Raw genomic sequence first — 144179 nt, 5'->3', positions numbered from 1 at the left:
AACTTTCTACATAGATCATTTTTGAATGAAGCATGGCCAGCATAGTTCTTTGGTATTTCATTTGGTCCCCTATTTGCTCATGTAGCTTCATGAACGGGGCCAATATTGCTGTCAATGTAGATACCAATAGAAAGCTGGTCTCACTTGTTTGTTCTTTAAGTGGATCAGTTTGCATAGAGTCAACATTGTCTTCAACTGGTTTACCCAATTGTGTAGTTATGTTATGTTATGTTTATTAGGTTTATATAGCGCTTTAATCCAAAGCGCTTTACAATATAACAACAAGGTACAATAATGGGAGAAGCATATTTACAATCATGGGACAAACCAGTGTAACAATATGTAGAACAGTTTCCTTAGATGGAGGAGGTGAGAGAAGGGTGAGAAGGAAGTGAGAGGGGGTCAAGGGGAGGGGAACAATAATTCAGTTGTCTGAATAAAATTCCAGGGGGTGTGAGAAGGGGAAGAGGGAGGTATGAAGGGGATAGTGGGGAACAGGGGAGATGGGAGGAGAGATGAAAGAAGGAAAGTCAAGGGGGGGGGGGGAGTGAAGAAGGAGGGCTTTCAAGGCAGTGCCGAAGGAGGAGTAGGTGGGGATGGAGCGGATAGCGAGACGTAAGGAGTTCCAGTGTAGGGGGGCCAAGAGCTGAAAGGAATGGAAGCGTGAAGAGGCACATGGTGACGGGGTTACAGTGAGTAAGAAGAGGTCAGCTGAGAGAACGCGAGGGAGTGTAAGATGAGAAGAGCAAGGAGAGGTAGGGGGGAGAAAGGTCATGGAGAGATTTGAAAGCCAGACAGAGAAATCTAAACTTTAGTAGGGAGAGGAAGGGAAGCCAGCCAAGTTAAGAGAGCGAGATGATGACGACAGGCATGAGAGGTGAGAGAGATGTGGTGGGAGAAGGAAAGGGAGGAGTCAAAGTGGAGACCAAGATTGCGAGCATGGGCAGAGATGGCGAGATTAGAAGGGGGAAAGTGGATTGAATGTGGAGTGGAGGGGTAGGGGAAAGTGTGCTAGAAGGAAATAAAAGGACTTCCGTCTTGTCAGTTGTTAAGGGAGAGAAAGTGAGATGACATCCAGTGTAGTTTGTGAGGCAGTTTTAGTTTGACCGCGGTCCCATCTTGCTCATTGGTGCTCTCAAGCCTCCATCTCTTCACGGGTCCTTGACAATCACTTGTAAATGAAATAGTCTTAAACCTCTGATTTAGTTAATTTGATACAATCCCAGCCTTCACTGGGTGCTGTTCCATAATGTTAAGACTACACTCCGGGCCTACATCAACCATTTTGGCTATTTCAGTCTGGAAATTGACGCATGTTACTCGAGGTTGAAGATTCTCTTCAGATTCAACCGTCCACGATGTCTCCAACAAAAGTTGGTCTGAGATTTTGTTAGTTGTTCTCCTGTGTAGGGTAGTTGTGCCTCTAGATGTTAATAGAGGTTGTGGGACCACCTTGTCGTCCTGTGCAGGGTTCCTCGTCCTTGCCCCATAGAAGAACCTCTGACTTTTTATACCTTCATAAGGGTTTAGGCCTATCGGCGTGCAGATATTTCTTCCTCCTTGATCACTTGCTGCTAGACATTTTCCCCCTACTTTGCTTTGCATTGACTTTTTGCATGCTTCCTTAAAGGGTCGGCTGTCATGCTGCCCATCAGGCTGGTTTCCCAGCGTCTGTCCTTTAGCCGAAATTTGAGGGGACTAAATTCTTGCTTTTAGATCGTTTTGCTTTATTTTTAGTGGGGTGATGAAATGAGGTCCCTCAAGGGTATTTTGTTTCCAGTCTGATGTTCTAATCAAACTAACTTGGTTTGCTGCTTGTATCTTTATTGTAGCGGGGATGTCATAATCATGTGGTGGTTCCGGTCCGTTGTTATCCACTTCCACCACCAGTACAGTTAGTTTTTATTCTTCCGAGGACAAGGTAAAAGCAACATTACCTGCCCTCTCATCCAATGATTTCATTGTTTGGATGTCTCGTTCCTCTTCCCCCACTACCCTGTTTAGGCAACAATTTTAGGTGATCTGAACCTATGGTTGCTGCGCCTGCAAAGCGTCCATGGCGTCTATGTATTGAGCCAGATTCTCCCTTTGGCTTACGGCCAATTGTTCAGGGGAGGGAGCTATTCCCTGTGTATTCAATGATTTATCTAAAACGACACTCTTGACAATTTCGTTCAACAGGGGAACAGAGTTCAAATGGCAAGCCTCCGTCTTGCCGGTACAGTCGTCCCTTTCCCTCAAACACAGTGATATAACCGACCCATGTACTTACAGGCTGGTTGTGTCGCCCATCTTTTCCGAGCTCCAACAAGGTCCAATGAAGTCCTGCTCAGACATTGAGCTGAAGGCTGTAGGGCTGTTGGGTGACGCGGCTTGCTTTCCTGCTCACAGCTCACTTTCGCTAACACTCGCCAACACTCCACATTCACCCTGCATTTGCGGAGGTAATAGATTTTATGTGGAATGTGCTCAGCTCCTCCTCCTCGGCAACGGGGTATGTGGCCACTGTAGACAGACTGCAGTTTGGTAGCCACACTAGCCAACACTCCACATTCTCTCCAAATAACAGAGACCACATACAGGCCCACCAATCTGCCGCTGAGAGCGTCTCCGACCACCTCCAGTAGGCCGCAATTGCAACCTTGGCCGCCAGAAGCATCTTATGGAGATTAGATAGATTATGGCCATGCACCCTCAGACCACTACCTTTGAAAATGCCCAAGAGACAAACCCATGGATCCATCGCCAGGGATTCCCCTGTAATGACATTAAATGCGTTGAGCAGCCCTGGCCATTAATAGACCAGATTGGGACAATGCCACCAGATATGTACGTATGTCCTCACGCCTTCACAGCCCTGCCAACAGGCATCATCTCCCCCACAAGGACCCATATGCTTCAGCCTGTCCGGAGTAAGGTAGTCCCTTGGCAGATACTCGAAACCCCTTTCAATATACTGCACACTCTGAATGGCTTCCTTCAGTCCCATCCGGAATTCCCGCAAACTCTCTACTGGTAAGTCTCCCCCAACTCAGCGTGCCAAGCCTGGGTTTATCCGGCAGTTTGGCACATGCTTCTGATCCCAATACCTCATAGCTGCGAGATATCAACCTCTTCGAATCACATAAGGAGAAGGTCACCTTCTCAAACTTTGTAAGCTCCCTAGTTGCGGCTGCCTTATTATGTGGCTGTAATGCCCAGTGCCTCTGCCAATATTGGAAGCGTTCCCCCTCACCAGCCCCAAACATGGCCTTACCTGATTCAAAGGAATGAATCTGCCCCCCAAAGAACAGATGCGCAAAAAATTCACATCCCCCTGTCTTCCATTTTGAGAAAGACATGCCACCATAGGCCAGCTGAAAACCAGGGTTAAAATGTATGGGAGTGACTGGGGAGGGAAAAGATTACAAATTCCACCACAAGACCACTCCATCTCAGGTCTGGACGGTCATCCTAATGGATGGCAGCTCATAGATACTCAGCGGCCTGCTGGGCCTTGGAAGCCAAAGGAGGTACCAAAGTATCTTACCTGCTATTTCCCCCTACAGATGACACCAACCCTTAGAGGTATTTGGATTGACCCATTCCTGTAGTGTCCTTAATTGCACCGCCTGGTAGTAGCGTTTCAGGAAGAGAAGGCCAAGCCAATCTTGTGCCTTTGGCCTGTAGAGTGCCGCCCTGGCTATCCTAGCTCTTCCCCTTTCCACACAAACAAATCCACATTTCTCTGCACCCTCGAAGGGCCTGGAAACGAACCAGCACCAGTAAAGCCTGAAAGAAGTACAGGAGATGCAGCAAGATATTCATCATGATCGAGGCAATCCTGCGCAGCCACAACACCGCCCGAGAATGCCTTGCTTGCAAATCTACCCGAATATCTGAGAACCGCCTCAAATAATCGTCTTGATACAAACAACCTTCACAACGTGGAGTAAGGAAGATGCCAAGGTATCTAAATGACTTTTTGGCCTATGAAATCAGAGCCCCCCCCCCCTCTTCTACCGTTCTATTGTGCCTTGGTTAAAACTGACATTAAGTGCTTTGCTTATGTCTAAATTTACTTTGAATCTTGAGGCTTCTTGAAAGGCTAACAGGACCTGTAGAAGCAGGGTAACTACACCTCAGTGTCCGAGAGTGTCACAAGGATGTCATTGATGAAAAGGGCTATCTTGTGGATGGCGCCCCGCCCTGAAACGCGATAGCACCTCCTTCAGAAAAGTACATTCTACCTGGTTGAATACCTTCTCCGCAGACCCAGGAGCATTGCTGGGACCCGGGACCTATGTGCAATATCAATAAGGGTCACAGTCTTCCTAACATTGTCTGCGCCTTGCTGCCTGCATACAAAACCCGCCTGCTCCTCCCAACCAAATAAGAGAGGATCCCATCTAGCCTATTGGCAGGGATTTTCGCATACATCTTAATGTCAGCGTTAAACACTGTGTCCATCCATATCCATGAGATATTTGCCTCTCCCATAGTGTGAGAGACTCTACCCAACATAAAAATGCAGTTGAACAAGAATTGAAGCCGCACAAGAAGGCTACTCATGAATAGTTTATAGAAGGCGACCGTGATACCATCCAACCCAGTTTCCTTGCCACCCTCAGACGGCCCTTAATATCTCCTCTTCATAATTTCCTGATTCATCGGGAGCCGATGCACTGCCGAGTCCTCCGGCAAGGGCAATCGCCCAGGAAGCCTGCCACCTTTTTGCCGTGGGACACTCTGTGAAAGAGCTCTGTAGTACTTATCAAATTCCTCCCCAATAACCTTATCTAATGTAGCAAGGTATCCTCCCGGCCACGTAGCCCAGCAATTCTCCCTGCGTTAGCCTCCTGCCTATGTTTACAGGCTAATATATTAACCCACTTTGTTCCCTTTCTCAAAGTAGCTCTGATTAATGTGGGCCATCACAAACTCTGCCCTGGTCGACTCTTCAATTGCCTCCAAGATAGTTGAAGGTTTCTCTATAAGCTTTGTCCTTGGTGAGGAGTGGAAGCTGTTCCTTCCTGATTTTGTTGAGGGCCCTCCCTTCGAAATGAGCACCCCCCCATCTAATGCATGCCTTAAAGGCATCATATCTAACCACTTCATCGACCTGGCTGGGAGGATTATTCACCCAGAAATCATTGATGGCCACCTCAGTCTTTGCCCAAATCTTCTGGTCCCTCATAAAGGGCAGATTGAGTTTCCACTGCCTTTGTCTAGGATCCTCTGGTATCAGGGTAAGAAGGGCAGTCACAGGGGCATGGTCTAAGGAATCAATAGTGCCTATATCCACCACCGGCAGGAGATCCTCACTCACCCATACATAAACAATCCTGGAGTACAACTTGTGAGAATGTGGAAAAAACGGAAGTCCCTAGTATTTGGGTTGTGTGTGCCACTAGGCACCTACATGGCAAGTGTCAGAGAACTGCCTAAGAAGAGCTTCAGAAGGTTTTACAGATCACAAATAGTCCCCTCCAGACAAATCCCACTTAGGGTCGAAGGCCAGGTTAAAATCACCCCTCAGGATTATGTCCCCCACCACAAACCCTCCCAGCTCGCCAAGGGCAGCCTATAGGAATTATTTCTGCCCGGCATTAGGTCCATAGATTGAGGCCAGGGTCATCTGCTCCCCTCTTAAAACCCTGAGACAAACAGGAACCTGCACTCGCTATCCCTTTTGGTGCAACACTCCTGAAAGGGTACTTTCCCACTCAACAAAATGTCCACTCCCTTCTTTTTTGACTACTGGAAGCGAGATTTTGACAGTGAAAGTGACGGACCAGAGTCTTTTGGTATCCCCAGCCTTTAAGTGGTTTCCCTGCAAGAATATTATATCCATCTTGTGGAGGAATACTGTCAGCTTCCTGGGGGAGATCAGGCCCTCTAAAGTTAATGTCAACAACTTCAGCCCCATAGCCCTAATCATTGTGAGACCTCCTGGTGCCGACCCACCTGCTCACCCTGAGTGTGCCCACTGGAAGACTCCCATCTTGGCCCTCAAGGCCATAATTACATCCCTCTCCTCAAAGTTACCCCTTGGACCCTGTAGAGGGAATGAATAACCACAATCAAACATGCAAACAAAACACAGAACATTATGATCCAGGAACAACCCAACACCAAGCAAAAGGAGGACACAGCGGCAAAGACCAGTGTATTTGACCACTCCTAGCACTTGGCCAAGCCCACTGCCCACCCCCAGCCACCAACACCCCCTCTATTGAGAAGCAGAAAAGTCATCCCATTCCGCAAAATAATATGCATCGGGGGGACAAACCCCTCCCCTCCAGTCAAACATACACTCTGTGGAGCCCCGCAGGGTTCTCTTCTGCAGTTGATATCCACAACCCTGCACTTGTGCCAGGGTCCTCTTTTGTCCTCCTCATGCAACTGGTCCTGATCAACCCCCCACAATCTTAGCTGCTTCCTCTGGAGTAGTGCATCTCACTTCCTTGCTGAAGCCTCACTGTAACTGGATGAAAGGCCTGCCACTTCTGGGGAGTCAGTGCCAGCAGACCCTGGTAAATGAGCAACTTCTGGCCCCCATAATGAATTTCACTTGCCTTAGATGCTTGGAGGATTTTCTCCTTGGCAGAGTATTCGTTGAACTTCATTATGATATCTCGCGGCTGGCCCTTAGGGCCTCGTTGGATAGGGCCAACCCGATGCACCCGTTGAGGGAAACACCACTAGCTGCAGTGTCTGGAAAAGTCTCCTCAAAGAACCGGAGCACCCAGGCTTTGCGATCCGCCCCTTCAGCATTGTCTTCCAATCCTCTGATTCTGAGGTTCCCCCTACAGTCTCAATTTTCCAGATCTTCAATAGTTGTGTTGCTCCTCCATCCCTTGCCTGGCCCCCAGAAGCTCACCTTGAATCTGAATAATGTCCTACTGAAGAGACTCAATGGCTTCCTCTGTATCACTACTCTGTCCTTTGACAGTTTGACACTCTGTCCTTTGACAGTTCTGCCAATGAGTTCCTTAGCCAGTCTGTGTCTCCGAGTATTTCTTGCTTCAAAGTCAGGGACATTTCAGACTTAAACGCTGTCATGCAGTCAAAGAGGTCTTGTTTTGCCAGGGGGCCTGGACACTGATCACCTGGACCTGTGTCAGCCATCTCCTTCCCAGCGTGGGTTCTCTCACAACCCCTATCCCCTCGGATCTTCTCCGGGGACCAGAGTGAGGTTATGGAGCATAATATATGGCACACCCCAGGCACCACAGACTCGCCTTACAAATCTGGAGCTCCTAAAGACGTGGGTCACTGCGTATCAGGTAACCTTGCTACCACCAAAGCCGTCCCATCCACAAGGGCCAGATCAGCCTCACACAGTGTGTTCTTCTTATGCACGCAAAGTGAACCACCAATCAGCTGGCATCCCCACAGGCATGTCCTCCTAGTTCACACAACGGCAATTCAGGCAGATCAGTCTGGGGGAGTGTGCCCCTTTGGACCCCACAGGGATCGCATGCACAATAAAACCAAGCACTTAGCCTCTCCTGATGATCCTCCATCCAGCCACACCACCAGATCAATCTCTTGTTGCTTAAACACGAGAGCCGGCGCCACCACTGCAACCTTAGCTTCAACAGAGGGGTCCGGGCGATGAAATGCACATAGCAGTATGTAAAAGCTAATATGGATAAATAATTCAATGAGAAACTAAGGAGATCTGAACCGATGAAATGCACATAGCAGTATGTAAAAGCTAATATGAACGCAAATACAGAGAAGCGAACAGAACTAAGGAGCACGTAGAACTGATGAGGGCGTATAAAATTAACTTTACTGAACCAACAAACGTATAGACTAGGTGAACGCGTGGCCAGACGATCGTATACAAGCGAACAAGCATATAGAGAGGATGACCGTGGAGAGCGGAAGAGTGTTGAGGGCGGATGTGTGTTGAGGGCGGATGTGTGTTGAGGGCGGATGAGTATTGAGGGCGGATGAGTGTTGAGGGCGGATGAGTGTTGAGGACGGATGAGTGTCGAGGGCGGATGAGTGTTGAGGGCGGATGAGTGTTGAGAACGAATGAGTGTTGAGAGCGGATGAGTGTTGGGAGCGGATGAGTGTTGGGAGTGGATGAGTGTTGAGAGCGGATGAGTGCTGAGGGCGGACGAGTGTTAAGGGCGGATGAGTGTTGAGGGCAGATGCATGTTGAGGGCGAATGCGTGTTGAGGGCGCATGAGTGTTGAGGGCGCATGAATGTTGAGGGCCCATGAGTATTGAGGGCGGATGAGTGTGGAGGGCGGCCGGGTGTGGAGGGCAGCCAGGTGTGGAGGGCAGCCGGGTGTGGAGGGCGGCCGGGTGTCCAGGGCGGCCGGGTGTAGAGAGCGGCCTGGTATGGAGGGCGGCCGGGTGTAGTGAGTGAAGACATGTGTGGAGAGAAGACGTGTGTGGAGAGAAGACGTGTGTGGAGTGAAGACGTGTGTGGAGAGAAGACGTGTGTGGAGAGTAGACGTGTGTGACGAGAGAAAACGTGCTTGGCGAGAGGACATGTTGTGGCGAGAGGACGCGTTGTGACGAGATGACGTGTGTGGCGAGAAGACGTGTGTGGCGAGAGGACGTGGGTGGCGAGAGGACGTGGGTGGCGAGAGGACATGTGTGGCGAAAGGACGTGTTGTGGCAAAATGACGTGTTGTGGCGAGAGGACGTGTTATGGCGAGAGAATGTGTTGTGGCGAGAGGACGTGTTGTGGCGAGATGATGTGTGTGGTGAGAGGACGTGGGTGGCGAGAGGACGTGTATGGCGAGAGGACGTGTATGGCGAGAGGACGTGTGTAGCGAGAGGACGTGTGTGGCGAGAGGACGTGTGGAGGGCCGACGAATGTGCAGAACGGACGAATTGCTTAACTGCATGACGTCCATATTATACCTAGAATGCATGGATCCTTTAAAAGATCATACCTCATATCACACCCCACGCTTACTCTCTCCTTACACCACCACCCAACTAGAACACAGAGATACTATGACACCATTCGGTATAACTGTTCTCATATCAACATATGACGCCGCTCACTCCACATCACTCTATGTAATCACTGCTGGTCTCGCACCCCCAGCCAGGCGTTCTCCTCAGGCCTTACGCTGCCACTCTCGGTCTGGATAATTCCTGCCAGATTCGAACACATACTCCTGACCTCTCAGCCACCACGCCTACCGCTATGAAGCAGCTTCCACAGGAATTTTTGCACCAGCTGCACACATACCAGTTGCGCACTCGCACCTTTTGGACCCTCTCTCCTCCCTCTACTGACAAGAACTTCGGTTCCCAAGGGCGTTCAACCTACCAGCGCCTTCAGACCATACCAATGGTATATAAGGCGCGATATAAGTGCAAAATAACATAACATAACATAACACACCGCTGCAGACTGTCCGGAATCCCATCAGGGCTCCTCCTCCTTCTCCTGCTGTGGCGTGGCAGATGCCACCATGGGCCTGTGTTGACTGCACCTCCGAGTTGGGGCACAGTGGCAGGTAGAACAGGAAAGGATCGGTCCAGGTCACACAGCCACCCGTACAGCTCCAGTGGGTCTGCAAAATTCGCAGGTGGCCAGCCGGATGTGTGCATTCCCAGCTCGGGAGCTGGCTGTCAGCCTAGACCGCTCCTCTCCGCAGCTCGTTAATATAATCCCACTCCTCCTCCAGGAGGGCGACAGATTTAGCCGCGAGGGGGGGTGGGTCACGATGCTCCAGGGCACAGGTACAGGCAGCAGATGTCTGTGCTAAGGGACAGACGGGCGGATCATCGAGCCAGGGGCACCAGAGCTCATCAGAATAAGTCCATTTTAGGCACAGCTGGCTCTGTTTCTCCATAAAGAACATTTTATCTAACAGTATTATTTTTGTTAATATTTGGTCAAGTAACCAGAGTTTGGGCCACAGAATTTAATCTCTTCAGGATTTCTTTGTAGTTTACAATATTGTGTATGGGAGTCTTTGTTGCACCAGACTGTATTATATATACGTTTAAGAGAATTGTGTCTAGCTAATAAATAACTCTAATATGTATAAGGTTATAGCTTACAGTTGTGAGAATATTGTAAACCAGTCAGAGATATCTTCCCTTTTTGAGTGCAGCACTGTCTGCACTGATCTGCAGTGTATATGCTTTTTTCTTTCGTGTTCTCATCAATACACATTGTTCAAATCAGTGGGTCATTGTCTTTCTCTTTTCTGGATTTTATTTCAAAATCTTTGACTTGGAGCCAACTTCCTACTTCTACCAAAAGAAATGAATGCTTGATATTGACCTACTATTACAAAAAGATGGTCTCCCCGGTACGTCTGCAGGGAGTCTTCCATTTATGAATGCATACCAATGCATAGCTAGTTCTACCAAGCTGGAGCAGAATATTCTGCTGTGTTATCAGATTTCTTGTCTGTCATAAATTGAAATAGAATACCACAGGCGCAATGCTCCTCTTTAATCACCTCATGTTCCGGTGAGCATTTCCCAAGTTTTAAATTGAAATGTCCCCACCACAAAATGTACCCTTTTATCAATACCGGGTTCAATATACATACTTAACTTCAAAGCATCCATTCACGCTATTAATAGGGCTCCCAAAATTGTACCGTAATTACTTGACAGCATATCCCTTTCCTTGCTAATATGTATACTGACAGCAATGTTTGTGTAGAAATTGGGTTATCTGCAACTTTCCATTTTATGCTTTTTCATATGTATGTAGCAAACTCACCAACCAATATTTCTGCTCCTCCTATTTATTGTTGCTAGAGTGACATATACGCTGCAATTAGATAAACAAAGGGATTTGACTTTATCTGAAACATGACAATTTTATACTGGTTCATACAGATCAGGAAACATGTTCCTTCAATCTATTTTTCAGACCCGCAACATTGCATGGATTGTTGGGGGTAGGAAATGTGGTGTAACTAGATGGATTGTTGGGGGGAGGAAATGTATCACACTTAGATGGATTATTGGGGACAAGAAGTGTATCACACCTAGATGGATTGTTGGGGGTGAGAAATGTATCACATTTAGATGGGGATAGGAAATGTATCACACTTAGATTTTTGGGGACAAGAAATGTATTGCACTTAGATGAATTATAGGGGTGGGAAATGTGTTGCACTTAGATGGATTGTTGGGGTTGTAAAATGTGTCGCACCTAGATGGATTGTTGGGGGTAGGAAATGTGTTGCCAGTAAATAACCATACTAAAATCTCACCATTCTGCATACTCACCCTCAAACTCTGAACTAAACACAACCACACCTCGACCGCACCACTAACCACACACTTTACAACACCCAACATGAAACCAAGCCATACACAATCATACCTCAACACTACATGACGGCTACCAACCGAAAATGCACCAACTCTCAGTGACCGGTTTCTCTGAACTGAAGCTGCCAACAGCACATCAAAGCTTTCTTGCTCTTCTCCCTCTCAATCCCACTGACAACCCCCCCCCAACCCTACTTTCTATGCAGATCCTCCAGAGCGCCAAGACACCATGCAAGTGGCAACAGTGCACGGTACAAGACCCATTAACATTAAGTCAATTCTGGTACCAGAACTGACTTCTCTTGCTACACCTGCTCAGGAGGTGCGTTATTCATGCACTTGCACATTTTCTCCTTAGTAGCTTTTGATGGAGTGTGTACATTAGCACTTCCCAAGACTGCTTCCAGTGATGTTTGATTTAAATCCAAAACTTGATTGCTTATTTGTGCAACTAAATTTACTGTGAAGGCAGTTTCGAACAAACATATAGGATTAGCTGCATATTTTAACATGTATGTTTTTTAGGGGAGGATTGTCAATCATCATGTAGGTAGATGAAGTTCACTGGTTTGTCCAAAAGTATTTTTACACCTGCCACGGACAAGATATTTCTTTTGCTCCAGACAAGGTCACGTATATGATAATTGGCAAAATAAACTCTCATGCTACACCCCCTCCCACCCACAGTACATACAGTCAAATACAATTCTTAAAAGCGGTAATGCTTTATTGGAGATCCCCCAGATTCCTGAATTGTCATGTAAAGCCTTTGTTAAGGTACGCTGTGAGGAATCTGAGGGTGTCTTCACTTCTTCCCCCACTATATCCTCCCACTAGGTGGCCAGGGAAAGGCTGTCGCTATCGGATCCTGACCCTGGGGGTGGATATGCAAGGGAGGATCACCTGGATGGAGGAGACTTGAGAGGGAGGAGATGAGGTAACCTTAGATGAGACATGATATCCCCCTTTTTCCTCTCAAAATGTCCCCTCAACCCCGCAGACCTTTGTGGGCTACTGTCGGTCCGATCCTTACATCCCCTTTGACATTCATTCATACTAACACCACTTTAGTACTGGGACGAGAAAGAAGCAACAGCAAGAGCCAAAAGACTCTAGAACCTGCAATGTGCGGTCTAGTTGTCAAAGAATCTCGGCGGGATATTTAAATATTTGCAATACCGGAAAAACAGAAAGAATGGTGTTGGCTATGGCTGTGGATACAAACAGACCCAATCTTGCTGGGAATATGTGCAGAGGGAAGAGCGAGTGCTGGTGTGGTGGAATAGGGAGGCTCACATACAAGAGCCACGGCAAGAAAGCAGCAGGCTGCAGGGATGCCGAGAGCAGAGGAGAAGCTTGTGTGTTCGCAGGTGCGGGCAGCCAGACAAGGCTTACCGGAGCGCTTTTCTGAGATGCTGGGAGAAGTGGCGACCGCGGAAGCCAGATGGAGCTGAAGGAAGCGAAAGCAGAGCAGATGTCACCGTAGCAAGAACTACAGTTCACTGTGAGAGAAACCAAAGGCGCTCAGGGAGACGGGTGAGTCCCATGAGATGGGAAAGGGACATATTGTAGGCAGCCTGTGTGAAGAAATAGCGGAAATTTGAACAGACTTGCTTAACCTGGCAGGGAAAGCAACCAGGTTAACGTTGGAAAAGCCGTATCCCGATAAGCTACAGCAAAGTAAAGGTGCAATTGACATTTTACATAAAAATAAGCACTTTCTGAATACTGAACTGGATGAAAGTAAGCATTTTCAAGGCATAAAATAAGGAGTGTAAAATAGCAATTTGCTATGCAATTCTGTAGCTTTGCTAATCAAACTGACACTTGTATAGCAAAGCTAGCTACTTAAGTTACCATGTTCAATGCAAGCATGGCTCACCCTGCATTCCTCTCTTGTCCTCATGGTTCTCCCTTCACCCTCTTTTCTCTGTTCTCTGCAGATTCAAAGGTGCTAATGGAGAGAAAGTGCAGCAGCAATAATCTCCTTCACTCTTAAGTGCAAAAGGACTGTGTGGGAGTGCTAGGCAAGAATTTATTTTTCAATAATTGTAAAACAGAAGTAATTAGATGATACTTTTATTAAGCTCATTATATCCTGTCTAGAAAGACCACTAATTTGTTAACTTTAGGTTTTTTTAAATAAAAAGGACTAATTGTTTATTTATACAGCGCTTATTCAGAGGTGCAGTACTTCAAAGCGCTACAAGGAGAGTGGGAACATGGGAGTACAGTAATCATTCTTAAGCCTTGACGTTTCTGAATAATCTAAATGAAAAACTAGCATAATAGGCCCAACAGCATTTCTCATTGCAAAAGCATGAAGTGTTAAAGTTGCGATCAAGCTAGGGAGGTGGCAAAAAAAGGGGGGGACAGGACAGACAAAATTAATGCATCATTACAGTATTGATGATGTAAAACACTGCATCATCTCCATGCTTTACAGTAAAGTTAAGGTTAGTTTATCTAAATGTCATAATGTCAACTATATTTCATTTTGTTGGGGAAGATGCATCATATTGTCTAGTCAAGACCTTTGAAAATGTACATGATCACACGACCAAATACTTTTGCTGGCAAATCTAGTTCTGCAACTTGCTGGTTGCAGCAAGTGATGCTCAACTAATGAGCTGATCCTGAATTCGTTGACGTTCTATCTTTTCACCCTGTTGCTTTATACCAGCTACTCTGAATGTGAGATGGGTACAAACTACAATCTTCCCCCTAGTTTGCACCATTCTGTGCCTGCTACACCATCCACTCTTAGTCTCATACTTTCTTTCCTCTTATATATTGAATACACAAAGTTAACTAGATGTTTACACAAGGTACTGAACAATAGTTCCATCCAGTCTGTACGTCTACCAACATACTGGACTAGCCTACACTGTAGTTGCCGCAAGAGCTCGCTTTCCTATATGTTTATGATTGCTGTATATATTAGGACCTGCCGGAGAGTGGTAGACACTTTTTTTTCAGAGCCATTTTATCATATCTATTTGTGGCTCTTCACGCAGCTACCCTTTTACATTTTACAGACACTCACCCAGGGGTCGCAGTCTTTTCGCCCACTAGCACAGTCAAGTAGATTTTATGTAGGGCGAGTATCATTTGCAGGAGATGTTTAAAACTTGTATTTAACATTTACTTTGTTTGCAGTAAATGTAAAATAAAAGTTTCACTTTTCATGGCGGGCCTCTGGGTGGCAACAGTGTCCCAAACATAAAGTGGACTTGTGGTGACATGCACATTTAAATTTGCTGTCATCTTTAGCCATGTGTCGAGTGCATTTCTTAGGTCCAGTAGGTAAACTAAGTTACTCGACCTGCAGGTCTAGTGGAATTGTAAAGAATTGGCAAGGCCTGATTCCTCACACTCATTTCTTACTTCAGTAGTACACAAAACTGCTGTATTGTTGCTCATGTTGTCTTGGGTACAAATAACCTTGGGTGACATTAAAAATATTAGTACAACATTTCTGATCAAATAAGTTTGTTTGGTAATCAAGAAAATGTTTATTAGCAAACTCTGCTCATTAATTTTTGAAAACGAATATATGCCTTGATTTTGAATACTGATTAAAATGAAAGCAGTTTTGGGTGAAATCTTATGAAATTCAGGAACTGAGAACTTGAAAGATGGCCAGAGTCATGTGAACTATATCAAGAAGTTGTGTGTTTTGTAAAAAATACACATTGGCAAGAGCCACGAGAATCTGGGAAAGTGCAACATATGGTTAGTGGCAAACGTGTGTATTGTGAGAGAAACATGTATTGGCAAGAGCCACAAGAGAATGGGATAGTGTACCATTTTCATAGTGGCCAACAAGTAAAATTAAAGCATTAAGAGGATGTGAAATGAGCCTGATCTAAATCCCACTGTGAAGCTGAAACAGTGGCAACATGCAAGTGAAGGAGAAACCTGTTCGGTGTATCGGTTGCGTGACCTGTAATGGGTGGACAGTGTGTCCAACAACTGCGCCTAGATCGAGGACACCCACCAATGGAAAGCCAATGGTAATACCTGCAACAGAGCTTGTGGGTGAATCTGAAAGATTTGAACTTTGTGAAATTGTTGAAAGACTTGAAGCCTTGGGGAAGGGAGAGCCCTTTGGGCTTTGTGAACAATCCTTAAATCTTGGGGAAGGGAAACCCCTTGGTGTCTTACAAACTATATTTAATCGTGGGGAAGGGAGCTCCTTTCCAACCCAGAGCTGGAAGCAACTTGGAACTATTACATAAACACTTATGATTTTGAAGCTGACATCCCTACACAGTGGGCCTCATTACGAGTTTGGCGGTAGCCGTGCCCTTAAAAAGGGCACGGCTACCGCCAAACTCACTACCGGCACCAACACCTGCAAATGGGACATTACCGGCCCATTATGAGTTGAATGTGCCGGTAATTGCCCATTCGCGGGTGCCGGTGTGGCCGGGCTCCCGATCCCCATAGGGCAGAATGGGGGTGGGGATCATGGTTGCACTGGCACCATTTATAACGGTGCAATCACGAGTTCTGCTTGTGGGTGCCGCTCTGCACGCCTGGTATGACCACGCATGCAGAGCGGCACCCGGAAGCAGAACTCATAATGTGGCGGTATGTTAACAACGGCGCGGGTAGCACAGATCAAGTTTATTCTTCAACATCCATCTTCGGCTCTATTTGTATCGCCTTGCTGCTCTTTAATCGTTCCTCTTGCCCTTTTTATCGATGCTGATCCTCTCAGAAGCCTCTAAGTACACTTGCTGTACCAACACTGAGCAATCTTTGGGCCGGAACTGATTTTCCAAATAGTTGCTAATTGTATTCCCTCTCCTGCTAATCCCACTTTATCCCCTCTTGTATATCTTAATTCTAAGAATGCTTTTTAATAAGATTCTGGGGGTTCAGATGTCAGTTCATCCACTTTTCTTTAAGGATGCCAGGTTTCTGTTTTAACCTTCTCGCATGATTGTTCTGATTTCTTTCAAGGGTGGGATGGTTTTTTATGAGGTCCAAGCTTTTCTCCGGAAATATCTGATTCTGCATCCTTTCTTCGCTCAGATACAAGACTGCTTCATTCAGTACTTTGATCACAATTTTGAGTTTTAGAAGATGAAAGAGGAGATCCCCAAAAATGGTGTTACATTTGTCTTGCTAGATATTTTGATTTTCCTGTCCTTCTGTATACCTTGCTTTTACTGAGGTTTCCATCTGTTTCACTAGTTCTGAATGTCTTTTTTTTAATGGATTCCAAGTCATCTGCACCATTTGGTCTTGCTGGCTCTATCCCGGGGCTCTTTGTATGCTTGACGTTGCTGGCAATCCCTTTTTAGCCCTGTGGCGGTATCAGGCCATTCCTTCTCACTCAGGATGTGTGTCTGCTTCAAAGAATTTGATATATCAAAAGATGTGGACATATTAGCAAGGAGATTATCATGTCTCGGTCCAAGGATATTTCCTTTGCTCCATATGCCAGCTGTTCAATGGCAGACCTTTCTAATGTTTGGTCTGACATTACGGCTAATATTACATCTGCATTGATGCTGTGTGTAGGCTCGTTTAATATCTCGCAGCTCTGAGTGCTCTCAATGCCTTGCCTCTCCTCTGGAGTCCTTAGGCTCCTCTCCGCAGCTCGTTCATATAATCCCACTCCTCCTCCAGGAGGGCGACAAGAGCCCTGAGCTGGGCAGATTTAGCCCCGAGGGGGGGTGGGTCACGATGCTCCGGGGCACAGGTACAGGCAGCAGATGTCTGTGCTAAGGGACTGTAAGCGATATTCACTAAACACTACAGCCAAGTCAATGCCTAGTCTGGGATGCTGAGGAAAACCCTTATTAATGTATATTTATGTCTAGTTCAGTACTCTGGATGACCACCCTTGTATAACACCCCCCTCTTAGAATCCCCCTGACCCCACTGAGCCAAGAAGTAGGTTTGTTTTGCAAATTAAAAGGTTTATTTGAGAATTTAAACAATATATATATATATATATACATATCACACTTCATAATAAATTAATATCTGATAGTACACTTAGACATATGATGTTGATCAACAATGGGTAATCTGGCACTAGCACACTTCTTTACAATCAATGAGGAGTTAGTATAGGATGGATAAAGTAGCAAAAATACTTTTATGATTTCAAGGGAAAAGCAATGAGGAATAAAATGCAGTACAGAAATACTTGATATGATTTTAGCAAAAGATAAGATAATCACTTTTTCTCTGGCGATTCACCCCCCTCCCCTATGCAATGTAAGAAATGGAAGGAGATGGAAAGAGGAGCACACAGTTCTCAGGAATGCAATCAAATACAATACGAAATTCAGTTCCCCCCCAGCAAGCTTAGAGGAAACAGGTAGGAGTTTGAAACACAGGCCCAAAATGCTTTTTAAATGTGATGGCAATGGATGGGGAAATGTGCCAACTGATTTTAATTCCCTCTAGAGATTCAGGGTGAGTGGGAGATGCGTGTTGGTATTAGTTCAGGCTCACTTTAGCAATGCTCTATGAGTTATTACCAAGTTGCAACGGATTTTAACAAAAGAAAGAATGGAGCTGCTATCTTGACAAGTGGAGAAATTGAGCCAAAATCGCAAATCGCGGTAAATTTCGCGAGTGCGTAAATCGTGATTGCTTTGAGAGGAAAGTTAAATCTCGTTCCTAGCCCAAACGGTTCCAGAGATACGGACGATTTAATAAAGGTAGATTTCCAGATTTAAAGTAAAACTCAAAATGACAGGTGACAGCTTGCAGCTTCAGAATTGACAGGCGACAGTCGTGCAGCTTTACAAATGACAGATGACACGATTTCTAGGAGGCTGTTCTACTTAGGTTAAAATAGTTTGGATTAGATTATTTTAACTAAGAGATTGGTTCTGTACAGTTCTGCTAGGTACTCACAATATAAATTTGAACTAGGCCTCGTCACGGATCTGGTCAACACGTCCGGTTGTGGTTCTGTCTGCTCGGCGGGTCAATCAGGCACCGGTTCAGCTCACAGCGATCTGGGTCAACTCTGCTCTGCTGGTCTAGCCTCTCTGGATACGGCAGCCTGTGGTTCTCTGGATCTCTGGTCTGGTCTCTGGCAATTGTTCTTGGCAAAAGAATTCAGACAGCTCGCCCGGCTGTGGAATAGTTTGCAAATTACTTTAAGGATGCTGAGGCCTGCTGAGAAGAGTTCTCAGTTTGTGGGTTTAGGCCCTTGCTTTAAGTTCTGAAGTAAATTTCTGGTCTCTGAAGATTGATGGATGTGAGGTCTGGAGTCTCCCGGCAGAGCGTCCCGCAGAAAATGGAATTGAATGTCTCTACCTGTCCCAGCAGTCTCTTTTTATGTGTTTTGGAAAGTGGGTGTGTGCGTTGGTCATAACTAAACCTGCCCCTCTCACTTATCATTGGCCAATTCCTCCTCTCTCCCTTGATTGGGGGAACTGAGTTGTGAGTCAGAGTGATGAGGTAGATTTTATGGCCAGAGGGCCCTCCCCTGTCATCTTTACACACAAATCTATATTTGATCCAAATACATATTTCCCAACTACACAGTTGTTTTTACATCACCTACACACATCATATATCACATGAGGTAGGCACTGTTCCGACTCTGGTGTTTCTAGGAGCTTGGGTAAAGAAATGGCAACTTATTTTCGATTTTAGTGGGTTATGCAACATTTGTTTTTCATTAAAAATTATACACATATACACGGCCTGTCCATACATACTCCAGTAAATTCCCATGTCTCTAGCTTAAACACAGAGTCTGTAGTATCAATAAATAGCGGGGTTTTGCCACAGAACATCACACAAATTGGAGTTTGGGCTTGAATTGTGGGCAAAGTTTTCCTTTTAAGGATCCCCAAATTTCACATTTCTGTCATCTGGTTACCAAGAGTTATCAGTGTTTCTGTAAAATATATATTTGCTTTCAATTCAAAGTACTGCAGTGTTTGAGTCCGCCCCCAAAGTTTGGGGATGACAGTGATCACATGTCTCTCCTGGCTGGCAGATCTTTGTTGACAGGAAACAGTCACAATCACCATATCCTATTCAAGGGAAAAGGTCTTTTGTGTGGGCTCCAGCAAGCTGAGGTCAACAGACCAGGGGGCCACTTTGCATTTGGTTAGCATGACCATGTGATATCCTGGGCTTTCTGAGGTGAGAAGGTTTCCCAGCCTTTTGGCCTGTTAATCAAATCAGATTGTCTCTGGGAACAGCAGGTGGTTAGATTTTCAATTAACTAACAAGCTTTGAAGTCCCTGCCCCTCTTGCAACTCCTAAATACAGTTTCACTGTCAGAGTTTAGACCGCTAGCGCCACCTTGGGGAATTTGTCGGTACTGCATCCATTTTTGAGTTGTCTTGAATTACTGCATTTCAATAGAGTGGTCTTACATGGAAGTATATTATCCAGGTTCAGCACATGGCACTGGTGTGGTTCTGCAGTAAAATAATTTTGTGCCCATAATTTAGCCATATTTGACCTAAAGAAAATGAATTCCCAATAGTTATGGGTTGCTTTTGGCAATCAGCATTTCCCCTTTTGCAATGGTTTCAGGCTACTGTGTGTAGCCCAATGGTGGTTTTAGGCAGTGCCCTTCTGTGCCCACAACATAGGCAAAAATGGGTGGCAGCCTATTCTTCATGCATTTCCCTGTGCATTCTCTGGGGAGTTCTGGCCATCATGATGTTTTCCATGCCAGTACTGCCCAGTTTTATGGTAGGGCTTGGATGCATGGGTAAAAACATCCCACAGGACATCGAGCCAGGGGCACCAGAGCGCGTCAGAATACGTCCATTTTAGGCACAGCTGACCCTGTTTCTCCGTAAAGAACATTTTAACTAACAGTATTGTTTTTGTTAATATTTGGTCAAGTAACCAGAGTACGGACCACAGAATTTAATCTCTTCAGGATTTCTTTTAGTTTACAATATTGTGTATGGGATTCTTTGTTGCACCAGACTGTATTATATATACGTTTAAGAGAATTGTATCTAACTAATAAATAACTCTAATATGTATAAGGTTATATCTTACAGTTGTTTGAATATTGTAAACCAGTCAGAGATATCTTCCCTTTTTGAGTGCAGCATGTCTCTTGTCCTCATGGTTCTCCCTTCACCCTCTTTTCTCTGTTCTCTGCAGGTTCAAAGGGGCTAATGGAGAGAAAGTGCAGCAGCAATGATCTCCTTCACTCTTAAATGCAAAAGGACTGTGTGGGAGTGCTAGGCAAGAATTTATTTTTCAATAATTGTAAAACAGAAGTAATTAGATGATATTTTTATTAAGATCATTATATCCTGTCTAGAAAGACCACTAATTTGTTAACTTTAGGTTTTTTTAAATAAAAAGGACTAATTGTTTATTTATACAGCGCTTATACAGAGGTGCAGTGCTTCAAAGCGCTACAAGGAGAGAGGGAACATGGGAGTATAGTAATCATTCTTAGGCCTTGATGTTTCTGAATAATCTAAATGAAAAACTAGCATAATAGGCCTGACAGCATTTCTCATTGCAGAAGCATGAAGTGTTAAAGTTGCGATCAAGCTAGGGAGGTGGCAAAAAAAAGGGGGGACAGGACAGACAAACTTAATGCATCATTACAGTATTGATGATGTAAAACACTGCATCATCTCCATGCTTTACAGTAAAGTTAAGGTTAGTTTATCTAAATGTCATAATGTCAACTATATTTCATTTTGTTGGGGAAGATGCATCATATTGTCTAGTCAAGACCTTTGAAAATGTACATGATCACACGACCAAATACTTTTGCTGGCAAATCTAGTTCTGCAACTTGCTGGTTGCAGCAACTGATGCTCAACTAATGAGCTGATCCTGAATTCGTTGACGTTCTATCTTTTCACCTTGTTGCTTTATACCAGCTACTCTGAATGTGAGATGGGTACAAACTACAATCTTCCCCCTAGTTTGCACCATTCTGTGCCTGCTACACCATCCACTCTTAGTCTCATACTTTCTTTCCTCTTATATATTGAATACACAAAGTTAACTAGATGTTTACGCAAAGTAGTGAACAATAGTTCCATCCAGTCTGTACGTCTACCAACCTACTGGACTAGCCTTCACTGTAGTTGCCGCAAGAGCTCGCTTTCCTATATGTTTATGATTGCTGTATATATTAGGACCTGCCGGAGAGTGGTAGACACATTTTTTTCAGAGCCATTTTATCATATCTATTTTATCATATCTATTTGTGGCTCTTCATGCAGCTATCCTTTTACATTTTACAGACACCCACCCAGGGGTCGCAGTCTTTTCGCCACTCGCACAGTCAAGTAGATTTTATGTAGGGCGAGTATCATTTGCAGGAGATGTTTAAAACTTGTATTTAACATTTACTTTGTTTGCAGTAAATGTAAAATAAAAGTTTCACTTTTCATGGCAAGCCTCTGGGTGGCAGCAGTGTCCCAAACATAAAGTGGACTTGTGGTGACATGCACATTTAAATTTGCTGTCATCTTTAGCCATGTGTCGAGTGCATTTCTTAAGTCCAGTAGGTAAACTAAGTTACTCGACCTGCAGGTCTAGTGGAATTGTAAAGAATTGGCAAGGCCTGATTCCTCACACTACACAAAACTGCTGTATTGTTGCTCATGTTGTCTTGGGTACAAATAACCTTGGGTGACATTAAAAATATTAGTACAACATTGCTGATCAAATAAGTTTGTTTGGTAATCAAGAACATGTTGATTAGCAAACTCTGCTCATTAATTTTTGAAAACGAATATATGCCTTGATTTTGAATACTGATTAAAATGAAAGCAGTTTTGGGTGAAAACTTATGAAATTCAATAACTGAGAACTTGAACGATGGCCAGAGTCATGTGAACTATATCAAGAAGTTGTGTGTTATGTGAAAAATACACATTGGCAAGAACCACGAGAATCTGGGAAAGTGCAACATATGGTTAGTGGCAAACGTGTGTATTGTGAGAGAAACATGTATTGGCAAGAGCCACAAGATAATGGGATAGTGTACCATTTGCATAGTGGCCAACAAGTACAATTAAAGCATTAAGAGGATGTGAAATGAGCCTGATCTAAATCCCACTGTGAAGCTGAAACAGTGGTAACATGCAAGTGAAGGAGAAACCTATTCAGTGTATCGGTTGCGTGACCTGTAATGGGTGAACAGTGTGTCCAACAACTGCGTCTAGACCGAGGACACCCACCAATGGAAAGCCAATGGTAATACCTGCAACAGAGCTTGTGGGTGAATCTGAAAGATTTGAACTTTGTGAAATTGTTGAAAGACTTGAAGCCTTGGGGAAGGGAGAGCCCTTTGGGCTTTGTGAACAATCCTTAAATCTTGGGGAAGGGAAACCCCTTGGTGTCTTACGAACTATCTTTAACCGTGGGGAAGGGAGCTCCTTTCCAACCCAGAGCTGGAAGCAACTTGGAACTATTACATAAACACTTATGATTTTGAAGCTGACATCCCTACACATTGGGCCTCATTACGAGTTTGGTGGTAGCCGTGCCTTAATAAGGGCACGGCTACCGCCAAACTCGCTACCGGCACCAACACCTGCGAATGGGCCATTACCGGCCCATTACGAGTTGAATGTGCCGGTAATTGCCCATTCGCGGGTGCCGGTCTGGCCGGGCTCCCGATCCCCATAGGGCAGAATGGGGGTGGGGATCATGGTTGCACTGGCACCGTTTATAACGGTGCAATCACGAGTTCTGCTCGCGGGTGCCGCTCTGCACGCCTGGTATGACCACGCATGCAGAGCGGCACCCGGAAGCAGAACTCATAATGTGGCGGTATGTTAACAACGGCGCGGGTAGCACAGATCAAGTTTATTCTTCAACATCCATCTTCGGCTCTATTTGTATCGCCTTGCTGCTCTATAATCGTTCTTCTTGCCCTTTTTATCGATGCTGATCCTCTCAGAAGCCTCTAAGTACACTTGCTGTACCAACACTGAGCAATCTTTGGGCCGGAACTGATTTTCCAAATGAGTTGCTAATTGTATTCCCTCACCTGCTAATCCCACTTTATCCCCTCTTGTATATCTTAATTCTAAGAATGCTTTTTAATAAGATTCTGGGGGTTCAGATGTCAGTTCATCCACTTTTCTTTAAGGATGCCAGGTTTCTGTTTTAACCTTCTCGCATGATTGTTCAGATTTCTTTCAAGGGTGGGATGGTTTTTTATGAGGTCCAAGCTTTTCTTCGGAAATATCTGATTCTGCATCCTTTCTTCGCTCAGATACAAGACTGCTTCATTCAGTACTTTGATCACAATTTTGAGTCTTAGAAGATGAAAGAGGAGATCCCCAAAAATGGTGTTACATTTGTCTTGCTAGATATTTTGATTTTCCTGTCCTTCTGTATACCTTGCTTTTACTGAGGTTTCCATCTGTTTCACTAGTTCTGAATGTCTTTTTTTAATGGATTCCAAGTCATCTGCACCATTTGGTCTTGCTGGCTCTATCCCGGGGCTCTTTGTATGCTTGACGTTGCTGGCAATCCCTTTTTAGCCCTGTGGCGGTATCAGGCCATTCCTTCTCACTCAGGATGTGTGTCTGCTTCAAAGAATTTGATATATCAAAAGATGTGGACATATTAGCGTGGAGATTATCATGTCTCAGTCCAAGGATATTTCCCTTGCTCCATATGCCAGCTGTTCAATGCTCCTCTTTAATCACCTCATGTTCCGGTGAGCATTTCCCAAGTTTTAAATTGAAATCTCCCCCCACAAAATGTACCCTTTTATCAATACCGGGTTCAATATACATACTTAACTTCAAAGCATCCATTCACGCTATTAATAGGGCTCCCAAAATTGTACCGTAATTACTTGACAGCATATCCCTTTCCTTGCTAATATGTATACTGACAGCAATGTTTGTGTAGAAATTGGGTTATCTGCAACTTTCCATTTTATGCTTTTTCATATGTATGTAGCAAACTCACCAACCAATATTTCTGCTCCTCCTATTTATTGTTGCTAGAGTGACATATACACTGCAATTAGATAAACAAAGGTATTTGGCTTTATCTGAAACATGACAATTTTATACTGGTTCATACAGATCTGGAAACATGTTCCTTCAATCTATTTTTCAGACCCGCAACATTGCATGGATTGTTGGGGGTAGGAAATGTGTTGCAACTAGATGGATTGTTGGGGGGAGGAAATGTATCGCACTTAGATGGATTATTGGGGACAAGAAGTGTATCAGACCTAGATGGATTGTTGGGGGTGAGAAATGTATCACATTTAGATGGGGATAGGAAATGTATCACACTTAGATTTTTGGGGACAAGAAATGTATTGCACTTAGATGAATTATAAGGGGTGGGAAATGTGTTGCACTTAGATGGATTGTTGGGGTTGTAAAATGTGTCGCACCTAGATGGATTGTTGGGGTAGGAAATGTGTTGCCAGTAGATAACAGTACTAAAATCTCACCATTCTGCATACTCACCCTCAAACTCTGAACTAAACACAACCACACCTCGACCACACCACTAACCACACACTTTACAACACCCAACATGAAACCAAGCCATACACAATCATACCTCAACACTACATGACGGCTACCAACCGAAAATGCACCAACTCTCAGTGACCGGTTTCTCTGAACTGAAGCTGCCAACAGCACATCAAAGCTCTCTTGCTCTTCTCCCTCTCAATCCCACTGACAAACCCCCCCAACCCTACTTTCTTTGCAGATCCTCCAGAGCGCCAAGAGACTATGCAAGTGGCAACAGTGCACGGTACAAGACCCATTAACATTAAGTCAATTCTGGTACCAGAACTGACTTCTCTTGCTACACCTGCTCAGGAGGTGCGTTATTCATGCACTTGCACATTTTCTCTTTAGTAGCTTTTGATGGAGTGTGTACATTAGCACTTCTCAATCTGTTTCCAGTGATGTTTGATTTAAATCCAAAACTTGATTGCTTATTTGTGCAACTACATTTACTGTGAAGGCAGTTTCGAACAAACATATAGGATTAGCTGCATATTTTAACATGTATGTTTTTTAGGGGAGGATTGTCAATCATCATGTAGGTAGAAGAAGTTCACTGGTTTGTCCAAATGTATTTTTACACCTGCCACGGACAAGATATTTCTTTTGCTCCAGACAAGTTCACGTATATGAGAATTGTCAAAATAAACTCTCATGCTACACCCCCTCGCCCCACAGTACATACAGTCAAATACAATTCTTAAAAGCGGTAATGCTTTATTGGAGATCCCCCAGATTCCTGAATTGTCATGTAAAGCCTTTGTTAAGATACGCTGTCAGGAATCTGAGGGTGTCTTCACTTCTTCCCCCAATATATCCTCCCACTAGGTGGCCAGGGAAAGGCTGTCGCTATCGGATCCTGACCCTGGGGGTGGATATGCAAGGGAGGATCACCTGGATGGAGGAGACTTGAGAGGGAGGAGATGAGGTAACCTTAGATGAGACATGATATCCCCCTTTTTCCTCTCAAAATATCCCCTCAACCCCGCAGACCTTTGTGGGCTACTGTTGGTCCGATCCTTAAATCCCCTTTGACATTCATTCATACTAACACCACTTTAGTACTGGGACGAGAAAGAAGCAACAGCAAGAGCCAAAAGACTCTAGAACCTGCAATGTGCGGTCTAGTTGTCAAAGAATCTCGGCGGGATGTTTAAATATTTGCAATACCGGAAGAACAGAAAGAATGGTGTTGGCTATGGCTGTGGATACAAACAGACCCAATCTTGCTGGGAATATGTGCAGAGGGAAGAGCGAATGCTGGTGTGGTGGAACAAGGAGACTCACAGACAAGAGCCACGGCAAGAAAGCAGCAGGCTGCAGGGATGCCGAGAGCAGAGGAGACGCTTGTGTGTTCGCAGGTGCGGGCAGCCAGACAAGGCTTACCGGAGCGCTTATCTGAGATGCTGGGAGAAGTGGCGACCGCGGAAGCCAGATGGAGCTGAAGGAAGCAAAAGCAGAGCCGATGTCACCGTAGCAAGAACTACAGTTCACTGTGAGAGAAACCAAAGGCGCTCTGGGAGACCGGTGAGTCCCATGAGATGGGAAAGGGACATATTGTAGGCAGCCTGTGTGAAGAAATAGCGGAAAGTTGAACAGACTTGCTTAACCTGGCAGGGAAAGCAACCAGGTTAACGTTGGAAAAGCCGTATCCCGATAAGCTACAGCAAAGTAAAGGTGCAATTGACATTTCACATAAAAATAAGCACTTTCTGAATACTGAACTGGATGAAAGTAAGCATTTTCAAGGCATAAAATAAGGAGTGTAAAATAGAAATTTGCTATGCAATTCTGTAGCTTTGCTAATCAAACTGACACTTGTGTGGCAAAGCTAGCTACTTAAGTTACCCTGTTCAATGCAAGCACGGCTCACCCTGCATTTCTCTCTTGTCCTCATGGTTCTCCCTTCACCCTCTTTTCTCTGTCCTCTGCAGGTTCAAAGGGGCTAATGGAGAGAAAGTGCAGCAGCAATAATCTCCTTCACTCTTAAGTGCAAAAGGACTGTGTGGGAGTGCTAGGCAAGAATTTATTTTTCAATAATTGTAAAACAGAAGTAATTAGATTATACTTTTATTAAGCTCATTATATCCTATCTAGAAAGACCACTAATTTGTTAACTTTAGGTTTTTTTAAATAAAAAGGACTAATTGTTTATTTATACAGCGCTTATACAGAGGTGCAGTGCTTCAAAGCGCTACAAGGAGAGAGGGAACATGGGAGTACAGTAATCATTCTTAGGCCTTGATGTTTCTGAATAATCTAAATGAAAAACTAGCATAATAGGCCCGACAGCATTTCTCATTGCAAAAGCATGAAGTGTTAAAGTTGCGATCAAGCTAGGGAGGTGGCAAAAAAAAGGGAGGGACAGGACAGACAAACTTAATGCATCATTACAGTATTGATGATGTAAAACACTGCATCATCTCCATGCTTTACAGTAAAGTTAAGGTTAGTTTATCTAAATGTCATAATGTCAACTATATTTCATTTTGTTGAGGAAGATGCATCATATTGTCTAGTCAAGACCTTTGAAAATGTACATGATCACACAACCAAATACTTTTGCTGGCAAATCTAGTTCTGCAACTTGCTGGTTGCAGCAACTGATGCTCAACTAATGAGCTGATCCTGAATTCGTTGACGTTCTATCTTTTCACCCTGTTGCTTTATACCAGCTACTCTGAATGTGAGATGGGTACAAACTACAATCTTCCCCCTAGTTTGCACCATTCTGTGCCTGCTACACCATCCACTCTTAGTCTCATACTTTCTTTCCTCTTATATATTGAATACACAAAGTTAACTAGATGTTTACGCAAAGTAGTGAACAATAGTTCCATCCAGTCTGTACGTCTACCAACCTACTGGACTAGCCTACACTGTAGTTGCCGCAAGAGCTCACTTTCCTATATGTTTATGATTGCTGTATATATTAGGACCTGCCGGAGAGTGGTAGACACATTTATTTCAGAGCCATTTTATCATATCTATTTGTGGCTCTTCATGCAGCTACCCTTTTACATTTTACAGACACTCACCTAGGGGTCGCAGTCTTTTCGCCCACTTGCACAGTCAAGTAGATTTTATGTAGGGCGAGTATCATTTGCAGGAGATGTTTAAAACTTGTATTTAACATTTACTTTGTTTGCAGTAAATGTAAAATAAAAGTTTCACTTTTCATGGCGGGCCTCTGGGTGGCAGCAGTGTCCCAAACATAAAGTGGACTTGTGGTGACATGCACATTTAAATTTGCTGTCATCTTTAGCCATGTGTCGAGTGCATTTCTTAGGTCCAGTAGGTAAACTAAGTTACTCGACCTGCAGGTCTAGTGGAATTGTAAAGAATTGGCAAGGCCTGTTTCCTCCCACTAATTTCTTACTTCAGTGGTACACAAAACTGCTTTATTGTTGCTCATGTTGTCTTGGGCACAAATAACCTTGGGTGACATTAAAAACATTAGTACAACATTGCTGATCAAATAAGTTTGTTTGGTAATCAAGAAAATGTTTATTAGCAAACTCTGCTCATTAATTTTTGAAAACGAATATATGCCTTGATTTTGAATACTGATTAAAATGAAAGCAGTTTTGGGTGAAAACTTATGAAATTCAGGAACTGAGAACTTGAAAGATGGCCAGAGTCATGTGAACTATATCAAGAAGTTGAGTGTTTTGTAAAAATACACATTGGCAAGAGCCACGAGAATCTGGGAAAGTGCAACATATGGTTAGTGGCAAATGTGTGTATTGTGAGAGAAACATGTATTGGCAAGAGCCACAAGAGAATGGGATAGTGTACCATTTGCATAGTGGCCAACAAGTAAAATTAAAGCATTAAGAGGATGTGAAATGAGCCTGATCTAAATCCCACTGTGAAGCTGAAACAGTGGTAGCATGCAAGTGAAGGAGAAACCTGTTCGGTGTATCGATTGCGTGACCTGTAATGGGTGGACAGTGTGTCCAACAACTGCGCCTAGACCGAGGACACCCAGCAATGGAAAGCCAATGGTAATACCTGCAACAAAGCTTGTGGGTGAATTTGAAAGATTTGAACTTTGTGAAATTGTTGAAAGACTTGAAGCCTTGGGGAAGGGAGAGCCCTTTGGGCTTTGTGAACAATCCTTAAATCTTGGGGAAGGGAAACCCCTGGGTGTTTTACGAACTATCTTTAATCGTGGGGAAGGGAGCTCCTTTCCAACCCAGAGCTGGAAGCAACTTGGAACTATTACATAAACACTTACGATTTTGAAGCTGACATCCCTACACATTGGGCCTCATTACGAGTTTGGTGGTAGCCGGTAATTGCCCATTCGCGGGTGCCGGTCTGGCCGGGCTCCTGATCCATAGGGCAGAATGGGGGTGGGGATCATGGTTGCACTGGCACCGTTTATAACGGTGCAATCACGAGTTCTGCTCGCGGGTGCCGCTCTGCACGCCTGATATGGCCACGCATGCAGAGCGGCACCCGGAAGCAGAACTCATAATGTGGCGGTATGTTAACAATGGCACGGGTAGCGCAGATCAAGTTTATTCTTCAACATCCATCTTCGGCTCTATTTGTATCGCCTTGCTGCTCTATAATCGTTCCTCTTGCCCTTTTTATCGATGCTGATCCTCTCAGAAGCCTCTAAGTACACTTGCTGTACCAACACTGAGCAATCTTTGGGCCGGAACTGATTTTCCAAATGAGTTGCTAATTGTATTCCCTCTCTTGCTAATCCCACTTTATCCCCTCTTGTATATCTTAATTCTAAGAATGCTTTTTAATAAGATTCTGGGGGTTCAGATGTCAGTTCATCCACTTTTCTTTAAGGATGCCAGGTTTCTGTTTTAACCTTCTCGCATGATTGTTCAGATTTCTTTCAAGGGTGGGATGGTTTTTTATGAGGTCCAAGCTTTTCTCCGGAAATATCTGATTCTGCATCCTTTCTTCGCTCAGATACAAGACTGCTTCATTCAGTACTTTGATCACAATTTTGAGTCTTAGAAGATGAAAGAGGAGATCCCCAAAAATGGTGTTACATTTGTCTTGCTAGATATTTTGATTTTCCTGTCCTTCTGTATACCTTTCTTCTACTGAGGTTTCCATCTGTTTCACTAGTTCTGAATGTCTTTTTTTAATGGATTCCAAGTCATCTGCACCATTTGGTCTTGCTGGCTCTATCCCGGGGCTCTTTGCATGCTTGACGTTGCTGGCAATCCCTTTTTAGCCCTTTGGCGGTATCAGGCCATTCCTTCTCACTCAGGATGTGTGTCTGCTTCAAAGAATTTGATGTATCAAAAGATTTGGACATATTAGCGTGGAGATTATCATGTCTCAGTCCAAGGATATTTCCCTTGCTCCATATGCCAGCTGTTCAATGGCAGACCTTTCTAATGTTTGGTCTGACATTACGGCTAACATTACATCTGCATTGATGCTGTGTTTTGCCTCGTTTAATATCTCGCAGCTCTGAGTGCTCTCAATGCCTTGCCTCTCCTCTGGAGTCCTTAGGCTCTTTCACCACGTTTTGCCCTGATAGGGTCAGCGTCGAGCCTGGTGATAATTGACTTGCTTGGCCCTTCTTGCAGCTTTCTGACAAATCCCCTTTGTGAATGTTTGTACTGATGTTTGTACAAATCGTTGTTCATGTGGTCCGGATAATATCTCCTAGTTCGAGGTCAAGCCGCTCGCCGAACCTTCTATTGGGTCTTTTCTTAAGTCCTCTGTGGAGCTTGTGGCAGTCACAGTTCTGTTCTTACACTAATTTGTTCGGGAAGGTTGTTTGTTATTATTGCTTACAAGCACCCATCAACGCAGCATCTACTTGGTTCCTCTTACACTGCTTCTTCCAAATGCTCTATTTGCTCCATCTCCGCCACCGACTCTATCACTGTACCTCTTTTGACTATCCCTTTTCGGGCATTTGTTCTGAACCTTCTCGGCTCTTTGTGGTCTTTGCATTTAATAATTGCCCCTCCTGCACAGGGGGATATTCCAGCTCCTTAGCTGTTTGTGGTGCAAATAAATCAGCTGGAAGTTGGAAGACCAAAGGATACCAAATAAGATGAGGTGGTGGGGCAGATGTCTGATAGTGAGGAGTGGGCGATGGTGAGAGTCAGGGGTGGACTGGGACGGGGTGAAAGGATGCAATTGTCCGCCAGGCTGTTGGCTGTTGCTCCCTGCCCCAGAGCCTCAAAATGTAAAACAAATAATTGAAAAAGGTGCAATTAAAGGGCAAGATTCTCTGTCCCTGGAAAGTAATGTTGGCACCACTGCAGGCTATACACCATTGGCCTGTTACAGTCATTAGCAGTTTATCACGACTCCTACTTGCCAAGGAAGTAAGGGTCCTATCTTAGAGTTTGGCCACAGTGTTATTCTGTGACACTGCTTCCCCTTAGCTCTGGTGAATTTCTTGATCCTTGGTGATCTCATTACAAAAGATTTTAATAGAATCCTGAATAGTACTGATTAATATTACTATATGGGGTTTATAGAAATGGATGTTGGGTTATTTGTGGTACTCATTTTTGGGCATAGTTGAAACACATGCACGGAAAGATGTAATATTCAAGTATTAATTATTATTAGACTACAAACTAAGGGGGTCATTCAGAAAGTTACTGCCTCCTCCAATGGTATTTGTGAAAATCTGTCCAATTCAGAGTGTACCACTGGCCGAGATGGTATTTTTGGAATACCTATGAGGAGGTATTTTGGAAATAAAGGTGGTAACATAAAAAGGTGTTGCTTTGGTAAAAATCTGCCATTTCCACCTTCAGAGTGAAGGTGCAAATGGATCGTGTACATTAGTGGTTAATACCACTACCGTTCATTGTGTATGCACAAAAGGGTCCATTCAGAAGCTTTTATGCAACACATGGGTATGGTGGTGAGGAAGGGGATTCGGGAAAGTCCACCTCTGCCTTAGCACAGCCCTTTGTAACAACATTTTTCATTGTAGAAAGAAAGTGACTGCACTTCCTATCGGTACAGGGAATTTCTCCAAAATTGGGTTCACTTTGGCTTTTTGAATTCCACCTTGAAGTTGGAGGTAGAAATAGTCAGATTCTCAGCAGAAAGTCTGCTTACAATACTACTGTCGATATTCCCATGGAGTACTGATAGTGGCATTTAATCAAACCCTGAATTGGGCCACTAGTAAACCATTGCCACCTAAATCTAAATGACCCCTCACAAAGTTTTTCATTTTTTTGTCTTGTCTGGGAAATTCTTCTCTGACCAACACACATACAAATCAACAACATGTTCACATATATACATCGTCACGTGAACACAGATGCATTCTTCCATATAAGCTTCACCCAATTGAAAAATCACTCAACCACATCAGCACAGTTACAGAGACCGAACATAAACACACACATACAAACACCCTCCACCTTCCTTGGAAACACAAAACAATATGATAGATCAATATTACTCCTTCTCCATCATCAGATCCCAGAAGGACTTTCCTCACGGTCCCCTCTGGTTCCATGAACTGAAATATGCAGCCGACTTTCAAGGAATTGCATCGTGGGAGCACAATAAAATCTCTGTGTCTTTTGATCTGCAATGTCCAAGGGCATACCCCAACCACAGCTTCTCGTCATGTCTGGCAGAAGCTGATGAGCAAATCAAAGTGGTCTATTGTCTACATGTGAGCCAGGGCAATGGAAGGGGCGCATAACAAGGATTTGGTGACTGAGCAATGTGAGCAAGTACAGGGTGTGTGAAGGAAGGGGATTGAGTTAAGGGTGAAGGGATGTGCAAAAAGGAAAGGAAGTCTGAAAGTTAATTGCATGGAAGTCGTTGAAGTGGCATCAAGCATGTGGTGCAAAGGAAGGACCCCAGAGGGTGACGGGCAAGGAAAATATGGTAAAGGAGTCAGAGGTCCAAATCTGCAATAGGTTGGGTCAGCAGGCTTAATTCCTGCTTCTGAGATCTGTGCCCATCCTGCATGCACGGTACCAGATTGTGGGGCAGACTAAATCCCTTTCTTTTTTCTTTCAAAGTGATGCATACTTGCTTCATAAACAGATGTTTCAATTAAGACTTATTATATTCTGTCAGATGCTTTGTCAGTGCTTTGAAAAACAGATTTATTGACCAGTGTACTAGTTTAGCCCTTGAATAACAACTTTGCAGACATGATATTGCTGGTTCTATTATTGAAGCTGGAAGTGGAGAATATGAAGTCTCCTCTGCTGTCTAAGTTTGAAACTATGGAACCAGGAAGCTAGGGCTTAAATCCCTGCCTACCACAATTGACACATTACGTTACCCTGAGAAAAACACTTTTCATCACTGTGCCTTGTTTTCCTTAACAGTCTGTAGGGAACATCTCACTCCTTTGGGTTTATAATCTATAGTGTTACTTCATACATAAATATTAACCATTTTTATGGCTAGCCTCAACAACCTAAATATTAGAAAAATCAGGCACCTCCTTCCTTTCAGCTCTGCTAAGCATCTCTTAACCACTCTTGTCTTCTCTAAACTGGACTAGAGCATCCTCTTTGGTCTCCCCAACTATGATTTATGCCCTCTTAACAAAATCATTAACTTTGCTAGCCGAACTCCCTCACTTCACACCTGCTTCCTCATACCATCACCAGGCTGGATGGCTGACGATGCAAAACAGGGCCAGATTTAAATCCCTTTGTGGTGGTTCACAAATCAATCCACAATAAGGCACCACCATAGCTGTCCTCCTCTATCCAACTCTACAAGCCTTCTTGTAACCCCCATTCTGCCTCCTTGAATACCCCAGTGGCTCCTCACCCTCCCCTCACTGTGCTTCCTCTCGCTTCGGCTCTTTATCTCTTCTTGCTCCACTTGCATGGAATTCTCTTCCTCCAGAAATCCAAGGAACAGTCAACACAAATGTGTTCAAAACCAAACTAAAAGCCTACATCCTCACATCTGAGTTACCCTCTGTTCCTCACTTTCTCTGCCTCCACTCTAGCACTTCTTCCTTCATGGTCACATCCCTAACATTGCTGGCCATACCACTTACCGGGTGAGTGAACGGGTGAGGAAGCAGTATGCTAAGTGAGGTTCTTAGGTTGGGGGTGGCTGGTAAATGCGGTGCCAGGTATGGCTCTTGTGTTGTGCATTCAGGAGGCAGGAAGCCAGGTATGGATCTTTTGCCATGCAAGCACACTGTTTGGCTCTTATATTATAGGCAGATCCCCTGGCTCGGCTCTACCAATGGGGATGTAGCCTGCTGCCCAGTTGCAAACTGGGACACAAGAATCCTGGGTTCCAATCCCGGGTGTCCAATTTAACCAAATTATATTTTCCTGGTGAAACATTTTTATAGGTTTGGTGTGTGTGGGAGCGGGGGATTACTTGGGGCCTGGGTCTCTAAAAAACACAAACATAACTGAAAGATTTGTTGCATAGAAGGAATTTAATGTCAATGAGTACATTGGGGGAGTGGTTGGTATTAAGTTCAGTTGTTCGGGGAGACTGCTGTGTGGACGTGTGCCGCTGCACCGTATGCCAGAAAATTGTACTCGCCTCCAGGCCAAAGGTTGCCAGTCCTCCCCTGGTGAGATTGGTGGGTAAAGAAAGGGAGAGGAGGGAGAAAGAAGAGGGCAGACAGAGTATAATTTTGGGGGCAAAGTAGGTGGCAACGTTTTCAGCTGAACATTAAACTGAGGCGGGCGCAGAATTGTTGTGCTTCCCAGTTCGAGAGAGGAGTAGAACAGCAGGGAATATATATTGGGAGCTAAGAACCATGCATCTGCATGAGCAGTTGTGGAATTTAACACCCATAGTAAAGTTTAATTAATCTGAATCTAGATCTACTGAGGTTAAGTGGGAAACAGACTCTAGTAAAAAAAAAGAGGCTTTGGGAGCACAGCTGCATATTCAATGAATCAGCATGGATTAAGTATAGAAGCCTGAAAAAGGTTGGGAGAGCACCAAAGAGATGTGGGGTTCTCCCTCTGCATTTGATTAAGTTTCCATGTCCTCAATACAGAGTATATTTTATGAAGTTGTGAATGAATGCATTTCGCAGTTTAGAAATTATGTGGCAGAGACGAGGAATTCCCAAAAATCTAAGAATTTGATGGTTCTGTAAGAAGGATGATTATGTGGAAACTATGAAGGTTGTTACGATATATTTTAAGAAGTTAGATAGAAAGTGGGCCTCATTACGAGTTTGGAGGCAGCCATGGCGCTATTAGCGCCATGGCTGCCTCCAAACCTGGGTCTGGGTCCGGTCTCACTGAATGGGGACTTACCGGGACATTCCGACCTGTGCGGACCCGGTAAGTCCCCATTCAGTAAACCATTCCCCATTCCCATTTGAGCCCATATAGCGCTCAATGGGAATGGGGAAGGCGCTAATAACGGGACCGCAAATTGCGGGCCCGTTATTAGCTCCAAGGTCCCTTAACGGGTCCCGCAGAGAATGGCTGGTCAGACCAACCGTTCCTGCTGGGACCCGCTAAGGGACCTCGGAATAAGGCGGTAAGGGTTTACTGCCACCGGCATCCTGACCGGTGCTGATAAACCCTTAGCGCCCAACTCGTAATGACCCCCACTGTGTCTCAGAGACGCCAAGCACTTTATAAATTATGACAGTTCTATCTCATCAGAGGTCTTTTGGGAAAGAATCGAGTCTGGGCAGCAACACTCATTGGGCCTCATTACGACCCAGGTGGTAAGTTACCGCCTGGGTCGTACCTTTACCACCATGGCGTAAACTACGTTTACGCCATGGTGGTTGGCGGACTTACCGCCCCATTCCGAGGTTGGCGGGGCGGTAAGTCCCCAATCCCCATTTACCCTTCCCCATTCCCATGTTTGCCCCATAGGGCATAATGGGAGTGGGGAAGGCGTTAATTACGCCACCATAAATTACGGTGGCGTAATTAACAACAAGGTCCCTTAGCGCCATGGATTTTAACACCTGCTAAAAGCAGGTGTTAAATCCTCCATGGCGCTAAGGGACCTCGGAATCAGGCGGTGAGGGTCGGCGCTGTTTACGCCGCCGTAAACCCCTTACCGCCTGGGTCCTAATGAGGCCCAGTGAATTTTACTAATTTTCTTTGTAATTTGTAAATGGAAATAAGGAAATGTATACGTCATTGTATAGTTCATGTGTATGGTCTATATTGTAGTTTTCTTTTGCTTTTATCGCTGAACGGAACCATATTCAACAGGATATACAGACTGCCTTAGATATTTCTTAGAGGGTCGTTGGATCTAATTTGAAGGTCACATATATCCTTGTCACTTACATTATTCTGTGACACATTAGTGGACTGTTATTTTTGCACAAGGAGTAGAGTTTACATTTATGCGCATTTGTACTTACACTGTGCACTTTCATCTGGGAAATTGATGATGTAGCTTTACCTAGCAATATCAATTCAAGTGTTTTAATTAGAACAAATCTTTCATGATGAGTGACTCTGTGTATGCCTTGTGTGATCATTTGATATTTTCCTGTGTGTGTATTATTATTATACTTTTTTGTTATTTGCCAACTATGTATTTCATGCATTTTTGCACTTGCATCATTTGCACAAGACATGGGACAGACAGATGCATGTCGTCCCGTATGATCTGTTTGATGACTAGAGCCTACTTCTTTGCAAATGTGCACTTGCATCTTTTGCACAAGCCTTGACTTTGTTTCTTCTTATCTCTAGATTACATACTATGTTTAATGTTTTCTGTTTTCCCTCTTTACAGTGGCAACATATTGAGGTGCAACTAACCTAGCATTTCATGATCTATTTAGGATGCTTTTGAACTTCATTGATAAGTTATAATTTTGAATGCTTATTTATTGAGTGATTTTGTTGTTGCCTTGCTGTGCTACTTTTGCCTTTGAGTATACTGTTGCAGGAAGTATAGTGGCAGTGGATCTTGGTACAGATAATTTTCTATACAATGGCCTATTGCAATTATATCAAAATTGTGGGGTACTGGCCCTGTATTGCTGTATATGTTTATATTAATTTTGGAAGTCTCACTAAGTATTCACACTGTGTGAGTGATTAGTATTAAAGCATATATGATTTTGAAGGGTTGGTTCTTCAGTACATGGGAACTATAAATGTTCCCCATTGGACCAGACACTAGTCCAAGATGGCGGACTTAAAGACTGTTGAGATCTATTGATTCTAGGGTGAATGGGAAGTGAAAGACTCCATAACTTTATTTCTATGAGCAAATGAAATTGTCACATTGTCTGCCTCATCACGAGTTTGGCGGTAACCCTTAAATGCAGCAGTAATGCTACTACCGCTGCATTTAAGGGTCCGCCAATTCACAGGCTTGGGATTTACCCATCCGCTGTGATTTTGCTGATTTCTGACGCTATTACTACCAGCAGTAATACCGCCGGTGGTAGTAATGCCGAACGTTCCCATTCCCAATGGGGAATGGAAAATTCCCGAATGGGCCCAATGAGGAATGGGGCGTTCCGGTAGGGCTAATAGCTCCGGCAGTATTAGCGCTCAACTCTTGATGAGGCCCTGTATATTAGCCTGAGGAAGCCCAAGTCGAATGTGCGGCGATTTTTCTACTCTCTGCAGGTATCACTGTGTATTTCTACCATGTTTTTACATGGTAAAGTGTGGTAAAGTGAGGTTGGTCTGTTCGCATTATGCATTATTAAAATAACAGTTTATTTGCAAAATAAATAAACTATTTGCTCAAATGGGATTTTTTATTGAGTGTTCTATTGTGTTTATAATAGTATTGTACATTTTAAAGTACATTTTAAATTTGATACTATGCTCTGCATTTCTTACTTGATATTTAAGAGTTTTTTTAATGATGTTTGCGGATGTTTTACGGACTTCCCCTGAATACATAATATGTCAATGATATGTAACCAAAGAGCATAGATGAAGCAAGAGAGTGTCCCCTAAGGGCAACTCATCCCTGAGAAACAACCCCTCGTCTCTGTGGCAAGAAGCCATGGAACTGGGGAACGATGAGCTTCACAAATACCTCCTAACAAAACACAAAACAAAAGACCTGAATGAAAAGACCTGCACTCTTCAATGTAGAGTCAAATGTCTAAAGACACAAACAGCTGCGTGCAGCAGGTTTCTCATAATGCACATATTGTCACACAGACACACACAACTGTGCAGTAATATCCTATGACGGACACAGCTATGACACATTGAAATGCAGTTTTTTGTGAAAGTTGCAGGGATCTATGCTACTCATGATTTTCCCTTGGAGGCTCATTCATGGCGCCAGCTTTAATGGAAGGAGGTAGCTGTGGTACAGGGAGGGAGGAATACATAGAGGGAGGCACGGGGCACGGGGACTCATTTGGAGCTCACAAATCAGAAAACCTACAAACTAAATCCCCCTCCTCATGTTTCCCTTGTTTTATTTGTGCCCCTATATGTATTCTATGAGGGTGCATCTCTTTACATGAGGCAGTAGGTAAAGCATTCACCCACTAGTAAACCCGGTTGTGTTTGAATTGACACTACAAATAAGCAAAATGTGTCAATACAGTTACCCACTTCTGCATGTTGTTCACTGACTACACCCTACCTTATTTAAACAGTTCTACATGTATACAATGTGTGCGCATTGTGCATCCTCGTGTTTAAAGATTGCAGGATCACTTCCACATCTTGCAGTCTTCAACCAGTCTTGGACCTGCCACTGTTTATATATCTCTATATATGGCCTTGCAGATACGGTATATAGGTTGATGAATCCCCTCTTATATCCCCTCCTACTGCTATCCCCTTTATGCTGCTTGCTGTCTACAGAAAACACCTTTTTCACAGCCTAGCCTTGACTCTGCCCTCTGTCACAAAGTTCAATGGGTCCTACAAAAGGCCCAATACCAGAGTTTAATTTACAGCAGATTTTTATATGTGGGTATTTACACAATGGGACAAATGAAATATGCAAAAAAGAGGATGACTTTTCATTCATTGTTAAAGAAAAGAAAATGGCCCTCACTACAACTCTGGCGGTAGCCGTGCCGCGGAGTTGTTTATTTTTCGGCACGCACGAATGGGCAATAACCGGGTCATGCCGAGTTTGGCGGACCCGGTAATTGCATATTCGTGGGTGCCGTTTTGGCCGGCCTCTCGATCCGCATTCTGCCCCATAGGGCAGAATGGGGGTCGGGAGCATGGTTGCACCGGCACCGTTACTAACAATGCTGGTGTAATCATGAGTTCTGTTTGCGGGTGCAGTCCGGCACCCGCGAGCAGAACTTATAGAGTGGTGGAGAGGTAACAACGGTGCCGATAGCACTACCGGCGCCGTTGTTGCCTTTCCGCCACACTCATAATGAGGCCCAATGTCTCTCAGGTTTCAAAAACAAGTTGCCTTTGGGTTCCTCCTGCAACATTCACAGATTCAGGGTGTAGAGACCTCCAATATTTCTTCTTGCACTTCCTCCCTTCTTGATTCTTTTCACTCATCCAGTTACTTGTAGGGAGACTATTCCTCGGCCTCTGGTCAGGTGAGCCACCAGCATTTGGGGGGCTCTGGCTGCTATGACGGGTCCAGGTTCTCACAAAGACCCAGATGCATAGTGTGGTGCACCAGAGGAACGAGTAGGACTAAGTTGTGACATGTTAACAGCGTTTATTCAAATAATTATGAAATTAATCCTCAGTTCAAATCCTATTAGCTACCTGGCCCTATAACGCAGGATAAACGTAACAAAAAGAAAGGAGGCCAGAGCAATAGCCTCTGTCCTAGGCTTCTGCCTAGACCAACACTTGGAGCCCTTGTCCAAGAAGGAGGTTTTAAAAATTCGTCAAGTTCTGTATTTCCACAAAGTTCATTGATTTCTCTTCGTGCAGTCCCTAGCCTCTCTGCAGGTTCTGTATGCCAAGTTTTAAGTCTTTACATATGTTCCATACAGTTTCATTTTCCTCAGAAAGACAAGGTTTTATTAAAAGGACTCCACCATTTCCCGCTTGGTGTTTGACAGTGTCCTTGCCTAATTTTTAAATACTGGAACCCTCCAGGTTCTCTCTCCTCAGAGATCTGTTTACCATGTTGTGTGATTTAAGGACTCCCCAAAGTCCTTTGGCCTTCTCACAGGCTTGCTTTTGCGGGGCCTCGTCGGGGCGTCTGCCCGTTCGGGTTTTCCGGGCTCTCATAATCCTTGTGGGTCTCCCAGCCTCGTACATTAATGTCTTTTGTTTTCCCAGGGGTTCCAAAAGCCCTCTGGCCCTCTGACAGGGTTGCTTTAGCAGGGCCCTTGGTAGGGTGTCTGCCCGTTCAGGTTTTCTTGGCTCCCGTAACCCTCTTTCCAGCCTCAGATACCACCATTTGCACCTCTCAACAGTGGTTGCTACGCTTACTCGGTCCGGCTTGGCAGTTGTGCCACTTCTTATGCAGAGAGCGGGGATCTGACCTCTCTGCTGCAGTCTGGTCTCGCTGTCAGTGAAGGGGCTCCAGGTCCACCATGGCTTCTGTGTGGTCATGCCACCAGGCGAGACAGTTGCTTTACCGTCTGCGTCTCTCTCCGAACTTGCCTTCTTGGTTGGTCTGGATGCAAGCCTTCTGACGTCTTCCTAGTGATTTGCTTAGTCTCCACGCTACTGCCGGATTATCATTACTCCATTCAAGGTTCCTCGTCTTTTTATGTACATGGTCACAAACAAAAGGGGTGTGTCGTTGTTCTTTGACTGGAGTTCAGGCGGCATCGAGCATTACCTGAAGCTAAAGAGATTGAAGAAATGTCACTATTTGGTAAGTCCAAAACAGAAGTAACAACAGTCTTTCTGAGTCTCATGTAGGAAGACAATGTAATCTGGACCAGAGGTTCCTTACTGGAATGGGAGTCCTTCTCCCAGAGAGGAGTGTTACCACCAGTAAGGTTCCACTTGCCAAGACATCTTGAAAGGTCCTTGTTTGGCAGGCTCAACTCCATAGCCTCAAAGGGGGTGGCTTCCCCCGTGGGAGAAGGGACGAATTGCCCAGATTCATCACAGTAGCCAACCAGAGGACAGCTTGAGCTATGAATGTCATCACCTCCCTGTCTCTGGGTCCTATCTCTACTCCCACCAACACATTTTACCTCATGATTGACCTACACCTCAATCTGGTACCGCCTCATTTTTCCACTCTCCTCCCCTTTGCCCCCTGCTGACCTCCTCTCCTCATCCCTCCTACCCAATCACTTTCCTCCTCTCACCAACCTCTGGCTTCCTTCTCTTTCGTGGTCTACTCTTCCCTCCAGCCTTCCGCAAATGCACTTCTTCTCCAAGCACCCACACCCTTCTGTTCAGCCTTTTCCCTTAAATAGGTGCCAAACCCATTCTCAATGGACCACGCCAACATACAGGTTCAGGCGTGTTTCATTATCCACCTGTAATGGGACAAGTTGGCTAAATTCACTTTGTGGCTTTCCGGTTGCATATTGAGCCCCTGCCCCTTCCAGGTGTGGTCTTGAGAGCTCTCTGATCAAAAGAAATGAGCAGGTTGGAACTACCTGCAGAATTGCTCTCTTTCCTTTGTGTGTGTGCTTGGGCCAGCGACTGATACATTTATTTTTTTGTGCAACCCAGCACAGAAGCGAATACCATTTCTATTTGGTCTGTAGTCAGTTTCCTGAGGTCCTGCCTTGCTTGTAGCTTCCCACTGATCTGTGGAATGGAGGTTTCAATGTGGAATCAGCTTTAGGATTCTAGGACATTGGGATCTCTTACAGTGATATCCCCAGATTGTGGCATTTTGTGGCAAGCTCCTGCCTCCGAAAGTATGCATAGTGGGGTTGTCAAGGAGCCCTCCCCACTGCACCCCTGAGGACAGCATCATAGTGGTTGCACCTGGTCCACTGAGCCAACCCACCATCACTCCAAGGGACAGCCAGGGGACTTTGTCACACCTCTCTGAAATCTGAGTATGCCAATCCCAGCACCTCACTCCGAATCATAACCTTTCCATACCAGCCTTCATGCTTTAAGAGAGCAATGGAGTACACTTCAGGCTTATCAAATAGCTACACAGCCACTCCAATACTTTCTACTGGGTGCTGTCATATAGTCGAGTGGGTTTACAGAAAGAGGCTGAACACAACTTATTAGACAACAATGGATTTATTCAACACTCAAAAGGGTCGGTCTCTACAGGGTCAAATTCAAACATAAAAGAGGCAGTATAGTCTCTTACCAGAATGTTCCAACAGTTTTGGAATGTTTTTAAAAAGTTTGCAAGGTTTGGGTTACTTCCCCATCATTCACAGCCTTCAGATATTCTCTTTCAATGTCTTCCTGCTTGACCTTGGTTGTCAGTTGGATACAACCATCTCCATTGCACCCTGTAGTCCCAGTAGTAGTCACCGGTAGTAGTTACTTTTGGCCTTGTTACGAGTTAGGCGGTAAGTAGTAAAATTGGCAGTAACTGAGTTACCGCCAATTTTACCACTATGCCAAATCATGAGTTTTCTTTTTTATTTAAATATATTTATTGGCATTTCAAATTTTTTCATAACATTCCCCCCTCCTCACCCACACACTCCGGTCCTCTACCCTCCATCAGCAGTATAGTGAAAAGGCATTAGACAATGTCCAAAATCCGAATAGCTTGTGATATGATAAACATCCTTCAAGTAGTCCAGCAGCATACCCTGTCTTCCCCCCTGTCTTCCCCCTGTATATTATACATTACCCATTCCATTGCCAGAACATGCCAGAGTATAAAACCATTTGTGATAGGATGGGGCCATTTATTTTTTCTAGTTCCGTGCAATCACCAAAAGGAATGTCAAAGATAAAACCATAAATGTCTTTTTATGTGCCGATCTCGTGGAGCTGCATCTTTTTTCCAAAGACACAGAAGACAGCCCTGTGCTCGTAGATATATTTGCCCACACCAACTCCTGTAGTGTCTTGTTTTCATGGCCCCAGAATGATTTCAAGGCTGGACAAGAACACCAAATATGGAGCCAGTCCCCCTGCCCCTTACTCTTCTGCCAACAGTCTGCAGTGTCCCCTTAAACATCACACTAAGTCTCTCCGGTGTATAATGCCATTGAGTGACATTTTTATACCACATTTCTCTTAGTTGGATTGAGCGTGTTAGCTTTGGGATATTGTGCCAAAGCGTCCCCATTCCTCGTCGGCTATCTGGCGGTCTAATGTACCCTCCCTTTGTCCATATATGACCACTTTTCCTGGCAATCCCCTTCAGAAAGTAAAGAGTAGAATTCAGAGATTAGATGCGTGCCCCCTGTATGTGACGTGATATATTTCTCAAACATAGTGATTGTCTGCTGGCCTTAATTTTATTCAGGGGATGTAAGACCCAATGTCGAAGTCGGAGGTAACTGAGTCGATCGTTTTCCATGAGTGCAAAGGAATGTTTACATTGCTCAAATGTTTTAATTTCTTGACCTAGCATCAAATCTTTAAGTCGTATGCAGCCTGCTTCCCTCTATTTCCCAAAAGTAAATTTTTCCATCCTAGGAGTAAACTGGGGGTTGTCCCATATAGATGTGAAGGGCCCGAGAATAGTTGATATGCATTTCTGGTTTAGGGCTTCATCCCACACTTTGCCTACAAGTTATAGGTGAAGCCTTCATGCTCACAGGGCGATAGGCCCTCAGTAACCATAATACCTCATCTAGTGGCCCGCCTGCCACTGCTCTGTCCATATCTACCCAGAACTTACTATCATCACCTGAAAACCATTGCTTCATTACCCTCAACTGGGCTGCCCAGTAATAGTTTTCTAAAATCGGGAAAAGTCATACCACCCCTATGCCTGGGGGCCATTAAAGTTTGCAAGGCCATCCGCTGTCTTTTATTATGCCAGATAAAGGTTGATAGGATGCTGTTAAGTGTCTTCAAAAAAACCCTGGTGATCGATACCAGCAACGTCTGGAAATAGTACAGAAAGCATGGTAAAGTCACCATTTTTATCGAAGCCATTCACCCCAGCCATGATATGTATAGAGGATTCCACCTTTGCAGGTCTCCTCTCATAGTTTTGAGCAGCTGAAGATAATTCGCCTCATACAACGTTGGCATAGATTTTATTATGTAGACCCCTAGTATTTAATTTTCTGTTCTACCCACAAAAATTGGGTGAAGCCCTGTGTTTCCGCTATTGTGTCCTTTGGTAGTGCAAGGTTGAGTATTTCGGATTTATGGGGTTTAACCTTCCGTCCCGAGACCTCCCCAAATATTGCCAGTTCCGAAGAGATCCCCTTCAGAGATTCTGCGTGTTCATATATGGGCAAGACGATGTCCTCAGCAAATACCATCATTTTGTGTTCCGTCCCCCGAAACTGGGCCCCCTTCATGCCTGGTGCTTCCCGTATATATTGCAGGAATGGTTCTAGATAAATCACATTAAGCAAGGGGGACAGTGGGCATCCGTGTTTAGTTCACTGTGCTAAGCAGATCGTACCTGACAATTGTCCATTGATAGTTAAGCAGAGAGATGGGGTTTGATAGTTTGTTTGTATCCTATACAGAAATTGCTTGCATGAAAGAGAAAATATTCATACAAACTCTTATCAACAGTCACAATAATTATACATTAAATCAGCACTGTTTCATTATACAAATAAACAATTTATTCAAAATATCTAAAGTTTAAAAAAGACATCAGAGACTTTCTGTTGCCACACAGAGTGTTAAATACTAAAACAATGTCTAAAAAACAGACAATTAGACTGTGACATAAAAACCTAGATCAAGTAGGATAATGTATATATTATTAACATCATTGAATTACTGACTATTATAGGGGCATTTGCCATCTTAATATAGTCATAGCCCTTTTATTGGGATCTATACTTATCCCTGGTTAACCTTTATACCAGGATGGGGAACTCGACATGTTTCAGTTCTCTTATGTAGTTCTTGGAACTTTCTTCAGGAGATATGTCACTATACAATTGTTATTACAATAAAAACAAGACAAACGGCAATGACATCGGTTGAAGACAATTACAACTCTTGTTGACAGTGAAAAACATCAATCCGTTTTTGAAGATGTGACTGTTGATAAAAAACAAAAGAGAAGAAGGGGTAAGCTGGCATTGCTCACATTCTTCTACGTTGAAAAAACCTTCTAATAGTACTTTCCTTTCTCCTCATCGTATAACTTTAGAAGTGTGGTTTACTGTCGTCATGGCTGAAGACAAAACTGTGGGGTACAGTGATGATTATGCCGCGGCCCTCATGAACGCTATTTCAATTATCAATAATAGCGAGTTAGAATCCAATCAAGACCAAAATAATGAATGGGACAAAATCTTGCAACTAAGAAAAAGATTAATCAGTACGGAACTACATGGAGCAATAATGCTTGAGTACCTAAAAAATAAGGCACTGCCACAAGGTTTAACAGTTCCTAACGAACCTCGCCTGTTCTTGGACAACCCAAAGTTCAAGCTCCAATGGAGCTACATAGCTAATCACTTTGGCCGCGATTGGCTCATTTTAATTATTGATACTGCTAAAGAAGTAGCTCAAAAAATAGAAAATGATCTTAATAAATTTGAATAAGACATTAAAAAGGTTATATCACTAGACAATGTAAAAAAAGACTAGAAGAAATAGAAAAAGACATGAAAGAGTTAAAAAAAAACAACACTCTAGAACATATACAATGCCTAAAAAAAGATCTGACGAAATATACTCATGATAAAGAGTATCCCTATACAAAAGAAGGATACAAAACAACAGGGACCCAATCAAACGGTCCCCAGAACCAGAACCTCATTTAGCTCCAGTAATAGCAGTAGCGACCCAGATAATACAGCCTACAGGGTGCACAACGCCATCTAGAGGGCGAGGCAACATGAAAAAAGGACAAGGCAATCAAGGAAATAGATGTAGGAATTTTTTACGCCAAGGCCCCAATAGGGGCAACTGGAACAACGATCAGAGCCAGACGAGGAGCGGCAATCGCTTCTAGTGAATTCATCAAAACATAGACTTACGATAGTAGAACAACAAGTCCTAAACATAGGTTTAGGCTATGTCATCTCCAAAAAGCACGATTCCTTTCTTTTCTGCAATGATTTCCACAAATTGATGCGTAAGGTCCATCTAAAAGAATTCTTTGCGAACCCAACAAATGTCAATGAGATACCTCAGAGCAAAAATTACACAGGCCTAAAAAAAATCACTTGCAGTTCTGCCCTCCTAGTTTTACCTACTCACCCGAATCAGCTATTTTTGGAAAAACGAGTCATGGTCGAGGTAGAAAAACTAGAAAAGAAAAATACCTAGTTTTTTCACAATCTTAATCACAATGAAGTGGAAGCACTGAACTCTCTTTCAAAAAACGAGGAGATTATCATAAAAAGGGCAGACAAAGGAGGAGGCATAGTGATACTGGATGAAAATGATTATGTCAAAGAATGCCTGAGCGAGTTAAATAACAACATGTATTACAAAAAATTGACAGAAAATCCAACTAAGGAGCTACTACAAATGATTGAATTGAAAGTAACAAAAGCAAAAGAACGGGGCTGGATAAGTAGACAAGAAAGTCAATTTCTTATCAACAGGGATTCTGTAATTCCAACTTTTACTGTTTCCCAAAAATTCACAAGACACTTGTGCACCCCGTCGACAGACCAATTGTGGCTGGTATAAATTCCATCCTTGAGCCGCTCTCAAAATTCACCGATCATTATTTGAAGAACTACGTAGTCCAGATGAAATCCTGTTTAAAAGACACGAAAGACGTTATTAAACTTTTCAAAAATCTACCATACAATGCTACCACACACTTTCTAATAACTTTGGACATTGTATCACTGTATACCAACATACCCCAACGAGAAACGGTAGAAACTATCAAAGAAATCCTTTTAACACGCATTGATCAAGACCCTGTGCCAACATTGTTTATACTATGGTGCATAGAGGTCTCTTGAACAAGGAATTTCTTTGAACTCGAAGGCTGTTTCTACCAACAAATCAAGGGAAAAGCCATGGGCATCGGCCCAACTGTGGCCATTTATGTGTGAATTAACAAGGGGGGTCCTGGGAGTCCCTCTGCCAGACATTAGTCCTGGTTGCGAGAGACTTACCCAGAGTCTTTAACTCAATATCTTTCACAGAGAAGAAATATCCCAAACATATCAGTCTTTGTCCTGCCCTGGGGTAGTCCAGCACCGTAATGCTAGGCAATTCTCCTCTGAACAAGAGTACCAACAGAAACCCCAGTCTCACCGTAAGTTACTAAGGGAATCCAGACATGGACCCCTTGCTCACTATTCTTAGAGAGGCACAGCTCCTCCCTACTGATGAGGTCCAACCAGACTGAAACACGTGTCTGGGGATGCTGTTGGTACTCTTGTTCAGAGGAGAATTGCCTAGCATTTCGGTGCTGGACTGCCCCAGGGCAGGACAAAGACTGATATGTTTGGGATATTTCTTTTCTGTGAAAGATAGTGAGTTAAAGACTCTGGGTAAGTCTCTCATAACCAGGACTAATGTCTGTCAGAGGGACTCCCAGGACCCCCCTTGTTAATTTGCATATTTAAGTAACTTTGGGTCTCACCCTAAATTACTAGGAGAATCCAGACATGGACCCCTTGCTCACTATTCTTAGAGGGGCACAGCTCCTCTCTACTTATGAGGTCCAACCAGACTGAAACACGTGTCTGGGGATGCTGTTGGTAATCTTGTTCAGAGGAGAATTGTCTAGCATTTCGGTGCTGGACTGCCCCAGGGCAGGACAGAGACTGATATGTTTGGGATATTTCTTCTCTGTGAAAGATAGTGAGCTAAAGACTCTGGGTAAGCCTCTTGTAACCAGGACTAATGTCTGGCAGAGGGACTCCTAGGACCCCCCTTGTTAATTTGCATATTTAAGTAACTTTGGGTCTCACCCTAAATTACTAGGGGAATCCAGACGTGGAACCCTTGCTCACTATTCTTAGAGAGGCATAGCTCCTCCCTACTGATGAGGTCCAAGCAGACCGAAACACGTGTCTGGGGATGCTGTTGGTACTCTTGTTCAGAGGAGAATTGCCTAGCGTTTCGTTGCTGGTCTGCCCCAGGGCAGGACAAAGACTTATATGTTTGGGATATTTCTTCTCTGTGAAAGATAGTGAGCTAAAGACTCTGGGTAAGTCTCTCGTAACCATGACTAATGTCTGGCAGAGGGACTCCCAGGACCCCCCTTGTTAATTTGCAATTTATGTGTGGAATTTTTCGAAAAGAAGTTTATCTATACAGCTCATCCTTTCGAATCCAACCTCCTTTCCTGGGCACGATACATAGATGATATCATTGTGATATGGTATGGCACACAGAGTCAAGCCACACATTTCCTCACATGGCTAAATCAATGTAATTGGCATTTACAATTTACAATGACTTTTAAGAAGGAGGAGATCAACTTCCTTGACCTTACTATTTTCCATCAAGAGGAACTTCTTCGAGCCAAACCATACCATAAAAGTACTGATAGAAATTCCCTATTGCACTATCACAGCCACCACGTGAAACATGAAACATTTGAATGATAACCTGCCCTATGGGCAATTTTTTTACGGTTAAAAAGAAATAGTAGTAAAAGGGAAGCATATGAGGAACAGGCTATGGCTCTATCCAAAAAGTTGAAAGAGAGACAATACCCGAAAAAACATATAAGAAAAGCTGCAAAAAAAGAGCATTCAATAATAAACGTGAATCCCTCCTGGAAGAAAAGGTAAAAAAGCCTCTAGATGGCAGAATAGTGAGCGTGAACACATTCACCAACCTGAGCCTCACTATTACAAATATTTTCCGAAAACAATGGAAGATTTTTGGAAAATCATCCACTAAATTACCATGCCCCCTATTTGCGTATAGGAAATCTACGACAATTGGGAATCGCGTAAGCAGCAGCAAATTAAGCACGAAGCAATCTCAATTTTAAACCCTTACAAAAACATGAGGACTAAGTCCAATCACGGGCCACTGCTCAGTGTGTAAATTCAATACCAAGTGAAAAATAGATATTGGCTTAGGTACCGTTCACCGCTGTACACCAGTGGTAGGCAGAATCCTGTGCAGTGCCCTTAGGGACCACTACACACAATTAAGACTACAAGTGGTAATACAAGTTCACCTTTGGTACAAGCCTGTACTACTATGTTAAAGTGGTAGCAGTAGCGGAGCAGCCAGGCTTATCTCAAGAGTAGTGAAACAGTAAAGGCAGGAGTGTGGATTCGAGACTAAGAATCCGTGCGCTAGTAATCACTGATTATGTTATGGTCAGGTATAAATTGTAGAAAGGTGTAAGCAGCAATCGCTCTGCTCCCGCCAACCAATCCACTCTGGTTGGTATTAATAGAATGATTTGATAAGAGATGGGGTGGTAATGCGCTTTACAGCATTACAATAAACCAAAACAAAAATGATTGCAATGTTTTAATTGAATCATGAACAGCCACTAGGATTTGACAGACCGGTGTTGCGATACTAACGCGTACCCGCGGATAGAAATGCTCACAAAGTTAAAACACACTTTGTACTTAAGAATTTAAAACAAGGGAAAAGTGAATAAAAATCAAAGGCGATACTTTTTCAAGTCAAGGAGACTCGAGGACAAGTTCAAAGATACAGATTAAAGTCAATACGCCGGCGCCAGTGTCAATGGAGCAGATGCTCAGTTGCCGAGGATCACACGTTGAACAGTTTGAGATTAAAGATGCCAAGAGTTCGTAAAGATGGTCAAATGGAAGGAAAGGTTTTAAGAAGGAGGGAAGAAAGAACAAATCTTCGTGGAGGAAATGGGTTCACCCCAATTCCGGCTGGTCAGACAGAGAGAAAGACCAAGTGTGCACAGTACCTTATTCCGTTAGAGAAAAGCTGGTGCCACGGCAGTTGTTCCTGGTAGTTCCTGCAGACTCACAGTTCTGCAGCTTCAGTCGTGGGGACAAGAAGGAGGACGTCTGGAGCGATCTGCACTACCTAGGGATGAGGCCAGCAGCAGCGAGAAAGACAACGATTAATAAAATGTGCGCTCCTTTAAATCAGGAGAGGGCTCTTCTGATGGCTATCCGGACCACTACAGCACAGCAGTGATTTCGACCCAGGAGAGGATTCTCTGACTGAAGAAAAGACGAGCTGGTTGATCCCACCAGGCTCAAGGGAAGAAGACTCCGGACTGGATCTTCTCTTTGTCGTTGAAGGGGTAGATGGCTCAGGACTGCAGCAGGGCTTCATCGGGACTCAGGGTTGCAGCAGCCGTCTTCTTCTTTGCTTCTCTTTGGTTCCTTGTAGTTCCAGAGGCGACTCTGCCTTCTAGCTCAAGAGTCCTGCCTTTTATGCCAAAATCCCCCATTCACAGAGCCTGGCTGTCAATCACTCAGCAGGGGGGTTGTCCATCCAGACAACGACCTCAGCCAATCAATACAAAGTGCGACTTGGGTCTCAAAGGAGACCCTGTGCAGGGGGTGACTACATCCCTCCCTCACATTCAGCCCACCTAGACACCCAGATGCCAAAGGAGGGCTTCTGGTCAGAAGCCCGCCAAAGGTCGGCGAACAAAGGAGGCAAACCTGGTTTGCCACGCAAAGAAAGACCCAAGAAGGATGTTAACAAAAAGAAATGGCGATTAAACCCAACCGGAGCCGAAATAAAAAGTATTTGGGCTAGCGGGTTTAACTTTCGAGGCTACTAAAATAGCCTAAAACAATACCATGTTATATAATATAATCGTGGTAGGAAAATTAGGGTATATACCACTGCCACCAGCCAAGTCTTAATGTTAAGGGAGCGAAACAATGCTCCAAGAGGTACAGATAAAAAGGGCTAAGAATTAACTCTTTCCAATACTCCATATAAGATGGGGTGTACTGGATCTGTGGTTAAATGACTATGTAAAGTTAATGGCAAATTTACCCTTTTCTGGGGGACAGTAGTCAGCCCCAGAAATGGAGTCGGTGGGAAGTCGAAAAGACAACCCTGTGTCACTGCACTGAAGGTGCTTTGTAACACACAAAAGTGTGGGGCTACTGAAGTGGTGTACTTTAGAGTCCACAATCACAAAAACAGATGAAATACACATGGCAAAACACAGGTAAGAGCGGGGGAAAAGCTCACACTCTTACCAAGTGGAAAAAATAAACTCCAGAAATCCAGCAGAGCTGCTGAGGGACTCACTAGGTAAGGGAAATTAGCCATAGAATGAGAATTCTCCCAAACAATGACCCGCTTTCTGTCTTCTTCCCTTCTTTTTTCTGCTTTAGTCCCCTGTTAGCAGTGACTACCGATAGATAATCTAGTCGTACTTCAAAGCCAAAACAACTGTTTGGTAAAGAACAGGATTCCATATTTACCAACTGTGATAACATCCTAAAATAGGTTTGTTGTACTTTCACTAGAGTAATCTCTTTCTTAATGTAAGTAGAGAGTGCGGCCCAGTCTTTAGATAACAGGTCTAAAAATCTGTGTAAATTTAAATTACAGGTCTAGTTAGAACCATTTTTCGCTCAGTTTCGATCCTCGATGAAAACTCCTGCTTGAATCAGGATTCCATCTCCTAAAGATTTTCTCCACAGACTGGACCAGGTAATTTATATTCCAGGCGCAGTACAAGATACAATTAAATTATCTAGAAGAATTTGAGCAATGATAGCTTACCCCTTCTTCTCTTTTGTTTTTTATCAACAGTCACATCTTCAAAAACAGATTGATATTTTTTCACTGTCAACAAGAGTTGTAATTGTCTTCAACCGATGTCATTACCGTTTGTCTTGTTTTTATTTTAATAACAAATTTATAGTGACATATCTCCTGAAGAAAGTTCCAAGAACAACATAAGAGAACTGAAACATGTTGAGTTCTCCATCCTGGTATAAAGGTTAACCAGGGATAAGTATATATCCCAATAAAAGGGCTCTGACTATATTAAGATGGCAAATGCCCCTATAATAGTCAGTACTTCAATGATGTTAATAATATATACATTATCCTACTTGATCTAGGATTTTTTGTCCCGATCTAGGATTTTTTGTCCCGATCTAATTGTCTGTTTTTTAGACAGTGTTTTAGTAGTTAACACTGTGTGACAACAGATAGTCTCTGATGTCTTTTTTAAACTTTGGATATTTTGAATAAATTGTTTATTTGTATAATGAAACATTACTGATTTAATGTTTAATTATTGTGACTGCTGATAAGAGCTAACTACCTTCTGTTTATATTAATCTTACCCCCCAAAAAAGGTAGAGCTACCATTGTAGTGGTCCTTTTGAGTTTCCCTCCTTATAGTCTAGTGTTGAAAGAGAAATGGCCATCCTACACAGTCAAACGCTGTAATTCCACAGCAGTAATTTCTTTTTTTTAAAAGTGCCATTGGGCCCAATGGACCCAAAATAAATGGGTAATTACTCCACCACCACCACTTGTAATCTTGTGGAAATTCCACCTGACCAAGTGGCAGTAACAATAATTACTCAGGGCTATTTTTGGGAGGGTTTACCTCTGAATTTCCGACCTAACTCGTCTCTGCCAAGAGTTGAAGGTAGTAGTTGACCTTCTCTGCAAGACTGAGACAGAGCCATCTGGGGTTTCCATAACCAGCACCCATTTGTGGGCTTAAGCGGCCATTGCCGCCTCCCTCTACTAGGATCCTGGCTAGTAGTTTCGTGGCCTCCTTCTTCAGCACCTCTATTAGCCTGCTCTGGACCATCAACCTCCTGCACTCCTCCTTTACCTTCCTGATATTTACCTACCTCAACTACCTGATTTTCTTCTCCTTCTGCTGCTGGATGGTCCTTTTCCCCCCTCAAACCTCCAACCTCCAACCTCCTTCTCAATCATCTCTCCCACCTACTTGTTTCTTTTATCTTCAACCTCCTCTAAAGACTTTTCTCACACACTTCTCACACTTCGGGACCAATTCCGTTGGTGACGGTGCATGGTACAAATACCTTTAACATTTAACATTTAACACTTCATCATCTTCTAAACTAACTGTCTGAGCTCCCATTTAAAAAACAATGGTTTTTATTTTGTTATTGTGCATATTGTTATAAACTTTAGCTCCGTTCCTAACACCCACACCGCCTGCCTTATGTAGGCTGCTTACCGCTCCCCTGGGGTTGTGCTTTGGGTTAAGGGCTTATCCTGTGGTTGTAAACGACTGTGAGGCTCTGACTGGCTGAGCATAATTGGCTCACCTGTATGTGCATTGAGACTCTGGTTTGGCAGAGTCTTCAAAAAGGCTGACATGTCATTTTGGTTTTTATCACATTTCCCTGCATTGTCCCCAGCATCCTGGGGTGTCCCCTGGTGCTTTACATGCAGGTAAGGGTCTTGGAAGCAAATTTAATTGTGACACTGCTTCCTCTCTAGTGTTTTGTTGATCAGCGATACCAGGCACTTTATGGGGACTGGTGGTCTTGCTGTGTGTGTTACAACAAAACCCACCGTGCTTCTGAGGTCCATGCAAGTTCATTGGAAGAGTACCATGAGAAAATCTGGCGAGCCTCTGATGTCTGTGTGTTCCCTGTGCGGGTATCGCTGAAATATTTGAAATGCTTCTGATATCTGATATCTGAGCTGGGCCGCTGAGTGAGTGCCATAAAAAATGTAAAGTGTCACTGGTGTCTGAGTAGGCTGGTTGAGAGAATGCCGAAAGATTCAGGAGAGCTGCGATTGAACCCATTGCTCGTTTTTCATATCAAGGGAAATCGATTGCCTTGCTACAGGTTTTCTTTTGCTTGTGCAGTTCAATTCTCTTAAAGAATCAGCAGCGTTTGGGAGTTTCTCCTTGTAAAGGCTAAATGAAAGACATTATTGCAGGAATGGGCAGAGCAAATAATCACTTGTTACCTGGTGTACTTGATGCCCAGCTTCAGGGATACTCCCACCTAATAGAGCAGTGTCTTAAAGAGGCTTCATGTGCTCCTCAACTGCCCTGAGGTGGGGAAAAAGGAAGAGATATTCCCCTTCGAGAGATGACCCCTCGGCTCATCTTCCATCAGCTCAGAGAGGCACCCAGCCCCCTTAGCTAGCCCACCCACTAGATGTCTCCAGAGCCAGGTGTGTGACTTCATCACATATCTGACCCTCTTTCCTTTGACACCCCTAAAATTCTGCTGTGATATGTCTACTTAGATAGTCTATACTAACCTGCAGTTTCGCATCTAGGTGGACAAACAAAAAGCAAGCTGTAGGGTTGGTGTCCTTTGTCCTAGACAGCCACATGAGTGGGGCATGATCCGTGGTCAATCTACATTTCTGTCCTGTCAGATAATACTTAAGGGCCTCTATGAGGCATCTGATGGCCAGGCACTCTAGTTCAGTTCTGGCATAGTTTCTCTCATGGGGGTGGAGCTCTCAGCATGTCAAATGGCTGGTTTGTTCAACTGCATTCCAGACTTGAGAATTACTGCCCCATAACCCTTCTCAACACACATTTGTTTCTAGCATTAACATATTACTAATTTTGGGAACTTTTATCAGTGGCGGTGGAAACTCGTTAATATTCTAATGGTCTGCTCTGTACTCTTGGACCATTGGATATGGTTGAGTATGGACACTTTCAGCTGGCCTATCAGAGGTCCGGAGACAGTTGAAAAGTTGGGAATTAAGCTGTGATAGTGCCTCACTAAGGCAAGGAAAGCATGCTTTCCTATCTTTGTCTTGGGAGGGGGATGTCCCGCTCCCCTGGTCCTTTCCTAAGGATTCCGGCGCTCGAGTGCACATGACTGTTAAAGGATAGTTCCGGGACTTTTTTTTTATTGTCCCTACGGTTCGGCCATGTGTTTTTAAGCATAAATCGGTAGATCGTAGAAAACTTTCCTATGGACCTTACCCGACTTTTCGTCCATTAACGCACTCGAAATCACCCCGCCATTTTCTGATAATCCTATCATTTCCCCCCATCGACCTGGCTCACCTGCTTTTGCGGCACTAAATCAAATCCCCCGCCCCTGAAACAGACTTTATCAAAACATTCATATTCCCCCCCTCTATCTGTGACGTGACTGTGCTGCGTAGGCAAACGCGCCCAGGCGTCTTCTACGCGACTCCACACAGAACCCGGAAATCAACACAGATCAGCTCACAACACAGCGCGCCACAATTGGGAATATGAAACTGTACTTTTAAATCAAACCGCAAGATTGTAAATTTGGTAAAGTACATTTATTTGACATCAAATGTTTAGAGAATATTCAGCGATTTTCATTTTTATTTGCTCACGTTCCAAAAAGTTAGTTTTGAGGCACGCGATGTTCCTTTGCTGTACACAGGGTCTTAGATCATCTCACAATACAGCGCCACAATTCGGAATATGAAACTGTGGTTTAAAAGCAAACGGCAAGATTGTACATTTGGCAAAGTACATTTATTGGACATCAAATGTTTAGAGAATATTCAGCGATTTGCATTTTTCTTTGCTCTCGATCCAAAATAGTTCGTCTTGAGGCAAGCGATGTTCGTGTGCAGTACACAGGGTGTTGGTTTACGATAAAATAAGCTCTTCGGTCGCACTGATAATCGCATGGCTGTTCCAACAACGAGGCACTAGGCCACCACAACGGTCTGTATGTTGCATCTAGCTGTTAGTACCGCGTAAGGGCATACTTGTACTTGGCAATCGTCCCATAAAATGGTCAGGGTGGTAACGTTGTTCACGCGGAGAAGCAACTGGCGGTTGAAAAAGCCATCCGCCGTTGTCTGGTACTCGTGACACATACAATAATGAAGGATGTACCTGTTTTAAAAACATAAAAAATGAAATTAGTCTCACCATCAGATCTTTATTAAAATTATTCATTTTATATATAAGGTCGGGAAATTATTTCATAGCTAGGACAGTGCAACTGGGTATTATACGTCAAGGGGGGGCTGTAGGATACTGAGACAGTCCCCCAGTGCAGGGGTTGACAGGGAGGCAGTGCAGGTGGAGAGTGGAAGGGCCCAGGACCGAGGTCGCAGACAGTGGACCAGTTGTAGCAGGGGAGAGGGAGAGAGAAAGCAGAAGCAAAGAGGAAGGTTTTGAGGTGCTTCCGTAAAAGGAGATGGTTCTCCTCAAGATAGTGCGCGGTACAAAACAATATGCCACATAGAACGAACAAGTACAACTTAACCCGTCTTTAAAGCTACTGTATAGTAATTAAATTGCGGTATAAACTCATCTAAAGAGTTACTTACATTATATTTGCATTTTCCATTGTGTCTGTGCGTAGGGCAGCCCCGAAATACCACTCCTTCTATGCCGACGTTATTTCTTCTAATGAACGAACATTAAATGGCTTTCGTTTCTGAAATTATATTCATTATCGTTTCTTACGTTATTGGCCCACACCCCCAAAAAGAAGTCTTTCGGGGTGGTCCTGGCCTGTCAAGGTCAAATAACAATAGAACCTTATACTGAGTCGTGGGCCATTCCGGCACCCGAGAAAAAATCAAAGCAGCTGACCTTCACTTTGAACGAGCACACATTCCTAGTTAGCTACATTCAGTGTAAGGCCATCTCACAGGACTCACAGAGCAATCACTTTTATTTACACAATACATAGCTACACATATTCAATGGGCCTGCGACATGAGGAGACTCGAGAGAACAGACAATCAAATTACAATCATTTAAACAGTGATGTGTATTTCTCAATGAGCTCTTCCTTAGGTGGACATGGAACAGAGGCAATGTTGGGTGGCAATGCAGTTGTCCCCTGCACAGGTTCGTTCACAACTCCATGTATGTGCCTATCTAGGACATCAACAATAAGTCTCTCAATAAAGTCATATTGCATATCCTCAAACACTGATTTGATAACCCATTGTTTACTTCTTTTAGTGAAGGCCTTATTGTAGCGAAGCGTCCCTAAAGTTCCGGTCGTCCTACTTTGTTGACGGCCAACATTATGGTTATGTGCCAAGACCGCTAGAAGAGTCAGATTTATCATGCCCTCCATGCCAAAATGCAATCGTTTTGGCCTGTACTTTAGGCACATATTGTGGAACACCTCCAAATCTCCTGTGTGGCAGAATTCCGTGAGTCCCCTCAAATCTCTTGTTATAGTTTTATCAAATACAATCTTTTCAATGGCTTTGTGAGTGGGTGATGAAGGAATTAACCACTTCTTCTTCCGTGCCTCCTCTGTGGACACATGGCCATGTTCACAATTGTGGAAATGTTGGTTTGTGGTCCAGCGGTGAACGTTGCTACAGTGTAGCATTACTGACTGCCATTCTTCCAGTAGAATTTCCAACGACCCTCCACATGTTTTTGAGCTCCACCAAAGATGGTTGCTGATTGACTTGGACCACTGTGAAATACCTTGCATATCTTTTTTTTTACCTGCAGCCGACATTTTTTTATTGATTGTTTTTGCAAGATGCCAAACGTCAAATTGGTGATTTATATTTTTGTACTCTTCTCTCATTGTCTTGGCAATTGAAACGTGTCTGTCCATGGCTATCAGGTCGATCACCATTCCCCGCGATTGTAGTTCTTGCAATGATGCTACAAAGCCAACGTTCTCCATGGCCACTGAGGATGTACTTTGTGACACCTGCACGGCCACCAAACTCACAATTTTCTTACTTTCCATGTCCTGAAAGTGGTAGGTGCAGTACTTGGCTGAAAATCCTGGGCTGTCGCACTGTCCATCACCGGCTAGCCTGAACCATTTGCCCGCGAATGTACTATCAATAGACATTTTTTCCATTCTCCAAGCTTCGCTAATGGCTGGAAATAGATAATCGGTTTGGTATTTGTAGAACTGAGTTTTCGCAATGAAATGGATTCCCACAAACTGAAAGAAAGACTAACTTTTTAAAACTTGAACCACTAAAAAGTGCAGCCGCTGCACAAAGTAGATTGCCTGCTGGCAGTTGCCCCAGCATGGGTTGTGCAGACCATGAGAAAGGATGATATTTTGTACAGGTGGCATGTATTTTAAGGTTAGTGCCTCGAATTGCACGAGTCACATTAATCAATGGCTCCCCACATACTTCCCCACCAACCGAATGCCCACATTTCATCCGAATAATAATATCAATCAAACAACTATCGAATACAATGAATTTGGCCTCTTTCCTTATACTGTCACTCTGCATCCCAGCTGGTTCGGCCTGTAACGTTGAGGACATGTCACTCACATGAAAGGTAGAATCTCTGATATCGTCTTCCGCTATGTTCAGTGATATTGATGGTGTTTCATTGTCGTCCACTTCATTCTCTTCCATTGCAACATCTGTTCCTTCTCCGGCGATGGGTGAATAAAACAATTTCTTCAACTTTCTTGCGGTCTTAGTTTTTGCGGGTGTGGATTCTGTAAATTGATCTCCGACTGCATCCGAACTACCAGGAGGACATTCACTATCAATGGCTGGTGGTGGTATAGCTCCGTTGTCAATCACTTCATATTCTTCCCATTGGCACGATGCATCTCCAGTCTCAAGTCCCAGTCAAAAGGTTTGACAAGCAACATCTCTCGTTCGCTTCACTGTCTGTGTAGATCTAGTTCGTACACCCACTCGCAACTAGAGGACAGATTGGAAAAGGGATGTTCAGTTTAAACACAACTTACAGTATTGAACTATTAACAGTGAAAAACAACATAATATAGTGACCAGGACACTAACCTTCTTTTGCTTTCTTTTCTTTGAAACTTTCTTGCCTCGAACTTCAACATCAGGACGCTGTTGCTCCGACTCGTGTGTGCATGTCTCCACTTCCTCTTACGCTGCAACGACTATATTTTCATGATAAGCACATCCATCACGCACTGACGCTCCATTGACTCCCTGAAACATAGAACTTTCATTAGTATGTATAATAATATTGAAAACACAAAATGTACTTGGGGACCAATACCCACGTACATCTCAATAGCAAAACACAAATGAACGATTTGTGTAGAACATTCAAACGACAATTATTCACGCATTGTTGATCTAGTTAGATGGAACTGTCAATATCCATAGCTCGGGCTCCTCATAGACTTCCATTGATGATATTATTGAAGATGATGCTTCAGTAACTCCCTGAAACACAGTAATTGCATTAGTATGGTTTTCTATTTTGTTAAAAAGAACATAAACTTTGTGCAGGCGTCAACGGCTCATCTAAATAGACCTGCACAAATGATCAGTTGTCTAAAATAAATAATGGATATGTAAATATGATTCGATTTGCTCGATCGTTGGAAGTGTCACCACCCAGAGATCTGCATCAACTACTAGGGGTGATGTTCTTGTAGAAGAAGCTCCGTCATCTCCCTGAAACATACGACTTGCGTTAATAAAGAAGGAAGTATAGCGGATGTAATCACGTCATATGATTTCGCTTGATCGAACTGTCAGTATCCATACCTCGAAATGCATAAGAACATCAAGGGACGATGTAACTGCGGTGCACTCTTCTGCAAGCTGTTGCGCCGACCCGTAACTGCATGCTCCCCCTTCTTCTTGGACTAATGCTCCATCGACTCCCTGAAACATAGGACTTTCATTAGTAATGAACACAATATTGAAAAAAGAAGACACATAGGAGGGCGACGACAGAAGGACATATCAGTGGCTAAAAACGAAAGAAACATTGTGTGTAACAATCACGCTACAAGAATGCAAGATCTGATGATCTCCATCGATGGAACTTTCCGGAAACGTACCTCGAGCATCTGAGTGACATCAACGGTTGTCGTCAATACGTTGGACTCCTCAGCATCTCCCTGAAAGACAGTACTTGCATTATTTTGGATAACAATAATTATAACTGAAAACAAAGACTAGAGGACGAGTACAAGGGTGTACCATTAGGTAAAATAATCACACGATAAATTAAAACTATTGATTTACATGCCTAAAACAAGTCAGTGGCAGAATAGCTAAGTAAGATTACCCGATAGGCGCTTGAAGTGGCTGATGACTGCAATAACGACACGGATGGAGAATCTTCCGCCTTCATATTGAGTGGATACATAAATGGTGAAAATTATTGTTAGCTAATGCTACACACTACCGCAAGGCCGAGAGATAAATACGTAAACTTGACTCACCAGTGGAGGGATGTGGACGAATAGAGTGGGAATAGCGGTTGAGAGAAATTTTCGCCTCGCTCGCGGTGTGTTCTTCTTTGTTAGCAATGATGTGGAGTACATGTCTGAGCTAAAGTGCCTGCTGCAGATGCGGTATCGATCACCCCTCTTGTCCGCAAAGACTTCTAGGACTCTACTTTCAAGCTCAGACGGTGGATATCCGCAATATCAGACCCATTCTCTTATCTGATCTATTGTCTTAGGGAAAACATGCATTATAGTACCTTCAGATTTATTATGGGTCTTCGAAGGGCAACCGCCAATGGAACAGGCAGGCATTGTGGAAAGTTCTGAAAAGTAAAGATCAACAATTCTCTATGAATACCAATGTGTTAAAAAATTAAATGACACATAAAAGGTTCAATGCAAGGTTCGTTTTGGTTCTTGGAACTATACACGTTATTCACATGCGGATAAGTATTTGAATAACTTTAAAAAAATAGAAAGATAATTTGACTAAACTCAGAACATGTGACTAGTTCCTTGCATGTACTGTCTTGAACGAAAAGAAATTGGACGCAAAATGATTATGGTACATGGCCTTACCTTGACGAACAAACAGTTAGATGCAGGGATCAGAGTAGTTTCTTGTCGTAGAACAGGGAGCAGTTCACAGGTTGCAAACTGACGAGTTTCCTCGAAGTGGTCACGGAAGTTCACAGAGACAAAGAGCAGATAACCAGCACCTTCACGGGTTGACTAGCAAAGCGCAAAGAAGTTCTCATTAGAAATATGAAGTGGGTTATAAAGAATTCGAAACAGGGGTGTGTTTGTGAATGAATGAGGTGTATATGTCGTGGCATTATGCGGTTTGCAGGGGGCCGTCCAGCGTGAGGGGGATGCTTGGCAGGAGACACGGGGTCTGGAGGTAGACATGGGAACAACAACCCATGCTCTATAGACCACTTTGAAGTGTACATGGTCTTTGGCACCTCTTGGCCTTTATCGCTCCCTGACAGCTCCACTTGCCAGCACAAGTACACCAGTGCGAACTGCCTTTGATAGGGCGGGGGGGGGGGTGGATTGGGGCGGTGGTCGTGCAGACAAGACACAGGAAGACTCGTGAATGGAGACACACTTATGTGGATTGCAGGGGGCCGTCCAGCGTGAGGGGGGATGCTTGGCAGGAGACACGGGGTCTGGAGGTAGACATGGGAACAACAACCCATGCTCTATAGACCACTTTGAAGTGTACATGGTCTTTGGCACCGCTTGGCCTTTATCGCTCCCTGACAGCTCCACTTGCCAGCACAAGTACCCCGGTGCGAACTGCCTTTGATAGGGCGGGGGGGTGGATTGGGGCGGTGGTCGCGCAAACAAGACTTGTTTGCCGCAGGGCCTCACCAAGGAGAGGCCATCTAACTGCATGTAAGAGGCAGGCTGCAGGATCTAGTACATGGAAGGCAGGGGGGTGAGTTTATAAATACCTCACCCTCCCAGGAGAATATATGGGTGCAGTTCACCCTGGAGACCCTGGATGCCTAGGCAGTTAGTCAGCAGCAGGCTGGCCTGTGGTGGCAAGGCGGCACGGGCCAGAGGGGGTCATCTCTGTACCCGGTGCCCAAAAGGATGATTTATTATGATCAACCATATGGATTATTTACCTATAACAATGTTTTGTATCAATAAAATCCAACCGCCTTCCTTTTATTGCCAACGCTTGAACAAAGTGGTGTGCTAAGTATTTTTGGGGGAGGAGGCAAGGCCGGGAGGCTTGATGCCAACCCGCAAAATAACATATGTATGTCTGCTGCATATGGGTTCAACGGTTATGTGGATTGAAGGTGGGCGGCCAGCGTGAGGGAGGATGCTGGCCGGAGACATGTGGTGTGACAAGACAAGGCACAGGAAGACTATTCAATGGAGACACACTAGATTCATTTAAAAAATCAAAACAACCATTGTTAAAATATATGTTGGGTTTTATTTTAGATCTTAATTTCAATTGAACATAAATAATAAACATTACACATTGTAAAGTTCCGGTTGCAGCACATCCAGGGAAAATCTGCGGTATTGTCCACTGTCGCTGGGGAAATGTTGTCTAATGGCAAGTACCGCACAGGCAGGTATTACTCTCCGAACGCGGTGTCCGAGCCTCCCGTGAAGCCACCAAGTGAAGCAACGATAGGCCACCAGCCTGTACCACCTGTGAAAATGAAAGATGCATACCGTATTAAAATGACAAAACTTTCTTATCACTGTTTATTCAGGTAAAAAATGTCATTCTGCTTTGAAAAAAATTCTATCTAGAAAATGCACAATATGGAACCAATTTACATGCATTCGAATGATATGTAGATGTAATTTTATATGTGGGAGACGACCATGACATAGTAGTGGCATCACTGACATCACAACCAGAGTATACTTACTCGTTACTCGGATTACGCGGACGAACAGTGCCGCGAAGTTCGTGCATAAGCACCATCATCATCCTCAACACGGTCCGTGAGAGGCAGGCTTCCCTGAACTCTGGCAGCTCGGTGATGCATTGCGGACTTGGCTCGCCTTCCGAAATGTAGGCCAAGCACCCGGAATTTTCACGGCAGCAGCAGTTCTCCTCCTCAGTTGGCATTAGCTCGCACCGATTGCACGTGCACCAGGTGGAGACGCCGTCCATGCGACATGGTCCAGGCTCTTCATCCGTTGACTGGTCCTCCCAACTGCCGTCGGAATCCCCATCGTTTTCGCGTGCTTGCCTTTCCAGTAGTTCTTGCTCGGTGTACTCGGGCTCGTACATATACGGCATTATTGTAGCCATTGTGTGGTAAAGAAAGTAAAATAATTTACAGAGATGGTACAGGTGTTCACAAGGCCTAGAAGCGGCGAAGGTAGCTGACCAGAGCACAGAAACGAGTCACAGAATACTCAAAGTAACACAGAGAGAGTAATGGAATCGAAAATCTGCTGCTGTGTGTTGTGAAACGGTGTGTTTATACTTATTGAGGAAAGAGGCGTCCTGCCATTTCCATGGCGACACTTCATTAGCTGAGGCGCAGCGATTGTTGACACGAAACGTGCTTTGGCGTTGGGAAATGGGCGGTACGCGTCTGCTGATGTCAGGCTCAGGGGCGGGGGATTTGATTTAGTGCCGCAAAAGCAGATGAGCCAGGTCGATGGGGGGAAATGATAGGATTATCAGAAAATGGCGGCTGATTTTGAGTGCGTTAATGGACGAAAAGTCGGGTAAGGTCCATAGGAAAGTTTTCTACGATCTACCGATTTATGCTTAAAAACACATGGCCGAACCGTAGGGACAATAAAAAAAAGTCCCGGAACTATCCTTTAATATTATAACATCCTTTGCGAACACGAGCGCCGGAATCCCCCCTCAGGTGATATTTACAATTTATATTGCAATTTTTCTCATAAGAAAACAGGAATACTCACGCGAGTGGCGCCCCTTTTTATCTAAATTGCTGAATTAGCATAAACAAAAAAAATTTGAAAAAGGGGAGAAGGAAATCTCCTGTTTCAGCTATCCTTCAAGGATAATAGTACGAAGCTGAACTGTTATTACTGAGCTAGAGAGAAGGCGTTCAAGAAGCCGAGAGAAAAAAAAAGTGTATAAAGGTGCTTTTAACTGACCATGGCAGCGCAGTACTCCCCTCAATCAGATCAGGCTTGGTCTGAGTGTGAGGAAGATACCTGCTATATTGATGCAGTGGCAACGGCGAACAGCCTGCAAAAAGGGCTGGGATCTTCGGTTGAGACCAGCATTAAAAAGGCAGTGACTAACATGCTCCTACCTATTAAACACTGCCTAGATAAAATGGAGGAGCACCTAAGAGAAACATCTCCACCAGGGAGAAAAAAGACTCAAAAGAGAAAGCACCTTACTAAAGAGGAATTTATCCCGGCTTGCAAGGGCAGAATCTCTCCGACCCCTCACCCCCCTCCAAGCCAGCCAGAACCTGCCACAGCTGCCGTAACGGACGCCTTCTCCAAGCTAAAGAAAGCCTTTATGGATAGGAAGGTAACCCCTTCCCATGATGGCCCCTCGTACCCCGAGGAGGAAAACAGGGGTAATAGACCCTCAAGCCCAGAGGGAGACAGACAGAGCACTGAAGATGATCAGAGCAAAAGCGCATACGACACTGATCTTTCCCACACCTCCTCCGATGAGCACTTTCAAGCAGAGGGTTCAAAACCCTCAAGCTCAGGGATTGAGGCAGCCCCCATCCCCAAGAAGACAACCAGGAACAAGTCTCCTTTAGAGGGGATGTTCACGCCAGCGGATCTAATACATCCCAGATCCACTGACTGGGAACCGTCTTCCAGGACAGCTAAATATATTTACTGCAGGCTGCGCAAACCTCTCGATAAGGAGGTTAGAGCCAGACTCCGAGCCGAATGCCCCGTCCAGATATTGAAGACAAAGTAGCTCTAACACCGGAGCTGGATTCAAAAATGATTACTTTTTTAGGAAAAAATGTGAAAGACCCTAGAAAAGGCATAGACTGTGCCTGGAAGTCCTGTCAGGACAAAGTACTGGACGTTGCGGGTCCACTGGCTAAGATTTCAGACCTAGCGGAAGCAGCCATCAGCTCATCTGACCCCATTGATCCGATGATCCTCTCTGGCTGGGTTCAACGGGCTATCTGCCTGTTTGGAAATGCTACTTGTGTCATTTCAACTGAGCATCGTAAAGGCATTCTGTATAAGATAGACACCAAACTGAGTGAATTAGCGGACACAGATTAAAAGTCAGATCCCACTGCACAAGGTCTGCTCTTCGGAGATCCTTTCATGAAGGAAATGTCAAAGTTTGTCGGGACCTTCACAGCATTGGATAAAACTCAGGCCTCCATCAAAAGAGTCTTCGCTTCCAAAATTTACTCCAGGGCCGGACGAGGTTGAGGTTGCTCCTCCGCCCATTATTTCTTCGACAAAAGACCTCAGCACTCCAGAGGTCAGCATAACTCCTGGCAAGAATGCACCGACACATTCTTCCCTTCAAGAGGTCGTGGAAAAGGGTCGTCCCTGGAGAAGAGCGGCTAGACATCCAGCCCAGCAACAATCTTCAGGTCAGTGTACTTATAGCAGCACCAGTGCAACAAATGCCTATAGGAGGGAGGCCAACTATGTTTGCAAGAGCTTGGGATACCTTATCGGAGATGCCTGGGTCAGAGACACAGCTCGCGCTCTGCGGCCAGTTTTTCTCGCAGTCCATTCAAACCTGTCACCCTACCCCTATAGTAATGTCCCAAAACAGATCAAATAGCTTTAGACAACGAAACACACAGTCTATGTCAGAAACAAGCGATTCGCCCGTGTGTGAGTCAAGGAGGTTTCTTCAGCCCCATATTTCTGGTAAGCAGAAAACAAAAGGTGCGTCCAGTAATAAACCTAAAAGCTCTCAGCGAATTCATCGTTTACCGCCATTTCAAAATGGAAGGTATACACATACCCAGGGACCTACTGAGGCTGAACGATTGGCTAATGCATCTAGACCTGAAAGACACCTCACAGTGCGATTCATCAGGCACACGTAAGTTATCTGAGATTTTCATGGAGAAATCGAGATTGGAAGTTCACAAGTCTGCCTTTCGGGCTCTCCTCAGCGCCTTGGGTTTTTACCAAACTCCTAAGGCCTGTAGTAGGTCATCTAAGAGAACAAGGTGTCCGACTTATAATTTATTTGGACCACATCATCTTTATGGCTCAGTCACAAGAACTAGTTCAGAGGCAGACCAGACTAGCCATAGACTTGCTACACAGCCTTGGTTTTCTTATAAATTGGGAAAAATCAATTCTTCATCTATCCAGGAACCTAGAATTTCTGGGGTTCCTAGTAGACACTCAGAATTCTCAACTCCGTCTCCCATCAGCCAAGATCCACTCCACAAAACGGAAAATACGCAGACTCTTACACAGGAGCCTGTTCTCTTTCGAGAGCTATCCTCCTCCATTCAGGCAATATTTCCCAGCCCCCTTCACTATCGAGAATTAGAAAGATTGAAGGGCCAGCACTTAAGACACAGCCTTTCTTACTCCCAACTCCTGACACTATCACCTCAAGCGAGGACAGAGCTCAACTGGTGGCTCACTCACATGGAAGCCTGGAACAGCAGAGCCATCTTCGGATCCGCCCCAGATATCATCATCAAATCAGATGGCAGTCGCTCCGGTTGGGGAGCGAGATGCGGTCCCGTAGCCACGGGAGAAACTTGGTCTCCTCAGGAGCTGGATCTACATATCAACTGCCTAGAGCTTCTTGCGTGTTCTTTCGCAGTACGTTCTTTTGCCAGAGGCAGAGCGAGTTGCTGGATCTTGCTAAAAATGGACAACATTTCTGTGGTACGGTACATCAATCATCTGAGTGGCACCAAGTTGAAGCCTCTAGCAGAGTTAGCCAAGGATTTCTGGCACTTCTGTTTGGAACATCAACTTTCAGTCACAGTGGAATATCTTGTGTATAGGCACGTTACAAATGCCATATCATATCATATCTCCCGATCTCGCAAACATGGTAGCGGACTGGTACTTTCGTCACTCTACAGATTACAGCGACTGGAGGCTCAACAGAGAAGTCTTTCTCCGCCTCCAAGAGATTTGGGGTCCGATGTCCATAGACCTCTTCGCTTCCAGACTCAATACCCAGCTACCAGTGTTTTACAGCTAGAGGCTGGATCCGGCAGAAGTGGCAACAGACGCATTTCTGCAACCATGGTCCCAGGGGATACTTTATGCCTTTCCCCCATTCACCATGATAGAGAGGACCCTGGCGAAAGCCCGTCAGGAGCATTCGGTTCTAGTCCTCATAACGCCGGTCTGGACCTCTCAGACCTGGTATCTAGTTCTTCTGGAACTTTCCTCAGATTCCCCAATCCTACTACCCCAGTTCCCAGATCTCCTACTAGATTAATCAGGGCAGCGTCATCTTCTTCTTCTCAGCGGATCTCTGACCCTAGCGGCCTGGAGGATTTCAGGTCAAGATGAAGATTCCCCGGCATGTCTCGAGTGGCGATCAGTCTCATCGAGGAAAGCTGGGCTCCTACTACCCTTAAGAGGTATTCCAACTATTGGGGAACCTGGAGCACCTGGTGCCGAAGGAAAGGATTACATCCAGTTTCAGCACCTGTAGAGGAGATACTGAATTTCCTAGCTTCTCTAATGGAAAGAGGGCTTGCCTGCAGGACAGTAAACGCCTATTGTTCAGCAATTTCTGCTGGTCATGACCTTGTTCAAGGGGTCCCAGCAGGAGAACACCAACTCGTTTGCAGATTACTCAAGGGTGTCAGACTTACAGTCCCACTCCCGTCCCGCTATGACAAGCTTTGGAACGTTAATAAAGTATTGAATCTTTTCCTGTCATGGCTGCATAACGATGAGCTATCATGTACGGCCCTATCCGGCAAACTTACTAGCCTACTCTGCTTGGTCTCCTGCAGGAGAGTCTCGGACGTCAGAGCTCTCGATCTAGCGGGCAGGACCTTCTCTACTGATGGCATCGAATTTCATATACACAGAAGGACAAAATGTAATTCTAGGGTGATTTCTTACACCACCTTTAGAGACCAACCCAAGCTTTGCCTGGTTAAATGCTTAAAAGTTTATGAAGAAAAGACAGCCCCTCTTAGGACCACTCCTAACGGGCAACTATTGATAGCTCTGCGTAAACCACACAAAGCAGTTTCCGCCCCAGCTCTAGCACGCTGGGTGCGTTGGACTCTAACTCAAGCAGGGATAGATACCCAGCACTTCGGAGCCCACTCAGTAAGAGGAGCCATGGCCTCCAAACCTTTCAGGCTGGAGTTCGACTAGAAGACATCATGAGGATGGCAGACTGGGCAAGCAAATCAGTATTTAAGCAATTCTACCTGAAACCGGTAGATCAGCCGGCATCTATTGTGGTAAGTAAGCTTTAAACAAGCATAATGTGGGGGGGGTGTGGCTTGGAGCCATGGCGGTCGGAGCGGCTCTGTGAGAGCTCCCGGCTGGTTGCCACGCGCCATTCCATGATGCACCAGTGAGAGTTCGTGTGAAGCAGGGAACTGCAGCGGATTAAGCAGCCGACAGCACAGGGCTGCCCGCGGTTAACTCTCAGCCCTCGGGGTTACCGGGTTCGCGCCCTGGAGATCGAGCCGTGTGACGAGCTGGAGAGGTTGTGATCGGCAAGATGGTGGCCCTCTCCGAGGTCGCGAGCAGGCGCTGCAGCAGCAATTGACTGGGGGCGTCCAGTCTCCTTGTGGGGCTGCAACGAACCACCGCACCCCTCACCCCCTGCAGAGTCATCAGGCCATACGCGGGCCGGGAAGTGGGACCCCCCGCACCCTGAAAGCAGTGCCTTGGTGAGGCTGCCAAGTGATACACCGTCCGAGTCCTGGAGGGTCCCGAACCGCGGTGGAACGTCAGTGCCAGGCCGTGGTGCAGCCGAACAGCGCACCCGCATCGCAGGCCGGCCGGGAGGGGTGACTGCTGCACTGGGTCTGCCCGGTGGCCCGCTGCCCCTTAGGACGCCTCCACTCATACGGCGTGGAAGCCAGCGGAGGCAAGGAAATCCGGGAACCGAGGCTTCCAATACCCAGGCGATTGCCGCGGTCTCCCGGGGCCGCTGGGGACCCTTGTGGCCCGTCTGCACTCGGATTCACCCCACCTCCATCTGGGCCACAGCAAGCAGACTGAGACAACACCGGGTGCAAGCCGAGCCTCCCCAGGAATCCCCTACCTAGCACCACAGAACCCAGCACAGAGAGTGGGACCCCCCCCCATAGAGGGTCTGGCACAAAATTCAATCAAGGGAGCAGCCCAAAAACTCAACGGTTGCAGTGGTCCCCAGGCACGGACTGCCGACGGCAAATCCCAGTCCATACTACATTGCTCATCTGAGCCGGGTAACGGCACAGAGGCGCCCAATAGTCACCTCACCCGTGGGGGGCAACCCAAGGCTGAGTGGGGGCACCCCCACCCCTACAGAACTGGCAACGGCCCTCGCAGTGAAGCACCTTTCCAAGGAGACTGGCCCACAGGCGTCCTCCCGGGCGGGCTGCACAGAGCCCTGCCATCAGCCCCACGTTTAGCAGCAGATCTACTTGGTGACTGACCAGAGGCTGGGGTTCCGCAGGCCTCCTCCCATTCTGGTTTCCCAGCGATCGCAAGTTTGCAGCAAGCCAATCTCCAATTTGAGGTACAGTTGGCCCCCTGGTAACCACAATGGCTAAAAAACCCTCCAAGCAAGCGGACATTGCAACCTTACTGTCCACCCCAGTGACAAACAGATCCAGGTGAGGGGACTGCCCTGAACCCACAGAAACAAGCACCGAGAGCACGCACGGGGAGCAACCCCTCGGGAGCCATTCCCAAGCTGTCACGTCAGACCTCCAGGATCTGCTCTCGGCATTAACCAAAGAGTTCCAAAGAGGTACGGAGGAGGTTAAAGTCACAATCACTGCGCTGGACACAAGAGTGGGGGAACTGGAAACTATGACGGCGGAAGCGGAGAACACCCTATGCGAACACAGCTATGAAATCGAAAAAAGGGGTCAGACAGATTGCCTGCATTGGAGGCCGGGATGCGAGGCCCTCGAGCTGAAGCAAGAGGACGCAGAGAACCGCTCCCGCCACAATAACATACACCTGAGGGGCATACCCACATCGGTCCTGGCTGCCGACCTGGAGAGCTATGTGTGAGACCTCTTTCTTTTCATCCTAACTCTACTGGACGACGACCTCCTGGTGATCGATATCTCCCTATAGCAGGACCTGGCGGCGACAACGTTAGCAAAGAGGAAGGCGCTGAAGCCAGTCACAGAATGGCACAGGGAGAAAGGAGTCTCATATCACTGGGGGTTCCCCACTTCACTGATCTTCGCCTGGAACAGGAGCACCCGCCACATACGCAATACTCACGAGGCAGAAAAGTTATTGTTCCCAGATGGCGGGGAGGGAAACGATGTTGAAGACGTGCCCTCTGAACAGGAGGAACGAAAGGACCCCCACCAGACCTAGTCGCGTGTCAAGAGGCGGCACCAGAGGATCAGAGGCCCCCCACAAAAAAGTAAACGGCCCAGAAAGGAGAGCTAGGGCCCCCCACAGAGCCCCAAGGCCGGAAAACAGCACTGATTGGTCCAGTCATCACCGGCAGACCCCATCACAGAGCGAAACTCGTGAAAGTAAACCTACAAACGTCACACATTCAGTTCTCACCTGCCAGCAGCATAGGCCAGTTGGCCCACAATTTAGAAGGTAGCGTTGGCCAAGCCGGAGCCCCCCTCTTGGTTGAAGGCTGGTCCAGAGAACCAAGTATTGTTATTGTTTTGTGGGGGGGGTGATAGAAGTGGGGGGACTAATAACAGTATTACGGAGGGCAGTCACGATGACATTTACTCACACGAGGTGGCGGTGTAGGGAGGGAAGCAGCAACAAGGATCAGCATCCATATCTTCAGAAATGGGGCCACCCGCCGCAGACCTAACCATGGTCACATGGATCATCCAGGGCCTGAACTCCCCTAGGAAAAGGAAAACATTGCCTGGCCGAACTGGAGGTGGACATAGTATGCCTTCAGGAAACTCGACTCCTAGCGGCAGATGAGCAGCGAGTCAGGTACCACAGATTCCCCAAGAGATATTTTGCATCCTGCGGGAAAAAAAAGAGAGGGGTTGCAATCCTGCTTAGCCAAGCGGTGGCGCTCTCCAAGGTCACGGTCAAACGAGACCCCGAGGGTAGATTCCTGCTGATCAAGGGGCTCTTGGTCGAACTTCCTATCACCATCGCGGCCATCTACTTCCCGAACGAGGCCCAGGAGTGTTTTTACACAGGGTGCTCCCAGTGCTAACCACCTTTGCTGAGGGGAAATTATTAATTGGGGGGGACTTTAACCTCACCCCGGACCCCACTGTCGATAAGTCTCTGCCGCCCAACAGATCAGACTTCTCAAAAGTACTGGGTCTGGCAGAATTCCTGAGGGAGACGGGGACGGTCGATGCATGGAGGCAGGCAAACGACAAAGCAAGGGACTTCACCTTTTTCTCACACGTCCTTTCGAGGATAGACCTCCTCCTGTTCTCGAGCGTCCTGTTCCCCTGCATCACGGACATCAACATAGGATTGAGGATCATCTCCGATCATGCCCCAGTGGTAGCACAATTGCAAACAGAGGGTCTACCAGACCCGCCACCAAGGGCCTGGAAACTACAAGATTACCTCCTGACGGACATAGCAGGCAGCCAGGAGCTCTCGGAGGCCCTGACAAACTACTTCACAGAAAATGCAAGGAAAGGGTCCACAGAGGCAATGGTATGAACTGTGCGGCACACAAACGCAGACACCAGCTGAGACTAGAGGAACTAGAAAGGACAGTGGCAGAGAAAGTGGCAGAGAAAGAAGCAACCCACAAGAAGAAACTGTCGACTAAATCATGGAGCGAGCACTGCAAAGCAAAAGTAGTCCTCGAAATGCACCTGGCGGATCGGACGGCCCGAACCCTAACTTTCACAAAGCAATATTATTACCTGAACAGCAATAAGGCCAACCGTCTGCTAGCGCATAAGCTGAAGAAACTGCACACCAGGAATACCATCACAGTCCTTCGGGACCGAGAGGGGATACACCGCTGTCTTGACTCCAAAAAGCTAGAAATTATGACCGAACACCATAGAGCGGTGATGACTGGGAAACCCACGGAGGCAGACCCAATCCCGGAGTTCCTGCAATTAGCCCCGAAGATGCCCCGCCACCCATGGATGGTCGCCCTAGAGGATCCCATCACCTCAGAGGAGGTGGCTGAGGTGATCAAATCTATGAAAAACACAGCTACGCGCCCAGATGGCTTCCCCGCAACATTCTATAAGAAGTACAGCCACATCTTGGCCCTTCAGCTGGCCTCTGTTCAACACGTTCCTGGAAACGGGTTAGGTCACCCCCTCTATGGAGGAATCTGTCACGGTCCTGATTCCAAAGCCCGGGACAAACCCGGAACTCTGCTCATCGTATCGCCCCATCGCCCCACTAAATGTAGACGCTAAGAATTTCTCGAAGCTCTTGGCATGTAGAAGCTGCTCTCCTCCCAGACACCCGGACCAAACGGGCTTCATTCCAGGTCGCAACACCCATGACAACATTAGACGGACCATTAACGTCATTGAAACAGCCAATAGAACGGGAAAGGAGCTGGCGGTGGTGTCGCTCGATGCGCATAAAGCCTTTGACAGGCTGGACTGGGGCTATATGAGAGCAGTACTCTAACACTATGGGGTGGGGCCAAAGTTCCAGAAATGGATATCGGCAAACTATCAACAGCCCACCACAACACTCAGAATCAATGGGGCACGGTCCCCCAAAATACTGATCCCAAGAGGAACTCGTCAAGGATGCCCCTTATCGCCCCTTATATTTGCGTTGTCGATGGACCTACAACACAAGCAGGACACGTATAAAGTGGCCCTGTACGCGGACAATGTGTTACTGAAGCTGACCCATCCGAGCTCTTCACTCGCGGCACTAGAGAAGGAGTTGGAAGGCTTCAATGCTGCTTCCGGTTTCGCAATTAACCCCAAGAAGTTGGTGGCCTTGGGCATCAATATGTTCAAATCAAAGTTAGATCCGCTACCAGCTAGCCTCCCAATCCCCTGGGCCACAGCACATTTGAGCTACCTGGGTGTTCAGCTTCCCAAGCCAGCTGAAAACACGTACAAGTTGAACTTCCTGTCCCTATTCAAGGACCTGCAAGCGGACATGTCCCACTAGCAGAAACAAGAGATATCATGGTTGGGGAAGATCACAGCGCTAAAAATGAACTTGATCCCCAGGCTGCTCTATCGCTGTCAAGCTCTCCCCGTATCGATCCCCAAAAAAGCTAAGCAGAAAGCCAAGCAGAAACTCCAAGCCAGCATGATGAAATTTATTTGGGCGGGCAAGAAGCCAGGAGTAGCCAGGAAAATCGTGTTAAGGAGCCCCGGATCTGGTGGCTTGGGGGCACCGGAGATTGAGAGATACTGCCTGGCCGCCCAGCTCTCTGCAGCATTCGCGTGGCAAGCGACGACCAACAAACCCCGCTGGCTCAAATTGGAAGAGCACTGGGCTCCCTACCACACATCACAGCGCCTAGAAACCCGCCGAACTCCGGTCCGCTCACAGCAACCTGGAACACAGTTAACAGCTGGAGGCTGGCGGCCAGAAGGTGGAAATGTAGGGGCTCAGCAGGCCCCCTCTCCCCGATCTGGGAGACCCCAGACTTCACCCCGGGGGTGGGGCTGGGTGCCTTCACCTGATGGAAAGCAGGAGGTTTGAGGCGGGTCGCAGACTTTTTTGACGAGGACGTCCTGCTCACTTTTGAGGACTGCAAAAAGAAATTCCAGGTCACAGAAGCCGAGAGATTCCGATACTCCCAACTGCGTCATTGGCTTTCGCAAGATCCAATTAGAACAAGGGTTCACACAGCACTCACGGCACTGGAGCAAACGCTAAGAACCAGCCCACCAAAAGGAAAGATCTCAGCCCTATACAAGCTACTAGACAGGGTAAACCCGGACTCGAAGGAGCCCTATATGGAAAGGTGGGAGAGAGACTTGGGCAAGGAACTAGACATGACTAGCTGGAGCCGCATTTGGACGAGAACCCACAAGTCCTCGAGATGTGTCACGAATAAATAGGGGGCCATCAAGGTCTGCTACAGGTGGTACATCACACCAGAACCCCTGCATAAATCTGACCCCACCATCCCATCACAATGTTGGAGAGGCTGCGGAGAAACCAGCACGTTGTTCCACCTGCTCTGGACCTGCCCGAAGGACGAGAGGGTCTGGAGGGAAGTCTGGAGCAGATCCGGCTTATCACAGGACTGACGATACCGTGGGACCCGGGAGTTGTCCTATTAGGCGACACAGGGGAGGGCCAACTTCCGATGTCAGGCAATCTGGCAGGCCTCTGCACGCACTTACTTACTGCAGTCAAAATCTCCATCGCCAGGCTGTGGAAACTCCCGGAGGGCCCGGCAATCCCCGTGTGGTGGATGAAATGTTGGGACATTGCAGCCGCGGAGAAAATCACGGCCCTCCGCTTTGGGAACAGTAATAAGTTCTATAACATCTGGTCCCCATTCTTAGATTACGTGGAGAAATTCCATGGGGGGGCAAGACAGCCGCCGACCCTCCGCTGGTTGCTAAAGATGGACTAACCCCCCCCTCAACTGAGATCATTTGCATCCCGACCCTCCGTCCCCCCTTGAACACAGCCCCTATAATAACAATTCGAGACTGTAGATCCCCCCTCCCTGGTGTGTACCCCCTGTTCCCCCGCCCTTGTTCGCCTCAGAGGAGGCTAAGCTTTTTTTTTTATTCAAGGAGATACTACGGTAATTTGCCATTAAGCATACTGAAGCATATGTTTTATATAAATGCCAATAAAAAGAGTTTTGGAAAAAACAAGCATAAATGTGAGCCGCCGGTCTTGACCTAGAATAAGGATTTTCCATAATAATTTACTAGAAAGTCTTAATTCTATTAAAGACACAGAGGCGAGCATTATCCCACCCGGTGAGAAAATAATAACGCGTATCACGCTTAATAGTGATTAAATGCATTACCATGAATGTTGATGATTTAGAATTTATATGTATTCTGAAAGAATAAGTCAATGACATTTTTCTTCCACCCCGATAAGGGAACTAGGGTTGTAATATACATGAAGTAATTTTACTCTTTTATCCTTTTTTTGACAGCGCCTGCCAACAAGTACGTCTGATCGGCAGCCCGACACAGTTTTCTTCTACGAGATGGCTACAGTTACTATTCTACTATGGACAGCCAAGTTTGCAGCCTCGAAAGAGGAAGTTACATCATGTTTAGGACTGTTTATGAAGGGATCTGGATACCTATTGGAGGACTAGGTCACGGGATCTGGATACCTATTGGAGGACTAGGTCACATGTGGTGGCCTCTAAATGAACTCTAGAGAAGTCCTCTGGGAAATTGAGTTTCCTCAGAGACTCATGGACATATTATACTGTATTACTATGTTGTTCTACGTTTTATTATATTTAGTGCACCTTTTCTTTATGCACATTATCCATGTTGCACTCGGGTGCACAAAATATCTTGCTGCTGAGCATTCTTTACTGGTTTTAATAAAGAAAGAGAAGCATAATGCTCGCCTCCGTGTCTTTAATAGAATTAAGACTTTCTAGTAAGTTATTATGGAAAATCTTTATTCATTGTCTCTCTTCCAACTTGAAAGCCCAGGAATTGACTGAGAGCAGAGCCAGATATCTGGCTGGATTTGTCATGAGTCCCACCTGCCAGAGACTTTGGGTGACAAGATACATACGTCTCTTCTGTTCAGACCATTTCAATTGAATACGTCAGTCATCTTGGTGGGCCTCTGCTAGGTTGGTGTTGATGAAGTATCATGGCTATAACACGTGAAAGGTAGGAGGAGCCCCATGTACTCCGAAGGTAAATGGGAAGCAGCCAATATATTTTACAAAGGGCATTTATTCTCTATCTTTCGGGCCAAGGAAATCTGCCAATACTCTTCTGTTAGGCCATCAGTGAAGATATGTTTTGCTGGTTTGATTCTCCAGATCATCTTGTCAATTTTTGGTACGGGATATATGTCACAGTGCGAGATTTCAGTTACTTTCCCGAAATGAATGCAAAACTGCAAACTACCACCGGGTTTAGGTACTTCTTAGGCAACAATGGATAACAAGTAGCCTTATGAGGCCTCTACGATTTGCAAATCCAGCATCCTTTTTACTTCATCCTCCACAGCTTTCGGATGGGCTTAAGCCTTAAGTAGTCAATAGGCTCATAGTCTGACTGACTTTTCTTGTGGTTTCTCAAAACAGTGCACAAATCTTTTGACCATCCAGGCCGGTCTCCAAAAACATTGATAACATGCTGCTGCTAGGTCTGTAGCTCTTGGGTCTGGTCTGGAGTCAGGTCCTTCGGGTTGAAATTGGTTAATGGTGCAGATATCTTCTTCCTTTGCCCAGTCACCATCAACCTTGATATTTCTGCCCTCTTGATTGTCCTGTTGTACGGTAGTTGAGTTGGTTGAGGTTGTTGAGAACTTGTATGACTCAGTAGGGTCCATGTCTCTTGGCTAGCAGTTTATTCTCCGAAGTCAGATGTAACACCAAGATAAGATCACCCACCCACTTTGACCCTCCTTAGTTTGGAATTCCGATTATATAAGTGTTTCTGCTTCTTGTGGGAGGTCTGTAGATGTTGTTGGGCTAGCTTACAAATTAGGTGAATCTTTTCCTCTGTAGTGCAGATACACTTTGTGGATACTCATTCCAGATCTTCTCATTCTTCCCAGCCATTCCTGAACACCTCAGGGTTCTCTTACAAAAACCAGTTTGAAATGGCGAAAATCCAGTGAAAGCTTGCCGTCTTTTCCATGTGGCGAAGAGGGTCCTTGAAAGTAGTTTGTCCCAGCTCCTTGAATCCTCAAACACAAAGTTTTATTGGAGGTTCTTAAGTGCCTGATTAAGTGCCTGATTTAATCACTCCATTTAGCCGTCTCTTGGGGTTTAACACAGTGGTTTAGAAGGTAACTATTTGCAACAACCCTTTCCCCTCAGTCAGAAGTTTAGAAATAAAGGAGGTACTCTGGTTTGTGAAAATCCCCATTAGAAACCCCACCCATGTGAAGCAGGGCACCAGAAGTTTCAAAATGCTTTGTGTCATATTGACTTCATAAGGGGGGCCTTAGGATTATAAGTAGCATAATCAATAAGGACTAATATGTATCAAATCCCAGACTGTGATGGATTCAGAGGACACTTGACATCCATCCCAATACTAGAGAATAGTACATACATAAAAAGAAGGGCCTGAAGGTGAGCTCTACACACTTAATTCCTGGATTTCATTTGGCATATTGGATTCTACAGACTACTTCTGGATTTGCTGCTGGATCCCTATCCAAAAGAACCTGTTATGGATATGCCCCTGGATGTTAGTGGGACACCCCTTGATCTTCCATTAAGAGATTGGAGTGGGACACATTGGGGTCAACCTTATGGAACATTGGGGGTGCCAATAACTGATATCTACTCTGCCACTCCCCCTCCACATCGTGCCACTGTATAGGAGGACCCTCCATTCCACAAAGTAGGGCCCCTGCGTTTGTTTACCTTTCTCTGCTGAAAAGATGACATCAAAAGCAGCTCACAGAGAAGCATCATTCTTCTGAGCTGAGGTGAACTTGGGCCTATGGGGTCACCTGAGTCCTCCCCAAAGTCTGGTACCTGCTCTTCCAAGGAGTGTGGCTGATAAAGCTCTGATTAGGCCTAGCAAAGATCTTGGGCAAATAAGAGGACCTAAATCCTGCTTTACCTCACTTCGATTCTTGCTTCTTAAGTTCACGTTTGGTGGGAAGGTACGGCTCACAGATCAACTGGGCTATGGGGTCTCCCTCTCGTTATGTCAACATTTCTAAACCATGGTTGAATACAATTTCCTTCAGCATCACTAGTGGTGGGGGAGCCAGAGTCAGTGTGATCCTGGTTAGAACCAAAGTTCAGATTCTTGCTTGGTTCAAGTGCCCTTATGAACAAAGAGCCCACCTGAAGCAGAGCCAAGCATCACCTCATCCACTATTAAATTCACAGAGTAAATTTAAGTGACACTGCAACCCAATGACAAATAAGTGCATACAATCATCTACTTGCACAGAGTACTTAATCTCTTTTCAGGATATGCATGTTTGTAGACTCACAAAAAATGGGAATTTACAACGCCACTTTTAATCCGGCCGACCAAGTGGCGGTAACGGTAATTCAGTTGGGCGGTATCCCGGTGGATTTATTTCCTGAATACCGCCCAACTCGTAAAGAGGCCCAGTATCTTTTCTTGACCTTTGGCTGCGCCAATACTCTAATTTTCTCTCATGCCTTGGTTTTTATTTACTATACTTTTATACGGTTTGTAAAATGTACGTTGCGTTGGATAAAGGTGCACTATAAACATCAAAAATCATTTTTAAAAAACATTGTGCTTCTGAGGCTTTTATGGGTTCATTGGGCGAGCACCTAGAGAAAATATGGTGATCCTCTGATCTCTGCATGTGTTTGCTCTCTGGGCAGCATAGAAAAATATGAAGAGCTTCTAATATGTGACCAGGACCTATAGGTAACTGCCAGAAAAAATATATATAGTGGTTCTGATGTCTTAGTAGGCTCGTCAAGAGAGTGCTCTAAGATTCAAGGGGTCCCTATAGGGTCTACTCTGTTGTTTATTTTCTATGTCGGAAGAAGTTGACTCCCTCACTACGTGATTTCTGTTGCTAGCATAGTTCAGCTCTTTCAAATAGATAGCGTTCAAGAGTTTCTCCATTTAAGTGTTGTATGAAATATCCTCTTCAGTTAAAGAGCAGAGCATAGTATCACTGGTTCCGTGGTGTTGTAGTGTTCTTTTCTTTTTTAAATGTATTTTATTGGCATTTCAACAAACAGTAACTCCCCACCTCCCTTCCCCCATTCCCCCCAACCCAACAACCCTAACCAGTGGACAACCCGCTGTTAGCCCCCTTCTCATAAAGAATCCTATGAAATTTAACCCAAAACTCGTAATCTCTTTGGACACCAAACAGCACGAAAGTCATCTTGGAAAAACTAAAGAACCAAGTGCCACTCCAAATTAAATTTCAGGTGCTCCCTTGAGTGGAGTAAGTCACTCATTCCAAGGCCAGAAAGTTCCAGATCTTAGTGATCCACTCGTGTTCCGTCGGGCACCTTTCTGCTTCCTCTTTTGCGCCACTAGTTGCAAGGCCGCTATATTAAGCATCACGTGAGCTTTCCTTTGTGCTTTCGTCGCATTTTCCTAGGGCTCCACCCAATCCCAGCATGACCTCCCTTTAGCCCCTTTGCATCTGAGAGCCAAATATACTCTTCATGGCCAAGTGTACAGAGTCCCACAAGGCCAGTAAACCAGCACATCCCCACCAAATATGTTCCCAGGTTCCAACAGCCTGCACTCCCTGCAGCATAAATCTGATTCCCCCGGGTAATATTATTGCAGTTTCTCGGGGGTGAGATGCCATTGTACCATTACCTTTATTCACCTTTCCTGAATCTGAATCGGTCAGGTGAGTTTTCGAATATTTGCCCATTGCTGTGACCATTGTTTCCCCTCTATTGGGCTACCTAGGGCGATTTCCCATCATTTCATAAAGGGGCCATTGCGATGAGGTGCGTTTCCCCTGACTTGGTTGTGACATATTTTTCAAAGGGGGTAAGCTCTCTGGTCGCAGCCATCGACTAGTGCCTCAGCTGCGAGTACTGGAAGCGCTCCTCCTCTCCCAAACCAAATTGTTGTTAACATTGGTCAAAAGATATAATATTTGATCCTCTACCATATTCTGCAGCTTATGACACCAGGCTGCTCCCCAGCGGGTGAAAGCCCCCTGCTCTTCTCCTGGCCTGAACTGGTGCTTCCTAAATAGTGGTGTCAAAAGTTAGGGGAAGGTCGTCAAGCCTACCTGGCCAATCAAGGAGTTCCATACTTCCCCCACTAGGGCTGTTATCTCACTCAGGTACATATTCTTTGGTCTATTTTCTTTTTGAGTGCCAGAGTACTTCCTAGCAGGGTCCTCCCCACCACTGCTCTGTCCATTCGGCAGCATATCTTGCTGCGATTGCCCGTGAACCACTCCCGAACCCCCCTAACTTGGCCGCCAGATAGTAAAGTCTGAAATTGGTTACTCCCATACCCTCCTCTTGTTTGGGTGCCGTTAGTAGTTTCATAGATATCCATGGCTCTTTGTGATTCCATATAAATGCCTCGCTCTGCTTTTGAAGAGTCTGAAAGAATTTCTGCGGGACAGCTATTGGCAGAGCCTGAAAGTAATACAGTATTTTAGGTATGATCACCATTTTGAGGACATTAATTCTCCCCAACCAGGATATAGACAGGGCACCTCACTCGGTCAACAGCTGCTTCACCTTCCCTAGCAAGGGTGAGTAGTTCGCTTGGTATAAGAAATCCAGTGATCTTGTAACCTGTACTCCCAAATACTTGAAATTCTCAGCTGGCCACCCTCTTCCAAGATGGTGGACGTCCATATTTAAACAGACCCTGCCCCCAGGTCTGTACGTTGTATCTGTTTTCACCTTTCAGTGCTCCGCTTCGTACTCGGTACACGTACCAGTGCCTTTCATTTTCCTGTGCCTTTCCGCCTTCTTTGTGCTTTTTCCGTGTGGTTTTTATCACGGGGAAGTTCCGCTCTATGCCTAGCGGTTCTACCTTAGTTTTGCTGCTATTTGTTTTCGCTAGACTGAGCCTCTGCTAACTTCGTTTGCGGCACTTCCGCGACACCGTTGGGGTAAGTGTCAGTGTCTTTTAGAAGGACGCTGGCGTGTTTTCTTTCTATCTCTTGGCTTCTACCCCATAAGAGGTAGACTTCTTCAGACCATGGACCTCCAAAGCCGGGATGGACAGATTCAGAAATTCCCACTTGTGAGTATTGATTTTCAGTCCTGCCACTACTCCAAACTTCCCCAGCTCCCTTGAGATTGCCAGAAGCATTATGCCAGGTTCATTATCACGAGGAGCACATCATCCGCGAAGGTTACAGCTTTGTGCTCTTCGCCCCAAAACTTGATATCTTGGGTTGATCTGAGCCGTGACAGTAGTGGTTTCAGATGGATTGTGTAAAGCGGGAGGGATGGCCCCCTTTTTAGTGCCCTGAGAGACCCTTATCCCCTTGTGTCAGACCCTTGTCCTCCTTCCCAATCCTCCTCCTCACCTGAACCTTCAGAGGACTTGTCCTTGGTTGTAAAAGTAGTCTTCCTGTGGGACTTTCTCTTGTCGGTAGGTTCTTTATCCTTGGACCTTCGGTCGTGTAGGTAGGGTCTGGCTCTCTCGGAGGCCACCTTGGCAGGGATTGGCACCTGCCCTTGGGGGACCCCGAGGAGCCAAACCCCAATTCAGGGAAAAAGCCAATGGGCAGAAAAAACCCGGATCCAAAAGTGTACAGAAGAATGTTTGAAGAATGGGCTATCCGGATCCTGTTGATGTCAGTACAAAACCCGGAATCCCAGCATAAGGAGACTTTAAAGGATAAGGCACTTAAGAGTGGAACAACAGCAGAACCTAGAATAAGGTAAGAAGAAGGCGGACACTAATACAGAAAAGTAAATCCTACAAGTAAGGTTAGCGGAGACTACAAGGTGAAAACACACAAGGTAAAAGGTAAAAGGGTGTAATAGTAAAGGAAAGAAAAAAGCGTACTGAGGAAACCTAAAGGAAATTGAAAAGGCTAGGCAGGCGCCTGAGAGACTGTAAGGTGCCCCGCCCATTTCCACAGCAGTAGTCGCGGAGAGCCGTGGGAGAAACCCGAAACAAAGGATGCCTCAGGTAAGTATGAAGGGCGGTAGAAGCCAAGAGATAGAAAGAAAACACGCCAGCGTCCTTCTAAAAGACACTGACACTTACCCCAACGGTGTCGCGGAAGTGCCGCAAACGAAGTTAGCAGAGGCTCAGTCTAGCGAAAACAAATAGCAGCAAAACTAAGGTAGAACCGCTAGGCATAGAGCGGAACTTCCCCGTGATAAAAACCACACGGAAAAAGCACAAAGAAGGCGGAAAGGCACAGGAAAATGAAAGGCACTGGTACGTGTACCGAGTACGAAGCGGAGCACTGAAAGGTGAAAACAGATACAACGTACAGACCTGGGGGCAGGGTCTGTTTAAATATGGACGTCCACCATCTTGGATGAGGACTAGAGCGGGGAATGGTTCCTAAAACTAATGCTTCCAGCTATGACACAGCTTCCACCTCTGATTCCTGACACCTGGGGAGAGGAGGGGTGGCCATTGATTCCTAAGCCCAAAGTGGGCAAGTACTAGTTGGTCCGAACCATTGCCAGGAACTTGGACCCAAAACCCATGGCTTTCATTGTGTGGAAAAGAAACGACCATTCCACGCGGTCAAACGCCTTCTCAGTGTCTAAGGCAAGTATCAATGCTGGGGTCTTGCTTATGGAAATGTTTTCAACTAGATGGCAGACTTGTTGTAAGTCATCGAAAATCTGCCTGTGTCTAATGAACCCTGATTGGTCCTGATCAATTAGCTTGGGGAGTAGTTTGCCTAATCTAGATGTCTGCACCTTGGTGTAGATTTTTGCATCCATAATTAATAGTGCGGTATGACCCGCATAGTGTGCTATCTTTACCAGGTTTATGAAGTGCAACACTACCTTCGCCTCCTCCATAGTCTGGGTAATTCGCGCAGCTATCCCAAATGAGTTCTATAGGGGTATAGCACAGGGATCAGCGTCTCCCCAAATGTCTCATAAAAAGATGCTGGGAAACTGTCTGGCCCTCGGGGCCTTATTGGAAGACAATGTTACAAACACTGTCCTCTCCTCTCCGGGTGAGATATATTTTTCTAGCTCCTCCCTTTCACCCATGATAATCTTCAAGATGGGACAGGGGGAGAGATAGTACTTCTGTGCCTGATCCTCTGGGGAGTCTGACGATTATAGAGCACAGTACAACTCAGGGAATACAGTTACTATGTCTTCAGAAGAGGAACTTACCCCCCAGCCCTGTTTACATTTTTCAAATCGTCATGGACGCCTCTTTCTTGCTCTTCCTTGCTGATCTGCCTTGTTTGTCTTAACTTAATACCTCTGCTGTAGCTAGAGTAGAGAACGTTCATCGCTCCTAGTTTGGAGAACCTCCAGCTGTGCCCTGATCTGTCTGTACTCCTTTCGGAGTGCGTTCCACCTAGCCTCTTCTATCTTCACCATTGCTTGTTGACGTTTAGATTCTAACTCTACCTGTAGCTGGTTCATTTGTTTGTCCCTCTGAATTCATTTGGCAATAAGTTCACCTCCTCATGGTAGCTTTAAATGTATCCCAGACAATGTGTTCCTGTACATTCTCTGGTCTATTGGGTTTAAAGAACTCCCCTATTGTGTCCTTTAATTCAGTGCAGATCACACTATCTTTGAGAAGGCGGACAGGAAATGTCCACCTCCATAGCCCATCTCTTCCCTAATCGTATCGAACGTGCTATGGGTGTATGGTCCAAGAGAGCGATCACCCCCCAGTTCCAGTTCTTCTAACTGCGCCAGTAAGGTGTTAGACATCCATACATAATCTATCCTTGAGAAGGACCTATCTAAATGGGGATAGACTGTATATCCCCCTGCTTCTGCCTCCGACAGTTCACCAGGGCCAATAGGGTCATGTGTTCCTTCAGCTGCAATGAGGGGGCCCCTTGTTTATGGTAGATTATTGCACTCCTGTCAGTTTGCGGGTCACAAGCTAAGTTAAAGTCCCCCACCAGGATTAAGTACCCCATGCCGAACCTCTCAAATCTGGTCAGCATTGCACGCAGGAAACTGTCCTGCCCTGTGTTGGGCACGTAAATTACTGCAAGAGTGTACAACCCCTCTTCCCATCTGACCATTACTGCAATGTACCTACCTTCATTATCCCTTTCAGTAGCCACAATGTGAAGACCATGAATCTCCCAAACAGGTATCAAGACACCCCCCCATCTTCTCTTGGGCATTGGACTGCATTTTATGGGGATATCACTTCAATCTTAGCTTGTGTTTGTCCCATTTACATGGGTTTCCTGCAGAGCTACAATATCTGGTTCTCCCGTCCCCAGTAGTTGCTCCACTTCCCTCCTTTTGATCGGGGAGTTAAGCCCTCTGACATTCAGTGAGGTGTGGTAAGTATTTCAATCAGGCGACACACTCTGGTCTCAGCCTAGTGTGCAGTGCACAATCAAAATGCTTATTTTATTATATATATAGGTTCAATAGTTTGAGTGATACACCACTCATATCACACCCCTTTTCAAATACCCTGGGTCACGATGGACCAGGAATCAGGCTGGTTGATAAAGGTAATATTTATTTATTTATTTAAAATTCAAATCAAACATATGCTTTTTAATATATGGGACAGCAATCACCAATGTGGTGACAATAACAGATAAGAAGGTATGTAATGCACTTAAATTCACTCTTTAGCAACACAAAATAGAAAACACCAGAGAAAAGAACACTTTTGGCTTGTTTGGAAAGGTAGCACTTAAGTTAGGATTTCCCCCTGTAATATTCCTCAACCCACAAATAAGCAATTCTAAATAGATGTAAGGAAGTATCAGGTAATCAGGAATAAGGAATAGAAAACAGAATTCGAATCCAACCTTCCTTCCTAAAACAAGAGAGAAAAACGGATTTGAAACCCTACTGTTTAAATGACATTTCGGAAATGGCTGAATGAAACACTGAATGTGTGCAAAAATCCTTAAATCAATACACATTTCTATGGGAGCAACATTGTAAAGATACTAACAGTCAAAAGCAATAGTTTGAGCAAAAGTAAACAATTCGAATTTGAATGGAAGTTTGAAAATAATTTAGAATAAAAATAACATGTACAACTTTGCAAAAATGTTGATTCCCGCCTAAAATTAACCAAATTGTTTTTTATAAAAAGATTTGAGTGCAGTGTTTGGGTTGGGATGTAGCAATAGGTCTTAGGTACACTCTGGAATTGAAATGAAATCTTTAGCTATTAAACTGAGGGAGATATGCAATGTAGAATGAGTTGCGTTTTTAGAAAAATCTAGTAGGTAGTGAAAACAGAAAAGACACTCAGTTTGGACAAGAAAATATTTACTATAGTTTTACGCTAGACTAGAGCATTCCCGCTAGAATACCAAAGAGGGACACAGTAAGCTCTGGAGTTGATTCATGACTTCAACCCCAGATCCCCAGCGCCCGCCCCGGCGGAACCAGTCAGATCACTCGAAATAGGATGGATAGTTTGGGATTTACACAAGATAAAAATGACTAAATAAATGGCGCTTAGCAAGATAAATCACAGACAGGATTACAATAAGGATTCTGACAGTGTTATAAGTTATGAAGGTAAGGATAGGATGGGTTAGAGATTGGGATAGGACAAGGCAAGGCATGCTATGGTTTTCTATGATTCCTATTAATACTTACAGTCCACTTTAATTTATTATTCTGGTCAACACACTGATCGGGTCTAACCAAAGACAGCTGGGCAAATCTGGCGGAACAGGATCAGCTGGGCCGTTCTGGTCACCGGACTGCACTGGACTGGCACTTCTGGTTACTGGATACTACAGATCAGCGGGATGGTGAGTTTGGAGCAGGCATGCATCTACTGATAGCAAGCCAGGCTAGATCAGGAAGCTTCCCTTGGTTTTTTTGTGGGATTTTTTTCAGAATTTGAGGCCTGGCTGAAAAGGGGTTCAGCAATGCATAGGCCTTGGCTTTGCAAGGAAAGATCTGGAATCAGGAGCAACAGGAGGACGAAATCAGGAACAGGACGCCACACAGGAATTCAGGAAGAAAGTCAGGAATCAATGTCTCCCTGTGTGCCGTCAGGTGCCCTTATTTATCATGCCAAATGACGTCACTACGGTATATGGCAGGGGTAGGCTTACTACCCACACCCATAATGCTAGGGCGGGCAAGAGTATAGTTTAAGCCTTGCCCACGGCTAATTGGATCACATAAAAAGGATGTCATGTTTATAGGGTGACTTTTACAATGTCTAGAAACCTCCCCTAGCTACTGGAACCAAAATCTAATTTTGCCACAAAGACATATTTATGCAGTTATAACCTCTGAGAAAATTAGATACACAGGTTACATATTTTGTGCGTCATATTTCAATCTAAACCACAAGTCTGTGCGACCTGGTTTTGCCATTCTGCTACATTTTGGCAATTTTAACCATGAAAGATTTGGCCTAAAGCTCCCCAATTTTGTACACAGATGTACATTTACCCCCGGGATGTGTGTACAGAATGTTATGTTCGCAACATCAATACTTTCCCCGTCATTTCTGTCATTTTTTACAACTTTTGTTCCTTATGCAGTAATGAGTTCTACCAAGTTTTCAAAGAGCATAAAATTAGATTTAGAACTACAAACTTTTCATATTTTTCCTCATTTTTGCTGCAAAGTTAAACGTCTTTTAAAGTTCAGTTACAAATTAACCTTTAAAACCAAATGTCACTTGATCAGTTTTTTTTTCCTTTCCCCCAACTGCAAGCAGCTGTCAATTCCTATGAAATGGGATTAGGGGCCTCTCTCTTGATTGAAGGTTTTATTGCCCCTCACACTTGACAGGTGAGAGTCTCAGCCTGCTATTATCCCAGCCTGGAGAAAAGACGAAAGTCTGATGAGCTTGTGAAGTCCCTTTGTCCTGGTGCATTCAAAGTCCTCCAAGCTAGCAATTAGCGCCTTCATGTTCTAGAGGTTTATGAGGTGTCACCCTTTCTAAGGGCTAGCAACTGGAAAAGCAGTTTTTTTATATAGTTTGTCAATTTAGCCTATACGTTTTATCATCTTGATTTAAACCTATGGAATCAGAACAGTTTATAGATGTACTTTTACCAGCAACAAATCCTTTTACATTTCTAAATAAGCAGGCCTTTACACAACAATTTACTTTTAAATAGGCGATTTTTTCTTTTCAGTCAGAAAAAGAACATTTACTATTTCTTAAAATTAGGTTTTCATCTCCAGCAAATACTTGAGTGCTCGAGTGGTTTTCCAGCATGGATAAATTTACACAGGCATCTATTTAGAGTTTTTCTCTGAACAGCTGATTCTTGATACTCTTGCAAAGAAAATAGATGCGTTTCCTGTGTAAAATGAAAACAAAGCCCCTGGTTGATTTTTCAAAGATACTTTTGACAGGAGCTGTCATTCAAATGAGGCCCAGTTCCTCTGAGACAGAATGGATGATCCTGGGCATTGCAGGGCCTTTTTAATCACAGTGCTACATGGTAAATGGATGGATTTAGCGCCAAACAGCACTTTTAAAGGTTGAAAAGGGTTTCATTTTAAAAAGGCATTTTGGGATTTCAGCAAAGTAATGCTGCCTGTTTGACTTTACTCCATGTTAAATGTTGCAGAGCACATTCCTGCAGTGAGTACTCTGTTCCACCCCACCTGAAATGTGTGTGGCAGGGTGGTGCAGCCATTTTCTGGTTGTTGCAAAAACGCAGTTTAAAGATCTTGGCGCGCACAGGAGTCAGCACAGCCATTTTGCTGTTTCTTGCCCCAATGCAGCAAAGTGATGTAGCATAGCACAGCTGAGTGGGTCAAAATATCCCACAGGTGAGGCGGATTACCTTCCCACTGCCCATGGGCAACTCAAATTTTTCCCTTCCTCTGAACCGGGTGTCCTCTCCCTACCTACCCTCCTCTTTTCTCCCTCCCCTCCCCGCTCCATTTCCCCAACTGCCTGTCTCCTCTTGTCGGGCCTGACACCTGGTTCTCCTCGTTTGGGCGGACTTGGTGAATGCAGTTAAACTGTAACCCAGTCCAGTCCTCCGAATCCAGCAGGTCTGAAAAACACTTGTTGCACCATCTCCCACAGGTCTTTGTCTGCTACCCCCTCGTCCAGGCCTTTTATCCGTATGTTAGACCTCCTCGAGCGATTTTTCAGGTCTTCACTCTGGATTTCCAGGTTGCGCGTGACCCTCGGTCCACCAACTAGTAGCTTTTCCTTGGGTACTCAGCTTTCACCTTTATGTCGTTTTCCGCTATGTCGGTCCGCTCCTCCAAGTTCGCTATACTCCCTTTTAACGCCTGCAGTGCATGGGAGAGTTCTGCCTGCATGCTACTCAGCTGTGACTGAAGTGTTTCAGTGATTTTGTTGCCAAATTCCTGGAAACACTGCTTGAGAACTTCTTGGGTGTCTGGCTGCTCCCTTGCCAGGTCCACCATCCCCTCCAGCTTGCCCTCCATGGGCGATCCAAAGTCACCCCCTGTACCAGCCTCCCCATCCTTCCTCCAGACCCTCTGCAAGTCCCCCCCCGTGCCTTTCTCGAGGTCTTGGTCACAGATTGCATGTCTTTGTTTTTGCTTTTTGACATCAGGAGATCATTCTTTAATAATCGGGAGGACCCCGTCCCCTGTTCACTGTTGGGTCTGTGATTTTCCACTTCTTCTTCCCCATCCCTCTTTACCAGAGTCCTGGGCCACCCCCCATTAGTGGTGAGCTTCTATGTCCACCCATACCAGGCACTTCCTCACTTATTGCAGCCCAGCCCCTCTGCGCTTTGCTGTGGGTGTTCTGTTCTTTCCACCTATGTGGTCCGTTGTACCCCTCTGTTTGAGGCCACCTGGACTGCTCTCCCTCTTTTCTGGGCCCAACCTGGACCCCTAACCTCCTTTTTCTGGGGTAGGGTGATGGGTGCCCCAGCTCTCTCTCTTGACACCAGATCCGCGCCTGCCTTTGCACCGCTGTCCTCGTGCCATGGTGTTCAGTTCCCTGCTCCTTGCTGTTCCGGTCAGCACTGCAACCCACCTCCTCTGCTCGTTCAGGCCTAATGGGCCCCTTATACACTCTGAGCTCTCCTCCCCTGTTTACCAGGCCAGGGAGAAGAGGCGGGGGTGGCACATTGAGCATTGTGCCTGTGTAAGCTGGTTGTGCTGATAGCAAGCCTTTGTTGACTGCAAAGTTTCTGCTTCTGGCCCGACCCCTATACGGAGCCCCCACTGTCCAAGTACCTCAGCTGCTTCCTCTCCGGCTCCCTCTCTGTCTTCTGATGGTCTGCAGCGGCGCCCGTCTTCGCTGTCCTCTTGCTGACTCCCACCTTGTTGTGCTTGGCTCGGGTGCTCCTCACATCCCACTGTAGGTCTGTTTCTTGAGTCTGGCCCCAGGGGGGCCCTTTGATTTGTGTCACCCCTAGATCTCAGAGGCCCAGTTTCTCAATATACCACACTGAGGTGGGTGTAATGCCTCTCTGCTCCTGGTCGCCAACCCACCGTGTCGGCAGTTGATCTGAGCCCTAATGTCCTCCTTCTTTCTTGCCAAGAGCAGAGTGTCTCTCCCCACCCCGCTCCTCCTCATCTCCACATGCCGCACCGGATACGCCCTGGAGACAGATGGGGAAAATATAGAAACATCTGCCTGGCCACCTCCTTCGGCACTACTGTTGCTCCCAGAACGCGAGGAAGTGTAGCTTCACCTTCGCCCATCTCCGCAGTCACCAGTAGGCCCGGGCCTTAACTCCCTCTCTCACTTCCCTGGGTGAGCAGAGTGTCCATTGGCCCAGCTCCTCGTCCATGGCACAGGCCGTGGGCGAAATCTGGTCTCGTTCCGCCTGGAAGCCTGCCCCGCTCTGCACCAATTTCCAAGCCTACGAAAGTACTCCTTCGTATCACCAGGGCGGTCTGCTTGGGGTATCCAGCGTGGGTTGCCCATGCTTCCCGCTGCTTTCGCTGCAGAGGGTGGGGAGCTCCCATTGACTTTGCTGCAGTGACCTGCTGTGCACACTCAATCACAATGAGGTTCAGCAAATAGATCTCTGCTGTTTTCCACTTATTATCCCCGCCTGGGGAGGGCTAAATTGTTATTTCATCAATGTATTAGGTGCTGGGAGGCGAGAGCACACTGATTGCAGTGCTCCCCTCTCGGCGGCCATCTTGGAATTCTGTGTTCTGGCGTTCTGGCTGCCATTAAGTGACCTTATGTGAGCAAACCCTGCCTTTAAGTGGGCAATAAGCAGGGTCAACCAGAGGAAGCAACCCATACTACTACTTGGCCCATGTTCCACTAGCTTGGCTGGGCACTCCGCACCCTTGGGCACCTTGTTAGAAGTCTCCAATGCCAGGCATGTGGGTTTGTGACAGCCCTATGAAACAGCTCTCATGAAACTGGCATCTTTTCTGCATGCCTCTCCTGAGCCACCTGCACTGAGTTTGCATGCATCCACTGTACCAGAAACATTAGCCCCTCCCTTGCATGTCCTTGAACATCTCCCTAACATCCGAGCTGCTCTCTCTGTATTTTGCTCCTCCATCCCCTTTGATTTTTGTCTACTTGTACTATGACCTGGATACCCCAGGAAGGTGCAAGATATGCCAGTTCCCAGACAAGCCTCGGAGCTGTGAGAGCACTAAAATAGTAATTTGGCACAGTTGAAAAATTGCTTACATTTATATTTACAAGTAACAGGGCATTGCAAATGTTATGAGCTTGGGGGGAGCTGTTCTTAATATATTGCACTTTGATATTGCTTTTTATTAATTGATTCTTACTTTGATTAGGGTATTGTGTATGTTTTGTTGACTAAGTCAGAATAAACATTGACTGACAGACTATTGTCGCAATAAGAATAAAAGATTCTGCTCAGTGATATGAACTCTCAGAGAAATGACATATGCTCATTTCATATCAGCATGATACTGTGTGCTATAAACCCCCTCCCAACCACCAGACCCCGAAAACCCAAGGCTACATCAGCTCACAAAGACAATGTTATTGCTAAACCCCCAGTGATCTTCTCATAGAGAGCCAAATATAACCTCATTACTGGTATATTTCTTTAAGATTAGGTGGGATTCCATATTGACCTCCCATCCCCAATCAGTACAAAGCTGTTTCCCTTGCTAATGTTTCTTGAGTGCTTATTATGGAAAGCAGGTTTAATCAAATTCCTCATTCATTCCTTTTGGGGATACTCTGTCTCTGTCGTATCCAAGAGGGTCTCTCCTACCAAGACATTTGTATGTGTCTCCTTCTCAGTTCTGACGTGTAAACATTATCAATAATTTGGAATTTCACTTGTAAATGATGCCCATGGGGCCATAATGTTCTAGTTTTAATCTTATTTTTGGTTAACCAAACACATATGGAACCAACTAGGACATCTATACATGTGTTTGGGTGGGCCTTCAATAACCTTAACCGAAACAGCCCCACCGCTTAAGAATTGAGTACATGGTTGTGCATGAAGCAAGTTTATTGTATTATGGTCTGGGGGGCAGGGTACTTAGATGGTGTTGCAGGATCAAAGTAACCCAAGTCTCAGCAATACCACATCAGTTCCCATCTTTTATACATTTTTGCAACAGTTAAAACACACCCAAAATACTTTATTGCAATCCACACCTAAACATGATTGGACACAATCCTCTTCAAATGAATCCTATCTGTTCCAATTCCTACGTTTACCATTGGCCAGGGTTATTTAAATAATTAACTTCAGATTATAATCATAACACACCTCTTATTATCTTTTGTCATTAGTAGGTCATGACGACAACACATGGTTAAACATTGGTATTGAAAACATAATTAATTTCTAGTAATAACTGATCTAAGTTGTGTAAATCCTAATTCTTGATTTGCACATGCTTCGCATGAACATTTCCCACAATATGAGGACGCTGGGTTAATGAATTCTCTTTGTCTGTGATGCTATTGCATTTACCAGGCCACTGTTCCATTGAACCTTTCCAATCAACAAGGCTCCTACTTTATCGCACAATTGTAACTCCGAAATAGCTTTAGACACTTAGCTCACCTCGTATTTTACTACTGACCAAAATAAATAACCAAACTCTTTTCGTCACGCTCTCAAACAGCAGGAGATTATATCTATTATCTATGAGACTTATCAGACCATAAAAATGCAATGCTATTTCTGTAGCTGCTGACCGCAAAGGTTGAAATTGCTCATTTACCTGCCTTCTGCTACCTGAAAACCTGTTTAGAAGTCAAAGTGCATTTGCAAGAGAGGCCTCATCACTGTGTTCTGATTCATTGTGAAAAGGATACTTATATTGAGATTCACTAATTTCCCATGTATTTATATTAAGGTACATGTATGTTTTTACATTTGGTAGATGTAATACTTTATCTTTCTGAGTGCGTACAAGCTAATATGTATCAGTTCAGAACAAAAAGTAAACTGCGCTCAGTTCGCCGCACCCCCAGTCATTAATAAGGCGTGCGTAAAATGATCCTCCCGTAATGACGGGGACCCTTCCTAACCACTCCAAAACATACATACCACATATGTAGTCTCCCCCTGCCTTTCCATTTCAGCTATTGCGGATCCCAAAGAACTTCTGCATGGTCATAGCATGCATGTTGACTTAGTGCCAGGCCTTTCATGAAGTGCCAGATTAAATATACAAACTCAGCTAAAATAATATTCTTTTTGCATACCTACCAGGGTAATTTTTTATACACCCTGGAAGGCCTTATGTTGCAGTAACTATGGGTAGCCTGTAAGAATTGTTTTATTTTGATGTGATTAATATGTTATCCCTTCTTTTGCACTTGATGTATTTGTGATGAATGTTCTGTTTCTCTTTATCTGTTCAATTGCTCTATTCTACTTATCTTTTGTTTTAGAAATTGTGTAAAATCTCAAAATATTGTGCTTTTAACAATAGATTTATGGTTAGCATTTCTCAGACTTCTTCCTTGTTGTATCCTTAGTGATTTGCCTCGCAAACACTAGCCTTTAAACTACTATGGAGATTTAACTTGAATGTTGGACAGAATTTAGGACTGTCTCGAGTGTGAGTACCCTTTTGTCGGTTTTTGTAAATACTTTCATGAAGTGCCCCCATACATACATTCATTTTGAGTAGGCAAATTGAGATTTATTGTCAAGACCATGTACTGTTGATATTAAGTGGTTGTCATTTACCTCTCCGTTTAAGATTGATAAGCTGTGTGGAGGAGGTCACTTTTCTACTGCAAATGATGTATAGGAGTCCTTTAAGTATTGTTATTCTTAGATTTGCGGTGTGGAGATGACTCCATCTTGTAGCACGGACTTGTTATTGAATGTTTCAGATTTGTTATGGAACCCTCCAGACAGGGCAAGATCCAGCTGCAAATGGGATACATTTTGAAGAGTATGTTGCATTGCTCTATGAGGTTGCATGCCGACATTAAGCCCCCAAGTAAAGTGGGTCATACCCTAAGCCATTCCACAAATTATTCAGAGGTAGGCATACTTTTGGCATATGACCATTCAGCCACAAAATATTGACACACATGTTTTTATGTTGAAAGATTTGAAATAATTGTTATTTTTCCTAAATTGTCTCCCAAATGGCAGGCATTCAATTGCATAGTAAGGTTTTTATTGCACTTTCCCAGGATTTTGATTAATCAGAAGGCATATAAGTTCCCCAACAACAAACATGTAGCCAAAAACCCTAGCACTGGTTAAGTTACTGTCTTTACTTATTATGTGTACATTGCATGCTCCTGTTCTCATTGCAAAATATTCAGTTGAATAAATACAATGGGTTGTTACGAAAACCAGAAGATTCCCTGAACATCTGAGATTTGTCTTTTACTTCTTTATACCATATTAGCAAAGACAAAAAGTGGAGCAAATCTGGAGCTGCCCGGAGCAACTTTGAAGTGCTCATGTGCTGAAGTGATTCACAAAGATCTGCTTACGGGCCTGAGATGCTCAGATTTGCTCCAGTTTTAGGCTTTTTGGAATTAGATACATGGAAGTAGGTTCAGGTCTGAGATGCTCAAGGTATCTCCTGATTTGCTCCACTGCAGATATTTATGAATCTGGCCCATAGTGCACCTGAAATAGGTGCAAACTTTACCCCATCGCTTGCTCAGCTATTTCTGAGCTGTTCAAATGGCATCTACCCTCAGCCGATAAATAGAAAAATGGTTCCACAGAAATCGCTATGCAGCGAGAGTGACACCAATGGATAGTGAAAACATAATGGTGCTACAGAAATAACACTACATACACTCCAATATTTCACATTTAATAAACGCACATTAGACTACTGCATGGACACTCCTTGACTGAGAACAACACCTGTAGAATGACCCTTCCGTTTCTCCTCTGTATCTTATGTGAGAGCACTATCTGCCGCTGGCTGTAACTTTCTTTGCATTTCTGAGTTCCTATTCTTTAAATCTGCTATGACTTGGCCAGCATTAAGGCTCTCTTTACTGGACTTCCTTCTCCTTGTGCACACACAAACACACACTGATCACACACTGATCACAAATGCCCACTCGAAAACACACACACACACACATTCTGAACACATCAGCAGATTGCAAAGTGGAGGAAGGCAATTAAGGTATTATTAACCGGGCCCACAAAAGAGTAGCTGGATTTACATCACGTCATTCGATCCAGAGTACCTACCCCATCCACATCCTTCCCCACTCAGTGCCAGAAACAGCCATCACCATCTTGACTGCAGACCCACATGCACTAAAGCATCTAAGGCCAGATATTTATTCAAGTAGATCACCAGATATATTAGAGTTCAGCACAGAACGCTCAGAGGAACATATTTTTCTCCTGCTGCACTTGGGAAACCTGGGCATAGCCAGGGCATTAAGCCTCCCTCCACCTACAACTTCTTTCAGGCCACCACTGGCATATAATATCTTTTTTTAGTCTCGTAATTGGGTATACGCCAGGGAGAATTACCAGAAGCAGCTAGCACAAAATGGGAGGATCCAATATTATCAGGGAGACTGTGTTGGAGGATATCTGTGATTAACACAACGAGGCAGCAGATGGGGAGAAAGGAGGCAGCTAATACCCAGGCAACTGGGTGACTGCCTAGGTTCAGGCAAATACAGATCCATGTGGATGCAGCGAAAAAGCCAGTATGTCCCAGAACCTTCAATCCAGCCTCATTTACACTTTCAGTCACACCAGATTTCGTGATTGTAATCAACCTGTGCCCAACATTGCTTTGGAGCCTCCAACCTCTCTCTCTGCTGGCAGTTGGTCCAGGCCAATGTCACATGCGCAAAATCACATGCGTCCAGGACTCAGCTGTTGGAGACACGGGGCTGTAAATCTCTCTGCTACAATCATACTTTAGAAGGGTTGTCACACAACCTGTGCTGTCCCTTCCCCTTTTGTCTTGTAGTCCTCAAAATAAGATAAGAAGATAAAAGAATGATCATTTGGCAATATTGGGTAGGAGACGATGGGACTGGTCTTTGGGATATACTGGGGTGAAGGAGGGGGTTTAGAAGATAATGAGACTGTACTGAGTCGCTGAGGGAGTTACAGTCTCTGCAGTCCACTCTTTTTAATGTGCTCCACTCTACCAGTCAGCAGTATTTCTACTACCTCCACTCTACCCTGTGTGGGAGGATCTGTAAAGAAACTAGCCAGCTGCAGAGCGGCCGCGGAGCCAGTCGCTGAGGGAGTTGCAGTCTCTGCAGTCCCTGACAGGACCGACAGCCTGATGGCAGATGTGGTGAAACCAGTCCTTACGTCCAGCGCAAGATCCAACCTTGTGCTCAAAGGCTTGGGTGAAAAAAGAACGCTGAGAAGCGGTCGAGGCATCCCTATGAGTCAAGGGACTACCTCCGATTGCCCTCGCTTGCTCTCCACACCAACCACAGCTTCAGAGAAGTCGAGCCGCTATGCAGCCGGGCTCAACATTTCCCCACTCCTGCCACAGACCTCAATACTGACCATATTGGTCTCAAGACCGAGCAGGCCCAAATCGAGCGACTCGACTCTCAAGCAGCGCCTTGAGAGCCCGAGGACAGGTGCTCTTGCCAGTCCCCTGAGTGCCCACAGGCCAGAAATAACGCTGCCAAGCACTCCGCCTCTGTGCCCTGGACTCCTCCACACCTCCTCCCCCACCGTGTGTACGTCCCCTCCACCGCCAGCCGAAGGGCTGGCGGTGCTGGGCCCTGCACAGCCCGGGGGGAGCAGAAGGCGAGGCTAAAGAGCGTGTCCGGCCTGGCGGAGAAAGATCCCATCCCAAACCTCCTGTATCTCCTTACCTCGAAAGAAGGAGCCCAGCCGATTCCACCTTCCATCAGAAGCGGCCCCCGCCCGTCGAAGCAAGGAAGCGGGCGGCTTTCGTGAACCCACCGGAGAAGCTTTGCCCAGCGTCTCCCCTGCAGCTCCTCTTGGAATGAGCTCTATTGATGCCAGCCAAGCGGGTGCTCACGGCCGCTTTGGTCCACGCCAGCCTGGATGGCCCTTCCTTGATTCCCCTCCTGGCCGGAAAGGATATTGCGGCCCTCGCAGCCACGGCGAACTACACCACAGGGGAAAGTCTGGCTATTCCTCCTAACTCTGGAATAGCCCAACACTCTGACGAATGGGTCAACATAGAAAGCAGTAAAGAAAACATCCAACCATCTCCTTCAACCAACAATAACTCTCTCTCACGAAGACAAAAGCCATCCTAAACCCCAAATCAAAGCCACACCGCAAAAGCAACAAAAGCACAAAGAAAAACAAAAGCTCTGAGAGAACGCACGTGCCCCGGGATGAGCAAAAGTCACCTAAACTTCCTTGTACAGACAACAAGGAAGCAAAGCATACCCCTGAGCACGCAAAAAAAAAGAAAAAAAAAGAAAAAAAAATCTACAAGACCTCGAGGAAGCAAACAACTTCAAAAAAACAACTGTTCATAAAACCTTCACAAAGCAATTCACTGAAAGACTTTTTCAAAAAGCAGAGCAAAAGGAAATACGCCCTCTTAGAATTGTCGGATGCTGAGATATTAGAAGCAATACAGGATCTCCCTCAGCCCCCCCAAGACCCGCAAAATGAGCGATACCCGGGAGGCTCCCTCAGAGAATAATCCTGACACCAGGAGCATTGCGGAAATAGTGGTAGCCTCCCCCCTCCAGCTTTTAGAGGGGAGCCCAGAAATCATTGAGGTCGACAATATAGAAAACGCTCCTGCTCCAACTCTCAGCACGCTAGAAAACAGCTCACTGAGCTTTCCAGCTTCTCCGCACCCAAAGTCCTAAAATCAGCAAGCAACTCCTAATTCTTACACATCGCCCTCCTCCCCGCCGTGCAAAAGAATAGATGTTCCCCTGCTCCACACAGCCATGTACAATACTCCTTCTATGGAAAAGAGCCAAATGCTGAATGCAATACCCAGAGGGCAGTTTGGAGAACAGTGAACAATGGGAAAGCTGCAAACATCGTCAAAACGGGCCCGAAGCCCCAAGCCACCTACCAAATCTAAAATCCAGTGATCGCATCACAATATCGACACCACTCCACCGAAAGACACAAGATTGTTCCCAAATACCCCCGCAGGGAGCAGAAATAAAAGCGAAGCACCGAACACCACACAAAAGGAAACGCCATCCATTAAACCAGACATGCTCAACATCATGTCCGCAATCACAATCGCCCTCGACCTTTTGGAAAATTGTACGAAGCAGTAAATGATACCCTGAAAGACCACACTACTGTATCTGCCATGATGCATACAAAATTGCTTTACCTCGAAGGATACGTGACTGCCATGGAAAAAACCATGGTGGCACAAAGAATTGATGCAGAAAAAGCAAAGACCTTCCAAGATCACTTAACGGAAACAACACAGACAAACTCCACTAAAGCGGCTAAACACGTAGGAACTCAGACATCTCCAGCAACTTCCGAAAGGGACGTCTTCAGCTTCGCAAAAAAATCAGCACTTCAACCACAAGAAACTTTCAGTATATTCAACGACAAACAAGTGAGTGGCGCAAGCAAGCCAGCGCCCCAGCCCGACCTGTTTGTTTTCAAATCAACTCAAGCACGCTTAGAAGAATCTCTCTGCATCATCGAAGATTCACCCCAAAAGACGGCATGGGCAGCCCCAAATGAACAAGTCGGCTCCACAAATAAAGAAAAAACTAAAGCGACTAAAGAAAACCAAACGCTCCTAAGACTTCAAGAGCCACCAAACCACAAAAGAAGCACAACACAAGAACCCCACAAAAAACCTCTACTACTGATATCCAAACTAACCGAAGTCATAGAACCCTGGGACCAACACAATCTGGAACGATGAAGCTGGCAGCTCGGCCAAAGACAGCCAGCGCTATGGGTCACCAATCACAACAGAGGATTTCCTGGACGACGAACAACTGAGGAACATATTGCAACATTGCGTCCAAGACTCTGGAGAAAAAAGGAAACACACCCCCGGTCCGCTTTCCTCCCAAGGCCCGCAGCATCCGCTCCAAAGCTTTGCCCGAACAACCTAAACACTCGAGATCCCCAATCCACTGCAGAATGAGAAGCCCCAAGTCAAACAACAACAAGAGCTTGCACTTTCAACACAACTCCTAGCCACCGCACCAACGAAGAAGACCAGAGGGCAAACCAGAACATCATTCTCAAAGCCTCGCGCCCCACTTGAGGAGTAATTCACCTGCCAGACACCACGAGCTACACTGCTCAAACTTCCACAAGAACAGATGTCAAGATGATACTGACAGAGAGCCGCTAGAACAAACCACGTCGAGAGGTCATTTAAAATCTGCTATGAATCAAACTAGGAGCAAAAACTCCTCAACTATAATCCTGAAAATGGAGCAAATTGGCTGAATCCAAGAGGCCATAGTACTGAACAGAGGGACAGTACTGAAAATCTGAAAACATAACAAGGCACTACATCACCTCTCATCTGACAACCTAAGCCTAGTGGAACCATACCACAACGCAGCTAAAGCTAAATGATATCTGCACATAAGGCTGGGAAAATTAAGTCTCCGACTAAGTGAAGGCCAGGCAGACCTTCTCCGAAACGGACTAAAGCTAACAGTTCTGTCAGATCACATCAAACACAACATTAATCCAGCCAACGAACAGATCACCCTGGCAAAAAGACAGCACTATGTATCCACAACAAAAAGCCTGTACAAAGACAAAGAGACTGCACAAAGTCAATCCAGGCAACTGAACTGAGAAAGAAACCAAAAATTACAAAACTCTTCAGACCACAACACCCAAGCGCTCAGACCAGGTGCTCAAGCATAGCCCAAGATGCGAAAAACACACCAGATCTACCGAGGAGGTTGCCTAAAAAGTACCTTTTACGATGCAAGACCCAGCAAGGCAGGGAAGCTGCAATAAAGGAGCAGCGTCACTTGTGACAGAAACAACTTCATACACCACGCCGCAAGAGGCTGGCCTGGCTGCCAAAGGTCTTATCCACTAATACAAAAATATGGCAATCAGATGCCCACAAAGATGGGCCCCCACGTACGACTACACCAACCTCCGCAAACCCAACTGCAACGACTCTCAAAATCGCTTTGTGGAACACATGTGGATGCAAACACTTTACAACTACAGGAGGTATCGACCTATGCCAGTTCGACCTACTTGCCTTACAGGAATTATAGCTGACCAAAATACCCGACCTGGACGGTTTTGACATCGCCTTCGCCCCAGAAGTCAAAAACAGGCTGGGGCGTCCATCTTCAGGCCTGCTACTGGCAGCTCGTGTGGGCAGCGGCATCGAAATCCAGGAAACACTATCGGCTTCACCCTATCACTTTGCAGTAAGAACCAACTGGGCTCATTACGAGCTGACTTTGGGCAAAAAACTGACCATCCAACTAGCCATAATTAACAACTACTGGAACCCACAGGCGATCAAGGAGAAAACTTTTCTGAGAATGATAGAAAGAATTATCAACTCAATCTGCATAGACAACCAGATCGCTCATATCATCATCTGCGGTGACCTTAACGCCAAATGCAAGACTAATGAATCGCCGGGTCAGCAGATGAGACAAAAAACCACATCTGAGAAAAGAGGCATGCTCTGGAACGAACTGAGGACCTCGCAAGGCTTTCACAACATCGATTTGGCCCTTCCGGACCAGGGAAGACCCCCCACCTGGGAGAAAGCCAACCTAAAGGGAACGATAGATTACATCCTTGCAACGGATTCAATGTTGAAACTAATAACAACATTTGAAGTAATTCGAACAGCGGCGAGTGATCATAATCTTCTACGAGCTACATGGAACTCCATCTCAGCCACCAATGTATCAATGAAGGAACCCATCGAGCGCAACGCTCACAACAACCGTTTGAGAATGACCGCTGTGAGAGTCGAACAACTAACTCTGAGCTACCAATCTAAACTCAACGGTACAGATCGCCTAACTGGTTACCAACCCCTCTTAAGCCCTTTCAAATACAAGTCATGACCGTACACTCGGCCACATCAGAGGGGCACCCACCAGTACGACAAACAGGTGGTCTCCAAGCATGCGGCCCTAAGATAACTAAAAAGAAAAGTGAGAACCTCCAAAACGCCCGCACTTCAACTCCAACTGACAACAGAAACAAAAAAAATACAAAGCATGGATAAAACACCACCGAGCCCTCCTCTAAAAAAACGACTCAGAGGAAATACTTAGAAAAAGATGCCGGCAGAAAAGCTGGGGAATTTCGGGCCCTTAAGAAATCCCCAGCTGATCAGAGAGAAACCATCCCGTCAAACGGAGTCAGTGAAGACCGTTGGAAACAACATTACGAGCTATTATTACAAGCTCCTAAAATCTCAAGTTCAACCCTGCAGGACGACCTCAACCCTTCATGGGCAGACGTCTCCAATACAGAGGATATCACTACAATCATCAGCAAACCCAAAGTCTCAAGAGCCCCAGGCCCCGATGGAGTGACCAACTTTGATCTCAAAAACCTTCCGACAAAGTGTGCCCGTTCATCAGCCTAGTTTTCAGCAGGTGCTCAACTTTAAGATCGATCCCCAGATCATGGACTTCATCAACAGTGGTACCCAAAAGGCGACAGATCAGACCAACGCACCTACCACCAAATTGCCCTTCTAGACACCATCGGCAAGATTTTCGGAATGCTCCTCCTAAAGAAATTCCAAGATTGGGCAACAACAGCACCTTGCGCACATCCTCTCCAAGCTGGTTTCAAGAAAAACTCAGCAACAACAGTCAACATAATGCTGTTAAGCATCATCAAAAATAAAACCCTAGAAAGCTCTTCCAGACTCTTCCTCGCGATCATAGATCTAACACAAGCTTTCAACCTAGTCGATAGAGATCTGTTATGGTCAAAGCTTCACTCCTGGAACTGTCCTGCAAACATTTTAGCTCCGATCAGAGCTCTCCGCACGGCCACAACTATGAGAGTAAAACTGAATGGAAACAGCCTACTTTTAGCAGAAATACCACCTTGCAGAGGAGTTAAGCAAGGCTGCCCACTCGCTCTAGCACTATTTGTGGCCTTCCTGGGCGGCTACAAAGGCGCGTGCTCCAACATCAGAGCTTTACCTCCAAAAATAGGGTGCACACTCGTGTTGCATCTTATGTATGCAGACGACATAACACTGTTAGACCAGACTCAGATTGTCCTCCAAAGACAACTGATCCACCTCTCAGACTACATCAGCAAATCAAATCTGCTGATAAACAAGACCAAGACAAAGGTCCTGGAGAAGAAAGCGAAAAGAACAACCACTTTCAAATGGAATCTTGAAAAGGTACAGATTAAAACAGTGCCCAAGTTCAGCTATCTAGGTGTCATCGTGGACAGTTCACCAACAGAAGTCAGCATGCATAAGCATCTCTGGGCAAAAACACGCTCCCTAGTAACTCAGGCTCGCATACTAGAAAAGAAATTTGGACGCTTTTCCTTAATTCCAACTTTAAAATTCTACAAGGCAAAAGTCGTCCCAGCCTTAACATACGGCGTCGAAGCCATGCCCATAATTCTGGCACCACTCTGGCAAACAATGTAGGGTTTCTTCTGGAGATCTGTGCTAAAGCTGCCCAAGTCCACTTCGATGGCAGCAATCAGGAGAGAACTTGGCCTGGCATCCACAGTGGACTTCAACAGCATCTCCCTATTCAGGAAAACAAGACTGCCCCAAGCTCCTCCTCTATATAAACTGCTAGATACAGAAAGGAAAGCAGCCAGATGCAACATGCTAACAAAATGGGCAAAAAGATCACACAACAGCTCGACCAAATAGCCTGCTCCAAGGATGAACTAATTAGGAACCCATGCAAAATCAAAAGAAAACTGGCAGAGCTAGACTGGATTTCCACATCAGACAAAGTAAACGAAAACAAACTCCAGGCGCGTCTGCCAGTCAAGCAAATGAAATTGAACGAAGCTCCACAATACCTCAAAAGATTCCCAAATATACCTCTTCGCCAACTCTTCCTAAGAGCTTGGCTAAATCTCCTCCACACAAATGAAATCCTTCACACCAGATTGTGCAAAAAAAGTGACCAAATCGAATCTGTTCGCCATCTCCTAATGAACTGCACAAAAATCACTGATACCAGGAGAGCATATCTACAACCGGTACTAGCAGAATACACCATCCTAGAAGAAGAGGTATAGTGGCCTCGACTAATGAGCGGCTCCAAAACATCCTGGACAATAGCTGCGGCCAAGATTCTCCAAACAGCCCTGGAAGAATGCAAAAAACTCTCAAGCTGACGAATCGAACAGGACTGTCTTCAATGGCAGAACAAGACTAGTTGTCCAAACATCTTCCGTGTAAAATCTACATAAGTAGATACACACAAGTAAATAAAATAAAAAAGACTGCACTTTTATAAACTTTGGTATTAGGGAGCAGAGTAGTTTTGAATAGCTGAACCTTTTGGAATGTTTAGATTAGCGGCATACAAATGTTGTGAAATTATAGGTTAGATGTGGTTGTGTTTTGGTTGTGGGGAAGGTATGTAGCTATTTGGTTGTCAATGTTGTTTTGGGTTAAATGGGATGAATGTATTGAGTTTAAGGAGGTGGTAAGATGTTCCCATATTAGTGAGGTTATGGATTCGCTTGGATTTGGGAGGGCAGGTAATAACCATTGAGACATTTTTGCTTCAAAAATATATTTCCATAGTTATGAGATATATGCATTATCATGTTTTCAAAGTTTTTGTATTGTGGCCATTATCCCTACAACCATCACCATCCTCCCTCTGTGATGCCATAGTCTCATCTCACCATATTTCCATGTTGAGCTACACTAAGTGCAACTCTTTGACAAGACACACCTTATCCCAATTGTATTAGTGTGTACCCCTGGTGATATGTAGTCAGCAAAACCTGTTCTCCAGGAACCCAGAAAGGCTTGCTCAAAAGTGTTTTTAGGTGTTTCTGTGTGCAATATTTTTTAATAAAACTTATTTATAGCGCTTTTACCCATAGAACATTTTTATATACAATTATCATTACCCAATCAAAATTACTCATTTTATCAACCTCAGAAGGATGAAATGCCCAGTCGACCTTGCTGGGATTCAAACATGGGACCTGCATTCACACACAGCTATCTTACCGGCTTACAGTTATAATGCTCTGAGGCCTTCACAGGTTAACATATTTGAGGTAACAGCCGTGGGTAATATGTGTTGCTAGAGTCACCTTTGAAATGGTGTTAGTGTATGCTACTCTGGACCTATGTGTTCCATATGTATACATTCTCCCCCTACCCTCCGTTTCTTTTTGGTTTTTGAAATCTCAACCTCCCTCCCTAACCCCACTTACCTGATTGTGGCGGTGGTAACGCCTGCTGCCGCCGCATTAGCTTCACTTTTCCAGCTGCCATGGTGATAGAAGTGGGGCTGTGTATGGAGCCCCCCCCCTTCTACAATCATGGCGGTCATCTTGGAAAAGTATTGTCATTCATTGAACGGGACAAGCGTGGCGTCCCGTTAAATGAATGAAAATGCTTTTTTTAAACACCCCGTTTTAATGCTTTGGTAACCCGGGGTGCTAATACCGTTCATAATGCCCTACGCAGGCTATATGGGGGTAAATCTCCCGGTGCCCTTGTTAACCACCCTCACTTCGCTTGGGTCGGGCTGCCGGGCTGTTTACCATGGTGTAGCCCATGGAAAGTGTTACTAGTGGATTATTGTCGTTCATGCAACATTGCCATTGTTTTATGGGTTTTATGCCATCACCCACGTTCTCTTTTGACGCACATACCCATAACCCAATTAATATAATGACTCCGCAGCCTGCAACAAATGGCGAGGCTCGTGTGTAAGGCTCCTGTCACTCCCTGTCTACCCAGGCTGCAGCGGATGCTGTGAAAACTGCATGCAACACCACACTGAAACCTGCTGCGCCCGAAAAGCTCTCATGCCGATGATTACCCCACCACCCTACCCATCAGGCTGTCGAGGTAAGAGACTCAGCAGCACATTGAGTATCCACGATTACACACAGCTGCTACCCTCTGCCAATGCCCCTTGCAGTCTCCTTTCAAAGCCAGACCAGTGTCAGAGTGAGACCACGTCCTCATGCCATAGCTTATGCCATGATCCCTGTGGTCCCCTGCCGTAACCCACCAGATTCTTGCTGCATCTTGATCTACCCGCATCACATCTTGGGTCTCACTTGCTCGCCCCCTCTTGGCCCAGCCTCATGGGCAGATCGAGCCAGCACTCTCTCACCCATACCAAGCCCGACCCCCCTAGCCATATCACTCCCGCCACCGCCTCTTGACTACTGATCATCGTCCACCATTTGCTACCCGCTATGGTGCCCAGCAACCCCCGCTCACAGATGACACTGTTCACCATAACGTTTTCCCTTCTACGAATATCCTAGGCCCTCAAGAAGTGCACAGCTACATGACTTCAGCCCCATTGTTGTACACTAACTCTCACTTCTCGTATTTCACCTCCTACAACTCTGTGCCTGATGATACGATGTATACCCCTGATGCCTGCAGCCCCATAGTCACTGCTCTGCTAGATGACTCCAATGTGCTCTATGCTTTGGGTACCTGTAATGCCACTGTAAATCCCACTGAACCTATGCACAATGCAAATTTATTATATGCTTCTGCCTGCTCTGCTATGCCTCTGCCTGCTGCCAATGCACTGTATTTCACTGATGCACGCAACACCATACCCAATGAACCAATGCACAATGCAAATGTATCATATGCCTCTGCCTGCTCTGCTTGGCCTCTGCCTAATGCCATGTACTGTATATCCCTGTTGCTAGTAACTCCATAGTCCCTGCTCCCTCACCTGTGCTCATTGATCACCCTCCTGCTATCAAGATTACTCCCTTACACCTTGCCCACCAGCCCTCCACTCAATTATGCGACTACCTGAACTCACTGCCCATTGCTATAGAAAAACCTGCCACCGCCAGCCCTCCCCAGCAACACAGTCTGCATCCCATTTCTACATCTCTTAGCCCCCCGGTGCTCCTTGCACCATCCCCCAGTCTAACCGCTTTAATTTGCATTGGCTCACCAACTCACAACAGAAGCCTAAAAATCACCCACAAGTGTCATGCTACACCACCCACACACTGTCTTATGGGCCTCACAGATTATACTGCCCCGTCAATCAACTTCGCAGACTCCCTCCACGTTGCCCAGGGCACCCCCGCCCCCACAGCCCCGTCAAAATTCCCTTAGCCTAGTCCACCAATATCACATCTGCACCACTCTAACATCACACAAACCAACCCCCTCATGATTGCCTCAAAGTTGCACCTCCCAGAAATGCATAAGGTAACTTGTCTGGGCTTAGCATGCCTGCACAGACTCCGCTCCATATTGGAAGACCCCCTCTACCTGTCGGAAACCAAACACCACTGCACAGAGAGCCCCACAGCAAACCCCACACACAAACACCCTGTACTACACACAACACCAAACCATCCCCTACTCTCCCACCACCACTGCCCCATACACCCCTACCTCCCACCTCATCTCTCCTAATATCACGCACCCCTCGCATGCACTCATAAATGCATAATCCATCTGTGCCCGGCCCCTGACATTCGCAACCTCATACTCACCTACAAGCTTGTACTGCTGTCCATGACAGAAACCTGGCTGCATGAGGCAGTGGAACACCCCCTATCACTTGCCCTACCCACCAGTTATTCCATCCTAAGAGCTGGCAGACAGAGTAGCCAAGGAGGAGGAGTTGCCATCTGTTATGCTTGAGCTAAAACATGGCGCTGATGTGCAGTGCATTCTGGGAGCGCTCAAACCCATGATGGATATTTACTTCATGCCGCAGCGAAAAGCCGCACTCATTTTGCTGAGAGCTAGATTCACGATGCTGAAGAAAACATGCTTTTCAAACCTGGTATGCAGTCAAGGACATTTCTGCTGGGAAAGCTAACTTTGTTATGTCTTGTTATGAACTATGGGACTGTTTTCCGTGGTGCTTGTTTTTAGAGGAGGGAGGCACTTTGCTCCTTGAGGGTACTGTCGGTAGACCCAGCTGGCAACCAACGGCTGCTCATCAATGCGCACGTGCGTTGCCAGAAGGATCGAGAAATCGCCACCCCTTTTTGAAGGGTGCATATATGCGGAACCCCTGAGTGGTCAGGTGAGACTTCAGCTGGAGAGGGGACGCTTCTGTCCGGCATACCTGTGGGCTGTTGTGCTCTCGGCCTGGCTGTTATCGGGGTCTTCCAGCTGCTTCTGGCGAGATGAGGAATCCAGTTACGCTCACGGTGATGTATTTTCTTTTTAAATCTCTGTTTCTTCTGTGATTTATTTCTACGTTATCACTGGTTGCTTCTAAGCTTCGAATAAATAGCCGTATAAGTGCTCATTATTTTCTAAGAGTGTGTGGTTGCAAGTTATTGCGTCTTCCTGCGTTCAAAGTATTGGCTCTGTAATTGTACTGGTGATTTATGACTGTCTGTGCACTTTGGGAGAGCAATACATTTTTGGCGTCACGAACAGGATATTTGGGATGAATTGTTCCAAATATTCAAGAATCTGTTTGAACGTAGATAGGCTTCGGTTACCTTGCAAGCGAAAGTAATTTGGCAGTGAGTGTTGAACTGTGTTAAGCTGTTTTTTTCCTTTGCCGGTGTGTGCGTGCTTGTGGGAGTGATTGCAGTGTGGAAAGAAAAAAAAAAATAGATATAAAGAGGTTTTGTTTTGTTTGCAGTAATGAGTAGTTTGTTCAGGAAAAAGAGCGTTACCGCTGGCGGTGAATGTTCTGATGTTATCATTCCAGGCTGGACTAAGAGTCCATATGATAAATTGGCCCAGGCGTGGGCATGCGGCGCAGGGCTAAGTGAAACATGGGATCAGGGATTGGGAGATGCTGATCAATCTGATATAATGGTGTGCTTGCAACAACTTCCAGTGGAACGTGGCAGAGAATGCGCTGCATTAGGTAGGCGAGGTTGGGTACTTTTGCATGCTTATAGGAAAATACATCAAAAGAATTTGGAAATGAAAAATTAGGTTTTGCGATTAGAAAGAGAGCTGGCTGCAGAAAGTCAGACTGCGTTAATGCAGCAGATTCAAATGAAACTTTTTAAAGATAAGGCTGACACATATCAGGCTGTGGCCGAGAGGGCAGCAGTCAGAGTAGCCCGGTATACGTATAGGAAAAGACAGGGAGGGGTCAACAAAAGAAAGGTGGCAGCTGTAATCGCTACCGCCGGTGTGGACTGGGACCCGGATAAGTGGGATGGTGATATTTTTGACTCCACCAGTCCAGAGAGTAGTTCCGCAAATGAGTCCCACCCCATGATGCAAATTAAGCAGAAAACAGTGGCGGCTAAGCCCGTTAGAAGACGGTGAGCCGGACCCCACCCGCAGAATCCGGCAGGCGGAGTGGTGGATTTAACCATGCTGGAGGATTACACCCAGCAGGAGGTTGGGGAAATTATTACCCGTTTGAGGCAAAAATCAGGGGAACCTTTATTGACATGGATGGTGAGATTGGGGGGGGCAAGAGTGATGACAAGCCACGGGAGAGAGAGGGGCTTAGTGAGAGAAGAACCGAAGGCAGGAGGCAAGATAGTAGAGACTCCCGAGTGTGCCGAAAGGACATGTTTCTGGCTTTGTTAAAAGATGGTGTGCCACGAGAAGAAATTGATGGCATTGAAACCGGAGTAATGTATGAATTATACAAAAAAAGAGGACTTGCAGCCAAAGAGCGCTATAAACTGGTTAAGAAACAGGTAGTAACCAAGCCACAGGGGGACACCTCACCTTCCGCTCCTCCTGCAGAAGAACAAGAAGAAGGGTCTATGGGGACACCTTCCCCGTACCAGCCAACATACTCTGATTTGAGGAAGGTGGTGAGTGCAATGTTAGAGGCAGAGTCAAGTCACACTCATTCGAAATTTGACTAGGGCTATGGCCAAGCTCCGGCAGCGTCTGATCGCATAAAAGTTGATAGGCGGCCCCATGTTGATGTTAAGGTTTATTGGGGGCCAGGAAATACGCAAGGGGTACAAGCATTGATAGACACCGGGGCGGAGGCCTCTCTGATTCATGGCAATCCAGCACGATTTAAAGGCAAACAATTTACTATTACAGGTCTCGGGGGAAAGGAGACCCCCGCAGTACAAATGAAAGTGGAGATGAAAATAGGCAATTTGAATAGGCAGAAATACCAAGTGTTGATTGTCCCGATACTTGAATATATAATTGGCTTTGACATTCTGGAAGGGTTGACTTTGAGACTTGGAGGTAAAACGTACCAGTTTGGGGTGAGTGCATTGACCTGTACACCCATTACCATAGGCAAATTGAAGATGCCCCCAGTGCAAGTGCCTGTGGCAACCAAGCGGGTAGCAATGAAGCAATACCGCATTCCAGGGGGGCACAAGGAAATTTCAGATACCATCAAAGAGTTTGTGGAGGCGGGTTTGTTACGCCCTATCACCACAGCATGGAACAATCCTCTCTGGCCTATTAAAAAGGGGGATGGGTCGTGGAGGATGACGGTGGATTACTTTGAGTTGAATAAACACACTCCTCCCTTAGTGCCCGCGGTCCCAGATGCCATTACCTTGATTGAGAATGTCCAAAAGTTTGAAGGGACTTGGTATGCAGTGATCGATTTAGCCAATGCATTTTTCTCTGTGCCAATTGCTGAAGAGTGTCAAGAGCAGTTTGCATTTTCTTGGAGCGGGCGTCAGTACACCTTAACAAGGTTACCTATGGGGTACATACATAGCCCGACTATCTTTCACCAGCTGGTAGCAGAGCACTTAGGCAAGATAATGTGTAAACCTGACATACAAATCTCTCACTACATTGATGATATTTTGATTCAGGGCAAGGATGAGCACAGTGTGCAAAGTCAGTTAAATGTCATAATGGAAGGATTGAAGAAGGAAGGGTGGGAGATTAACCCGAATAAAATTCAAGGCCCAGCTGAAACAGTGATATTCCTAGGGATTCAGTGGCATCATGGGCATCGAGAAATGGTGCCAAAAGCCTGACAGAAAATACTTGAATTCACCACTCCAATGAACAAAAAGCAAGCTCAGCAGTTTATAGGGCTGTTTGGGTTTTGGAGACAGCACATTCCCCATTTAGTGCAGATATTGGCCCCCCTCTACAAAGTGACACGCATAAAATATGAGTTTCAGTGGGGGAAGAGCAGCAGAAAGCATTTGAGTTGGCGAAAGACACCATGCAGCAGGTGCTTGATTTATGGCCATTGAAGGAAGGCGAAGTGGAATTGAATGTGTCTGTACAAGACAATTATGCTAACTGGAGTGTGTGGCAGAAACAGGACAGGAAACGTGTGCCATTGGTGTTTTGGAGTCGTAAGTTGCCCGATGCTGGTAACTCATACACTCCGTTTAAGAAGCAGTTGCTGGCATGTTATTGGGCCCTTGTTGATACCGAGCAAATGACGGTGGGCCATGATGTATTGATGAGGCCAGAAATACCAATCATGCAATGGGTACCGAGCTCTCCTAAAACACATAGAATAGGACATGCTCAAGAAGCCAGCATAATTAAATGGAAATGGTACATTCAAGACAGAGCCAAATCAGGGAAGGGTGGAGTTGCGAAATTACATGAGCAAGTAGCCAACATACCGCCCTCAGATTACATACCACCGGAAGTGCCTGAAAAACGTGAGTCTCCTGTGAAATGGGGAGTACCTTACAGCAATTTGACCGTGGAGCAAACATAGCATGCCTGGTTCACGGATGGCTCAACCCGATATGTGAGAACTGAGCGATACTGGAAAGCAGTGTCGTACAATCCCAAAACAAAAAAGATGTTGACAACGTCAGGGAAAGGGAAGAGCAGTCAGTTTGCAGAGCTTTACGCCATTTACCAAGCAATGAAACAAGAGACCCCTGGTCGATGTCATGTGTACACGGATTCATGGTCAGTGGCAAATGGATTGGATGTGTGGTTGCCAACCTGGCAAAAGAATGGGTGGAAGATTCATTCAAAAGAGTTGTGGGGAAAAGAACTGTGGCAAGATATTGCAGAAATGTTATCACAAAGTGAAGTCACTGTGTATCATGTGGATGCGCATTGTGCCGCAGACTCATTAGAACGTTAGTTTAATTCTGTTGCAGACGAACATACCAAGATTTCATCTGTGGATGCGGAGGCTCAGGAAGACGATTTGGAGGGTTTGGCCAAGTGGGCTCACCAGAAATGTGGGCACCTTGGAGAAAAGGCTACTATCAGGTGGGCACAAGCTTGAGGAATCAGTATTCCTGTAGAGGTAGTGAAAACAATCATTTTGCAATGCCCAGTGTGCCAACACCAACAGCATAGACCTATCCCTCAGATTGTTTGGGGTACATTGCGAAGAGGAAAACTACCAGGTCAAATTTGGCAGATTGATTATATCGGTCCCCTGCCAATCAGTAAAGGTTGCCAGTTTGCATGCACTATTGTGGATACATATCCAGGATACATGATGATTTTGCCGTGCAAGGGTGGAACACAATTGAACACCATCAGGTTGTTAGATCAGATCATGTTACATTACGGAGTGCCTTTGCAGATTCAAAGTGACAATGGGTCACATTTCAAAGGCAAACTAATACAGGAATATTGTCAGGAAAAGAGCATTGAGTGGCTTTACCATGTGCCTTATTACCCAGCCGCTTCAGGGCTGATTGAACGAATGAATGGGTTGTTGAAAGAACAGCTGCGCAAATCTGGAGATGGCAATTTGGCAGGCTGGTGTGATTGTGTGTTTGATGCGGTACAAGTATTAAACAATAGGCCTGTGAATGAGCATGAAACTCCTTTGATGCGGCTAATGACTCCTACTTTACAAATTCAACCTAATTCAGTCAGAGAAACCCTATTGTACTGGGAAATTACCCCGGGTTCTTTAGCTCCCTATCGGGCGACTCCAGAGTCAGCAGGGGTAGACTTGCATTCCCATGAAGAAATCAGATTAGACCCAAGAGGGATTGTTGTAATTGAAACAGGGATTGGAGTACAAATTCCCCCGGAGCATATGGGATGGATTGTCCCTAGATATGGCCTAGAATTGAAGGGAGTTCAAGTGTTGGGAGGGGTAATTGATGCTGATTACCAAGGCGAGATCAAAGTCATCCTGATGAATAATGGGGACCAATTGTTACCGATCCACAAGGGTAATCGGGTGGCCCAATTGATTATCATTCCCGTTAAGTTGTCCATGATTAAGAAGGGGGAGCCTCCTACAGTGTTAACTACCCGTGGGGATCGTGGTTTTGGCTCTTCAGACAGTATGGTACCGGGTGCGAAGGTGTGGGTGGAAAGGCCAAGTGGGCCACCAATGCCCGCAGATGTCATTGCATCAGGCAAAGACCAAGTAGTTTTAGTAATGGAGCCCGGTAGAAAGAAATGGAAATACGTGCCTGCAGACAAATGTTACCTGAGAGAGTGATGTACAACACTGATATCTCTTTTCTGGGTTTGCCTTGTAGATCCTGAGTCTGGCTGGTGTAATTGTGGTACTAAATGGACTCCATTTGGGAGAGTTAAACGGCATGCTGCTACCAATGAAAAATGTCACATCTGTGCCAGTGATCAAAGGGATACTGATAATGATGAGTAATACTGTCCAAAAGCAGCCTTATGCCGATAACGAAAAGCCAGCCAGACCGAAGACATGGATTTGTGAAATGCGGCAAACACGTCAGGAGCAAGTGAAAACAACCTTGATGCCAGTCATGCGAGAGGCATCTTCAGGACGGCGAAAACATTCTCCCATGATTACACAAACGGAGAATATGTGGATATACCTGGCACAACAGGTGCTCAGCATTACGCACTTTTGCCTTACTGATGTGCCCAATGCTGAAGCCTTATTGGCTACATGCTTAGTAGCAGTACCGACGCCAGTTCCGGTTTTAAAGCATATTTTCGGCATCACACACAATGATTCTTTGGTTCAAGATTTCGACATTAGGCAATCTTTTTCCGTCTATGAGTATTTGAGATTTTGCCAGGAGACAGATCGCAAATGGAGAAATTTGACACATGTTATAACCTATAATATAACCCAAGGCGATGTGTGCTACCTTATGACATGCAATGCAAAAGAAATTGGCAAATGCCAACAGCTCGATTTAACCAAACAGCAAAATCATACGGTGTTTGAGCAACGATTATGTTCGCGAGTGCCACGTACATGTACCAGCATGAATAACACTATGGGCCTCATTACACGGAAGGCGGTGATCCAGGGTGCTATTAGCACCCTGGACCATGCCGGTAAATTACCGGCACCGCCTTGGCGGAAAGGGGATTTACCGCCCCATTCCAAGGTTGGTGGGGCGGTAAATCCCCCTTCCGCCATTGCCCTTCCCCATTCCCATTTCTGCCCCATAGGGCTCTATGGGAATGGGGAAGGCGCTAATTACGGCACCGCAATTTTGCGGTGCCGTAATTAGCTCCGAGGTCCCTTAGCGGGTTGGTTTTTAACGCCTGCAAAAAGCAGGCGTTAAAGCACCAACCCGCTAAGGGACCTCGTAGTAAGGCGGTAATGGTTAACGGTCACCGTTACCATTAACGGTGGCCGTTAACCATTACCGCCTTCCGTGTAATGAGGCTCTATGTCTTGTAATCATACAGTGATAGCTGCCAGTCATTTGAATCATGTGAAACTTCCAACAGGATGGCTCTTTTCATGTGGCAACATCACATACACTTATACTCCAGCTAACATTTCCAGAGGTCCATGTGCCTTAACTCGATTAGGATTAATGATGTTTCCTTTACACCTAGCGATAACTCGAGGCAAAAGGTCAACTTTCGAGTCTGTGGGTCTATCCCCCGATTGTGATTCACATGTGCATTTGTTATCAGAAGCTGAGGTTCTAGCATTAACCCTTTCGTAGTGGGAGTTTGGGGTTTAGCTGCTGGGGGTTACAAATCTTTGATTAAATTAGCATGTTTAGTAGTCAAAGGAATTAATCATACTTCTCAGGCATTAGAAGAATTACTCCTTGATAGTCAAGTTATTAGAAAAGCAACTTTGCAAAACAAAGCTGCTGTTGATTATCTATTGCTAAAGCATAATTTAGGTTGTAACGCAGTTGAAGGTATGTGTTGTTTCAATTTAAGTGACCATTCACGATCTATTGAAAGTCATATTCGAGGTTTGAGGGATCTCATTTCTCAAGTGTCCCAAGATCATACTGGGAATTGGTGGGATTGGTTATTTTCATGGATTCCTGATGTTGGGGGTACACTACATTACGCTTTTGCTTGCATTTGTATTATATTAGCTATCATAATAGCTTGTTGTTGTTGTATTCAATGCATTCCTAATTTAGTTTTAATATTTGGTCGGTTTCAGAGACCGGCTCCTCTGCCACTGGGCTATGGAAGATAAATATCCAAGGGTGGAATTGTTATGTTTGAGCTAAAACATGGCGCTGACTTGCAGTGCATTCTGGGAGCGCTCGGAGCCATGATGGATATTTACTTCATGCCGCAGTGAAAAGCTGCACTCATTTTGCTGAGAGCTAGATTCACGATGCTGAAGAAAACATGCTTTCCAAACCTGGTATGCAGTCAAGGACATTTCTGCTGGGAAAGCTAACTTTGTTATGCGATCTTATGAGCTATGGGACTGTTTTCTGTGGTGCTTGATTTTAGAGAAAGGAGGCACTTTGCACCTTGTGGGTACTGTCTGTTGACCCAGCTGGCAACCAACAGCTGCACATCAATGCGCACGTGCGTTGCCAGAAGGTTCGAGAAATCACCACCACTTTTTGAAGGGTGCATATATGCGGAACCCCTGAGTGGTCAGGTGAGACTTCAGCCAGAGGGGGGACGCTTCTTTCTGGCATACCTGTGGGCTGTTGTGCTCTCGGCCTGGCTGTTATCAGGGTCTTCCAGCGGCTTCTGGCAAGATGAGGAATCCAGTTACGCTCACAGTGATGTATTTTCTTTTGAATTATCTGTTTCTTCTGTGATTTATTTCTATGTTATCACTGGTTGCTTCTAAGCTTTGAATAAATAGCCGTATAAGTGCTCAATATTTTCTAAGAGTGTGTGGTTGCAAGTTATTGCGTCTTCCTGCGTTCAAAGTATTGGCTCCGTAATTGTACTGGTGATTTATGACTGTCCGTGCACTTTGGGAGAGCAATACACCATCATCTCCAAATCCACCCTCCCCATCATAGCCTCCCCCTCCAGACACTCCTGGGCTATGAACTCGTGCTTGCCAAAATTAAGTCCTCCTCCCAAACCACTATCAACATCCTACTACACTACCGCCAACCCACTCATATTGGTGCACCTAATCCCGACATCACCCTGCTCATCGCCTCCCTCTTCGAAACGAAAACTAAATGTATACTCCTAGGAGACTTAACCTAGGCTTCAAAGACGCTGGTGACCATAAGGCCACTGCCCTCACTACAGCCCTTAATATGGTCCGCTCTTCCACTCACGATAAAGGAAGGATCCTTGATTGGATACTCTCTACCAACGCATCCATCCAAGTCTCCTCCATCGACCGAACACACTGGGCAGATCACTCACTGATCCAGCTCACCATAGCCACCACCTCCAACATCACTCGCAGAACAGGTGACCTCCCCCCTATCGCTGCTAGACACAGCCGTAAACTCACCACTACGCAATTGTCACCCACTATCCTGGCCTCCCTCAAGTCAGTGCCAGACAGCCCCAACCCCTCTCGGCATAAAATTCTGTGCTCCTCATCGCACTTGACAAACATGCCCACCCCAAACCCTCAACCCGCAAAAAATAAATCTTCAGAATTGGTTCACAGAAGAAGAAATCACCCTCTGCAAACAAAAGCATGCCCTTGAACATCTTTGGAGAAAAACCCGACATCTTTGAATAAGGAAGCCTTCAACTGCTAAGCGAGTACTTACAAAACAGCCATCTTCTCCACCAAAGCAAACTCCCATTATAGAGAGCTCTTTCTTCAAAATCTTCAAAGAACTCAAAACCCGGGACCCCCTACTGACAGCTGCCCCCAAAACAAAGCCTGGTGCTCACTTGTCCAGTCAGCCCTAGCCACCAAAACCTACTACCTCAGAGTAAAACAATACAAAAAAGTCCCACATCCCCCCGCTCTGCTAGCCTCCTTGGAATCCATCACCCAACCACCCCCACCAACCCACTGTTTCAGTTCTACACCATTTCTCCGGCAGAGGTCCTCACCACTATTCAACACCTGAAAACCTCTAACTGTTCATGGGACATATGCTCAGCTCACCTTGTTAAAATGTGTGCTGAACCTTTGGCCCCCGCCATTGTCAACTTCATTAAAGCCTCAAATCTAAAACAATTCCCAGCTCCATCAAAGAAGCCTGGGTCACGACACACCTGAAGAAACCCTCCCTCGAACCCAACCTTCCCACAAACTACCACCCTATCATGACGGTACCCTACTTCCTCAAAATTCTGAACCGTACTGCTTATTCACATCTCCAAACACATCTTGAAACCCATGCTGGGATACCTCACTCCTCGACCTAAAGATTCAGCTCAACCACATTAGAGACAATGGCAAGCTCGCCATCCACCTCCTACTAGATCTCTCGGTGGCGTTTGACCTTGTGGACCACTCAATTGTGTGCCATCATCTCACTGCCACTTTAAACCTCTCCCCTGAAGCAGCCAATTGGATTAAGACCTTCCTCTCTGGTTGCTCCTCCATGGTCTTTGTGGGCACAGTAGGAGCTGACCCTATCCCTGTTCCTTATGGTGTCCCTCAAGGATCGTGCATCTTCCACACCCACTACCACATGTAAACCAGACCCCTCTTTGGCCACCTGGACAGCCTCGACATCCCATATACAACCCTAGTTTGCTGAGGACACACAGATCCTCCTCAAAATCACTGGTAGCCACGAACTAGACTCATCTGTGCCCGAATGATGACAAGACAGTGCTCCTTATTGTGGGATCCCCGCACCACCTTAATCATCTTGACCCTGCATTTACTCCATTCTGCATCGATGGGAACATTACCTCTGTATCCTCCCACGTCAAAACACTGGCAGTCTACCTCGACGCTGAACTAAACATGCAGAAACATGTTAAAGCTATCACCTCATCCACTGCCTACTCCACCGAACTCATTAACCTATCCAGAAAATTCCTCACCACCAGTAACTGCCTCACCCTAGCTCGGACCATCGTTGGCAGAAAACTGGACTATTTGACTATTCATATTTACTTTCTTCCTGCCGTACTCTGGACCTGCTACGATGATGTTGAGGCTCTCCCAGCTAGCTCACCATGCTGTGTGTGCCCCCAGCCCCCCTTGTTGCCCGTGATGCTGTGTGTGCCCCGAGACCCCCCAGGTTGCCTGTGATGCTGTGTGTGCCACCCTGCCCTGGTCACTCATGATGCTGTGTGTGCCACTCCCCCCTCACGGTCACCCTTGATGCTGTGTGTGCCCCCACCCTCCCCGGTCGGCCATGATTCTGTGTGTGCTCCCCACCGCCCCGGTCGCCCGTGATGCTATGTGTGCCCCACAATCCCCCGGTACTGGTGATGCTGTGTGTGCACCCCACCCCTCCTCCTGGTCACCTGTGATGCTGTGCTGTGTATACCCCCAACCCCTGATCACCAGTGATGCTGTGTGTGCCCCCCGGTTGCCTGTGATGCTGTGTGGGCCCCCACCACCATCTGGTCCCCTGTGATGCTGTGTGTGCCCCCCCAGTCACCTGTGATGCTGTGTGTTCCCCCCACCCCCCTTTCTCTCTGGTCCCCGTTCCATGGTCTTTGTGGGCACGGAAGCAGCTGTCTCCATCCCTGTTCCTTAGGGTGTCCCTCAAGGATCGTGCATCTCCCCCACCCTCTACAACATGTAAACCAAAGCCCTCTTTGACCACCTGGAAAGACTCAACATCCCATATACCTAGTTTTCTGAGGACACACAGGTCCTCCTAAAAATCACTGGCAACCATGAACTAGACTCATTTGTGCCTGAATGATGACACGACAGAGCTCCTTATTGTGGGCTCCCCGCACCACCTCAAACATCTTGACCCTGCATTTACTTCATTCTGCATCGATGGGAATATTACCCCTGTATCCTCCTACGTCAAAACACTGGCAGTCTACCTCAACGCTGAACTAAACATGCAGAAACATGTGAAAGCTATCGCCTCGTCCACAGCCTACTCCACCGAACTCATTAACCTATCCAGAAAATTCCTCACCAGTAACTGCCTCACCCTAGCTCGGACCATGGTTGGCAGCAAACTGGACTATTGGACTATTAATATTTACTTTCTTCCTGCCGTACTCCGGACCTACTACGATGATGTTGAGGCTCTCCCTGCTAGCTCACCATGCCTTTCCAGCTCAATCTGCACTCTGGGGTAAGCCTGGTGTTCACTATTTGAGCACATGTTGATGCGATTTCATTTTGGGGGGAAAAGAAAAAGAAAAGCAAATAAAATGCAAATTTCGCTTTTATCATCATTTGAAAGCACACAGCGAGGGTTGTTCTTCCAGGACAGTGCGTGTCCTTCCTGGTGTTTTTACTACCTATGCCAGTATCCTTGCAGACTGTTCCTCAGTGTGTTTTGACTTCCAACATGGCTGCTCTCTCTACCATTGGTACTGCTTTGCCTGGCCTGCTCCCCCTCCCATTGGCTGCTCATGGCTTGTTAAGCCAATCACTGCAGCCGGGAGGCGGGACCCGGCCCATTCAAACAAGGCCCACACCGTAGGCCGCTGTCTGCTCCCTGTCCGCTTCAGGTATGCTTCCACCCCCCCGGTCGCCTGTGATGCTGTGTGTGCCCCCAGTCCTCCTTGTCGCCTGTGATGCTGTGTGTGCCCCAGCCCCCCCAGGTCGCCATTGATGCTTTGTGTGCCCTCACCCCCAATCACCTGTGATGCTGTGTGACCCAAACGCCGGTTGCCCATGATGCTGTGACCCCCCACCCCCACCAGGACACCCATGATGCTGTTTGTGCCACTCCACCCTAGTCGCCCATGATGCTGTGTGTGCCAACCCCCCCCACCGGTCACCCTTGATGCTGTGTGTGCCCCCACCCTCCCCAGGTGCCCATGATGCTGTGTGTGTCCCCTACCCACCCTGGTCACCCGTGATGCTATGTGTGCCCCCCACCCCCTGGTACCTGTGATGCTGTGTGTGCCGCCCACCCCTCGCCTGGTCACCTGTGATGCTGTGCTGTGTGTACCCCCCCTGGTCACCAGTGATGCTGTGTGTGCCCCCTGGTTGCCTGTGATGTTGTGTGTGCCCCCCCACCACCTGCTCCCCTGTGATGCTGCGTGTGCCCCCCAGTCACCTGTGATGCTGTGTGTGCCCCCACCCACTTCTTGCCCCTTGATGTCCTCCCCTTATCCCATTCTTCCAAGCACAATAGTGACTGCCTAATTGACTCTTGCATTTGTATGATGCTGCCACCCTTCAACATGTGATTAGGCACCATGTATCTGCCGCCTGATTAACTTTTGAATTTGTATGCTGTTGCCGCCCTGCAACTTTGGGTCAGGCTCCATGTATCTGCCGCCTGATTGACTTTTGCATTTGTATGCTGTTGCCGCCCTGCAATATGGGGTTAGGCACCATGTATCTGCCACCTAATTGACTTTTTGCATTTGTATGCTGCTGACACCCTGTAACATGGGGCTAGGCACAATGCATCTGCCGCCAAATTGACTGTTGCATTTGTATGCTGCTGCCGCCCTACAACATGGGGTTAGGCACCGTGTATCTGCCGCCTAATTGACTTTTTGCATTTGTATGCTGCTGACACCCTGTAACTTAGGGTTAGGCACCATGTATCTGCTGCCTAATTGTCTTCTGCGTTTGTATGCTGTTGCCGCCCTGCAACTTTGGGTCAGGCACTATGTATCTGCTGCCTAATTGACTTTTGCATTTGTATGCTTTTGTCGCCCTGCAACATGGGGCTAGGCACAAAGCATCTGCCGCCAAATTGACTGTTGCATTTGTATGCTGCTGCCGCCCTACAACATGGGGTTAGGCACCATGTATCTGCCGCCTAACTGACGTTTGCATTTATATGCTGCTGCCACCCTGCAACATGGGTTTAGGCACCATGTAACCGTGCACTGTGCATCTGAACTCTTTTTTGCACTTTGCGTGTGATGTATTACTTCTGTACGTTCCTCATTGATGTAATCACGTATTGCGCTTCCTTTCTGTAACACGAAGCACTGTAACCAATCTCTTAAGTATAAGCACCTAGATACCTCTGGATTTTGTGCACTGTATAAATTAATTAATTAATTAATTAATTGTAACGCTATCCTGGCTGGAACATCAATGAATAACATAAACAAACTTCAGCCGTTACAAAATAATGCCCTTAGAGCAGTCTGGGGTCTGAAACGATCTGACTACATCTCGCAAATTAGACGCAAGGCGCACTGGCTCCCCATTAAAGCACGAATAAAGTTCAAACTACTCGCTTTCACCCATCGCTGCCTTCATAATACTGTACCCCCTACTTATCCAACCGCATCACAAAAAACTCACCACTCGCAGTCTACGTTCCTCCTTCTCATTGGCTCTCATTTTCCCCAAATTCAATAGAAAGAGAGCTGGTGGCTCCAGCTTCACTACTATTGCCCCCATGCTGTGGAACACCCTACCTCATTGTATCCAACAAAAACCATCATACCCTCTCTTTCAAAAACCGAAAAACAGCCCTATCCAATTAATACATGTAACTGCATATACTGCAATGTCAGAATACCCGCAACTGCTTCTTCTTGAGTGTCTTAAATATACTCTGCCACATGTAACCCAAATGCAATATTTATTTACCTGCACTGCACCCTTTTTCCTAGCGCTGTTAAACCTCCGGATCTGGGCGCTACAAACAAATGCAATAAATAAAATAAATAAATAATGCAATTCATTTTGATTTTTTGGTGCGCATGTTTCTCAAGGGGCTGTGTTGGTTTAATGGGTATTGTCTGGAATTCTTATGTCTGCCAATTCACATGTATGTTGTCAAGGTTTAGCCATGTATGGTTGTGTGTGGTGTGATGCTTACAAACCTAGTCAGGTCCTGCTTGGTTGCCATGATCCTTGGCAAAGAGCTATTTCTCAGGACCATGGAATTCTTGATGGACCGTTGACACCAATCACACAGATAGATAATTTAAATGTCTGCATCGCACACCATCTCAATGTTTATTGGGTGTTTCATCTTTTGGACCATGTACACTTGCTGGGATGAGGATCATTTGGGTCATGTCCAGTGCACCAACAGTATTGGGGAAACATGCAAAGACATTGTAGGGTCCTGTAATACAGTTGATAATGTTCTGGTCCATCCCATCCCACATCATCTCCATATCATCAAGTACCTTTCTCGGGATCTTCAAGTGGTTTGGTAGGTACAACCCACCAGAAGTTGCTTCTCCCTTTTCTAGGTTGATAGGCCCTTTTGCTTGCCTCTGCAGATGCCCTTCTGGGTTCAAATTAAGCACTGAGAGAAGCTAACAAATGTCTTTGTCATGACTATTTTTGACGGTTTATGGTCATAAGACCGAAAAAAAAAATCTCAAAAAAAAGGGTGAAAAAAAAGTTGCATTTTTTTATGACGTTTTTTATTGGAAATGGGGGGGGTTCCTCCCCAACCCCCCCCCTTTTTTTTTTTTTACCATTTTTTGTTTAATCCCGCACACCAAAATAAATATATAATTAAAAAAAGAGAAATTCGACCTTATTGTTAGTCGAGATTTTGTTAGTCGAGATTTTTTTTCTCCAGATTTTGACCGACCACCATTTTTGACATATGTAATTTGATCTTTACCAGAATTTCAGTGATGCGCATTGAAAATCTGCAAAATTTGCAAAGACAGCACCTGGCTGGGCATTCACCTGAAGAGCATTGATCACATCAAACCCGTCCTAAATTGTTTGACCATTTGCAGTTGAAAGCCAGGATTAAACATAAAGTAATATGCACAATCTATCAGAGCAAAGGCTCAGAGTACCTGGAGAAAAATGTATCACATTTGACACCTCCTGTCTATATCCCTGGATTTTGAAGTGCCATAAATCCGAACCTGGCAGCACAGCCAAATTGCCTACAATACAGAAAGCTGCTGAAAATTAATTTTTCTAACTGCCCTTAAACTTAAAACTGACATCCCTGGCCTTTGTGACCGAGGCGTTTTGCCTAGAAGGAGTCACCTGTTAGGTCCTTTTAGACCTACTGTATCTTTTGCCACTAGCTCCCTTGTCCCTAACCTTTCCCTGTCTCTGTGTTTCTCCTCTACCTCCTGCTAGGATTGTGATGGCTGTTTCTGTTGCGTATTAATGCATTTTTTCTTACCACATCACCACACTCACTCTATGCGAATACCTCCTCATACCTCAGGCACACATGCCCCCCATTTTGATAAATAGTATTACTCAGTTGTGTTGAGATTGGCCCATGTATTTTTACTCCACCACATATGACACAACTGGAGGATAGTGATGCTGTATGGGTCCCAGGTAGGTTATGAAGATTCTACCACTCCCGTTGGCAATGGGAAAGATGGGTGTGGCACCAGTTGTTCTGTGGTGAGTGGTTCAGGTGCCTAACGTTGCTAGTGAATCTTTCCTCTCCTGGGGTGGTGGTAGGAGGACGATGGCAGCATATTAACACAAAGATAAATGATCCCAAACCCTTCACATGTCTGAAGTAGCAAACTGCTAGTCTACAGTGTTTGCCTTGCAACCAACTTTCCCCACTGCAGGTCTCCTCCTGAATCTCTCCTCCTGTTATTATTATTATTATTAATATCATTATTGTTGTTATTATTATTATTCTAGTTGTGTGGATAAGTGTACAATTTGTGATACTAGGGTGGAGGATGTTAGGCATTTTATTTGTATTTGCCCTTTAGACATTTCTTTAAGGAGACCCTCTTGAAGAACGTCATTCATCTTGTGGCAAACAAGATCTGTTGATGAGGCCAATAGGATGTTGAAAACAACTAGGGATGAAAACGGTGTAATTGGATTAATGAAGTACTTAGGTTCAGCTTGGGCAATGCGAATGACATTTTTTATCTGTTTCATGTCTTTAATTTTTTATGACTTCTGCCGAAATAAATTTATTATTATTAATATTATTATTATTATTACTGTTATATTATTTAGCTCGGGAGCAATGGAGTGCTGTACGGGTCTTAGAGCAAAACATTGGTAGCGACAATTTAATAAGTAATCAAGTATGCATTAGTAATAAATATTGCAGTACAATATAGAGATGGAGGAGTGCACGAGATACCCAGAATCTAGGTTATGCCAAGGTGTTGTTGGAAGAGGCAGGTCTTTAGTTCTTACATAAACTGAAGAAGTCTTGGAGCAGTCTTGACTGCCATTGGGATGGAATTCCAGAGGACCAGACCATAGCCTAAGATGGACTGATTCCTATTTTTCTCCTTGGGAGCCAGTCTAATTTCCAGCCTGGTGATGGTCTTACTGCAAGATGACTGCTTCCTGATGTTATTAGTTTAGGCTTCAGATAGGCTGGCATACCGGCAGAGGTTGCCTTGTAGATGAAGCATGTGGTTTTGAGCCATATTCTAGCCAGGATGGGGAGCCAATGCCCATTTATTTATTTATTTACGCAAAGTGGGGGTGATGCGGTCAACTTTCCTGCAGCTTCTTGTTGTAAAGGTCCAGATCCAACACTGTCAAAGGGGGCGCACATACCAATTGCTCAAGTGATGTGGTGACATCAATGATGACATGGTAGGTGACATGGCGGTTGAGGACCTCATGGAACACAGCGTTACTTGCATGAAATGACATAGAAACAAGCACAGTACCAGGGTGGAGCTTGGGGAGGGGTGCGTGCTTCGGGGGCAGTATGGGGTTGTTGTATACGGTGGGGGTGCATGATCTTGTAGGGGGTTTATAGTATGGGGTGTTTCTTTAAGCAATATATGAACAGTAGAGAAGCCATTTTGGTTTAGGCCCACGTTAAGAAAGCATTTCTCACAGACAGCTCATAAGACCAGAGCTGCAGCCATTGTGTGACAAGCAGAATGTAATTTGGGAACATTCAGCAGAAACAGTGTGCTGATATGTTGCCTGGCTCAAGGTTCCCAGGAGAGCGTATCCACAGTGAAGTTAGTTTAAACAGATACTTTTGAGGCTACTGATATAGGCACTGGGGTGCACGAGGAGAATTGGCGGAGAAATAGAAATGAAACACTGTTGATTAAACTCTAGCCATGGTGTGGTATAGTTTTTCAGACCACACATGGTAGCAAGCTGTGAGAAGGAAGCTGAGGGGCCAGAGCGTTGGGGCGCTGAGGCGCGGAACGGGGAAGCAATCAGCAGAGAGTTTTGGTGTCCCTAGGATGCAACATTTTACAGTGTCCTTGCTGATGCCCGCGGAGCACATCATTGGTCAGACTCGGCCCGAATGTTTTTGACTGCTCAGCCTAATCACGGAATTGAGGGGCAGTGTGGGACACATTGTGACATCGCGAGGGGTGTTAATGTAACTGTGGTAAAAAATTGTATCATCCAATTAGGATCATTCAACATATATTTGGATATAGGGGACTAACATAGTCCCACTAATCAGCGCCTATGACCTGCCTTAAAAATGTAACCAAAATGTTGTATGATAATTTGACAAATTTCATATAAAAAAGTTTAGCTTCCTTCAGTTCAGTTCCGTGGGGCTGTCTGAACCGTGCTTCCCAGCAACTTTGAAACCAATTAACATGTGTAATTTCTTGCTTGGTGTACGCTCCTTTTTTGGATGACTTTGTCTTCCATTGGATTATTTTTAACAGAGGTCCCCTAGTACATTGTAGAGACCCCAGCAAGATCCTAAGTTCCCTCAGCGAGCTGAGAGTATTCTAGCCACGCTCCTGGGCTGAGACCAGTTCCAAGTGCACTAACGAGGAGGCCTAGCAGATGCAGTATTCCCAAAAGTCTGACTGATTACGAGTGCTGCCCGTGCTCTGGTGGAGATTGAGGCTGTGAGGAGAAGACTCAGCAGTGAGAGGGCCTGAGGATCTCTAGAACACGTGAGTGTACCCTTGCATGAACGTGGAACGCTGTGCGTGCGGCAAGGTTTTTATAGTGTTTTATGGTGTATAGGACGAATCCTACAGTCATAGATATTAGTTCCATCCCTGCGGTAGGCGATTATATAGTTGCCTCATTCTTTATGGGGATTGAGAGAAGGTAAGCGCTGATATATTGGTGTGGAGCGTGTGCGGTAGAGTAGAAATATTGTGCTATGTTGTGTTGGCCGAGGTGGAAGGGCTGGCACAAGAATGTTCCTGTAAATAGTGGTTCTTAGTGGAATGTTGAAGTAACTTAGTGGCCAAAGGAGGAGGACGAGCCAAGCAGTTGTATATTAATAATAGAGTAGCTGGTAGTTAGAATTGTGTGGGCCTGTGGAGAGGGCCATAAAGTGCTATAAAGACAAATGACTGGGCAGAAACTTGGGAGAAAAAAAAGTGCAAAATGTTTTATCTGATGGGAGATGTCAAATATCTAAAAAGACTGCCAACATATTTGGAAAAATTACCCAGTAAATACCGTTGTGACAGATTCATTTGGTTTCAAATGAACCTGCGACCCACCCGAGAAATCCTTTGTTGCAGGAATCGAGGGACGATCATCGATAATACATGTTGATTCTGCAAGAAGCATGTAGAATCACTAAAACACCTAATCATGGACTGCCCCAGGTTGAGGGACTAGAGACCAATATGTTTGGGTGAGTTTAGATGGGGAATCATATATCGGAGTGATGAAGAATGGTAGGAAGTGTTATGCGAGGGCACAGACTTTAGGTTTACATGTGCTCTGACAAGTTTCCTAGACAAAATCCGGAAGAAGATGAATGTGTTAGTGGAGAATAGATCTAGTGGAAAATAGAGGGAAAGGGACATGAAATATGTTTTTAAGATGTAGCAATGGCAATGGTTGTTTTTAAAACTGTTAGGACCTATTTTTTTATCTTTTCTTCCTTGGAAACAAAGAGGAGAAGCATTGTCTCTTTGTTTATTGCATAATGTATTCGCTGATTGTTTATGGAATGATTGATTAATGTATAGTGATGGATTGATTTGTTAAAATCTTGTAATAAACTGTATAATAAACAAATAAAAATAAATAGTCATTGGGTGGACTTGTGGAGAGAGCCAGTGTGTTTGAGAAGAACATTTGGGCGGGCCTGAGGAGAAGGCCCTTGAATGTTGTTTTTGTGTGAGTGAGGTGAATGTAAAGTGTGAAATTGTGAGGGACGGGAGTGTTAAGTGGGGATATAGAGGAGTGTATTGCGTATGGGGTGTTAAATATTTTGGATTTTGTGTCAGCAAGAAATAGGGATGGGTTTGTATTTATATAAAATAGGGGTGAAGCAAAAAACTGCGTGTGGATAAGGGGAGGGAACTCTTGACTGTGGTGAGTCAGAGTGAACTAATGGGTGGAGGATGGTGTTTAATGGAATGATTGACACGTCCCTGGACCACTTATGTAATAAATTGCCCCAGCTTCACAATAAGAAGCTGGGACAAAAAATTGCCCCAGCTTACAGTGGGTGCAGGACACCGCTGGACAGTGTTTTCTAGACTGGCCAGGAGAAGGAACGTTTAGTGGCGACATCATAGAAAACATGTTCCCATACTTACTGGCGACATATAAAGGCACCAACTTAAAGAGCAGGCAGCATATTTTAGGTCTATGGAAGCTCTATGAAGAGAAAAAAGAAGAACCTGGGAAAGTGGTCGGTAATGGAAGTGACACGTGGTACCACCCACCTCACAGCCCCCTCCCTATGGGCTGTGCCCTCTGCTGAACCCTGCTACTGGGTACAGGAACCCACAAAGAGTGTTCCCAAATGGGGACAAAGCAGAAATAGGGAAGGGAAAGCCATAGGCTAGAGTCACTACTACTGAGAAAACAACTGCCCGAAACAAGCAGTACTTGACAGACATAGAAAAAAGTTTGCGGTGGCAGTCAGTAACTGTTGAAAAATTTCAAAAGTGAGATAAGGAAGGAGGTCTGAAAAACGGAGGAGGAGCAAGGGGTCGTGGGAACATCTGGTGGCTGGGAAAATTATGTTTAAATTAGATAAGGAGACACCAGACGAGGAGGAGGAGAGCCCTGTAGGGTCCGAACAGATCCCGAGGAAACCGATGAGGACGGAGGAGCAGGGCCAGACAGGGGAGAGATATGGGACAATGAGCAATGGGACGAAGAAGAAGAGAAGGAAAGGGAAGAGAGGAGAAGACAGAGGAAAGACAGAGAGAGAGTGTGAAAGAAAGGGCAACACATATGGAGAGCAGTAGGGAATCGTCCCAGGCACTCCAAAATAAGGTGGAAAGGGTGGCGGTAGCTACCATTGCGAAAGGCGGGACTGCCCCTGTGCCACATACACAGTTGCCCCTGTTACATAAAGGCTGGGGAGAAGCATAGTATGTACCAGACAGAGATAACTTAATGTACAGCTTGACATCCCTCCCAGCGAGAGTGGGCAAATGGATATATACCCTCGAGAAAGAGACAGCAGGGGTTACCCTGGCGATCAGTGATATATAGAAGCCATTTGCAGCCATCATGGGTGAAAGAGGGGACAAAATATGGGAGCAAGCAGGCTCTCTTTAACAGCTGCTGTGCACATGTGTGGAAAGTATTAAGGACTATGTACCCAGACACATCAAACATAGGGGCCATTTTGGCACGAAACATGAAGCCAGACAAGGACCCTGCAGAATACATACAACAGATACTCGAGATGTGGACATTAGAGACACGACAATCATGGGATGTGAACATACAATATTCTATCACATACTGGTCCGAGGACTCCCCTCAGATGTGCAGACATCCCTAAAAAAAGGTGGTAGGGATTGCAGCAAAGGAATGGCCAGAAATACAGACCATCATAGTACACTTTTGTAAGAGGAAACAGGAAAGATAGAACCACATGGCAGACAGTGCAATTAAGGCAGAGGCAAAATTGGCGCAGAAGAAATTACCAAAAATATCCATGGAAGGGGCTGTACTTACTAACATTGTCCCAGGACAGCTTGAAGGTGGCCCTGTTCAGCAAGGAGGGGTCCCTGCGGGTCACACTCTACAGGGGGAGTGCATCCACCGCAAGGGGGTTCCAGTAGCAGGGAGGGTTTACCCAACAATGAGTGTATGAGCAACAAGGATATTATCAGCAAGATGGTTATTACCCACAGACGGGATATTACCAACAGGGCTTAGGCTGCTCAGAGTGAGGGAGGTGGTTTGGTTATGGTGGAGCAGGACGCAGATTTAGGGGACAACGTTTCATATGTGGCCAGAGGGGACACTATGTCTGAATGTGTCCTCACGGACAACAGCAGTAGTGTGGCCAAGGTGGGCCACAGGGATATGTACAACCCATGCAGCCAAGGGGGCAGCATATACAAGCACAGATGCAGCCACCTTAAGCACAAATGCCAATATGCCAATTCTGCAGATGCAGGCGCCCTTCATACTGACAGGGGTCAAATGCCCAATAGGCCAGCCCACAGAGGATACGTGTGCCCAATCCTTTCAGTAACTGAAAAAAACCTGAGGTAGCAGTGAAGATTGGACAAAATTGTTTCTCATTCTTGGTTAACATGGGCGCTACCAAATCCTGTATTAAGGGGGGTGTCTTTCCCCTGTCGGACAAAGTAATGGACACATGGGGATTTTCGAGGGCCATTGTAACAGTTCCGCTCCCAAAGGATTTACCACTCACGATATGCACACAGCAAATAGTAGTGCAGTTGTTGTATTCAAAAGACACACCCATCAACATATTAGGAAGAGATATAATGAGCAAATTAAATATGACTATTTCATTTTCAGAGAAGGGCATAGTATGCTCGACACTGAGCATCTCTTATGAGCGGGTCGCAGTCATCATACAAGCCTATTGCGCACACAGCATTTTATGCGGGTCACCACGCAACCCTGAGGTATTCCTTTATGGGGTACAAGTATTGTTAGGATGGGTACCCAGAATGAAAGACAAGGTATTTTGATTGGCCACAGAATGTTTGTTCAGACCAACAGTACACAAAGTAACAGTCCCCGGAACAACATTCACAATACATTTGGAAGTAGCACTCACAAGGAATAACATGGTAATATTGTGTGGGATAGATGTTGGGATGCATGTTCAGACCACTGCCCCTCCTAGACGATTTAGATTGTGAAAAGCATATTAGAATATGGTAATGAGCATGGGACAGTGTATGGGGGAGGCAGATGTATCATTGGTAGGGATAATTGGCAAGAGCAGGAAACCATGGAGGGGGAAGTAGTTGGTAGCGTTGTAATTGCAGTATGTAGGGCATAGTATGGATATATACACGACAGTCACAACACAAACTAAGACTGCATGTATGAGTTGGCCTGAATCCTTGCAGGCTGTGTTCTCACAGAAAACACAGAACAGCAAGGCCTTATTCCTCGCTCCATCATTGTATCCCGATTCCCAGGCACAGGAAAGAACACACATATGCCCCCACAACAGCTAGGCATTTATACTAATTACATAGGAATGTGTGCAGCCGAAGAAGTGAAGGCCTGCGGCCTAATACCAAGGTCATATTCACAACAGCAAAGTCAGAGGTCTTGGGATGCCAAAACATGAACCGAGATTTAAGGCATTAGTGCCCCCCAGAACAACGGTCACTCTATTTGAACTACCAGATGTGCAGGAAAATGGGCTCTAAATCCTTCGTGAACTGGATTTATTAGTGGGACGTTAGGTTCACTCTTGGGGAGGGGCACTGATAAAGGGGAAAACAGAGAACCAAATGACATATGTTTTGTGCCAAGGAGATCTAAGAATGATGTCCATACAGTGGGGTGGGCATAATGGGGCGTTAACGTGTCTGGAATGAGAAAAGGTGTTCTTTGTCCACAAGGACCATGCTGACCTCGAAGAGTCTCACTGAGTTCACATTGATAACCAGGTTCATGTCACATGGTTAGGATAAAAGGTAGAGTGGTGCCAGTTGATGTTAACCAATTGCTTTACAGCAATTCATGGTGAATGAGGACGTTACCCACGTGTGGTGAAGATGAGTGAGAAGACAGCAGAGCCAATTGGAGGATGGGCTATATGTAATCATTAGCATGTATATAGGCGGTAGTCAGTGAGGGTGCGGGATTAACACTGTATATAGATTACGTCATGAGTGACGATTTGTGTGTTTCTGTGGCAGTGGACTTATAATACCCTGTCGCCTTTTTCTTTTGTATACAAAATAAACACTTGCCTTTCTCAAAAGTGAGTGCACCTAGTCTTTTTCCCTAGCGGGTTGTATTTTCTTGGTATGATTGCTGGAAGTTGCCCTACACAGATGAAGATGATACATAATGTTGCACAGTCTTCTGTATTGACCTGACCTTAAGACTAACAGACTTGACTGACAAACAGCTGTTCTCAGAGGACAAAGAAGAGGGGAAGATGGTATCTCAGATATGCATCCCATGTTAGGTAGCCATAGAGGAAAGACAGTATCCCCCACAGGATGCAGATAGTGATCGAGGAATTAACTCACTGAGAAGACTTTAAAAAAAGACCAGAGGTACTATGGACGAGTTGCCCCCATGAGGTGGGGTTGTTGAAGGGAGATGGGGTGGTCCGCATAAAATGAAATTAAGGGGCCTGAGTTAAACAGTGCCCACTTTCACGCGAAGCAGACAAGGGTATATATGACACACTCCTTGAACTCTCGCAACCAGGCTTTAATAAAAACGTCAGACTCTCCATGTAACACGGTCATATACCCTGTCAAGAAATCGAAAAGTGGGGCATGGAGATTCATTCTGGATCCCCGCCCCTTGAACAACATAGTGGAAGGAGAATTTCAACTCGTGCCAAACCCAGCCACAATATTATGTAATATACCCACAGAAGCAATATGCTTCCCAGTAATTGATTTAAAGAATGCATTTTTCTCCATCCTACTGCATCCAGATTCACAGTACCTCACCACTTTCCCTTATATTGCGGCAACGTTTCAACATAATCGTTTACCACATTGATATTGCGAGTCACTAAGTGTGTTCAATAGAGTGATCCAGATGGACCTAAGCAACTTACAGATGCACAGCACAGTCATCCAGTACGTGGACGACCGCATGGTGTGCAGATCAACAGAGGATCAGTGCAGGAAAGATTAAGTTACACTTCTGAAATTGCTAGCAGAGAAAGGGTACAAGGTAGACAAGGAAAAATTACAGTGCTGCCAGAAAGAGGACCTAGGATTGGTCACATGATTATTACAGCAAACAAGAATAAAATGAAATAGATACCGGCCAATTCTGAAAGCTGCCTTGCATTGTTAATCTCATCTCTGGACACAATACCCCCCCCCCCCCGACCCATGCAAGAAACTGCAATCTGCGCCTAGGAATGCACACTCACCTCGCACCCCACATCCCATCTGAATGCTCAGAGTTTCAAGAAACAAGAAAAACACTAGCCAATAGGAATGCGGGCGCCTCCGTCTAAAAGGTAAGGGTAGCTGGCTCATCTTCCCTGGCGTCTCTCTGTGTAGTAGACGCCACAAACCCACTTGCAATATATCCGCTCTTATGTATCTTAACAATTGTAAAAGCGTTGAATTTACCAATGTAACGATGTTGCTGTTGTGCCCACCTGTTCTAAAGTCGATGCCAAAGCGGCACTCACCGGTACTGCTTCTGCCCCAAGGCATGCAAATAGCTGCACTAATGCTGGACCTATTGTTATTACCAATGCACTACCACTTGCAGAAATGTTGGACCTATTGCTGCTCCCAATGCCACTACCACTTGCAGAAATGCTGCACCTATTGTTGTTACCAATGCAACCACCATTTGCAGAAATTCTGCACCTATTGTTACCAATGCCACTACCATTTGCAGAAATGATGCACCTATTGTTACCAATGCCACTACTACTTGCAGAAATGCTGGACCTATTGTTGCTACTAATGCCACTACCACTTGCAATGTAACTGTTCACCTGTCTGCTAATATCAGTGAAAATGCTGTACCTATTGATATTACCAATACCAAAATTACCCCCACTTGCAACGCATCTGCCCTACTTTATGTGAACACTTTAAAATCAGCGCTCCCTTTCATACCAATGTTGGGCCCATGAGCCCTTCGGTCACCCCTTCTGCCACCACTACTGGACTCATTTCACTGACATCTAGCCTGAAGCCTATCACTTGCCATATCTCTGAACCCTGCCTTGCTCATAGTGAGGTTAACACAGCGGCTAACTCTGTGAACTGTACGCTGACCTATCCTAGTTATTTCTCAGGCACCATCCAGCCCCCTAATGTGATAGAGAACTATACCCTCAATGATGCCAAAGTCCTCACCAGCCTGGCTCTCAATAGCTCCACTATTATTGATGAAGCCACACAGAGATCAGTATCAGGCACGCTCACACCACCCACTCCTCCCCTTAATCTAGTTCTAATCAATACCTGCTCTCTATCCGCCCATGCCCTCGACATCCATGACCTCATCCGGTAGGGAATCTTCAGGCCCTCGCCATCAAGGAATCTTGGTTGCACGCAGCTTCCGGCCCTGCCCTAGCCCTCGCCATCCCTTCAGGCTTTACCATCTTAAGGAGTGACATAAGGAGAGTCGCCCTTATAGTGAAAGACCTCCCTCAATGAAAACTGTGAGATCTTCTCCCTTTAGCTTACTATAGCCCTCACTATCTGTCATGATTCCTACCCCCGGGCATCTGGACCAGGTCCATCTGTCCCGGAAGCAGGCATCCTGATACTTGGGAAAGACCCAGCAGCCCCGGCTAGGGGCTATCTGGGTACAGGCCTGGCGCAAGCCAATGTGAGGTCTGAAGGGGGACTACTTTATTTCAGGGACTATTTTCGTACTCGGGTGTGGTCTTGGGAACTTCTTACCTGGGACTACTTCGAAGGCTATTTAAACCAAGCCCGAAGAGCAGCTAACGCTTCGCATTATTCTGCATCCTGCAGCGTAACGCTCACTGTGCCTGCAAGCCAGCATCCAGTCTTCTGCCACGCCCGCCTCGAGCCTGGAGCTCCTAGGAAAAAGGGAGAAAGAAGGAAAAAGGTTAGAACAAGAACAATACTTATTTCCTCATCTGATTCTGGATCCATCGCGGCTTCGAATAAGAAGAAAGACATTATTTGATGGGCGTCGCATCGCCTGCTGCAGCGCAGCGCTATACTCACCAGCCTTCGCAGCACCTCCACGATCCACCTCTGTCTTCATAATTTCTTCGCCAAACTCCGGCACCTAAGAGGAATAAAGAACAGCAAGGTGAGCCGAGAGAATAATAAGGCAATATTAGTCACCACAATAGACCTACCTGATTTTACCGCCGGAGGCATTCTTCATCTCCACGGGCCGGCACAACCTCCATTCATCTTCGCCGAACTCCGGCATCTAAGGGGAACAAAAGGGACTGCCAGGTGAGCCGAAAGAACAAACCAAGGGAATCTCTTTCACCACAATAGACTTACCTGATTTTACCGCCGGAGGTATTATTCCTCAAAACGCCATAATTTCTCACTCTGCACCTGTAATAAGGGAGAAAGCAACAGATTACATACAGGTGTCATTTACCGGACAGTGTTGGATAATACAGACTCTTACCTAAACTTTACCAGCCGCACAAGGCAATCTTCTCTAGGGTCAAGCTGCAAGCTGCAAGGAATCGGACAAGAGTGAAAGTCAGAGATTTTGAACTCTTACGAACTATATACTTACGGCTCCTCTCCAGGAACCTCAGAGTCAATATTGTTCTGGAATTCTCCAATTCCTTCGGACCAGTGAAGTAACTGGTTATCCACGCGCCCCTGCATTCTACGTAGGATGGAGAGCTCATCCTTTAAAAATCCAAGGTCAGAGTATAAAAAGAGACACCAGAGGTGTTTAGAGGGGAGAACAGTGGGGGGGTTATCATTCAAATCCACGGGTGGCTAATTCCCTTTCTCCACTTTCAGGAGAATACTTCTTTGGGTCAAGCAGAGGAGATTAGGTGGGCCAGTCCAGTCTGTCATCTCTGCACTACGCGTCACGTGGGTGGAAACCGTAGCTGTCCAGTTCCGATCGATGCCCCTGTGGGAGCCAGGTGAGCGTAACAGAACGCGAAGCCTACTCACAAATTCCCACCCGAGCATTATGGAGACCTCTGAAACTGACCAACTGGCCCAATAACTAGAGGAACTAAGGGGTGAAGTACATTCTGCCCGCCAAGAAACTAATGCGCTCAGGAGAGAACTGATTTTGTCAGAGGAGCGAACTGATGACCTTGCTAGGGAATTGCTGCAAAGCCAGGCTGGACAAACACCCCTGCCTGGGCTAGGGGGAAACCCAACTCCTGTTTCATCAAGCAACCCTGTGCAAGTAATCCTACCAGGAACTATTCCTTTAGCTCCGCCCGAACGCTTCGCTGGGGACCCCAAAAGGTTTGCCGTGTTTATGAATCAATGCCGCCTGCACTTTTTATGCAGACCTGGAGCCTTTCCAAATGATCAAGCCAAAGTAGCCTTCGTACTATCATATCTCAGTGGTAGCGCAGCCAATTGGTCGATTCCTCTAGTCAACCAGGACGACCCTCTTCTTCGTGACTTTCAGGGTTTTCAATTGAGCATGGAAAGACTATTCGCCCGACATTCACAGGGACAGACCCTGGATAACGAACTTTTGTCCCTGCGCAGGGTAACCAGGATCTACTAACCTATATCGCTACCTTCAATAGGCTGGTGGTGGAAACGGGATGGCCCGAGGTCAAGCGAATTACATTATTCCATCGTGGACTGCGAGGAGAACTCAAAGATGTTTTGGCTCAAGTTGTGAACCCACCTCAGGATTGTGCTGAATATATAGACTTAGTGGTCCAGATAGATCACCGACTTCAGAATAGAAAGGCGGATCAAGCTAAGTTCGAGAATCGAGTGTTGGTTAAGCCCAATGTTACCCCCAAAGGAACTGATGCACCAGAACCCATGCAGATCAGGGGGGTTAGGGGACCTTTAACTCAAAAGGAAAGAGAAAAGAGACGACAGTTGCACTTGTGCCTGTACTGTGGAACCTCGGGACATTTTCTACGGGATTGCCTGGCAAAACCACCCAAAAAGGTGGTAGGAGCTGCAGACAAGAGTCAAACAGAGTCTGATCCGGGAAACGACCACGCCCGACAAGCGGTCCGCTTGCCGAGCTTAAAGAAGGACATTCAGACCTCGCACCTAATCGTGCCAATGGTCCTCATTGATCCTATGCAGCCATCACGTATGCACGCAGTAAGAGCGTACATAGCTAGCGGGCCATAGGAAACTATATGGATCAAGAACTGACTTCGAGGATGAACCTATCTCTTTGCAAAAGAACCACTACAGATGTCATCACTACCGTCAATGGAAGTGAAATTGCCTCTGGGCTAGTAACACATTCCACTACAGAGATGACACTGTTGGGTCAAGATGGGCATCGAGAAAGCATTGTGTTTGATTTAATCAAGGCTCCACAATTACAAATAATTCTGGGAATGCCATGGTTGGAAACACATAATCCTTGTATAGAATGGCGAGAGAAGAGAATGACCTTCCCAGATTGTGCACACACCTGTTACCAAAAATAACCTTGAACAAAAGCCTGGCCACAGTCACTAACCCACCTGTTCAGTTACCTCAGGAATATCAAGAATATCTGGATGTTTTTCAGAAAGAACAGGCAAACACTTTACCACCTCACAGATCTTACGATTGTCAGATCGACATTGTACCCAGTGCACAACCCCCATGCAGCAGGATCTACGCCCTTACGGAGCCTGAAAACCTTCACCTACGACAATACCTGGATCAATACTTTGCTAATGGCTTCATTCGCCCATCCAAGTCTCCTGCATCCTCAGCTCTGTTCTTCGTACCTAAAAAGGAAGGTGACCTTAGACCATGTATAGATTACCGCGCATTAAACCAAATTACGGTAAAAAACCGATACCCTTTGCCTCTGATCCCCGAATTACTGGACCAAGTTAAGGATGCTTGTATTTATACTAAGTTAGATCTCCGAGGGGCATATCATCTGGTACGTGTGAAGAAAGGCGATGAATGGAAGACTGCCTTTCGCACCAAGAACGGACTATTCGAATATCAGGTGATGCCTTTCGGGTTGTGCAATGCACCGGCAGTCTCCCAGTATTTTATGAACAATGTTTTTCACAAACTCATTGACATCTGTGTTGTTGTTTACATAGATGACATTCTAGTGTACTCCTCAAGATCAGACCATGTTAAGCACGTTCGAGCAGTCCTTGAGAAATTACGCCAGCACAAGTTGTATACAAAGTTGGAAAAATGTGTCTTTCATTCCACAGAAGTTGAATTTCTAGGATTTATCCTGACCCCACAAGGAGTTTGAATGGACTCTCGAAAAGTGGACGCCATTCTCAAATGGCCATCACCCAGTTCAGTGAAAGGAGTTGAAAGCATGCTTGGCTTCGCTAATTTCTACCGGAGATTTATCCCTGAATTCTCTCATATTGTACATCCCATCACAGCACTTCTGAAAAAGAACAAACGCTTCTTGTGGACTGAAGAAGCTGAAAAGGCCTTCCAAGATCTAAAACTGAAATTCACGTCTGCACCTATTTTAAAGCATCCTCGCCCCGAGCTTCCATACGTAGTCGAAATGGATGCATCCAGTTTAGCCATGGGAGCTGTCCTGTCTCAGAAGGATCCGGAAAACGGCCAACTTCATCCAGTAGCATTCTGGTCAAGAAAATTCTCGGCACCCGAATTAAACTATGCAGTTACCGATAAAGAGTTACTGGCCATCAAATCTGCTTTCAAGGCTTGGCGGCATTATCTTCTCGGCGCCAGGCATACCATCACTGTAATCACCGATCACAGGAATTTGCAATATTTGAAGACAGCCAAGGCCCAATCATCACGTCAACTTAGGTGGGCATTATTCTTTTCAGAATTCGATTTTGTGATCACTTACCAACCAGGTTGTAAAAATGGCAAAGCCGATGCCCTATTCTGAATAGGAATGGGAGAAGCATACTCGAACCCGGAACCTGTACCTATAATTTCAGAAGAAAGGATCCTTGGCATAACTACTCTACAAACTCTAGAAGACATTAATTAAAAAATCAAGCAATGTTTTAATCCAGCAGCCCTACAGGACTGGGTAAAGAAAGGCCAAGATTATTCAGTTATCAATGATCTACTGTACTATCAATGTCGTCTATTCATACCACACAAGGAGCTACAGGAATTAGTTATCTCCAGCTATCATGATACGCTGATTGAAGGACATCCAGGGATCGAAAAAACTGAAGCTAAAATTAAGAGGCAATTTTGGTGGCCCACCTGGCGAAAAGACATTAAATCATTTCTGCTATCTTGTGGAATCTGTGCCCAAAACAAAAGCCAGAAGAAGAAACCAGCTGGTCTTTTACAACCTTTGGATGTTCCACCTACGCCATGGCACAATTTTTCTCTTGACTTCATTACTGATCTGCCTCCATGTAGTGGATTTATTTAACACCATATTAGTTGTAGTAGATCTGTTTTCCAAGATGGCCCACTCCTTTAAAGGGATTACCGTCCGCTGCAATTTTAGCCAAGGAATTTCTTGAAAATGTTGTTCGACTACATGGATTCCCTTCTGTATTGGTCTCAGACTGAAGTAGTCAATTCAACTCACAATTTTGGAAAAAATGCTGCCAACTGGCGCAAATCGACGTGAGGTTATCTACCAGTCAACATCCCCAGACCGATGGTCAAACAGAGAGGACTAACCAGACTCTTGAACAATACCTACGTTGCATGCTACACCAAACCGAAGGTAATTGGAAGGATATTTTGTGGATTTCTGAATACGCATACTACAGTTCAGTACACTCAGGAACTGGACAAAGCCCCTTTTTTACCATGTATGGGCATTACCCTCGAAACCCTGAACACGATTTGCCCCAACACATAGAAATGCCCGCGGTGAATCATTTGCACTCTACTATTACACAAGCCTTCAAGGAAGCAACAGAGCATTTAAAAAGGGCAAAAGAGAAATACAAAAGAAATGCTGACCAACATAGGAGTGATGCTCCAAAATACCAGATTGGGGATCAAGTCTGGCTGGCTACTAAGCCATACCCCTGAAAGGAACTCAGACTTTTAACCCTAGATACTTGAGACCTTACACCATTAAGGCCATCATCAACCTGGTGGCCGTTAAATTGGAACTACCTTCTAACATGCAAATTCACCCCGTCTTTCATGTTTCACTCCTGAAACGAGTCCAACCCGGGACAAGATTAACCAATCCACCTGATCCTATCCTAATTGATGGGGAACCCGAATTTGAAGTTAAAAATATCCTGGACTCTAAGATAGTTAATTCAAAACGTTTTTATTTAATTGACTGGAAAGGTTACGGACCACAAGAAAGATCCTGGGAACCTAGTGACCACGTTCATGCACCCCGACTGGTGAAAAAATTCCATCGGGACTTCCCAGACAAACCAGGGCCAAGAGGAAGAACGAACTTGGGAGGGGCCTTGGGGGGAGTGCTGTCATGATTCCTACCCCCGGGCATCCGGACCAGGTCCATCTGTCCCGGGAGCAGGCATCCAGATACTTGGGAAAGACCCAGCAGCCCCGGCTAGGGGCTATCTGGGTACAGTACTGGCGCCGTAGGCGCCAGGCTCATAGAAGGGGTCAGTCCTGGCGCCATAGGCGCCAGGCTCATTTGCTTTCACTTACCTCATGCAGACCATGCTGCTCAGCATTCAAGCCAATGTGAGGTCTGAAGGGGGACTACTTTATTTCAGGGACTATTTTCTTACTCGGGTGTGGTCTTGGGAACTTCTTACCTGGGACTACTTCGAAGGCTATTTAAACCAAGCCCGAAGAGCAGCTCACGCTTCGCATTATTCTGCATCCTGCAGCGTAACGCTCACTGTGCCTGCAAGCCAGCATCCAGTCTTCTGCCACGCCCGCCTCGAGCCTGGAGCTCCTAGGAAAAAGGGAGAAAGAAGGAAAAAGGTTAGAACAAGAACAATACTTATTTCCTCATCTGATTCTGGATCCATCGCGGCTTCGAATAAGAAGAAAGACATTATTTGATGGGCGTCGCATCGCCTGCTGCAGCGCCGCGCTATACTCACCAGCTTTCGCAGCACCTCCACGATCCACCTCTGTCTTTATCATTTCTTCGTCAAACTCCGGCACCTAGGAGGAATAAAGAACAGCAAGGTGAGCTGAGAGAATAATAAGGCAATATTAGTCACCACAATAGACTTACCTGATTTTACCGCCTGAGGCATTCTTCATCTCCACGGGCCAGCGCAACCTCCATTCATCTTCGCAGAACTCCGGCATCTAAGGGGAACAAAAGGGACTGCCAGTTGAGCTGAAAGAACAAACCAAGGGAATCTCTTTCACCACAATAGACTTACCTGATTTTACCGCCAGAGGTATTATTCCTCAGAACGCCATAATTTCTCACTCTGCACCTGTAATAAGGGAGAAAGCAACAGATTACATACAGGTGTCATTTACCGGACAGTGTTGGATAATACAGACTCTTGCCTGAACTTTACCAGCCGCACGAGGCAATCTTCTCTAGGGTCAAGTTGCAAGCTGCAAGGAATCGGACAAGATTGAAAGTCAGACATTTTGAACTCTTACGAACTATATACTTACGGCTCCTCGCCAGGAAACTCAGAGTCAATATTGTTCTGGAACCCTCCAATTCCTTCGGACCAGTGAAGTAACTGGTTATCCAAGCGTCCCTGCATTCTACGCAGGATGGAGAGCTCATCCTTTAAAAATCTAAGGTCAGAATATAAAAAGAGACATTGGAGGTGTTCAGAGGGGAGAACAGTGGGGCGGGGGGGTTTATCACTCAAATCCACGGATGGCTAATTCCCTTTCTCCACTTTCAGGAGAATACTTCTTCGCGTCAAGCAGACAAGATTAGGTGGGCCAGTCCAGTCTGTCATCTCTGCACTACGCGTCACATGGGTGAAAACCGTAGCTGTCCAGTTCCGATCGACGACCCTGTGGGAGCCAGGTGAGCGTAACACTATCACTATTACCGTCCATGTGGTCTACTGCCCTCCTAGCCTAATTCTCACATTTGAAGATCTACTCCAAATGCCAGGAAACAACCTGGTGCCCTCCTCTCAAATGCTCCTCCTGGGGGACCTAAATCTTGGCCTCAACTACCACACTGACCTTCAAGCCTCCTCACTAGAGAATTCCCTAACGGCCCTAGGCTTCAGTCAGCGTATCTGCAAACCCATGCATAGTAAAGGGCTCTCGCTGGACTGGCTTGCTGACCTCAACTTCAATACCGCAGTCAAGTCCATTACCCCCTGCCCATGGTCAGACCACTATATCATTGCCTTTACCATCCCCCATGGTCGACCAGGTAGAATCCCTTCCAAACCGTTACTGTCATGCCTGGCTCACAGCTCCAGGAAGTTCACTAAAGACAGCCTCTTACCGTTCCTCATTGTTCTCAATCCAGAGCTCCTGGACACCTCTGATCCCAAGAATCTAGTAGAGTACTATACTAAAACTCTCTCTAGTGCAATAAACACCATTGCCCCTCTACTCCTCAAAAACGTCAAATCCTTGTCTCATATCAATTCATGGTATACCCAGGAACTCTCGGATTTTAGAACAAAAAAAAAGACTGGCAGGATCCTGCTGTAAGAAAAAACATCTGTTGTCCTAAAACATAATTTCACAGAACTATCCAGACAATGTAAAAAAGCCATCATTCAAGCCAAAGTCAATATCTTTAACTCAAGAATAGCTAATGCCAAATCTGACACAAAAGAGCTCTTCTCCATCCTTAAAGAATTGGAAGCCCCGGCCCTGCCGGCTTCCACCCTCACCAAAGACCAAGCCTAGTGCACTAGCATACAGAACCCTTTGATACAAACAATTGACTTGCCCCAAGAAAAATACTTACCAAACAAGTCTCACTAAAGGACTCCTGTGTTACTCACCACCGTGCAGGCAGGCTGGGGCGTTGCTCAGAATTATGCGAGTCACCTGCTCAAGATTCCAAAACTTGAGCCACTGCTGGGAGGATTTCTGTTGGGGAATGACCCGGACCGGACCTCCTCTAACTGAGGAAACTCTTTTTGGCAATAGACCTTCCTGCTGTGCATAGGAACCAGTCAGAATGGTAAATCACCCAAAAGAGCAGGGAACACCCATGCTGCTACATCAAAACCAGGCTGTAAAGAAAAAGGGGAAACGTTAACATTAGTTGACAAAAAACCCCAGAAAACAGACCTACTAATGGGAGAACTACCTGAGTATTTGTAGATGGTCTAATGGCCGAACCTAAGGAGGAAGAGGAATAGGGAGCAATTAGCTAAGACTGGGACTAATGACTGGATTGCTGTATTAACAGTGTAGTCAACAGAAACATAACTAATGCTGTATGTCTTGCCCTCTATGCATAGACAAATCCCTTTTAGGTGAAACAACAACAGGAAAAAACAATAAACTGGAAGGTTAGTAAGGGATATCTCCCTGGGCGAATCGAGGGACGCTTCTAGTTCCGGGCTGGTGCAGCAGAGCGTTCAAGGTAATGCACAAGAAATTTCCAAAGTGTTTGTATTGATGCACAAGCAGGTTCCAATATTCAAGGTGTTGTAGAGCTGTGTGTCTATGAGGCAGAATATGTGGATGCAAAGATGTCAAGTCCCCAACTATGTGGAAGTAGATATTGAAGGCCGTAGGCTTACCGAGTTACTGGCAGGGCATAGTGCGGTCAAATTCCAGACAAGTAAAGCGGTTAAAGGAACGTAAAGCAGCAGGCGTTCCTTCGGGTTTGCAGGAGCCATCGAATTACTGCATCGAGCTGGCAGACGGTGGGAATACAGAGTCCACCGGAATTAACTGCACGTTGAGATGGTAAGAGGTTCCGGGGAGATGCGTGTAAGGTAGTACATGGGAACAAGACATTCCTAAAACAAAACCACGAGGTCAGGAAGTAGCAAGTCCAAAGCCAAGCGGTCCGGGTCGGCAACAGGTAATCAAGTAACAAGGCAAAGGGTGAGGCTGAAGAATGTGCAGAAGGAGTCCCGAAGCCAGGACACGGAAAATAAGGTAAGTCGCAAGTATTTGTAAGAAACGCTAATCAGAAGCAACGCCGCTGGGGCTTTGGGCTCCTTTATTGGAGAGGAGGCGTGGCCTGGAATTCCGTGTTGGCTTGAAGAGACGTGTTACGGTCAGCTGACGAGTCATGTGACCCGAGGGAGATCACCTCCGTTTCCTAGCAACCTCCAATGCTGCCAGAACGGGGAAACCCTTGTCAGACACCGCTCCTTCAGCAGAAGATAACGCGCGTAGCGCGTAGCACGAAGCGGACCGAACCCCAGTTGTAACATCCTGCCAGAGCGCTACAGTAACCCCCCACCCCCACTACCAACAACACCTATGGAATCCCATTATCCAGTTTCAGCAAAATATCTTAATAGAAACCGTTCACATTCTAAAAACCCTTAAGCCATCTAGATGCAAGGATTGTGCGAAAGAGCTAGTTTCTTTCATCACAGCCTTCATCCACGCCTCCTTCTCCAAAGGGTCTGTACTGGTCAGCCTGAAAGAAGCCTGGGTGCACCCTCTCCTAAAAAAAGCTTCACTAGACCCAATGCTTCCAAACAATTACCGCTCCATGAACACAGTCCCCTTCCTCCTAAGAATTCTCGACAGAACAGCCTATGTCCAAATCCAATGCCACCTTGAGATAAACCAGATCTTTGGTGTCCGGCAGTCGATATTCCGACCAGGACATGGCACAGAGTCAACTCTCCTGGACTTAAAACATCAGATCGATGAGATTAGGGAAGAGGGCAAACCGGCCTTACTGCTCTTCCTAGACCGTTCAGCAGCTTTCGACTTAGACGATCATAACATGCTTTGCCACCACCTCACCAGTGCAGCCTCCTTCTCCCTGGAAGTGGCTTCTTGGGTCGCCACCTTCCTAGAAGGAAGAGTAATGAGAGCGTTCTCTGAAAACGCATATGCAGCACCCACTCCTATCAGCTGTGGGGTACCCCAAGGGTTGTGCGTCGCACCCACACTGTACAATATATTCACAAAGCCTCCATTCGACTTCCTGGATTCCCTTGGTGTAGCATACACCAACTACACTGATGATATACAAATCCTCCTCTCTCTTTCCGGCAACGAACACTAATTACGTGACCACCCTGAGCACATATGCCACCATCCAAGCCTGGATGGCAACCCACGACCTCTGTCTCTACGATGATAAGAACAAACCTCTCCTCATAGGACCTGCCTACATGTTAAAAAAACATGTTCCTGAATATGCAGCCTTCAACATCGATGGCAGCCTCATCTCAGTCTCGCCAGCAGTCAAAACCTTAGGGGGTTATCTTGATGCAACCCTCTCCCTAACCAGCCAAGTGAACGCCAAGTGCAGCCTACTCCACCAAATTGCTAAACTCTGTCAGACCTTTCCTCTCCACTGACACTTGTCTGACAATTTCTCGGGCGATGTTCTGCGCCAGGTTGGACTATTGTAATGCTCTCTTTGCCGGCACCTCGGCCCACAATATCCCAAAGCTCCAGACTATCCAAAATAACACCCTGCGAGCCGGCCTAAACATTCCAAGAGAAGATTATATCTCAGCTGCCAGAAGAGCAGCACACTGGCTCCCCATCTTCGAAAGAATTTCATTCAAGACACTCACTATTACTCACACGTTTATCTCCAACTCTGCCCCACCTTACTTGGCACAAAAATTGTTAAGACTCACTCATTTAGGCCCACCAGAACTCTGTACACCCAAAGACTTGCACAACCCAAGCTCAAATGTGCTAAAACAGGAGGAAAAATATTCCCAGTCATTGTTGCCAAACAATGGAATTCCCTCCCACTAGCACTAAGGTCAGAGAAATCATATTGGGCCTTCCGCAGAGCACTCAAAACCTGGCTATTTGTGTAAAATCTGTTTGCACTGCTTCAACCTCTTATCAACTCTTGAATCAGCTGAACTTCTCACTCTCTGTGTGTAACTGTATATCAAATTCGATTACCGCCTCCGGGTGTAACTGGCTCTCAACAGTGCCTAGATGCCCTTGGGTTGGTGTGCGCCATACAAATGAAATAAATAAATGCAAAAATAAAATAAATACCTATGGAGCACACTAGCACATAAGAATACATTACTCAGCCTACAGCTATGGCCATAGACAGATAAAGAAATCAAGCGTCTTCACCAAAAGCGAAACAAAAAAAAGTAATACTGAGTTTTTGCTTTATCACAATGAAAGCACTTGTATTGTATTGTAAAGATTTGTAAAATCGTTTAATTGTCCTATAAGAAAAGCACGGCACACTGAGAAATGACCCTTGTGCTACTTCAAATGTCAAGAAACAATAAAATGGGGCAATGAGAAACGCCAACCTAAAAGCTTTCAATATCATGAATGTTTACTAAGATGTGTTTGAAGGTAATCAGGTATTTAGTACCTCAAATTAACCAATGAAATAGCATGTAAATTGATGCTTTTTGAAGTTAATGTGCTAGGACATTTGTAGTTATAGCAGAAAGAAGTAGTGTACCTAGGGCAGATAATATAAGTAGATAGCAGGAAGATAACTCCAGAAAGAGCAGAGGCAAAACACAGCACACCACAGCCATGCACGGTCAAGCAGACGCAAGGGTTCTTAGGTCTGCGCAATTATTGCAGGACCTGGGTTTTTGATTATTACACATTTGCGAAGCCCCTCTTCAGGCATTAAAAGAAGCACAGAAGGTAAAAGGCCCCATATAATGGACATCTTAAATGAATGAGTCATTTGTTGAGTTAAAAGAAGTGTCAGCACACGCACCAGTTTTAGCAACACCAAATTATAAAGAAAACAAACATTTGTTTTCACATTTATTTAATGTATTTATTTTATTAATGTATTTGTTTATTTGTAATGCGCCGAAAACCTGCAGGCATCAGGGCAAAGGGCAGGAAAACGCACACAATACGAAAAACAAAAGACAGATAGGGACTGGGAGGGACAACACACAGGTAGGGTATAAAGACCCCTTAGTGAAATAGATACGTTTTTTCAGCTGTTGACAAAAATTAACCAGGTTAGTCTCAAGTCTTACAGACAGAGGCAGGGAATTCCAGAGTTGGGCTGAGGTGACTGGGAAAGCCTTCCCTAAACCTAAGCCAAGGGCTCCCACCTTCCTTAGCTCTATGAACAATGAAGAAGCCACATGATGCAGCTGGCCACTACTCATGAACTTGGGCCCTTGCACCTCGACCTGTGAGTAATGTCTGAACTTATCAACTGCCTCCTTTAACCACAACTGTGCCCTCTTCAATCTGCCCCCCCCCCCCCAGGCTCACATAATCTACCTCTTCCTTCCTTCATTGCATTCTGTGCCCTGTTTTGATTTTCGAATTTGGGTGTTTGTGCTTTTTAACATCTTGCACCCCACTGCTGCATTGCATTCTGTGCCCTATTTTGATTTTTGAATTTGGCTGTGTGTGCTTTTTAACACCTTGCACCCCACTGCTGCATTGCATTATGTGCCCTATTTAACTTTTCGATTGTGGGCGTGTGTGCTTTTTAACACCTTGCACCCCACTGCTGCATTGCATTCTGCTACGCTATCTCCTATCCCCCCTCTCTTAC

Source organism: Ambystoma mexicanum, chromosome 1q (genome assembly GCF_040938575.1).
Source record: "Ambystoma mexicanum isolate Mex_15411 chromosome 1q, UKY_AmexF1_1, whole genome shotgun sequence".
NCBI lineage: Eukaryota > Metazoa > Chordata > Amphibia > Caudata > Ambystomatidae > Ambystoma > Ambystoma mexicanum.
The sequence above is the reverse complement of the archived record's forward strand: the minus strand, read 5'-3'. Positions refer to the sequence as shown.